This window comes from Chamaea fasciata, unplaced genomic scaffold, assembly GCF_029207755.1.
Source record: "Chamaea fasciata isolate MVZ Bird 193981 ecotype frontalis unplaced genomic scaffold, bChaFas1.0.hap1 SCAF_2, whole genome shotgun sequence".
Lineage (NCBI taxonomy): Eukaryota > Metazoa > Chordata > Aves > Passeriformes > Sylviidae > Chamaea > Chamaea fasciata.
In genome coordinates this window covers 27155009-27275162 of record NW_027094087.1, presented here as the reverse complement: position 1 = coordinate 27275162, position 120154 = coordinate 27155009, and the positions used below count along the sequence as shown (strand labels likewise).

At 41.6% G+C, this 120154-nt stretch overlaps 8 protein-coding genes across 14 annotated transcripts in view; 3 read left to right on the top strand and 5 right to left on the bottom strand.

The window, feature by feature from the left end:
• The first annotated feature begins 8928 nt into the window (after window positions 1-8928).
• Window positions 8929-42470, top strand: LOC136284902 (rap1 GTPase-activating protein 1-like). 3 transcript variants are annotated; one of them, XM_066175393.1, is made up of 20 exons: window positions 8929-9059; window positions 13980-14073; window positions 14526-14561; window positions 19645-19692; window positions 20813-20851; window positions 20967-21158; window positions 26092-26195; window positions 27558-27636; window positions 27925-27978; window positions 28069-28152; window positions 28524-28624; window positions 29255-29384; window positions 29640-29795; window positions 32488-32559; window positions 32741-32827; window positions 33481-33615; window positions 34953-35099; window positions 36308-36411; window positions 38690-38806; window positions 41484-42470. In XM_066175393.1, exons 1-20 carry the CDS (start codon window positions 9016-9018, stop codon window positions 41491-41493), a joined length of 1833 nt encoding a protein of 610 aa, XP_066031490.1. In that variant the 5' UTR covers window positions 8929-9015; the 3' UTR covers window positions 41494-42470. The 3 variants fall into 3 exon arrangements, 2 of the variants coding, with proteins under 2 accessions (XP_066031490.1, XP_066031491.1); XM_066175394.1 differs by lacking the exon at window positions 41484-42470 and having other exon boundaries at window positions 38690-38810; XR_010719322.1 differs by lacking the exons at window positions 34953-35099; window positions 36308-36411.
• On the top strand, window positions 41230-49991 carry LOC136285753 (rap1 GTPase-activating protein 1-like). Its single transcript, XM_066177283.1, has 5 exons — window positions 41230-41423; window positions 43524-43650; window positions 43739-43841; window positions 46808-46893; window positions 49875-49991. The coding sequence occupies exons 2-5, from the start codon at window positions 43525-43527 to the stop codon at window positions 49989-49991; spliced, it is 432 nt and encodes a 143-aa protein (XP_066033380.1). The 5' UTR covers window positions 41230-41423; window position 43524.
• Window positions 49911-57526, bottom strand: GSTK1 (glutathione S-transferase kappa 1). Its single transcript, XM_066175406.1, has 8 exons — window positions 57384-57526; window positions 56740-56821; window positions 55860-55988; window positions 55420-55520; window positions 54964-54999; window positions 52122-52238; window positions 51527-51620; window positions 49911-50206 (listed from the first exon to the last, which is right to left on the bottom strand). Exons 1-8 carry the CDS (start codon window positions 57447-57449, stop codon window positions 50166-50168), a joined length of 666 nt encoding a protein of 221 aa, XP_066031503.1. The 5' UTR covers window positions 57450-57526; the 3' UTR covers window positions 49911-50165.
• A 2313-nt stretch (window positions 57527-59839) lies between these two features.
• On the bottom strand, window positions 59840-77328 carry LOC136285751 (antigen WC1.1-like). Its single transcript, XM_066177282.1, has 16 exons — window positions 77259-77328; window positions 72681-72995; window positions 70868-71176; window positions 68967-69281; window positions 67853-68164; window positions 67237-67554; window positions 66216-66530; window positions 65241-65555; window positions 64408-64470; window positions 64007-64321; window positions 63781-63816; window positions 63342-63479; window positions 62941-63046; window positions 62311-62378; window positions 61111-61263; window positions 59840-59934 (listed from the first exon to the last, which is right to left on the bottom strand). The coding sequence occupies exons 1-16, from the start codon at window positions 77326-77328 to the stop codon at window positions 59840-59842; spliced, it is 3243 nt and encodes a 1080-aa protein (XP_066033379.1).
• A 7532-nt stretch (window positions 77329-84860) lies between these two features.
• On the bottom strand, window positions 84861-85793 carry LOC136284909 (taste receptor type 2 member 40-like). Its single transcript, XM_066175402.1, has one exon. The coding sequence runs from the start codon at window positions 85791-85793 to the stop codon at window positions 84861-84863; it is 933 nt and encodes a 310-aa protein (XP_066031499.1).
• Window positions 85794-91938: 6145 nt separating this feature from the next.
• On the bottom strand, window positions 91939-92871 carry LOC136284908 (taste receptor type 2 member 40-like). Its single transcript, XM_066175401.1, has one exon. The coding sequence runs from the start codon at window positions 92869-92871 to the stop codon at window positions 91939-91941; it is 933 nt and encodes a 310-aa protein (XP_066031498.1).
• A 1923-nt stretch (window positions 92872-94794) lies between these two features.
• LOC136284907 (taste receptor type 2 member 40-like) lies at window positions 94795-95901 on the bottom strand. The gene has a single exon (XM_066175400.1). It carries the CDS (start codon window positions 95899-95901, stop codon window positions 94969-94971), a length of 933 nt encoding a protein of 310 aa, XP_066031497.1. The 3' UTR covers window positions 94795-94968.
• A 12141-nt stretch (window positions 95902-108042) lies between these two features.
• Window positions 108043-120154, top strand: part of KEL (Kell metallo-endopeptidase (Kell blood group)) — a 22594-nt gene continuing 10482 nt past the window's right edge. For 2 of the 5 annotated variants that reach the window (XM_066175378.1, XM_066175375.1), the window contains exons 1-9: window positions 108043-108319; window positions 108411-108565; window positions 113657-113798; window positions 115136-115339; window positions 115928-116052; window positions 116984-117130; window positions 117360-117422; window positions 118416-118604; window positions 118964-119109. In XM_066175378.1, coding sequence (XP_066031475.1) covers window positions 108548-108565; window positions 113657-113798; window positions 115136-115339; window positions 115928-116052; window positions 116984-117130; window positions 117360-117422; window positions 118416-118604; window positions 118964-119109 — 1034 coding nt within the window. In that variant the 5' untranslated portion in view covers window positions 108043-108319; window positions 108411-108547. Of the gene's footprint in view, window positions 108320-108410; window positions 108566-113656; window positions 113799-115135; window positions 115340-115430; window positions 115469-115927; window positions 116053-116983; window positions 117131-117359; window positions 117423-118415; window positions 118605-118963; window positions 119110-120154 lie in introns of those variants that run through there. The other 3 variants (XM_066175376.1, XM_066175379.1, XM_066175380.1) reach the window with 3 other exon arrangements.

The window sequence follows — 120154 nt, the reverse complement described above, 5'->3', positions numbered from 1 at the left end:
CCTTTTGATTCTCTCCCCCATCCTACCAGAGGGAAGTAAGTGAGCCAATTTCACTGCAACTGAATAGAATTTTTTCTTTTACTGTAGCAGTTCAGCTCCCTGCAGTCTGGGAATTACACTGCATTCTTACTAACCAAGGTGCTCTATGCAGGCTGATTTTCCAGTGGTTCTTGTCCTCGTAGTGCTATCCAGGCCACTGAGGTGCTTAACAAACTGGCCATAGAATAATTTTTTATTATTTCTTTTTCCATGTAAGTTTGATGTGGAAACACTATTTTGTGAGACATGTTGTTTGATAGTACTCCAAAATGTTTAGGGGGCACTTCTCTGTAACAAGTAAACTTGAAGCCATAGATTCCACTTTTACTGCATGTCTGATATGCAGAATATATATGTATTTGATAAATGTGTGTGTACCTATAATGCACAGCCCACACATGCCATGTAGTACAGTATGTACTGTGTAATGTGCAAACACATTAGGACACATATTTAGCCATTCACAGAAGCAAAATCTTCCCCACGATCTTCATTAAAAGATTTTCTAGATATTTAGGGTTAGTATATGGTTCCTAAGTGGTAGACACCTTCTTACCAAGTGTCACAAAGTGATCCTTTTTAAGCTTTTATATATGCCAAGTATTTGTCAAAGCAAGTATCAGCTGTTCTCTACTGTTGTACATGCTTACGCTACTGAACCCTCCTTATTCTTTACGTGTCCTTATTGATTAACAAATAAATGATCCATTATTTTGTCTCCTAATGCTCCGCATAAACCACCCTTACCGCTTTCCAGGTGGTCTGTTGATGTGGACTAATTGCTAGGTGCTTCCCAATGAAGTTCTATTGAGCAATCAATTGTGAACAGTCTGCACGTTGTTTGTTTACTGTCCTGATTCCTGTAAGTAACAATGTCCTTCTCTTGCCCTGACTGGAGAAAGGCGCTGTATCGCAGGTGGGAAGGAAGAGGGAAACAGGGAGACTGTTCCTGTAACTGGCACTCACTTCTGATTCGGGTAATCTCAGATCAAATTCTAATAACTACAAAGCCTTCAGCTGTGACTTTAGCCAAATCCTTTCGTTCACTGCAGGTCTTTCAGAGAATGTACTCTTTTAGAATGGGGACTGACTCTTATTTTGTGCCTTGGAAACAGGGCCGAGATTTTCTTGAGCTAGCTCGCATCCCACTTCAATGAAGAGAAAAAAAAAATAGAAATGTTTCACTGAAACAGATAATTTCACAGTATTTCAGGTGTTGGATCATGTCTAAGATATTGTCAGCACGACCACCTGCCTGTATTAATGCGCCGGGGCTGTAAGCCCTGCTGAGCGTCCCTAACACGCTCCGGGCACAGCAGCCTGTTGGCGAGCGCCCGGCTCCCGGCTCCCGCTCCTCGGCTCCCGCTCCCGGCTCCCGATCCCGCTCCGCAGTGGATCGTGCCGTCCACACTAATCAGCACCGGCTCCCGTTATTAAAGGGGCCGCCGCACCGTTCTCATTTCCCTGAGGAGGGGGCCCGGGTGTTCCTTCCCCGGGGATTCCGCAGCACGACACCGTCTGACAGGGGCCGCTCCCGCCGCCCTTGGTGCTGCAGGCTGCTTTAACCCCTTCTGCGCCCTTCAGAGTTGCAGGAGAGGTTTGTGGGGAATAATCCCAGCTGGTCCAGATTATCTGGACAGAAGGAAATTGCGAGCACCTTTATCCCTAATTCTGCAAAAGAAATTTACTTGTCCGATTGCCTTTTCATCCACACGTTCTTCTGTTGTCCTCATCTGCACCACATCCAGTTCTGACCTCCCTTCTCATCCAATGTATCTTTCGAGCAGCCAGTGGCACCAAAAAAAAAAAAAAAAAAAAAAAAAAAAAAAAAAAAAAAAAATCTTTGCCTGTGCTTCCTGTCCTTTGGTTTTGATTTAACAGCTATTATTTCCCTTATTTGAATAACATTTCATTACTGCAAATTGTTAAACTTGTTGATCCAGCCTAGGCAAGGCCCATTTCTTCACCCTTGTGCTTTTCAGCCTTCCCTCAGTCTAATGACTTGCCTCTCTACTGTCCATCCATCTCTTTTAACATGACCCTGGCAATCCTTTCACTTCTCTGCCTTGATTTCACATGTAATTCATGGATGCAAACTGGCTTTGTATATTCATATATCACTGCTTTTGAAGTACTATGCCTACTGAGAGTGTAGAGTTTTGCTTTGTTAAAATTATTAGTTAAAGCCCATTATGAAGTTAATGGTGCAGTAAAGCCTAGAAACTAAGTCCTTTTTCTTAAGCATGATTATTATATAGATAATGAGAACTGTTTGCAAAATATGGTCTTTTCTTAGAGGGTCTTCCTCTTCTAGAGCCGTCCTCACATCTTACGTTTTCCATCTCCCTGAGTTTTCCGTCTCCTCTCTTGTTGAGCCCCTGTGATACATGTCCAGGGCAAGACTTGCTGGATGATAAAAACTCTGATTTTCCAAGTACTTTTATGTATGGCAAGAAAAATTTTTACCTGCTGAATGATTAGAGAACTTGATTTCTGGGTGGAAATGATCAGTGAAGAGTTTCGACTTGGTTATGATCTGATATACTGCAGAACTTGAAGCTCTTATATATTATGCTGAAATGATGAACTTTGAGCTTTTGAACATTTCCTGCCATGGATTTTCGAACTTGCAGTGAATAAAACCATAGGATTAATTAGTATGAAAAAGTCTCCTTTAGGTCAACTAAATGGTCAACTAAATGGTCTACTTCAAAGCTAAGCTAGAAGGGCCTTGTATTTACATCTTCTGAAGATCTCCAAGAATGATATTACTCAATCTCTCTTGGCACTTCTCAGTACTGAATCACCCTCATAGGAAGAACAAATTTTTTCCTTGAATACAGCTGAATTTTTCCTTGGTGCAACCTGTATGTTGTCACCTGTCCTTTTGCTGTGCCTACAGTGATGAACCTAGATGTCACTTCTGTGGAGGAGCTGCTTCATCTTTTCTGAATCATGGCCATTCCAGTCATCTCTGAAATTAGCAAGCAATCCCATAATTTCCTTCCTAATGAATTTTCCCTGTGGACAAATATCCAAAGTTATACTGTCAAAATCCCCCCAATTCCCCAATTCATACAGTACTGACAGATTAATAAATTGATAAATATTTCTCATATAATTAATTTATACTAGCAGGCAACTTTGCTCAAAGCTTGAAAGTAAACTGAGTTATCTAAGAGCCCTGCTGAGAGATTGATGCTGCACCATGATGAGCCAGTTTAAAATTCAGTTGCTTGCAAAGGAGTCCTGCCATATTCCTTTTCCATCACTGGCCACTTGTTCCATCCCCTTCATTGCATCAGCACCGGCATTCAGGACATCACCTGGACCCACTGGCTGATCCAAGTGGGACTGTCCTGTGTCAGCATGGTATGGAGGCATCTCAAGCTGTTTATACAACTGTACTGATGGACTCAGAGTTCTGTTTCCTTTTTCTGGCCCTGGGTGATAGTGAGGGTTAGTATCTCCATGCCAGTTTATCCTTATGTGGAGCAGTGATAATAATGGGGACCGATATCTGCAATGCATTGTGAGATACTCAAAGGTGGCAAGGAAACGGGAAGTGCTCATATTTATATGGAAACAATTTCTTCTACAGTCTTTACAGACATTTGAGAAGACCCAGTCAGTTTATAATCTAAGGGTGATTTAAAGACTTGTATAAATGGCAGTATGTTATAATTGTATTGATCAGGTTATTAATAATACCGATTTTAGTATAGAATACTAAATTGTATACAGTATATAAATTGTATATATGGGATATAATATGAATAATACTACATTTAAAGATACCAAAATAGTCACACAATTAGTCCAGTATGAGTTTAATGTTATGAAAAAACTGCATAAATCTATGTTCCTACCTGTAGGTAGATGCCCAGGTATTGATGTTTGCTGCTTGCTGAAAAGCCAAAAATGACTGCTTTTCCAATATTTACAATGATGATTTTCTTACTTTTATTGAGTTTTATCATGTCTTGTTCTTAGTCTACTTTTCTGGAAATAACACTTACTTCAGACAGTATGTCTGTGCCTGTGTACCATTATCCATTTGTAACCTCTGGAATAGTTATCTTCTACCAATGCTAGGGTATGAAGGTCGCAAAGATCATTTGTTGATTTGACAATTTTCTTAAAATTATATTCTGATAATTGATAATTATTCCTTTGATAATTATCTCAAAGAGACTTTTTTCTGTTATCTCAGAGAAAAGGTTCCTGTAAATTTAGTTAAAATGGTCAACCAAGAAAAAAGATTCAAAGGAGGGAAAAGTTTTGAAATGAACCTCATCAAAGATCCAGCACAAGAGAAAGGTCTTGTAAGTGCTCCAGCTGACTCAATTAGAGTTCTTGAACCTGGAACAACTGCACAAAACAAATCTTTGGGAAATTTGTTGTTGTTCCATCTATAGAACTTGGTGGTTTCAATGCTCACATGAAAACAAAAAGGTAATAAATTTTTCTTTATTTAAAATAAAACATTTCCAGCCTGCAGAATTCTGGAGAAATGCTTGACAAAGCTTGATCTGTAAAGTTTTGAAAACAGGAAAATAATTACAAACAATCACAGTGCCCTCTTAAAAAGAGTTGCTGGTTTTCAGAAGTTTTACTCGTAACTGTAGTTGCAACACCAACATTTTCTATTAGGCATTTTATTTTTAATGTAATTTCAGGAAACTCTTCACTGCTTCTGGTAAAATTCCTGCAGACATTTTTTTCAAAAGATGGAAGAAGTTAAATAGGACAGAAAAGCCATGATGACCTACTGTTCGAGCACTCTAGTACACTGGGGCTTTTTTTTTGTCGCTGTAGTGACTCTGCCACAGCTACGGTCATGGGAGCAATTAACAGAACAAATTACTGTGATGTTTGAGATGACACAGCAGGAGGGTCCCCAGCAAACTGATGTGACTGGGATGACTCACGGTGAGTTACTTCAGTGCAAAATGGACCAGTTGATTTGTCCTGGGATTTCAACCTAATTTTGCTGTGAGGCAGATCTAGAACCCTCACCCAGTTGTGAGTAGTAGCCCTCTACAAAGGCAGAATGCTTTAAACGTCTTGACCTAGGTCTGCCAGAACTCATTTTACCTTTGCGTAAGACTGGTTCCACGTAAGAATCCTTTAATTATCGACAAAAATTGCAACTGAAGAATCATGCCAACCCACAGGTCAGTCCCATGACTCATGATTACCAAAAGCACTTACAGAAAGTACCATGTCATCCTGTCCCCTTAAGTTATCCTCCTCCAGTGCCTTTGCCATGGGACTAAATCAGTACTACGTAATCATGGTTCAGATTTTTCCAGTCTTCTACTTTCCCTTCCTACTCTGATCTATACACATGAATTCGCATGACCCAGTTCACTGTCACCCAATAACTGTCATTATACTTGAGAGGACTAGAAAAATGTGCTTTTCTGTGGTAAAAAAACACCCAAACAAACCAAACCTAAAAAGCCCTCTTTCATTTTTAAAGGTCATCCCTGCAGGTCTGGGATTAGAAGCACAGGGAGCAGGATGTGGATGTACAGAGCTGCCTGTCTTCCACCTCTGGAGCTGCCAGTCTGTCCCCTTCTGCCAGGGCAAATCTTCTCTGCTTAAGAGCACATCTGCTCCCCAGGCTGGCTGTTCAATCGACAATGATCTCTAGTTTCAAGTGTGACAGCACCGACCTGCTCGATCTCCATTCAGCTGCAGGTGGGGGCAGCGGAAGAGAAAGGGAGGGAGGGAGAGGGAGGACACTGCAACCTACGTGAATAATTGATAGTGCAAGGAAAGGAGAGCAGCTGGGTTCCCTGTCTCCATCTGCTCACCAGCTGGGGATGAGAGATCCTTGCTCAGGTAGGGGATGAACAGCTTAGCTGCTTTTATTCTCGTCTTGCTTGCAATGCCAATTAAAAATATTTTGCATCTAGAAGGAATGGGAGCAAAGATAGGTGGGGGAGGGTTGATCTAGATCTTCTCTTCTGCTTGCGTGGCGTTGTGTAATGGATAGAGTTTGGGGCAGTTTCAGCCTCATCAGGGAAAGTGTGTGTGCTTTTTAAAAGACATTGTGCTATTCTGCATTGTGTAGAGAAGCAGTTGCAGAGAGAGAAAGGGAGAGTGGAGGTGGGGAGAGCGGAAATGTCTGTGTAGGAAATGAAACAAACTGAAGGGATGGAGGGGCATGAGAGAGGGTCTACCCAGACTCAAAGGAATCCCACCCTGATTATGTCAGTCCTGGATATAAAATGAGGAGTCCAAGTGCGCTGCGGGAGGTGCTGTCTGTGCACACCCGGTGCTATATTTAGAAGCTGTGTGCATAGATCTGTGGAAACAGCTGATGTGAAAACATGTGTGTTTCTGTCTGTGGATGCAGCTATGAGTTTGTATAATATTGAAGTAAAACTTAAAAAAATACAGGTTTTGCCCTGAAGAGTTTACCCTTGAAGGATATACTGCTGTGTTTATGTGGTACTGCGCAGCTTCCGTGGAGCTGCTGATGTTCTTACAATGACTCAATTAACAGAATTGCAGGGACCAGTTTCTGTGTTACAGCTAATACAGACTTTTCCTATGTGAGCAAGATAAAATGCTAATGAAATTAAACATGTGGAAAAAAATCTGCTAACAAAAACTGGGAAAATACATAGCAAAAGGTATAGACACCAATTACTGTAATACATATATTTATGTGCCTATAAGGATACCTGAAAGAACAAAAACTTACATGCCAGTCCCTGAACCACCTAATAACTATAAAATGCATAATGATCCATGCAAGTATAGACACATATAGGGATTAAAATCTGAGACTGTAAGTACATTGAATTAGTCATACAAGAACACAAGTATCAGTAGGAGCTGAATCTACTTACTACAATTGAAGGCTTATAATAGGTAATATTTTCACATCGGCAGGGTAAATAGTAACGATCGTTAGCTTGATTGTGAGTTGAGGAACAGAAAGCGGTCCTGTGATTTGCTTCCATGTGATTTATTCATATTGCTATTACTAAAGGAGGCTAATTAGAACAGTAATTAAGGTATTTAATAATTGTTTGCTGTTTTGCTTATGCATGTTGAGGGCTTTGTACACAACTGGAGTTGCACAGAAGGTTAGGTAAAGCTCTGAGATAGTTAAATGAAAGCTGAGCTCAGTGTGGTTTTGTATGTGAACAAAGTTGGCTCTTGCCTGTAGTGGCAAGCTGCCGAAGAACAAGAATGGCAGAAAGACCTGAGCCTCTCTGTATGCTTTGCTTTCACCATGGCCAGGCTTGATAGCGCTGCTGATAATGACCCTGAGATGGGGGAGGGCAGTAGTTACTGCTGGCAGCCCTCTCTAAACAGCAAAAAATATTGTCTCTTCCTCCTTCCTAGATGCAGCAGAAATGGCAAGCTTGGCTCTTTGCCTTGGCCCAGTCACATCTCTGCTCAGAGATTCAGGTGAATGAGTAAGACCTGCTTGTGCAGAGAGCAGCTGCTCTATTCAGTGCCCTGGGCCCATTTGGGAGGTGTTTGAGTTGGAGTGAGGATGTCTGAATTGGCCCATGCTCCAGCATCAGATCTTCTGGGGAATTACAAGAGGTAGACAAGAGAAAATTGTCACCTGGGCTCCGTACAAGTTACTAAAAACAGCAACTGGATCCTTTCTTTGTCCATTCAAAGTTGTCACCTATCTTGATTCCTTACTCCTTACAGTCTCTATGCCCACCCACAGACCCTTAAAGTCCCCATAATAATTTCTATCCAGGTCTTTCAAGAGTAGAATTTATAGGAAGCATTATGATGAAAATGCTGCATTCATCCCCAAAATTTTGATATAACTCCTTGCTCTCTGCATTTTTCTTTTTTCCCCATCTCTATCTGCTAGCTCATATTTTCTGTCTGGTCTGTCTGCATACTGTTTGCACTCCTCCTTTACATCTTTTCCTAGCTCTCTGGCAAATTCTGTCTCTTGTACTGTGTTTCCTTATGTCCCCTTCATTAGTTAGAACAACCCCAGTGTGAGGCTGACATTTGGTGTAAGGCTGCTGCTTTTATAGGTCTTCATGTAAAGAGAAAACATGACATCATCCTGTGGAATGAAACTGAGAAGCACAAGAAAAAATACGTGTCCAGAAGAACTCTCTGTTCTCATTTAAACACAGGTATATGCATATTCTTGCTATAGCAGACCATGTTCTCATGCTCGGTTTTTTTATCAGGAATGACAATCTGTTGATGAGTGAATGGAAATACATGTGGTTAAGGCGTCTGTGACCCCTGAAAATTTGAGCTTCCCTAGTTTACACATTGCATCAATGAGCTATTTCACAAGAGGCACAGAGCCAAATCTCTGCGGTACTTGATGTATGTCACATCCAAATGACAAGGATTTGGATTTAGTGGATTTAGTATCTTCCTAGCCTTCTCTTTAAAAGAATGGGGTCTGTGGAGGACTGCTTTGATGCTCATTTTTCCTCACTGGATGTTGAGAATCCGGAGGTGCGATCTTGTTCTACAGCAGAGTTGAAGAAGTGAAACCCCGCTGCCGTCCCTGTCTAGCGCTGTGCTTGTGTTACCCTCACGGACAACCTGGAGAGCAGCGTCCCCGGCTCGCCTGTCCCAGCAGCTGCTCCTGCACGCTGTGCTCCATCCACGGGCTCCCACAGCCGGGGGCTCCAGGGGGAACAGCTCTGCCACGGCGGAGGAGGGGCACAAGTCATCACCCCATCCCCCCTTGTCTCCTCGTCCTCCATCCCTCCTCCTCCTCCTCCCCTCCGTCCTCTCCGGGGCCGCTGCCCGCCGGGCCCGGTGCCGGCCGTGCGGGTCCCTTCCCTGTCTATCCGGTGAATCCCGGCCCGAGAGGAAGAGGAGGGGTGGGGGCGGGAGCGGCGGCTTCGGAGGGGGCCGGGGGGGAGCCCGTGCCCTTCTTCATGGCGAGGCCGGGGAAGAGCAGGCTCCCGAGGAGGGAACCCGGGAGCTGACTCAGCGGAGCAGTCCAGCATGTTTTCCCGGGAGCACGGCTTCCCTGCCGGAGCCAGCGGAGGGTAGGTACCGGCACCGGGACCGGTGCAGGCGGCCGCGGGGCCTGGGGCCCTGCCTTTCTCGAGCAGCCCGGGGACGGGGCAGGACAGCGGCTGCCGGCGTTGGATCTCAGTGCTGGAGCAGCAGGAAGAGCCCTCTCGGGTTGGCTGGGAGGGGGAAGGTGATGGCCGAGCCCAGCCCGGCAGGTCCGGGTCTGGCTGTGGGCCCGGCCCTCGCTCCCTCCTTCCGTCCCTCCCGGCCCCGCTCCGGCCGGGAGGGGAGGGCCGTGGGGCGGCAGCCGGTGCCCCTCTCCCTGGAGAGAAAGAGGGAAGCCCGACGGGCTTTCTCCTGCTGTCCTGGGAGTGGGGGACCTCTCCTATTGGGACTTCTCAGGAGGTGGGAGTGCGGGTTGGATGGCAAGATTAATTTCCCCCTGGAGTTCTCCTTTCTCCTGCCCCGCAAGGAGAGCTGGCGGGGTTCTGCGGGCCCTCCCGGTACCCTGCCCACCTCTCTGGGGGTGCGCCAAGTCCTGAGCACGGGCTGCCCACGAGTGGGAGCGGTGGCCACCACCGGAGGTGCTCCGCAGCCAGAGGGGAGTGCGAGTGACACCGAGGTTCTTTCTGGAAGTCAGAGTCTGTGGGCAGAAAGTTTGTCATTAGCTGAGGGCAAACCGCCTCTCATCTGTAGTGGTTGCTTCCTTTTCCGAGTTCTGCTTCAGTAGTTCCTTCTCTTGAGCACTAGCAATCCACGTGTAAGCAAATTTCAAAGCTGTACAGGTGTTCTGAGAGTAGGGCTATTCGTGACATGTTTTTAGCTGTCTCCACCGAGTAGCTAACAACTGTATTTGGTAAAGCAAATGCATCTCTCCAAGGCAGAAACAAGGGAGTGTGGAACAGCAGAAGCTGTTTCTCAAGAGAAGTGGTTGCCCAGAATTTTCCTTATGAACATTTCAGACCTGTTCTTGTCTCACATTACCTTCAGTTCATCTGAATTGCCTGTCTCTTCTAGTGAGGGATTTAAAAAACATATTAGTGTCTCCCTGTAAGAAACTCTTATCAGGCTGGGACACCAGTTAATATACTGACTGTTGTTCCATAGATAGCTGCAAATCATGCTGTGGTGTTTCTCCTATTGGACAGCTTCCAGATTAGCAGAAGTATTTGCAACAGCCATACACCTGCTTCCCTGTGAACTTTCAGGAAAACAGTTACCTGAGGATTTGGGGCACTTGCCTTTTAGAGTGCAGCAAATCCCCATTTGCTCTGGAATATTTATGAAAGGGTGTATGAAATTCTGTCCAATTTGTGTTTTTCTGAGAGCAAATACTTGCATTGACTTGGCTATTGAACTGATTCATCTACAGCAGATAGCAATGATTTTCAAAGCTGGGTAGAGAGATCTCTAAACTGAAATAGCAAAGGATACTGCCAAGACAGGAATACAAGGCAGGAGCAGAGTTGTAGTGGCTTAGAGATCTTCAAAGGTTCTTGTTCCATTTCAGAATTGAGAATGGAATTTATCAGTGGATCAGCAGTACCTACATTTAGTTTGACTGCCTGCTTGAAATTAATGCACTGGTTACTGTCACTAGCAAAATCCCAGTTTAGCCTTCAGCATTTTCCAGGCTCTATGCTTCCCCATATTGCCATTTCCTAAGAATAAAGCTTCAGCAAGTACACAGTTGAATGTAAATATTCCTCTCTCAATCTGCAGAATTGCTTTGCTTTTTTAGAAGGAAGATGTTCTTTTCTCTGGTCAAAGAGTTTGAAGATTCAGTTTGAAAAGAAGTATGTTCCCTTATTATAATACAGTCTAGCGCTTTTCATTCCAGAAGTTCAAAGTTCCGGAAACTGAATGTGGACTTTTAAGCAATAATTATAATTGCCCCAGATTTTTGTGGTATTTTATAAAAGATAGCATAAAATCTAAGGCATTCTTTTGGATTTTCAAAGACCCATAATGTATTCCTAATTTGGGATAATTACAGAATTTTGAACATCTCTAAATCTTCAGTAAGACTGATGATTTTGGCATCTACTGGACTCACTTGGACAATAGAACTGTACTAGGATTCAGCAGTAAAGAACAGTTTCTGCCCAAAGTTTTCCAGTCAGTCCAAAGTGTTGAGATGAATTTATGTTGAGAGGACAGGGGCAGGACTGGTGACACTGACCTCATATAGGAGCTGCCAGATTTCCATGATGCAGGTGTGTATTTAACTCCTCTGAATGATTCAGCATTTGCCTCAGTGACGTGCCAAAGACAACACTACCATGCAACAAGGCCCCAGGACATCCAGTTGGACAAAAGGTTCTATTGTTACACTTCTTTCTGGAAACAAGAATTTATCAAATTAAGCTTTTGCCTTTTTGGGGCTCACAGAATTCAGATTTTTAAGAGACAGTGAAAATGTTTCATGTATTGCCTTGGTCATAAATTTTGCTCATCCCTAACATTCTTTAAGTAAATGAATAAGATGATAAATAAAGCATGTATTAGTATAGTATTAATATTAATTTAAAATACATTTGCCATCAAACTATTTCAATATTTATTTGAGGTTTTCAAGACTAACTCCTATGTCTTTCCTCCCAGAAATTTTATGGCATTAATTTCTAGATGCTTTATACAAATCTCCCTCATTTGAATTTCAGGAGAAAATTGTGGGATGGAAGCATTGTGTTACTTTGTGTAGATGAACCTATGTGCAAGTTACATGATGCCATTGGGCCACTAAAGTGAATTGTGAATGGTCAGAGAACTGGTGAGCATTATGATTCTTGGAGCTTGTGATAGAGTAGTTTCAAGATTACAGAAGTATGTTGTACCTCCATGCAAGAGGGAATGTAGCCGCTGCTTTCAAGGCAGAGGTCTGTGTGACCACTCTCTTAGCATGGAAGCAGCAGCAGTCACACATCTAAAAGCTACAGGACAGCAATTCTTGATTGCCTTTTAGGATAATTATATGCACTGTATGACGGTTGTATGGCCAGTGACAAGTGGTGTCTCTCTGGCTCTGTCTTGGGACTGTTGTGTGATCTTTAATATCTTTATCAATTACATAGACAGTGGGACTGAGTGCACTCTCAGCAGGTTTGCTGAAGACACAGAGCTGAGGGGTGGAGATGACACAACAGAAGAAGGGACCATGCAGAGAGACCTGGATGAGCTTGACGAGTGGTGGTCCCATGAGAATCTGGTGAAGTTCAACAAGTCCAAAAGCAATGTGCTGCACCTGGTTCGGGGCAATCCCAGACATGGACACAGACTGGGAGATGAGCTCGTTGAGAGCAGCCCTGTGGAGAAGGACCTGGGGGTTCTGGTAGAGGAGAAGCTGGACATGAGCCTGCAGTGTGCACTTACAGCCTGGTAAGCCCAACATACCCTGGGCTGCATCACAAGAGGAGTGTCCAGCAGGTTGAGAGAGTTGATTTTCCCTCTCTGCTCTGCTCTTGTGAGACCACACGTGGAATACTGCATCCAGCTCTGGGGTCCCCAGCACAAGAGAGATGTGACGCTAAACAGCTAGAGTAGGTCTAGAGGAGGCCACAAAGATGTTCTGAGGGCTGGAGCTCCTCTCCTACAAAAACAGGCTGAGAGAGCTGGGATTGTTCAGCATGGAGAAAAGAATGACCAGGGGAGACCTTATTGAAGCCTTCTAGTACTTAGAAAGGGCTTATTAAAGAGGGAGGGTTACTTTTTACAGGGCAGGTAGTGACAGGACGATGGGGAATGGTTTTAAAAGAGAAGAGATTTATATTACGTGTTAGGAAGAAATTCTTTACTCAGAGGATAGTGAGGCAGTGGCACAGGCTGCCCAGAGAAGCTGTGGGTGGCCCATCCCTGGAAGTGTTCAAGGCCAGGTTGGATGGGGCCCCGAGCAATCTGATGTAGTAGGTGACATCTAGCAGAGGGATTGGGACTAGATGATCTTTAAGGTCGCTTCCAACCCAAACCCTTCTGTGGTTCTATGACCACCCAACAGTCATGTTCATGATTTCATTACAAAGTGGACGAGTCCTGTTTCCTGTAAACCTGTGCTTTGTTCCCAGCCCCACCTATGTGGCCTTCACCATGACTTAACCCCAGCTGTGACTGCTAGTAAAAACTGTGAGAGGTGTGGAATGTTTCTAAAGTAACAGTAGGAGAGGTGCTGCTGGCAGTGAGACTGTCTGTAGTGCCATGGGCAGTGCTAAATATGTCTTCTAAACTACAGTGTAGTGCTTGTGTTGCTTTTTATTTTCTCATCTATGAAATCAAATAAATTCCTGCCGCTGTTTGTACACACTGCTGCTCTAGCAGGGACCATAGTAATAATGTATTTTCCATAGCAGATGTGCAGACAAAAGCTCACCTAATCTCCATGCTGGCTGTACTAGCAGTGGTAACATAAAACTGTGCCTGCATCTCTGCAGGGTGTTATCAGTTCTGTTCTAGTGCCATCTCTGTTATGCTTCTGTCTTTGAGATTAGTACCCAGGCTGTGGCAGCTGGGGCTGTTCTTTTGGTGCTGATTTCAGTGATAGTTCAGAACTACTTTCATCCTTTTTAATACAGTTCTGTTTTGGGATCTGATTACAAAGCTTCTCATGAGACGTGTCTTAATTCTGCTCCAAATCCATGATGGAAGAGGAACTTGGCAAAGAAAAATCATTCAGCACTTCCATGACAGTTGTGAGGAAAATATTTTATGTGAGCAGAGGCAGAGCAGTCAGAAGCCAAAAAATTTTTGCTGTTACATTCAGGATGTTTGCAAGTGGCAAGTGCTAAGTTCAGCCACCTCAGGGATTCTTACAGGGAATGACAGCTTCCTTATAGGCAAGAAATGGCCTGGGGAGAGGAGTAATAAGCAGAAGGCAAAGGAGGCGCTGCAGGCAAGCACTGACATCTTGAATTATCTTAAGAGTTAACTTTTTTTTTTTTTTCTGACTCTGTCTGTTGCAGGAGGTCTGAGGAGGTGGTGCAGGGTTTTAGTGATGTTATAAACTCTCCCACTGAAGGCTTTCCATGTGTCCTCACTCCGGCTGTCCCCAACAAGGTAAAAGCAGTCCATGTTTGGCTCAGGGTTGGTGTATGCTTTGAGTTATGTGTGCAGAAGAATTGACTGAAATCAAGCTTGTGCGCATGTGTGTCTTACAGCTACAGTTGCCTCCTTCTGTGAGAATCCTAAACTTGCTAATTTGACCAGTTCTTATGCCATACTATCTCAAGTCAATCTCACCCATTGAAAGAGAGAAGTTCCTGATACCTGATTGACCAGGTTTCAGGGCAAGCTTTTGCAACACAAGGAGAAGACAATTTGGCCAGTTGTTTTGTCCATGCTGCTGATCAAGGAAGAACAATTCCATCATGTCTTCAGCAAGCAAGTAGTTTCTTGCCAAAATATGAAAGGAGCTGTTGGCTCCTTCAATATCGGGGTCACCACAGAAGATAACGTTAGCTTCTGCAAATGTCAAATTATTTTTCTCTGTTGTCTTTTCCTTTTCACAGACTGTGGACTTGTTTGAAATGATTGAAAAAATGCAGGTAAGGAGAAATAATTCTGTCAAACTTTGGGATCTCTTAATTTTTTGTAGCAAACAAATAATCAGCTTCTATTTGTCCTATTGCTTCACTCACAATATCCTTTAATTCGGGCTTGCAGAATTTTTGCATCTTCTAGGGTCAGTCTCTTACTCTTCAATGGGATTTCAAAAGCATTTTTCTGTGTTCATTTTTCCAGTCAGCATGATGGAAGCAATAGACACAGGTTATTATAATTCTGTCTGTTCTTTGCAGAAGTGTGATTCTTAGAGAAAATCAAAGTTGCAATAAGTTATCTCTGGCATCTTCTTCAGGAAACTCTGTTCTGCTCTTAGCAGGTGTAATGACAGGTGATTAATGGGATGTTAACCTAACTGCATTTAGCAAGGTCAGACAGTTTAATAAATAACTACTGTAGGTCCTGTCTTTAACTTGTGTGAGAAGGAAGGAGTCTGGCTTAATTCTGACCCAGAAATACATGCATTTAGCTGCATATATTATGTTACAGGGCTAAAATAGGGCAGAGTTGGGTTTTTCCCCCTTTTACCGTGTCAATAAAGAAATAGTAATATGTTATATGTGTCAAATATCTAACAATGAAGATAGATTATGTTTTCAGATTTTGTGTTCTCAGAGCATCCTTGCAGGTTACCAATATTTTCCCTGAGTGGTGCACCTTCTTTTAGGTGCTGTGGTTAACCTTGACTTAACATAACATATAGCATAGCACATAGCTCCTTCCTTTCATTATGTGCAGGAATTAAAGTTACCAAAACAAATTAACTTATTTTCTGGAATTTTGATTATCAGATTTTGAATATGAGGGAAATGCCAGACTTCAGTGAGACTACAAAGGTGAGGAGGTGGAAGGTAGCTGCAAAATCCTGAGTTTAGAGTTATGAGTCTAAAGTACTTTTTGGCAGACTAGAGGGGAGCATGGGAGGGAGGGGCTGAAGGTGTACCTGCCATGTATTCGTGTGCAGATAGACACAGACCTTGCAACCACGGTACTGACATCCAAACTATGTTTGGGGTGTGTTCTCAGTGCTTTAGAGTAGCAAGCTCTGTAAGTGTGCCTAGGTCATTTACCTCTGTGCAGGAAAGTGAACTTGAGCATGCAGTGCTGCTTCAGTTCAAGCACATGCTCAAAGGTTGTGACAATGCTTCCCAGGCCTTTTGAAATATGGATAAGGAAGAGTCACTACAGGTGTCCCTCAGTGGAAGACTGGTGCTTATGATTGTCAGTGGTTCTCTGCTCCCGGTTTACCATTTGGAAAGCCTGACTGGATTTGCACCTCTTTGGTTAGAGAGATAACAGGGAGCTGATGGGAATTTCCAGGGCATGTAGACTGCATAATTTTGCATCTATGATGTTTTCTTAGCTGCCCATTATTAAGACTTTATAGCATTTTTTTCTAGTTAAGCTTGTTTTGTCACCTGACATGCACTAGGAGAATAAATAACTGCTGTTTAAGTAGTTTTTGAGATTTTTTGAGAATGTAGTGTTTTCCAAAAGAAAAACAGAATTTTTTTTTCTAATACTTTTAGTGGTCTTTGTTTGGATTTTTACTAATTCTTTATTCTCTAATGTTTGTTTTTGCTTTCCCTTTCTTTCCATTTGACCGTGACTATCCTTTAGATTTGTTGAACGTTCTTGAAAAACGAAATCTAGGATTTTCATTAGCAATCAAAGTGAGTGAAAACCAAAGCAGGAGACTTGGACATTTCTCCTGTAAACTAACAACAAAAAAGCCTCAGGATAGAACTGATTTTTGAGTACTTCAACAATTGGATTGGAGTATAATTGTTGGACTGAAAATTAGGATAGCCATTTCACATTCTGTGAGATGAATTAACAGGTAAAGTTGTACTCTCTTTTTACACTGAAACTAATCCCAAGATCTGGGAAAGAAGATTACCTTTATCTTTCCCTTTTTTTTTTTTTCTCTCTTCAATTTTATTAACCATTTATTGGAAATAAAGATTTTTTTATGTTTATAAAGACTGGCCACCTTGTTCTGTGCTTTCAGATCTAGTGGAGTCACAGTATATACTCTGTTAAATACACTTAGTAATATGTTCTTCCTAGATTGCTTTGCAGTGCAGGCGATTGAAAAACAGGGAAATTTTATTTAATCCAATAAGCTCAGATTTTTCAGGTCTTCCTTTGTTTACATAGCCAGTCCCTCTTCTCTTGACTGCTTTTGTTCACTCCCTCTGTTCTACATTCCTACAGTTTCTGCATATCTTTCAGTCTTATTTTCTCACAACTACTTGCATGTTTGTTTTTTTTTACTGTATCCCCTTTTGCATCCAAGTTATCTGTTTTGAACAAATGCCCTTCAGGCACTGCTCTTTCCCCATAAAATATGTGTATTATCATAGCATTGTTATGCCATGTTGGACCCTGACTCTGGGTGTGGACCCCTTCTTCTCTGGCATTCATTCTTTCATCCTGCTCAGGCCAGGTGTTTCCCCTGTACAAGACCTTGGGAATATGAGATTCCCAGGCTGAATCCAGTAAGCTACCAAGGGAAACTGGCAGTGCTGCAGGCCAAACCAGATCTAACCAGAAGGATGTCTCAAGAGGTGGCTCTGACTGCTGCAGTTTGTTCTTCTCCCTTTTGGGGAATGACAGTGAATATCAAGCAGTTGTTCTGCCCATGCTTTCATGCTTCAGCAGCTTATGCTGTAAGTTTCCTGTGGTCCTGGTTGCCCTTTAAAATAAAACTTTGGACTGTACAGCCCAGGGTTGCATTATTCTTATCTTAAGCTTCACTGTAGAGGAGAGGTTGTAGAGGCTCTGATACAGAGCTCTTTTACAGCAGCCCAGAAAGTTTTCCCTCAGGCCTTGCTGAGATACTGGTCTCCTACCAGGACCTCCTTTGAAACTGAAAAATTCTTGCATTTATCAGATCTGCCAAAATGCAGGAGGGAAGGAGAGAGAAATATTAGAAGATTGCAGTTTCCCAATCTCCATTTTTGTCCCAGTACTTCCCACAGTTTGTTGTGGAGGGCTGTGGCTGCTTTGTACCTATGTGTCCCTCCTGCCTCAGTCCTATTTTGACAGTGCGCAGGACTTTCTGATAGTGACAGGACTTTCTGTCTCTTTTCCAAATCTCTGTTTCAAAACCAGGTCTTCCCTTGTGAACCTCAGCTTAGTAGGTTGACAACTGAAACTCAAGACCACGTCACCAAAACACTATTTAGCACTTACATTCCATGAACTCAACTTTTTCAACTTTACAACTTCCCTAAATGCAAAATGGTTACTAACTACCTCTGCAAAGGATAAAGATCACTTATCAACCTGTGTTCCATCTTCATTTCACAACTCACCATGTCCTGATAATTGGTTGTTCATTTTGTCAATGCTGTGTACTGACATGATAGTTCAAAACATATTCTAAAGCTTTCCTGTGAAGAATCTTTCCATGATGGTATTTGTTTAGTCTTCATTGTTGAAAATACGAAAGGAAAACAATTTTTTGGGGGGGTTGTGTAGCTGTCTTGAAGCTCAGCTTTTCTAGTGTGATCTTATGTCACTCTGTAGATAACATGTGAAGCTTCTTTCTCCTAGTAGAGCTAAGGAATATAATTTGGTCTTTTGTTACCTGCTCATTGTTCCTCACTTGCTATACTGTGTTTAATTAAAATTTGTTGTTACTACTACTTTTTGTGATTGAACTCAACCTCAGACTTCTGAAGAATGACCTCATGCATCTACTACTAGTCCCCTTACCCTGGAGTGTGGCCATACTGGTTTACTTCTGATGTTTCTAAAATTTTTTTAAAGGTGTTAACCATTTGTTGTGTACTCAGGGTCTGGCTCCTCATGATTTCATGAAGGTTTAGGGTTTTTTATGGCTCCTTCTTAGGTTCTTTCTATAAACTTTCTCATTTTCCTAAAACCTTGTTTTATGTGAAGTGGATGTGTTGGTTTTTCTTTTTTCTTTCTTTCTTTATTTTTTTTTTTTTTTGTTGGTCCTGCAAAGAGCGTCCTGATTATGAATCCTCAGTGGTCAGTGTTAGTGGTACTATGCGTGCAGTTTTTGCACCCTGTACAGCTGGAGCATTGTCCAAAACTTTTGTTCCTGAGCCTCCTGAATCTCCACTGTAGACCTCCTCTGAGATTTATTTATTTCTACCAGAATCTAGTTGACAAGCTATTTCCACTGTAGAATATGTACATAGGCATGGCTATTATAAATCCAATCCTGCTTATTTTCACAACAAAGTCAAGAGCTGCTTATCCTGTCTGGAATCCCTGATTAGCTGTGCCATTAAGCAGTCACTCACTGATGGTGTATAAAAATGTAGTCTCAGCATCATGTTCCAGTACGAGAGTTACAACATTTAGGTGACAGTAGTTGAATACTCATGTACTGCCTGTAAGAGAAACCTACATTTTAAATCCTGGTCCTCGCCTTCCTATCTGATGATGCAAATTCTGCTTACTCTTCTGTTTGTGATGCTCACTTGGGCTATGGCCTGTTGACCCTCATATCTTCTGGTCTGGGCCTCTGCTCAGTCTGTGTTGGAGCTCTTCTCACAAAAGTTGTCCTATTCTTGTGTGCTTCTGTTGCAGAGGTGTGGTGGAAATGAGCTACTTTGCCGTAGTGAGAAGGCAAAGGATGGAATAGCCTTAAGGAGAAGATTCAAGTCTGGATGCTAGTTCCTGATTCAGGAATAAACTAGGCAGCCAGTAGCCTTTTGCTCTCTTATTCCAACCCACCTCGTAGTCATTCTTTTTATTGCTTAGGATAGGAAGGAACGTAGCTAGAAGAGATTAGAGAATCGAATAAGAGAATCAGTTGGGAAGATTGTTCTTAATATCTGCCAGTTGTCTGCTTTTTTAAGAGGTGTAAGCTTGGGGGTAGCTTTTCAGTTTTAATGCAAGATTAGGGACTGGCCAAGTTCTAGCTTCATTTTTTCTTTTTATTCCAATCTTCCAATCTTGCTTAAAATGGAAGATTTTATAGAGGGACAAAATATGCATATTGAGGATATGGAGAAGGACGCAGAGGGTAAGTGAAACTGACATGCTAAAATACAGGATTCACTGTTTGTGACTTTATGTTTCCAGGGGAGTCGTCTGGATGAACAAAGATGTTCCCTTCCAGCTCCTCTCAAGGTCAGGCCAAGTTGTTGTTGCCACCTAAATTGCTGAGAATGGCAGATAATTACTGACCTGGCTTGCAGTGTACTTTCATACTGGAATGAACAGGGAGCCTGCAAATATCCCAAGAACACTTACACACTTGCTTTTTTTCTTTTCTTTGTTTTTCCTAGTTGCTGCACAAGAGGGTGAAACTATGTAGCTGAGATAGAATTAACATTTCCCTTTTTCTAATTTACGTGGCTCCAATAAGAGTTTATTATTATTATTAGAAGTGTTAGTTTTGACTAAGTAATTTCTTAAATTTATTCAATTTAAGAGCTGTAATAATATTTATGAAACCACATAGCATTTATTTCAGTAGTCTGCTTGATGACTCATAGAGATGCTACTAGAAAGTTGGTCTGTTTTGTCCAATATTAAGGCAATAAGAACAGATTCCTATCTTCAAATCCTCAAGTTGAGGATTAAGCTCTGTTTCTTCAGTCTCAGCTCAGGCCTACTAACCTTAAAATGAAACTTGACCTTGACTTTTATCTTGGGATGACCTGTAAAAAAAGCCTTATTGAGAACTGACATAGCTTTACCCTGTCAGAGATAGTCAGTGCTCTTTGTGGTGATGGAGAGGGCATCCAGCTGGAAAAAATTGGCTCAGATACTGCTTCTGTTCTCTGAGTCACACCTCGGCATTGCTCAGTTGCATACCACAGATCAGCCTTGGAGATGACATAGCCTCAATCTCACTGTAAATAACAGCACTTTTTCTACCATTCCTTCTGTCATCCCTTTCAGCAGGACAGCTGCTGTCTAACAGTGTGTAGAAGGGGAGAGGCTGCCACTCCTAACCACATTAAGTTTGCCTGTAGTTTGGCTACTTCCTCATTTTGCATGCCTATATTCCCTGTAGTTTGAAGGAGGAGAGTGGGTAGAATCTGACTCCTAAGTTTATTGTTCTCAAAGTCCTTTATTGTAATGCTGAGACCTTGGAAATGGTGTCTAAACTTAAGTCCTGAATTAAAACTCTAAGGATGACCTAGGGCAGAATAGAAGCTGAGGGCACAGCTTGCACAGTCATGAGAGCTTAATACTTTAAAAGATATCACATGTTTTTGCTAATGGCCTGTTCTGATTTCAGACGGAAGAGGAGTATATTCCTTATCCCAGCATCCATGAGGTGAGCTAGTACTGCTCTCTTCTTTCTCTGTCCTTGGACTTCATTCACTTCTTAGGTTATTCGCCTTCCAGCTTACAGTCCCGTCAGCTTTAATGCTCTCTGTCCTTCTGCATAGGTATTACAGAAGGGGTGGCCATATCCTCTCATTATCCTACCCCAGTTTGGGGGTTACTGGATTGAAGGGACCAGCCACAACCTCTCCAGCTTGAGTCCAACTCTGTCTGATGTACCCTTTTCCTGGAGTGGTAAAGTGAAACTGGAAAGTGACCCTACAGCCAAGCTGTACCGCAAACATTTTCTGGGAAAGGTAAGGGTGACCTTCTTTGCCCACCCAGCCACAAGGCTGAAATGTTTCTCAGGGTTTTTCTGGTGAACTTAAAAATGTCTGCACTACTGCTGCATTTCAGTTCCTTGTGATGCCTTGAACTGATGTAAATGAGACCATACTGTGATATGGTCTGTAGTGTTTTTAATTGGTCGTGTCCCCTTGTGAAATGTGCATCATCCTGTGCATAAATAGAAAGATTTGCACAGGCAATGCTTTTATTTAGTTAAGGTCTTTTGAGGCTCCTATACAGATACCAACCTTGGGAGAACAAATGGACAAAAGTGTAATAGTATTGGAAGTGGAAATGGCACTATTTTTGGAGGGGACTTGAGTACTGACAGTGCAAGCTCCTCAGTAGGAAGCAGAACAGTCCATTTCCTTAAGTGATTGTTACAGAATGTATATGATGAAACCAGACTATGTGTTTTGTAGTTTTTGATTTAAGTAAGTTTGGTGCTAATGTTCCATGAATTTAAAAAATTCAGTTTGTCATATAGGGAAACAGAGCTAGGCCTTACAAAGTGAATGTTTGCTGGCCTGCCATTAAGGTCCATCTGGGTGGGCCTGTTTAGGGAATTGTCGGATTACCAGGCTGAATCTCAGGATGGTATTAGCCAAAAAAAACAAGTGAGAAAAAACCGTGATATTTTCTGAGATTTGGTTCATGGTATAAGGAGATGAGGAAGCCTAACAAGTATGCTCACACTGCATCTTATTCCGTGATCTCCCACACTGATTGTTGAATAAGTTCAAAACCAGGAACATGTGGTGCTTTGCACAGTGCTGGGGACCTGTTCTGCAGCAGTTGCGCTTGTCAGAGTGATCTTCTGTTGCAAATCTTGTTCCACAACACTGGAAAATTATATTAATATGATTTATAAATAATTAGGAAAAAAAGGAAGCCTTCCTGGGGGCTTCCCCTCAAGACTAACAGATCTGCTGTGCAATCTGTTAATGGACATTTATCATGTAACCTTCTGGAAGCTTTCAGTATGCCAACTGCAATTATTTTTCTGTCATGGTAAATTTAGGGTTGTGCTTGAAGGCTTCCAGAGCCAGATAGGACAAGAGGCAAATCTGGATATGATTGTCTCAGTCCAATTGTAGGATTCGCTGCTGAGCTATCACAAAACAGTTGAGGTTGGAAGGGACCTCTGGGACGTATCTTGTCCATACTCTTGCCCAAGCAAGGCCATATCATCATTGTTCCTTCCAAGTGAGATCCAGCACTTCTGTCATGGAGCTTTGTATTTTCAAAGTGCCCAACTATCTGTGCCTCAGTACTATGGAAAAACTCTCTCCTATATTCTTCTTTTTCTGGTGTCCAGTGTTTTATTCTTTGCCTTAACTGACATGAATGTGTGTCCATGTTCAATTAAACATGCAAGGTTTTGAGCAAGCCACTGTCAGAAAAGAACAAGGGGAGCAGGACTCTTGTCACAAGGAACTCTACCGTTGGCTAGAAAGCTTTCCCCATGGTTTAAAAGCTTAGTTAAAGAGAGAGCTCAGAGCTTTTCCACTAGAAGAGTATTTCTTCAGTACAAAGTTAGTGATACCAGTGATTTTGGTGCTGTCTCTTTTGGGTCTTTTTCTTGTTGGTTACATGGGAAGGTTATTTCAGCAATGTCAGGAAAGGTCTCTTTCATGCTTTGAATAATGGCAAACAGTTCTTAGCTGAAGAAGAGTCTGAAAGCATCACATGGTGGGAGATGCATAGATAGTGGTTTAGGGGCTATCCTTTAAGCAAGAGGGGTGATCAAAGTATTTTGTGGTACTACAAACTTAAATGAATGTCTATGTTGTGGATATGTGTATGTGGATTGCTCAAACTCGAACAATTCTGTGATAATTTTAAAAGAACATTTTACAGCACACCCTATAAAACAACCACCAATAAAAGTGCTAGAACGTTCAAGACATAGCTCAGTTCCTTTTCCTTGCCTCATGATCTGTATTTTATATGATGATTACACAGTAAGATTTATTTAGCCTTTAGGAAGAAGGCTGTAAAACCTTACATCTTATACTGTGGGAATTATTCAATGTCTGTGTTGTTTTTCAAGGCGGTAATAAAGAGAACTAGCCTGAAGCCAGGAAGGATTTAATAAAGGTGTACATTGTAATAATAATGCCAGTCAAATAAACTTAGGGTCCAAGCACTTGAAGCTCTCAGTGCTGAGGGAGAAGCTTTCTTGCTATGCATTCATATGTGAACATGTATTTCTCTTTTATGCTGACCTTTCTTTGTGCTGGTTAAGGTTGCTGCAGATGGCAGATGTCTTAGTAGCTTTATAACTTCCTAGACAAACTGTCAGCATTCCTTGTGTGTTCTGTTAGTCTTTTCCCTTGGCCCATGAAAGATACTTAATTGTTTTTACAGAGATCTATTCGAAATCCAGAACTACCTTTCAGACTATATTAAATGTAACAGAAACTGTTTCTGTGGCTGAACAATTTGTACTTAATACATAGGTCATCTCAGCTCCAGGGTATCTTGTCATCACTGACTTGCAATCTTCAGTATCAACTGTAAAGTCTTTTGATGGTTCATCTCTAACTTCAGGACAGCTAACAATATAGGCTGCTGTCCATTGAAGGAATATGAGTCTGACTTAAGTTGCTTATATGTTTTTACAGAGAAAGAAGATCATAAGGAGTAAACTACAGGTTTATTTGTACATACAATTGATCAGATTTCAGTTTAGACCCCAGGCTTACTTTCAGGATCAAGCTACATAGCCAGAGTGCCAGAGTGGCTTTGACAAAACTTCAGTTATTGTAAGACCTCCACTAATCCTGGTACCCATTCCCCTGTGAGGATTGCACCCATTTGTGCAGCTTTGCCTAGCTATGTCAGCTGCAGAGTTGATAGCCCAGTCTTCAAAGCAATTGAGATCCCCCTGTATCGGATCTGCTGAGGTCTGGCTTAAAAGTCTCATCAAAAGGCATCTTAATTTCTGGTCTTTGCAACTCAGTGTTACTTTTAGCTGCAGCTAACCTCAGGCTTTGGCTCCTCTTCTTTTGCTTTGCCTTCTAGTTCCCATTTTTGTTGGCATTATGCCATCTTTTTCCTTAATAGCCTGTCTTGGGCATGCAGCCTGACATTTGACTTCTTTGGTTTAAGGATTTTGATTCTAGACTTCAGCTGACCATGGAACAAGGTCTTCTTGAATCTGTCTGTTCCTCAGCTGCTCTTTCTGCCCTTGGACACAGTCACTTACCACACCTGATTCTTGTTCACGTCCCAAAAATCCATTAGTATCCTGAAAGTCATGATCAGGAGAAATAAACTGTCCTTTGTGGCTTCCTTTGATTTCAGCTTCTTTTCCCATGTGCTCTCACTGACCAGATCACGCTGGACTTCTGTGATTTGAACACTGCAGCTAGAGGCCATATTATTCTGTTTGCCTCTTGCTGCTTTTAGACTTTACCTTTCTCAGACTCCTTTTTTTGATCAGCAATGGAACCTTTTGCCCATAAATCTATCACGGCAGTTCTCAGTGTTGAGTGTTTTCTGTCTCAAAGAGGAGGTGAGGACAATGACATCTTTAGTACTTAAAAAAGTTAGATAGTTACATCTTCACGTTTTGGTTTAGGGTAGTGACTGTAGTCTTATTTATTCCTATTTTTTGTTTCAGAGAGAGGATTGGTTTATGTCTGTTAACTTCAAGTTGGCTGTGTCCACAGAGTATTTCACTAGATGTATCTTTATTTCTGACAGTGAGTCAGATCTATGACTAATACAAAAGATTTAGACAGCAAAAGACAATCTTACCAGTGTTTTGGGAGAGGTTGCAATCCATCAGAGCCAGGGCAGACTTTCTAGGCATATATATATATTCTATATATTCTAGGCAAAAGACTGAGGAAGGAACTGACAGACTAGCAACCATTTTTTTATCAAATTACACTTTGCTCCCACTGGGTTCTTCCCTAATTTATTGCACCTGGAGTATTCCTTTCACAGAACATATTCCAAATCGTGCAGGTTTTGACTGTACAACTGAATACAACTTGCTGTCCTACTTCCATGTCATGCTTGAGGATGCTTTTCCACTAGGATGATGGGAGTGATCAAGGCATTTCTGCATGATTTCACCTAAATAGTATTTTCATTGTGCTGCAGGTTTCCATTCACATCCTGCATCAAAAAGCTTTAACCTTTTGAGGTTAGAGATTATATAGCAATATATATGATTTAGCAATATACAAAATAAACATTACTATACCTAGGCCACTGGAACATGGCTGTAAACCCAGGAGAAATGTATGGCCACAGCCACTTACATATAGAGATTGAAAATGCTTGCAGTATCTTTCATTGTTTGACTGCATGACTCTGTTCCAGGCACACTCCGCTAAAGCTCAGGCAGTGTTAGTAGCACTGCTGAGACCAGTCTTCACCTGCAAAACCTCTTTGCTTACTGACTGTATCCTTCCTGAGATGGGAGCGCTCCTGGAGTTCAGCCATTTACCCTAATCCTGCCATTGCTCTTTAGACAGAAAATTCCCACAGCCGCATCCAGTTGAGTGTTTGGAAGATACTGCTTAGTCAAGCAGAGTCTGAATGGATACAGGGAAAGTCCATGAAAGATACAATTTTATTGACAAGAAACTCAATTTCTTTAAAATGTGTTGCTGAATGTTCTAATACTATTCCTTCTCAGGAGCCCTTCTGATGTTGGACAGGTGAGGAGGAACTGAACTGATTGGATGCACTTTGGCTGGTATGCTCATGCACTGATGGTCAAGTGGGCTGGAAGACAACATACACACATCTGGAAGCATGCTACTGCTAGTTAAATTAATAATTAGCTAATCTTGAGTAACAGATTGTATACAGAACAAACAACCTGGTAAACTTCTCCAGGAAGTGTGTTGTGGATAATGCATTTTGGTTTCCTGTTTGCAGGAGCACCAGAACTTTTACTCCAGTGACATGTCCTTGGGCTACCTAGTACTTTCTGTGAAGTATGAACAGATAGAGAAACAGGAAAATCTACGCCTGTTGCTGAGGTAACAGTGCCTGTTATTGAAATGTATGCTACTGTGCTGTGTCTTACCTGGTGCTCCCTCTGCATAGATGTGGGTGTGAATTTTGTGTCTTTCTTCTTGTGAGAAAAGAAACTGCAAAGAAACCTTTGACTCTTTTTTTTTTCTTGCCTTCTGCTCTTGGGTTGCTCTCAGCAGTTTCATTAAAGAAGATGGTGTGGCGCTTACAGGTGCATCTTGGTAGTAACTGTGTGGAAAATACCTGTTCTTCCCTCAAATAGAAAGTTTATTGTTTATTCTGTCTGCTTAGAGACATGTGAGTACTCTATAGGAGAATATGGATTCCCTAATGGAGGACAGCCTAGCCCAGGCTGTGTACTTGAGAATAAGGCTCCCTTGAAGGTGATCTAGAACATTCCTGAGATTCCTGGGGCAGTCTATGAAGCCATAACTCTTAGAGGGTGTTATGAAGAGAGGCATTACCTAGAGAGAGCTGCTGAATGGACTACAAGGAGAACAGAGAAGGATCTTGTGTAGGTGTGAGGCCCCTGCAGAGAAGCTTTTTACTGCACTATGGGCTGGGGGCACTCCCAGTAGGCAATGCTACTGGAACCAAGTGGTGTACAGTTGCTGCTGACAAGGATTTGTCCAGGACTGAGGGAAAAAAATGGTTGCATAGGAATTAAGAAAATCACTGGTGGGTTTCCTCCAGTGTCTGCAGAGAATGCTTCAGACTGCCAGCAATAATCTGGGAATAGAGAGCCTGTTTGTGAGCTGTGTCAGGGAATGTTTATCTTCCTATGTGGAAGAGACCAGAGAAGAACAAAAAGGTAGTTATGCCTCTATTAAGATATTTTATTATATGCAGTACTTTTTGCTCAATGGGTTGTTTATAATGATTTGAAGAGGCTTTTGACAGCCTAATATTTCTTCTTTCTAGAAAGATATCTCTCCTTAAATACACATGTAAAGAGAAAGGCAGCTTTCCTCTGTCAGCTTTCTGGAACAATGCTACACCAGTTTCTACCGCCTTTACTTTGCATAGATCTGCTTTCCTAGGCTGTTTCTAACAGACTTTTTAACAATCTTTCAAGCCCTCACTGATCATTGGAATCCCTTATTATTCTGTGTCCGTGAATTGTATTTTGACATTTAGATTTCTGTGAAGGAAAATGGTGGTGGGGGGGAAGCAGAATATTTCTTCAAAGCAGACAGGAGTGCAAAGGAGAAAAGACACTAAGGGCTCCTGTTTTGTCTTCCTCTGCTTGCCACAACAGGTGATAGGCAGTAAGAATACCTTGCTTTTTCCGGTGATTCTTTAAAGAGCCAGTGTTGCTTGTGTCTCCCTTCAGCCATGTCTCTAATACCTTTTTTGTTTTGTGTCAGGACTCGTACTGGCACCAAACATGATCTAATTCCCATTTCCTGTCTGAATGAGTTTCCCAATGCTGTTCAGATGGCAAAGGTGAGATTCATGCTTGCCTGTTTGTCTTAAGGCCTTACTCTTCAAGTTATTTTCACCTCTGTCCTCCCATTTCCCTCTTTTTCTGCTATTCCCCAGTAGAACTGCCATATAGTTCCCTTTTACCCTTCCATTTGCTTTCTCTTCTTTCTCTTCTAATTTTACCTCAGAATTTTTGCCTGAAGGGGCTCGTGTCAGATAATTATAAACAGTGCCTACACTCTCATGCCTGCAGCAAGCCAGGGCACATGATAATCACACTTCTGTTTCCCTCTCTCTCTCACTCAACAGCTACTGTGTGAAGATGTGAATGTTGAACGCTTCTTTCCTGTCCTCTATCCCAAGGTACAGTGTTCTGATATGTCTGTATATCACTTTTCCATCAAGATCTGGCTAATGACATGCAGTTGATAATTTCTGATTTCATTGCCTCAGGCCTCACAGCTTATTGTTGCGTTTGATGAACACGTCATAAGCAATAACTTCAAATTTGGGGTCATCTACCAAAAACCTGGTCAGGTAAGACCCATTAGACCCATGGTACTTGGGAAAAATTGCAAAGAGTGAGTTATCTTAAAGGGTTTAATAGCAAGGTCTGCACTGTCCAGAAGCAGTGGCATGGAGGCAGCAGTTTGTGCAGTGCCATGGTTCCTTTGGCTTGCCTCTTCCACCCGCAATGTCTCTGGAAATATAGGCTTTGTGGATCTCTGAACCCAAACTCTAACCCTCATGACAGCTTGGGGGTGAGACACCAGGCCCCAGCACCATGGGGGGGCCCAGATCAGAAATGTATTCAAGCAGAGATATTTGTTGGTTGAACTGTCTGTAGAAATTACTGCCTGTTCTTTGTACTCCTTGTGCTTCTTACTACTTCTGCTTTCCTTCTGTAGACAACTGAAGAAGAAGTCTTCAGTAACACAGTAGAGAGTCAGGGTTTCCTGGAGTTCCTGGATTTCCTTGGTGACAAGATTCAGCTGCAGGATTTCCGTGGGTGCGTACCCAGTGCAGCTGGAAAGCCAGATAAAGTTAGGGAACATCATTTGTTCAGGGGCTGTGACTGTTACAGCCCAGGTTCCAGAGAAGTGCTGTGTCTTCTGAATCCCAGTGCAGGTGAAGAAGCCCCGGTTGCTTTTGTCAGCCATCATGTCTGGGAACTAGTTGGAGCTTAGGTCTCTTCTGGTATATTGATTTAAAGGCCTTCTAGTATCTCAATCTGGCCTGCAGTATCAGCAAAGAATAATTTTATTTGGCAGTGCAAATACAAGTTTGTTTCACAGTGGTATGGGGCACTGTTATTTCAGGCTCTTTATGTGAGGCATTCCATCCCTTCTGTAATTCTAACATATGGAGTGTGTTTCTCAGAAGAATGCCAAAGAAGGTAGCTACTTTGAGGATCCCTGGTTTAACTTCATAGCTATTAGCAAGCTGATATGTTCACCACCACAAACATGGTGCGCCTTCAGTCAGTGCATTGATTTGGGGAAGATTTGGTGCCTCACTATCACTGATTTCCTAAAAATTACCTTCGATAGTGCTGATGTGCTACTGTTACTGATACTGTCTGTCTTCTCTCTGCTCTCTCATTTCTGTACTGCCTGATCTATGGTGTGGATTTGCTTAGGTTCCGGGGAGGCTTGGATGTTACCAGAGGTCAAACAGGCACTGAGTCAGTGTATACAAATTTCCGGGGGAAGGAGATCATGTTTCACGTCTCCACAAAGCTGCCCTTCACAGAGGGAGATTCCCAGCAGGTATCAGAAGGAGGAGTAAGGATTACAACAGTGTGGCTGGGAGAGGAGGGTTGTTTGAAGAGGGACTGCATAGAGGGGAGAATGACTGACCGTATAATGTTGGGAATTTTGGCAGGAGTAATGGCAAAAGTAGCGATGAGGGGTCTGGTGAACAGATGGGTTTGAGATGTTAGGCAGTCTGGTGTTTGAGTTCCCATCATACTGTTCTGCTCTTTTTCACTTGCCTTCTCTCTTCATTATTTCTTTCCTCTCCAGCTTCAGCGGAAGCGTCACATTGGGAATGATATTGTTGCCATCATTTTCCAGGATGAAAGCACACCTTTTGTCCCTGATATGATTGCTTCTAATTTCCTACATGCTTATGTGGTAGTTCAGCTCACTCATAGCACCACTGGGGACACTCTCTACAAGGTAACCAGGATCAATACATTAACCTCTACTGATTTTGATCCTTGACGTGGAAACGGGTTCTTGGGCCTTTGAGAGAGGTGCAGGTTCAGCCAGATGTCATCCTGATTCCCTGAGTATCTACACCTGAAAGCAGAGTTAAGTTGTATGCTTTTCAAAGTAGCTGATTAATTTCTAAAGCTTAAAGCTTTGGAATTGAAGCAGAAAGAATTCAGGTAAAAAATTTTGCGTACATCAAAGAGCAGGAGTCACAATTGATCCCACTTTGGGGGTTGTCTTGCTTACATTGTATAGGTCAGGTGAAATTCATGTTTGCATTGCCCGTGCTGCACAGCACAGTGCTTGCAGCTTGCACTGCCTGAGGCTGCAGGTCAGATACAGCTGGTTGACCTAACTATGGAATCCAAGCCAGCTACACCTGCTTCTGGGGATTCCAGAACTGATGCCCATCTGGCAGGGAAGTGTTACCTATTAGCGCCTTACAGCTGAAAGAAGCCCTGCTAGAGCCCAGATTAATTATTTGCAGCCTTTGGACACAGCTCCTTTTATCTCTGACATGACTCTGTATCGATATCTGTATAACTTTATGTTCAACTTTCAGTGATGCTGAGAGAGCAGACAATATAAAGAAACTTGGATTTGTGATGGATTTTCCATTGTAGAAGCATTTTAATCCAAGTGGCATGTGTTGTATTATGTAGGGATTTTAATATGGTGATGAGTCCTTATGCCTTGGAGGTCTACAGGAACACCAAGAATATCAAAATTAGGACAGTATCCCCATCTCCTTTTCCAGCAAGAGGGTGTTGATGGTGGAGCAACCACCTTCCCTTGTTCCCTATGCTTTGGGCAGCTGGTTTGTAGTGAAAGCCTTGTGTTGACAATGTGGGAAATGGATTTGTAGAGAATTCTCAAAGCCTGACAGAAGGCTCACATAGTATATATCTCTATGCAAACTTCGAAATAAGAAATGCTGACTTAGAAATGCCATGGAAGAGGACAGACGTTGTTGAGAGAGAAATGGAACTAGAAACAAGTTTCAAATGATGACCTTGCAAATAAGACTAGATAATTTGGAGAAATAGAACTGTGAAAAGTGCATTGTTGTAGGACCCACGAGGGGTAATTTTAGATAATTGGCTTTAAGGCATTAATGGCATTGTGTGGCAAAAGCTGATAGGCCAAGAAACGCTTATAATGTATTGTAATTTGGAAATAGTTTGGCTTCTGATTGTGATGGTGTGAATTATAACATCTGTATTGTCTCACCCTTCACATGAGACTGAAAATAGAATAAAAGTTTTTAAAATGCCTCTCAGTTGCCCCATCTCTGGGTCAGAAAAGGGTATAATCCGACAAAGACCAGGCCATGGAGTTCCAGTTCTCCTCTTGCTCTCTGTTTTGTAGCGCACAAAAATTCACTGGACTTTGAATGACAAGGAAAGAGCTAGGAAAGCTTGCTATTTTTTGTGTGTCTTCCTGCCATTGTTTTCATCTTTGCCTTTCTGCAGTACCATTTTTTTTGTTAGTGTAATGGGGCTGCTTCATTCTATGAAGAAGAAGTCATCCCAGTAATCACCCTAGAGCCAGTGCAGAGTTTTCTGTAAAGGCTTTTCTAAAGGGGCTTTAACTGATGCTGCCTAGAGAGCATTGTAGTACACAAAAGACTGCCATTTGAAAGACTTCTTTGCCATCCCTTGTTCCATTTACTTAAGCTTTAGTTGCTACTGTTAAATTGGAATATTAATTGAATTTATTTCACAGAATCAATTTTTGCAATCAGAAAACTAAAGACGCAAAGCAGGATTTTAACTGGTAGATACCTATTAGGGGAGAGATGGAGTCTTTGTTATTAGGGGAGGTGGCCTAAAATGTGAAAAATCTGAATTAAATCAAGAGCCTGTTTCCTTCTTCCGCTCATTAAAGTCACACCTCTCAGTGGCTCTGTGACATTTATTTGTTGTTGTTTTGAGGCAGTTGTGGTTGTTATGACACTGTTCCCTCATGTATAAAAGGACAAATAATGGTCTTGTTTCATCTCAAACATGACAAAAAACCCCTGTGAAATATTGTGAAGTGCTGTATGTATTTGGTAGGATAGCTGCATATAATTATGGGTAAGTACTGTGAAGAAACAAGTGACTGTGTAAAAAACTGGACTGTATTACTGTTACTTCTTTAGACATTGGTATGTCAGGTAGGAGTGTGCTAAAACTAAAATGAATGAAACCTATCTCTTACTGGGAAAATGCATTTGCACGTTTACCATCTGTGACTCACAGAGGCAGTGGCACTGAGATAGTCCCCTCAGTGTGCAGCTTATCTCCACCAAGGATTCTCTGTAAAAAAATATAGGTCAGTACAACCACACTGACAAAGGTTCTTTAGTGGAGATTAATCTTGCAGGCTGAATAGGGACATTTTTTTTTTGTTCCTGAATATACTGGTTATACTAGTTATTATTTTAAACAATTTTTTAAAAAGCAGTCAGTTCAGCATTCTTTATTGCTCTTACTGTGTGCACATCTAGCTGACTGAGTTTCTGGGAGATAAATGAGGAGCAGAGGAATGCACAGGACACTGTATTACATCTCTTTTATATAGGTAAATTATTTAGAAGCAATTCAGATCATAGTAGTTTGATGGTCTCACTTGTGTTCTGATACTCATTTTTTCCCCCCTTATATTATTTCAGGTTTCAGTCACAGCCCGAGATGATGTCCCCTTCTTTGGACCGCCTCTGCCAAATCCAGCCATATTTAAAAAGGTTTGTTTCTCTGGTACCGTTGGCAGGGGACATGGTGCACACACTTTTGTTCTGAGTCAGTATTGTCAGTCTGGATAGAGCACTTTGGGGGTCCAAAGAGTAGTAAGCAGAGCTTTTATACTGTGATATTTTACTAGTGTTTTCATCTCCACTTTAGTCTAGCCTTCATCTTGTCTTGTAGAGTGCAGAGTTTCGTGAATTCCTACTGGTCAAGCTCATCAACGCCGAGTACAGCTGCTATCGAGCTGAGAAATTTGCTAAATTAGAGGTGGGTCAGCTACCTGGATGCTTCAATTAAATATTACAATTATATATAGATAATAAATATGTTATTATCAGATAAAGAAAATAAAGTAAAACTTCTGACTTCTGATTTTGTGTTGCTTAAGAAAGGAAAATGGAATGTGATTGTACACTCAGTTATGGGATATTTCTTTCATGTTTTTTAGAAGGTGTGATAGAATATGAACATGTACATTTTGATATAAAGATCTAATCCTAAAGTAAGGATGCATATATTTTGCTGGAGGAAATTCTGTATTAGCTGAAATTCAGTATTATGCTACCGGATGCATGCTGATGTCACTAATTTTTGGTTCAAGGTACCCCAGATTCTGTTCCAGACTCTGCTCTTGTCTGATCTAGGAAAAAACATGTCTCTGTTTCATCAGCTTTTAAGAAGTGCCCTTTATGACTTGCTTTAGGAAGAGTTTAAAAGTGCTAGGTGTTACTGCAATATATTCTGTAGCTATGCAGTTAAAACCACTTCGTACTTTTTAAAGTAATTTTCATGGGGTTTTCTTGTTGTCATTGTTGGTTTTTTGGGGTTTTTTTTTAAGAAGGATGTGAGGAATTGAGAAAAAAGGAAAAAAATGCCTCTGGTTCCAATAAAAGCTGTTCTCATTCCCAATGTTGATGCAGGAAAGAACACGGAGTGCCCTCTTGGAGAGCCTTTTTGAGGAGCTGCAGCTTCGCAGCCGCAGCATGATGGGATTACCTGTAGGGGAGGATGACAAGATAGAGAATGGCAGTGGGGGCTTCCTCGAGAACTTCAAGGTGAGCCTTTCTACAAACCTATGGTGTGGTCTGAAATTCCATACTGGCCCTCAGAAGTCAAACTCTTTATGCTTTGTGCTGGTGTCAAGTGTCAGATGTGGTTTTATTCCCTGACTTACAGAAGAAGGATTCAGTGTTTGCAAGAGGAATTGTAGTAACTAGGAGCAAGGGGCTTTCAGTTCCTACAGCATATGTCTTTCAATTCATTTTCATTATAACTGAAAGGATTGCAGGAGCCACTGCAAGAGTTTCTAACTTGTCTCTGAGTGTACTGTCTAGAAAAGGACTTCACTTACCCTCTAAAAGCCAGAGTTAATTTACCTTTTTTGGTGTAAATGGCATGTTAAGGGGTTTTTATTGTCATAGAACTTCCTTTTAGAAGTGATAAAGATGATTGATATGCGAAAGCAAAGGTTTTGTATGAAAGGGCAAACTGAGTTTTGACCTGGTTACACAGAGAGAATCTTTATTGCTTTCCTATTCTATATACTTGCCCTTTCCCACTTATGTGGGAAGTGCCTTGCCACTTCTTTTATCTAATAAGTTATCTCTCTGGAAAGAGGGATGTATTTTAAATAGCATTTCTTCAGATGACTTTATGGCTTTATATGTTGGGTCAATTAGAGTTATTAAGGTCTGTAAACTAACCTGTTTACAAATAGGTTTGGTAGCTGTACGCATTGCTCTGGTCAGGTCTGGGATGCTTTGGTGAGGTGTATTTTTACATACAAACTGCCTTTGCTGCTAACCATGAATTTTAATGCATCCATGTCTTACTCTAATTCTCCCAAAATGTCCTTTTATGACTTCTGACAGATGCTGTGATTTGCATGTTATGTACACAGATGACATTTGTAAAAGGCTGGAAAAGGCTGAGTTAAGTCACAAAATAGCTTTTTCAAATGATCCAGATTTTGATATGGCTGCTTTCCCATTGAAACCAAAACTCAAGTTCGTATGAGACTGAAGCTTACAGCCTTGAACAGGAGTTTGATTTTGTGTGACTGTACTGGATAGGACTGCCCCAGGTGATGCTGTTTGATCCAGTGTGCTGGGATACTGGTAGGACACCTCTATTCATTGCAGCAGGAGAAGGGAAGTGAAACTAGAGAATATACTTGAGGAGGAGCTCTTCCTAGAGCTCCATGAATCAGCTAGGACCAAAACAGGGCAGTTTCTACGGTGCTGCCTTCTGGGAGTTAGGATCTGTGTGGTTCTGGTGTCGGTCTGTCACAACTTCCCACCCAATCTGTGGTGCTTCTCACGCTACCCTACCGTGTGCATGTCTATATGTGTATATCTGTGTTTGTCTGTTTCCCTGCCTCCCTCCTGTTCAGCGGGTGATCAGAGGCCGCAGCCAGAGCCTGGATACCATGGGGATATCCATGAGAAAGCAGCAGCCAGCCACCCTGCCCAGCCGCCCAGCTACAGCTGGCCTTGCCCTCAGCCAGAGTGTCGCCGAGGGCCCTAAGGCCATTGCTGCGGTAAGGTATTCGGGTGGGCTGTAAGAAGAGAACCCGGCATACCTTTGTAACCACACATACATTTCCTTTCCCTATTAGTTTGTCCTCTTGTCGCACCGTGAATCTTTTTGTTGTATCATCCCATTTCACGAGTGGTGACAGCATGTGTTGCAGTCTGTTTTGTCTGTGCCCATCTCTAGCCCCAGTTCATGTGTAAACTAGAGCTGAGATTGATGCAGACTGGGAGAAGAAAGCCAAACATGATTCTACATCAGACATCTATCTCTGCTATCCTGGATTAGATCCTGTACGGTGCCATGTGTTAAAAAATGCATGCACTGTGGTTTGGCTGGAATGGTACTGTATTGTCACATGGCAAGACCTGAGAATATAAGGACACTAAGTTTCATTTTCTTCGATTTCACCAATCAGACTATTTTCTGTAATATAAACAGGTGCACAAGATATTCAAGGTGCTGTTTTGCTGTAAATAGAATTTGCATGTTGGGATCCAATAGCAGAATTAATAAAGTTTGGGGTGAGAAAAAGAATGAATTTTTCTAGTTGTTATCAAAGCCTTTCTTATTTGGTAGGGATACTAAACATATGTGACCAATGAATTAAAAATCTATCACAGATCTTTCCAGAAAAGGATCCATGTTTCTGATGTTGAAAATATGGTTACCTTGGCCAAAGTGCGTCCAGCTGGTTGTGGTCTCTGCAATGGTGATGTCAATACAGGCAAACTACAAAAAAAAAATCCCTGAGTAAGCCAAGAAGGTGCCCTTCAGTGTGAAGATTTCTTGGTGACAGTTTACTTGGTTGTATGCATTCTTTATGTCAATACAACAACGTCACAGTGTACTAATGACTTGGGTTTGCTGCCTCCTTTGCTCCTTTAACTTCTGTTTTCTTTGCCTTTCTGGTTCTGCCTCTCCTCTCATCATATGGGGATACCTCCCTTCCCAAGCCTGTTTCTCTGTATACTGGCTGTGTTCTGCCTTTGTTTCTTTATATCTCTGTCCCTTTCTCAACACCACCTTTGTAAGCCCTGGCTGCTCTTGCTCGCTGACAGAAAGCACTCCTTGCACAGGTGGAGCTGAGCTCTTGTATTGGAGTAAAGGAGAGGATCTGGATCCATGTTGCAAACTCTTCTCCTGTGCTTTCAGTTCTCCACAGCTTTTCCTGTCTTGTTCCTGTCCTTTCTGTCATGCTTTCCTTTTTTCTAGTCTTTTGCCTTGCCTGGTAGGAGCCCGTCACGTACTCGAGCCAGCCGCTTCCACGGGCGACGGAGTAGTGCCATTGGCATTGAAAACATACAGGAGGAAAAGAGGTATGAGCTGTGGGGAGTCGAGACAAAGAGGGTAAAAAAACCAAGAGGAGATGAGAAAAGGAACATAGAAAAGCAAATATAGGCAGAGGGGGAACCCTCAGGAATGAGAACTAAAATGGAAATGGTTGGAATGGGAAGAAAAGGGACTGATTATTGACTGATGGAGAAATGGACAAATAACAGAAACAGACAAAAATTAAAAGAGGACATTTGGAGATGGAGAGAGTCAGTATTTGAGGAAGAATGGAGGAAATGCGTGGAGGAACATTATAGGATCACTGTTAAATATTGTGCAAGTATGATCCAGGACCCTTGAGTTTCCTGTTCTTCACTCACCACTTGCAGAAGAGAGTCAGATGAAAGCCTGGTATTTGGGAAGGGGGTGCTTGATTGTTTGTTTTCATGTTAAAATACTCAAATAGGCAAAACTTCTGGTAACTTAAAGGATTTATTTAAAACAGCTTTAAGTTCAAATGACTAGTGTTTAAGTTAGATCGTCTGAAAAATTGTTATAATTAATGGATAATATACTGCTTCAAGGAGTGATTTGGCATATTTGACAGAATTATAACCATTCAGAAGTTGTCTACTGGTCACAAGAGATTATTTAGTTAAATTATTAATTTCTCTCAGCTCTAGCTGAGACACCTTTTTAAGATTATACAGAGTCTCAAAAGTCACATGAATGCTCTGCGTCTAATACGCAGTTTTCCCAGTTGCACGAATTCCACGAAACAGCTTAAAGACTGGGTCCAAAAGGGGGAAAGTAATATCTAATGTGGAAGCTAGTTATTTTAGAAGGAAATTACTGCATTTTCCCTTCTTTCTTAATGTGGTGCCTGTGACCTGAATAAAAATAGAACTTCTTTTGAGAAAAATTAAATCTTCAGAGACAGCTGTCCTGTAATAGTCTAAACTATCACAGTAGCCACAGCTCCTCACTACATTAAATACTTTTTTACCTGAGGCAACTGTGTCCTTCAGTCCATTACTTTGTGTACAACAATCGTTTCTATCCCTTTGAAGGATCTGTAAAACTTTCCTGCTACAGGAAAAAACTCTGGATTTATTCTCTATTTTTTTCCCCTGCTCTTTGCTTGGAGGGACCTGATGAACTAATTGGCTTATTTTGCTTTCCTTTTCCTTACTTGAAAACTTAGATGTGAGGAACAGGGAGCCTTGGCTTGTATTTTCTGAAAGATTTTTTGGGTCATTCTTGAAGATGCAGTTTCACTAGCAACGCTCTAACAGTTCATTGTTATTGAAAGCAGATGTGATACTTCCCCTCTGTCCCTTTCATCTACCAAATCCTGACTATTCCTTGAGATGATTGCTCAGATCCCTAGTGGGTCTTCATGGAACTGATTCAGCCCATTAATCAAATAGAAGAAGTATCAACTTTCTTTGACTGGATTAATTGTCTGCCAGGTTCTGCCATGAACTGGCTCGTGGAGAAGTCTGATGGGTACCGGGACTGGTAGAAAGTTCACTCAGCAAGAATGAAGGAGGCTGGATCATGCTCTCTTTCTGGGAACAGTGAGCTCAAAGTGTCATGTGTGACTTCACCCTGAAGCTGTAACCTAATGATATGCAGGCTTTGCTGACAGAGCTGTCCCAGTCCATCCCGCTTGTTAGTGTGGTGTAGGAGTTTCAGGGTTGTTTTAATTTTAGAATTACTTTTTGTCAGGTTAATTTCCAGTCTCACAAACAATTGTATTAGCATAAGTAAGGGTATCAGAAACTCTGATGTGAGGGGCACAGGTAGGGTCAACTGACCAAGAGACTAGAGGAAGAACTTTGTGATAAACTCCATCACCGAAGCCCTAAAAAAAAACCAAACCTGAATCCCTTAGTTTTCCTTTCTTTTGTTAAATGTACCTCTCATTTCAGTTACTCACACAGACAACTTTCTTCTGAGGCATCTTGGCAAGTCCTAGTAGCAGTAACACTTTCGTAACCATCATATTTTTACTCTCTATTAAATCTTATGGCTTCTTAAATACAGTGGAATGGGGAGGATAGAGGAAAAACTTAAAAAATTTAAGGTGAATACTGAATTAATTCAGGCTTTTATATCAGTTCAAAAGCAGTCTTAAGTTGGCCATTTCCAGATGTCACATGTCACATCTAAGGAGTCTGCTCTTTTCAGCATAACTGTTTGCTTCCCTTTTACGTGTTTACAAGAGATACAGCTTTGTACTGTGTCTTGTAAGGGAGCGTTAGAATAGAAGGGAGTTAACCCTGGCCCTGGGTTATAGCTGGTTTCTCTTTTCTCCAGCAGAGACACCACAGAGAGGATACAGAGGGTGTTGGACAGTCCAGGAACTTTCTTTGACCTGAGGTCTGATGGATCATCCAGTCCCAGCTCTCCAGAGTTCCCCAGCAGGAAAAGCAAGTGAGTTGAAAATAAATTTTAGTATTTGAAATATGCTCACTGTCTCTGGTATTGGCTTAAGTGCGGTGCATGTCTTGCCCTGTTGGAGGCTTTACTCAAATTGTCCACATCAGGCATTGTAGCATCTCAAAAGTTGGATGTCTGGCTGTGGCACAGTAATTCCGAGCCTGTCAGGAAGTTGGCTTCCTTAAACAGACCATGATGAAAGATTAGACCATTCGATTTGGGTTATATCATTACTGTAACGTGAGCTTGCATCCAACAGGATACACAAAATCCTAGCTGTCCAATTATCCATGTTTACTCGTGTGTATGTTTCCTCTATAGTTTGCTCTGGAGTGATTTTGGAGCTTCATGGAGAAGCTTGGACAAGGGTATGTTGGGATGTTGGGTTGTACTCAAGTTCTGCCCCTTTAAGCAGGATTCATGCCGCTGCTCCCAACCAGCGTGAACTAACCTGTCTCCAGTCTCCCCAAAGTGTTACAGCAGGGTTCCAGCACGGTCCCATGTGTTGCACCTATGTTTCATTGCTAAAGCATGCCATACCACACCCAGTGGTATGTGCAAAAAACTTCATGCAGTAGTCTGCAAGTTATTTCTCCAGTTTCTGGTTGTCAAAAACTGGAAGAATGCAATTTCCGGGTAGTGGAGCTTTGCTGCTGCTAAGCTGTGTTGTACTGGGATGTGATCCTACGTAGAACACTTCAGGGAAACCACCCATTTACATTTCCAAGACTCCAGAACAGCCTGTCTCTAAATCAAAGGTAGCAGCTGACTTTCTGGAACATATTACCACACCTAATTTTTTTCAAGAAAACTTGGATGAGACCTGTGCAAGAAAGGTAGCAAGCACTTCGTATTAGGGCATTTCCCTTTCTCAGGACTGTGGATACTCTTAAGAAAATTTCAGGAGGTGCCCTAAAACCAGGCATCTATGGTTATAGTTGCTTCAGGTGCCAAAATTGACAAAGGAAGGGTCTCCCTTCCAACTACACCCAGTGCTCCCTAAGAATTACAAGCTGGTGACTATCCACAGTAGTTCAGCTACCCAGTTGTGTGCTGTAAGACTCTGCTCAGAATTTTGTCACAGCCAAGGTGCAGTGTTCTGTCATGTTTTTGTGTGTGTACTAGTTTTTGGGTTGGAGGGCCCAGATTTTGGTGTGGAGGAGGATGGGAGCCCATCTAGGAGATACAGACCATTTAAGGTGCTAGCTCTGGCAGCTAAGGACTAGAGGGAATGCAGGACATAGAACTGCTGATTGGTCAGCATCCCCATCTTCCACCATTACTGCATCATTCCACTTTCCCTTCCTCATCCTGCCTGAGGCCTTGTTAGTGAACTAGAAGTTCCTGACAGGCATGTGTGAGGGGCTCTTGCTCTGATTAGACAGCTGATTACCTTGCATAATCACCAAGAATTCTGCTTTCCCCACTTCCCAACCCCCATTCTCCATCAACTGAGGAGGTGAGCCAGCTGCAATGGCTGTTTCAAGTTGGTATCCACGTGCTTTCAGAGAGCAAACATAGCATGGGATTTTACTAACAATACTTGCATGAATATTGTTTATGCACATTAGGCATGACCTGTATGATTTGTCAGTCTGTCTAGTTCTGTTCCAGGATTCTTTTTCCAGTCATGGACTCAAAACCACTTAGGATCACCAGAAAGAAGTATTTTCATTTCTGTGGTGGTTTAGCCCATTCCTGGACAGTTCATTTACAAGGTGGGATTGTAGCATGCAGTTTGGCACAATTAGTGATTAGTCAGAGTTAGAGTTGTGATCTCAGAGTTAGGGACTATCCCATGTGCAGCCATATTTTTTGCATGACATCGGGGTCAAGGAGTTAAGAACATGTAATTCCACCATGTAAAGCACACCATTTTTAGCAAGACAGTATTAGCACAATATTGCAGGAAAAGACTGGGAGTGTAAAATGTATGGGAGACAGTTTACTGGTGTTCTGCTGGAATAGCCTACCTGTTGTTCATCAGCTGTGAAACCAGGATCAAAATGTAGGCATACTTCCAATGCAAAAGAGTTCTGCCTTGTGCTAGAATAATTTATGTAGTGCCTATTAGATAACAGAATGGGCTATCCCTGGTAGTATGTCATCAGTCGACTCCTGGTTCTCTCCATAGAGTCACAAGAAATTTCTGTTACCTCAGAAATGTTCAGCATGATGCTACTGGTCTTACATGATCATTTCAGATTCAAAACTTGGAATGATCAACCTCTTTACCTGTGTTCTACTAAATCCAACGTGGAAATAAGTGCAAAGGGAACACATAAATAATAGATTAATTATTTTACAGTAGAGGCAAATCAGTTCTTACTTTCTGTCTTCACATGCTGAGTTTAACACACATTTGTGCAGTGATCAGCCAGCAATCCATGAAACTGCCTTGTTCACTTGAGCTAACAGTGTCTTCTCTCCCACATACAGGGACAATTGTCCTTAGTTTCTCTGCTTTACTGTCCAGGTAGCCTTCCAAATAATCCTTCTTCCCAAGGGACAGACTCAAAAGAATGAACTCAGCCTATGTAACCAAATAGTAGAACTCCTGAGGATCAGACGACTCTCTGGGTTGCATCTGAAAAATCAAGCACTGTACTGTGTATGTCCATATCCTAGGAAAAGTACATGGGTTTTTTGTATGTGTGTTTTCCCTCGTCAGACACATCTGAGTGGGGACATCAAGCCAATCAGGAGTGGACCGGATGCTACTCAGTCATTGGGTACCTCACTGAAGACACTGGCAAGACTTTTGGGGTGAAATCAGAGTCCTGGCTAAGAGGAGCATGAACGTACTTAGAGGACCTCAAGGACTGTGGAGAGACCGAGTGGCACCAAGTAACGCTCCACTGGCAGTTCCTGGAGCAGGAATTCTGTGAGAGGGAGATGGACAGATAGCTCCTGTTGGAGCATTTTGGCTCTGTGCCCTTCCCATTGCCAAATCAGCAGCCACTGAACCAACCTCTACTAATGATGGGGAACGGAGGCCACCTTGAGTGTGATCCCTTCTCTTCCCTTCCTCTCCCCTCAGATAAGTGAGAATAGTTTGGCCTGCAGAAGGCAAGAGCAGAAGAACACAACTCCACCTCTGTCTCTAATGCCTTGACACAGGTCAAGAAATACAGTGCAGAGAACAAGGATGGAGAAACCTGCTGAGGAAGGGTGCTGAGAGGAGATACTTTGTGGAAATCTGGACCCCACTTCACTTAGATTCATGTTATTGATTTGCTCTGCTAAGGGAGAAGCATGTTGGCCTTCATTTCCTCCAAAATACATTTCCTAATCTCTTGAGGAAATATCTTTGGCCTTTATTGGCCCTGTCTTTACTGTTCTCCCTGTTGCATGCTGGCATGTAATATGCCTCGGACTTCAGGTTTCATTACTGCTTGTAGGTCAAGACTGGCCACATTTTGCAGTGTTTCTGAAGGAATAAATACATTTAGTATGTTAAAGGTGTCTTATTTCTTGCCTCTCTTACCTTTTTTTTTTTTTTGTTCCTTAACATTTTTAAGCACTTCATCTCTCTCTCACTAGCTGGTCTCTTATGCAGACAATGAGTATTTCACCATAAATTTGGGGCTTACATGCACAGTGCACCTTCTGCTATGTAAATGTGTTAGCCTCATGGACTGCTATATTCCTGAATGACTCTAAGCAGTGGATCCCAAATTCTCTGCTGGGAAGAGCTGACCTTGAGGGTCTTTGATAGATATGAAACATGCACCAGGCTACCTCAATGTCTGTTCCATTTGATAGAGTGGTGGTAAAGGGATCCAATGCAGTTTGCTTTGAATGTCCCCTTTGAATGGCCTTTTGGGAGCTAAATTTTAGTGGGACAGACCTACAGGAGTCAGTCTATTGGCAACTGGGCACATGGAAAATCACCAGGACGGGAATCCTGACCTAGGTGTGTTCCTCTCTGTAAGCAGGAGAAAGGCTCTGACATGTCTGTTAGAGCTTGGCACTTAATCCTACATAATTTGACACTGAGACATCGTGCAGTAGTGCCGATCTCAGTAATGTGTTTCTACGTCCCCATTGCTTCCTTAAACTTTATTAGTTAAGTGTTCTGTAATACTGTTTAATGTCTGTCTGCTTTCCTGCCTCCTCCTGTTACACCTATACAGAAAACAGCAGTAACACTTTATAAGCTCTATGACATGAAAAGCATGCTTTTTATGGTCCCTCTGTTCTGCGTGGAATTTCACTTAAGACAAAACACAATAGCCTGAGAGTGGCTTTGGGAAAGGATGGCCTAGACTGAGTTTCACCTGCCCTTTATACTCAGTTTAACACCTCTTCATACTGTATTTAGGCACTTAAAATCTCTGATCTCCAAAATAAGGCATCTGTTGATTTTAACGAATGTCTAGATGTATTTAATACTTAAATGCAGGTGGGTCGAGTCACTCTGCTTTATTACACTTAGGTCTGTGACTTAAAAATTTGTTCAGACTTGTCCTTTCATACAGTTATCCGAAAAGGAGACAGAGAGTTGGTGTTTCTCCTAAATGATGTAGCAACTGGAAATAAAGGTTTGCATGCCAGTTCACCTGAATGCTGTTCCTAGGTGGAAAAACTAGCTGTGGATGAATAATATATTCTTACTGTTTCTGACTGCTACATAATAAAGCTATGCCTTAGAAAGTTAAGCCTGTGTGTAACATTAAGCATGATGATGTTGAATGCTTGCATTTCACAGAATGCTCAGGAGTCAGACTTCAGGATACTGTGTGATGCAGCCACTCTCACGTTCATCATCCAGTGTAAGCAGTTGTTGTAGTGGATTGAGGGAAAATGAAACATCTGAGGAAGAGGAGAATGACAGGGTGGGTGTATGATCTCTAACAAACAGAGGCTACCCTCCCTGATTTTACCAGGTGCATTATTAAAACACGTCTTCTTTGCCCTCTCCAGGAGCTGACGTGCTCACTTAAGGGCCCTCCAAAACAGGATTCAATGGTTCAGAGTATGTGGCTGGATGACAGTGACTGCACACCCAGTACTTCTAGCTCACCAGGTAAAAAAGGAAGAAAAATAGAAAAAAACCCTCTACTTATGCTTCTAGAAGCATATGAGAGGTTGAACCAAATCTTCTGTGTGCTATACTTAAAATTTTAGAAGCACAGGTAGATGATAGCCCAGGAAAATGGGGAGAAAAGCTGCCATGCAAAGTTTAATGGGGAAAGAATATTTCAGTGGTATGAATAAATAGTGCTGTACATAGTGCAAAAAGAGTTACAGTAGATTGCAAAGAATTAAAGTGTATATGTGTTTTCTGTGGAGAGCTATGGTTGCATTTCTGAATCCAGTCCCCATATAGACTACATAGTTTGGATATAGGATTATAGGAACTGCTTCCTGAACAAAGCAGCAGCTTCTGGGAAGGTGGGTAATTAGGAAGCTAACCAGCACTGAGAATTTTTTGCCAAGGCTGGGCTCTTAGTCTAATAGTTGATTAAAGCTGATGTAGTTGATTAAAATCAGCTTGGATCCATTCACAGTGCAGAGATGATTATAGTCCTTAACAGTTGTCTTCAGTCCCCTGGCAGGGACAACTATTGCATTTCCTGCTGTGGAGCTGGATCACCTGCCCTGATTTCAGACCCTGTTTGCAGTTGTGTTTCTCTTTGTTAAAATGAACTGATTTGGATTGAAGCATTTCTTGTTGACCATCAGCCTTAAGCTAAAAGTAGGGAAAGTTTAAATCAGTCTGTTTCTGAGAATGAGGCTGTGTAAGATTCTGGGGAAGTATGATTGAATAGACTAAGCTTTTGAGTTTGGGGAGTTATTAGAAACTGTGAAAGGCAAAACATTTTACATTTATTGCTGGAAGACTGGAATAGGAGCATGCTGAGGTGGTAAGGGATACTAGGGGTTATGTGTACGGCAAGGAAGAGAGATGATTGGAAGGAACCGTGAAATCTTTATAGGAATTGTGTGAAAAAGGATTGTTTGTAAAGATTACAAGGGTCAGAAATTGGGGCCAACTTACTTTGAGGATAGTCTCCACAGCTGTCATATATGAGATCAAGAGTGGCCATCAGATAGATCCCTGCTTAAAATTGTATCTTAGCAACAGCATTGAAGATATGATACTGTCAGACGTTCTGCAGAGACCTCTGTTCTGTGAGATGTTCCTCTTTTGTTGTGGATGCTGGAGGCAGGGATGCTTTCCACTGGCCTCTGCTGCTCTTCACAGATAGTTTCTCTGTCTGCTGACTCTTTATTGTCTCACAGTATATAAATCATTAATATGCATCACTGAGAATAATCATTACAGAGAATGCAATGTAAAGTTCAATGTAATTTTTTGGTTTTACAACCCTGGGGACAGAGGGCCAGTATCCTGGTGGTTTAGTTTAGCCCTTTATTGAGTTATCCAGTAAATATTCAGCCTCAGTTAATGCACTGTGTAAAATCAGACCAAACTGATTTTTTTTCAATGGAGAAAGCTAAGACAAGCCCACTGTGAGTCTAGATCCTATGCTGAATAAATCCAGAATTCCTAACCGATGTAAACATTCTTGCTTCTCCAATTTACTTTGCAGATTGAGAGAGCAAAATTACAAGAAAAAACTTGTCAGCAGTCTGTGGTCATTATGCTCCCAGATCATGACATAGAGAACTGCCATTGCCAAAATATTTTCTGAGTTGGCTTTAAGGCACCAACATGTCTCATGTGCCAGAGCATGTCACATGAGGCAGAGGTGACTTTCCCCCTAGCCTCAAGGGCAGGATGAAAATTCAGCTATAACTCTCCTTAACACTTAGACACTACCATTTGTGTTAGATGTATTTTTATTTAGTTACTTGGCCTATTAGTCACTTCCTACAACAAACATACATCATATTTACATTTCAGCATAGTAGAACTGGGACATATACAAAATAGAGAAGAACTCTCATATTGTAAATTCATGTTGTTTAGAACCACAGTTTAGCAGCATTTGGCAGTGATTTACCAGTTTTGTTTTTAAATCTCAGTTTTAAATTACATAATGACACTGGGAAAGGGGATAGTCTACCTTGGAAAAAATGCTGAGAAAGTAGTTGCATCTCATCTGTTTCTTAGAAGATACTGGTGTGATCACACATATGTAAAAGAAAAAAGGAAAAAAAGTGTTCCTGGGGAAAGCATCTTAGCTTACTATCTAACTGCAGGAATCCCTCATTAGCTTTCTTCACTTTCTGACTGAATGGTGGTTAGATAGGCCATCAGAGGCATATTCTACCCCTTAGCACATTCCACACTAATATCAATGCTTTAATTCAAACTCTTTCCATTTTCCTCTGATTTAAAGAAAAGTGTTATAATACAGATTTATGTTGTGATGCAGCTATGCATAAACTGCCACAAATTGTACTGGTTATGAAATTACCATATTTAGTAATTTTAAGCATAGAATTGATAGAATGGAGGATCACTTAAGAATAAATGTGGAATGGTTTGAGAATGCTGTTATATTAAAGGCATCTTAATCACTTTTTGAGAAATGAGTATGGTGAATATTAGCTGATTACAGAAAGCAAAAGAATGGTTTTAATTTGTGAATTTTGCAAGTATTTAATCCCTGGTTTTGCCATGGTGTTGATATGTGATGAGAGACAAATTCCTTATACCTTGAGATGTGGAAATCTCAAGGGAGGGGTCAGGGGGAGAAGAAAGAAAGGCCGTGAGAGCAAAAGGTTAGAGTCTGCTTCACAAATTTGTATCCTTGGGGATAAGACATTCAGATTGTCTGGATCCAATGGCTGATGATTTTGTTTTTGTAATGAAATGAAAGCAGTCACTTTCCTCATGTTTTGAGCTGGAATGAAAAACAGGTGAAGGTTACACTAGTCAGTTTGGGAATAGGTACACTCCTTTCACTGTGGACAAGCCACAGATCTGTGAAAACTTTGGGGTAAAACCAGCTATGTGTACAGCTTGTGGGATACCCTCTTGATTATTTCTGTATTGTTCTGTGCTTGGTTCCCTTCTAGGAAGCAGGTTGCTTCCTTCCAGCAGTGTTGCTGGCTCCACTGGAAAAGGAAAAGGCAGCAAAGCAGAGGCTCAGCACCATAATACAGTAAGTGCTTTAATAAAATGTTTCCTTCTCACTTGCACAGAGATGAGGATGGGAGAAAAGAGAGAGGCTTGATTTCGGAGGGTTGAAAGGGCAGTAGGAAGGTGCTGGCAGGGGGAGGTTAAAGCGGTGCCTTGTTCTGCAGGCCTCCATTTTGTGCTGTGTGTGATGTCAGCGCGGGAGCACGGTCTGCTGCACGCAGGCTGAGGAGCACAGGTAGTGGACACGGGGGGAGGAGAGCCACGGGCCCCTGGCCATCCCTGCCTCACTGAGACAGTGCAGCAAGTGCTGTACAGCTTCTCAGCAGAGTCAGTCCTCTACCTTTCTCCACAAGCAATCTTCCATGGCCACCAACTCTGGCCTGTCTGATTTATCTAAGTGCTCCCTTTCTTGGTTGCCTCCTCCCTCTCAGGGAACAGCATTTCCTGTTGAGATTTTGCTCTCTGCCCTAATCTAGGCAGTTTCTTTCTCTTGTCTTCGATTGTTCAGTTTCCTTTGCTGAGGTGCAAACTACCTTTCCCTGTGTCTAACCCCTGTTTTTTATAATTTCATTACTTTACAGAACCCCTTTCTGTTGCTCGTTTCTTGATGTTGTGCCTATCTGTACACTTGCTTATTTGCTTTCAACCTAGCATTGGTGGGACTTACTTGTCCATGACAGTTTCACAGCTTTTCTAGACTTGGGAAGTGGGACTTGATTTCCTGGTGAGGTCTGTAATAGAGCAAAAGGGAACACAACTTCAGGTTTGTTCCCTAGAATTCACAGTCCAGTTTTGCCTGTGTTGGTGGGAGTCTCTCTTTTTGCTCAATGTCCCTTTCCTTGCCCAGTATCTTCTCTGGCCTGACTGCTAAACAGCTGCCTTGAAAGTGGTGGGGATATGAGGCTCTCAGGAGCTAGTTTAGTATATAGCTGAGTAGATGTGTCATGTTTATGGAAGAAAATTATTCCAGCTATTCCTAAATATTCCAAAATAGTTGGTAGTTCTTGTTGTTGCTGTTTAGATCCTCAGTGCTCAAGTTTTAGCTGCCCTGCCACCTTGTGGCATTCCGAGCAGTCAGGTGAACAGTTCAGCTCCATGAGGTGGTGGCCACCGGTGCCGCAGCAGACCAGAGAGGGGAGCTGGTACTCACCACTGAGACTGCTTCAGCGTGTGCTGCGACAGCGTTCAGAACTAAGCATGACAGTGCAGCTGCCAGCCACTGTATACTGGGGTCATCCCCAGAGTGTCTGCCAAGAACTTGTGCACACATCACAGCTCTGTAACATAGGAGCAAAGTTGCCTAAACGAGGGGCAGAACTCTCTCAAAGTTCTGCTCTCAAACAGGCAAATTTTGCTCAAAACAGGTAGAGTCAGAATTGCAACAGTCTCTAAACTCGCTGATATAAATGCAAAGGCTGTGGTTTTGCATTTACTGGTGGCTATTACAGTCAATAAGCCATGTATCTCATTAGTGCTTAAGTATGATTTTAGTACCTAAGGTTTTGAGCCTCTAATTTCCACTGATTTAAAGTAGGTCAAAGAGCATTTAAGATAATTTTGTGAAATATATTGGAGTCTGTAGGATCCATTTCTTTTGGTCCATCTGCCAAATCAACAACATTCTGCCACAAAGGCTGGTTATTTTTCAACTGATGTGGTTCAAAACACAAAGTTTTATGAGACCCTGCTTTTCACTGTGACATTATTTCTGTATGTTCTTTGAATGCTCACCAGCTCCTTATCAGAGTTCATTATTTCCACAAAAGGGCATTTTACCCACTCCTGAGACAGCACTATTGGCTTAAAGTGATGTTTTAGTCATTCCATTTTATCACAACCTCTGAATCAGTTTGATAGCACAGACTGGAGACTAGAAAGTTTCAGGGAAGAAATGGTAAAAAAATTCTTTAACATGGCTTCAAGGGACTTAAAGAAACCTATGGCACCCAAATACATGGTAACTTCCTTGTCATTCTAACTCATCTCTCACAAAGATTTCCTGAAGTTCCAGACTGGATTTGCCCAAAGACTAATGGGTATACTGGTAGAAAGGAGGAAGGACTCCTCCAATCCTAAGGTACTTCCTGAAGAGCTGAAAGAAGTAAAAATTGTGGATGGGGGGACAAATTATACTCCCACAACACTTACAGCTCTAACAATATGAAGAATACAGATTTTTTTTCTTTTTTTTTGACGCTTTGTTCCAGGATTTGCTGTTCAAGTGAAAATACATGAATATGGTTTACCTTAAAGTTCAGAAAAAAACAAAAACAGGAATTCCAGCTGCTGCTGTTTCATTCAGTGATGCATCAGAGTGTGGAATCACTGAAAAATCAAACTTCATATAAATCAAATTTCCGTGTGTTATTCCAATTTACCTGTTATAGGGCCAGGCTCAAACTGTTTCCATGTAAAATTTCTTAATTTTATTGTTTGCAACCTTTCCTGCTGCAGACTACATGATTGGAAGTCCGTCACAGCCAAACCCAAATGACCTTTGGGCAAGCAGCAATTAGGGCATCCTTGAGGAAGCAAAACAGAGTTTTCTTCAATTACCAGCTAAACCTACAATGGTGTTCACTACCGTCCTCCAAAGACATTATTGTAAAAATTGCATTAATTAAAAACCCCGGCAAGGTTTGGGGTTGGTGCCCAAGAATGCATGTGTGTGGTGGTTTCCTCAAATATCAGTCACTGCAGAGCAAGGTGTATCAAATATTGTCCAGGATGGGGACAGTTCCTTTTAAAATACTTGACTGGTTCCCTAGATTCTTCTTTGGGCTTGAATTGTGTCATTTCCGGCTGCCATGATGCAAAGTAAAAGGAAGCATTAATATCTTAGCCTGTACTTCTTATGTCTGTGTAGTACACTGGACTTAAAATAAAAGGAGAATATGGCCAGCTTCTCTTAGGTTGTGTGTGTGTGTTTATAAAGGACAAGCAGGAAGACATGAGAAACTCAGAGATCGCAGTCCAGTAATTATGTAATCCTCATGTTTTTAGGGTGAAGGAAAGAAAACTAGCCAGGAAAGAAGAATGTTCACTCTGCAAGAAGTTAAATCTTTAATGTTAATCTTACATCTGTTGAAAGAAAGAAAGAAAGTACATTTGTATTGGTAAATGCCTCACCAGGCTGGTAATACAGGCAAACCTTGAAATTCTTCAAAATTAGAGATGAGACCAAGCAGTAAAGCTAACTGTTAAGAAGCCGTCTCTTTATAAAATTGAATACATTCAGATAATTGCTAAAGATTGACATATATATTTTCCTTTCTATATATTTCTCCAGGACTTTCAGAGCTTGGGGCTTGGAACTGGTCCCAGCCATTTTTCACCTGCAAGACAAACCAGCACAAAAGAGCCACTTAAAATGTAATCCATACAAGTGATTGGCTAGTAATTTTTCTGCAGCAGGATTACTGTTCCTGCTCTTGTGATGGGTAACTACAGGTGATGGAATACAGATTTATATCTTGTTTGGTGTGCTTCAGCCAGCTCCATAAATCTTTCACTGTCTAGTCACAACTGAAACTGTACAGAAGAATTATTTTCCTCCATTACAGATGAAACATTCTGAAGGTCGGGGGTATTCCACACAAGGGAGAAATCAGTTCTTTTTAGGACTCATTTTTTCAGGGGCTGGGGGTTAAAAAAAAGTAAAAAAAGGGTGCAAGGCTGTGGAGTCAGAGAATCAAAAAGAAAATCTGAATAAGTCTTTGTAGTTGAGACCAGAAACCAGGCCACAACATTACAGTCAGTATTAGTGACTACTGTAGTGGGTGTTGGGTACTCTCCTTCTTCACTCTCATGTTCATCAAGAATATTTTATAGAATCCAAAAGACTAAAAAAAAAAACCCTCAAAAACTTTCCTTTCTGCTTAAGCCTATGACTAATACTAATTTGCATTAATACTTCCTGCTGAATGTTTTCCACAAATGTATGAGCTGATTATGTACATAACTCTTTCTAGAGACACTCTCTCAAATGCCAGATCTTGAGATGAATAGTCAAATGCCCTCTAACTCATAAAAACAGGTGACTTGAGTTTTATTATTTATCACAACCTACTTCAAACTCTTAAAGAATTTAAAGTGTGCAATCTGCTAATAAAAAAAATAAAAGGATAGTCAATATATGAACAGCTTTTAAACAGCTGTGTAGGTAAACACAAGTTCTGGACTGGGAAGCTGTAATAATGTTCCTGCTTTTTTAGTAAAAAGGAACAGATATAAAATGAAAATGTTACAACTACAAAAAACAAACAAACAAAAACAAACAAACAGAAAAAAGCAGTACCAGCCATAGTCATAATCTTAGCCAAGGCCTACTGCCTAGTACCAAAAGGTTACATATGAGTATTTTCAGAGCTAAAGGGTTTCAGTAGTATTTTGAGAATGGCACATGGAGCACAAAGCCTTGAAACATATCAAAGAGAGAATGGAGAACTCAAGTTACATCTGGTCTGGAAAAGGATCATTTGGTCATCTTAAGTATACTGAGACAGATTTCAGGGAGCAGTTTCATTCCAGGGGAAGGATAACCAACGTTATTTAATGTTTGAAAGCCCCTAAGAGTGATTTACTCAGCTGCATTACATGTTTTGTTCCAAGAGGGCGAAAGCATGAAACCAAAGTGATATAATGAGTAGACTCACCTATAACACTGCCTAGTAGCTCTAAACGATCAGAGCCAAAAAACAGATGAGGTTTTCCATCATAATGTGCCACAACAGCAGGCATCCCAAATGCCTATTGACACCATGAAGATGAAATAGAGAATGTTACAATGGGAGAATTTCTTGCAGACATATCATCACTCTTCAGGAATAAATCCTAATAACATTTATTTTATTCCTCCCCTTCTTTTTTGCCTTCTTCATTCTCAAAGGTAAGCCTAATGAAGCCATCTGAAAGAAGGTGACTCTCCAGAGCTTGTGTTCCCCTTTTGAAGGAGCATAAAAAACAACCTGATTAATCCACAGTTCTATTTCAAGTAGTAATAAATGGTATCTCTTAGTACTGGTTCTGTCCTTGCTCTCTAGCTGGAATGAGCTGAGTGGCTCAACATTGTTTTCCCAGATGACAGTGAGATAAACTACCAACAACAGTGAGGTGGCTTTCACACACTGGAAAACAAGGAGTCCATATAGTGCTTTCTAATCATCACCCTCATTGTTCCTTTCTTCCCTGTATTCTTAAGAGGGAAGGAATGCATAGCTGTGAAGCCCAGTGCCATTGGAAGCATCTCACCCCGTGTTTCAGTGCTTCAGCTGTTGCCTCTTTCAGTCGGTCCTTCACTGTAGGGGATGAAATCATTTCAAGTGTCTTCTGGGAGAGCTCTGCTGAGAGTCCAGCCTGTCGGGCAACCTGTGAAAAGATGACATAATTAAGAATACACTAGAAGTAAATATTCTAATTCCTACCCTGGTCTAATTAATTTAACCTTCAGTGTTACCACTTAAGGTCTATTGACAGAAAAATTTCAAAATACTCTTGAAGCACTTCTTGCACAACTGTCTTGCTGTATTCCCAACCCATTCATCATTTAACAACTCTCAGATACAAAGCAGAAGAAACATTTTAAACCTTCCAAGCTGCAAATCTGCACTTTTTTTTCCCAGGAGTTTCTAAACCCAAGAAAAAAAACCTTTGATACAATGACTCATCAGGTAACTTACAAAAAAAGCTCAAACTGGTGTTATGAAAAATAAAATCTCACTGTACAAGCCTACTAAGACAGAAACAGTTTGTATGACAAATGTGACCTAATGGGATCTGTAAGTGACAATGCATGAAAGACACTAAATCACAGAGGTTAAATAATTGCTGGTGTTACTACCCTATCTTTTCCACCTCCCCTGAGCCTCTGCCACACAGGAATGAGACAAAGTAGCCAAATTTAAAGGTCCAGTGTTTATCTGGTAACAAGGAATTACAAGTCCCTTTTGAATAAAGTATTTCACGAAAAAACCCAAAACAACCCAAAAAACCCCACCAAACAAAAACCCAAAAAAACAACCAAAAACCAACCCCAAAAAAACCTCATCCCCAAACAATATTACACATGGACAAGTAATCCTGCACGTGCTGGTGTTAATGACTCTTTCTTTCAGTTACTTTTTTTGTAATTGAAAACGCACATTTTCATGTACTTTCTCCTACTTACACATCAGGGAAATGAGAAGCTCTTTTTCACTGTGCTTGAACAGGAGGTTAAACAAGAGTACCACTGGACCAGAACAAAATACTTGGTAGCCACAATGTTTAGACTGCAATATTTACACAGTGACGTAGTATCTGCTCCTCACCGTTTCAAGGCAGAAAGAAGATTTAAGTGGACTGGGGCAGAATTCAGGCCATATATTGCTGCTATAGCAATTTATGTGAAGCTACTGATGACCAAACAAAGTAAAAAAAATACAAAGTAATTATTATCAAGTAAAGAAAGTTTCATTTTTATGACTCATGTGTAAAATAAATTCACCTGTAAAGACTCAGATGATTGGTTGGGACCTCTCACCCACCTTTAGATGACTAATTTCCAGAAGAGAGGAAAGTGTAGTACTTGTTGCAGGAGTGAATGAAGACAGACACAAGCAGACAAGGGGACACCTCCCTCTCTGCCTTGATGAACGGGGGGGATACTGATTGACTGCCAAACGGACTAAATTAGAGGTCGTTCCGAGTGTGAAGTCTGTGGTGCTGAAATTCTGCACGTCCTTGCTTTATTTAAATAATGATGGATTCAGAGACTATGTGACAATGTTCTGTATATATTTATGTGCTGGGTCCAGCTGGAACAGAGCTACTTTTCTTCACAGTAGCTCCTATGGTTTTGTGTTTCAGAACCGTGACCAAAACAATGCTGATAATATCCTAATTATTTTACCTATTGATGAATGATGTTTGCACAGTGTTCAGGCAGTTTTTGGTTCTCACTCTCTCCCCACATAAGTAAATAGGGGCTTCATCAGAGGCTGGGAGAAGACCTGAACTAACTGAAGAGGGAGACTATGCCTTATGCCATGCTCAGCAGTAATTGGTGAGGAGGGGGTTTAGGCAGGTTAAGGGAACTGGCTGAGCATCAGTCTACGTGTAGGCAGAGCTTTGTTTTCTTTCACTCTGCTTCCACTTCTCTTTTGCTTATTAAGTAATTTTATCTCAACCCACAAGTTTTCTGGCTTTTATTTTTCTTTTCCTCTTCCCCTGTCCTGGGCAGTGGGAGGAAGCAAGTGAGCACCTGTGTGGTGCTTGGCTGCCTACCAGGGTGAAAGTACCACACTTTAATTATATCCTTCAAATCTTGCATCTTAAAAAGGCAAAATGCAAACCTTTGCTGAAATTTTGGTAAAAAAGCTACACAAAGATGAAGCTGAAGTGCAAGGACTAGACATGGGAGGGAACAGCACGACTCCAAGTTTCAGATTTCAACTAGGGATATTGGATTGGAGAGACTAATCATGGACAACTCCTCTCTTTTCTTCATTTTCAAAAACTTATAAAATAATGAAGAAAGGAGAGACCTTCAAGAGGATCTCCTGGTACACTAACTTACATGCCATTACAGCTTTTACTGTAATAAACAAAATTGAAACTTCAAAAGAAAACACATCAAGAGTATAATTTCCAGGTATATAAAAGGGCAATATAGCACTGAGCTTAACAGAAAACCTAACTCCATCACTCTAAGGAAAGTCACCTTCCCCAAGTGTTGCATTTCACCCGAACATTTCATATAGCAGCAGTACCTCAATGCATTCTGGAGAAACTATTTATCCTTTCATGACTGTTAATAAAACAATATCAACAGATAACTCATTGTCCAGCCTGAGTATCTTGCCACATGAATTAACAAAAAAGAAGTGTATTCTGGTTCTGACTGTTATGTATAACATGACAAGGAAAAAAACCCCAAAAAATTCCCAACAGACCTCCAAGGGAATTTAAATTCCATTTATTTATTTCTGTCTGAATTTTTTCAATACTTCAAATGTTTGTTTGACAAAGATGTCTTTATGTCTATTACTGATCAAACTCATCAATAAGAATCTCTATCAGAAATTAGAAGCACCAAGAAAAAAGAGACACTTACGGCCAATATGTTCTCCGGCTGACTGATATCTTCATGCTGGTAAAAGAATGAAATAAGTAAATCAGTATTTAAGAAACACAAGCTTGGCTCTGGATTTAAAAGCAAGTTTTCTAAGAAAATAAAAATAAACCCAATACTAGTTGCTGGAGAAATTACCTTAGAAAAGGTCTTATGTCACGTAATCTAGGAATGTATTACAGTGTTTTCTGATATGAATCACTGATCTACTGGTCCAGCCTGTTGGACCCACCATATATACCTAAAAGAAGGCAATTTAAGCTGATTATAAGCTAATTCTTTTCCTAGTGGCTCCTGAACCCCTGTGACCTTAAGTTCCCTGCTATGACTTTTCACTAAAAGACATTTTCTTCCTCTTGCTGGAATTCCCCATTTGAATGATGTGGGACAGGAAGGGTGACAGAAAGGGTCAGGAAGTTGTCTGCATAAAATACTGACCTGTGACCAAAACCGCATCCAGAACTCCCTAGATAAGGGTTCCAGGTACTGTGGGTTTGTCATGTCTGTGGCTGTGATAAAGCGCATGGCCGCCAGAGTGCCTGGATTCGTGGGGAGACAGAGAAACACTCAGACAAGGTGCAGCATCAGGAGCAGGTGTTGTCTGCACGACTGCTACCTAAGAACAGTGTGATCTCCCCTGTAACAGTCCTGAGAATCCCACAGTCTGTACAGCAAAGCTCATGTTGATCCACAGTTGTCTCCCGTGCTAGTATCATTCACAGCCGTATTTCTCCAGAAATGGCAAAGAATGAACAGACTTCATACTGCTCACAGGTTCAGGAAAAGGCTCTACACAAGGAATTCATCTTCACCTTTACTGGTAGGGAGAACTGGAACCAGAGGTGGTAGGGATGAGAAATACCAGCTAAGACTCTTACTTGTGCCCATGATACGCTGGAAGTCATCTGCGGACATGTGTACAGGCACCTGGTAGTATTTTGCCATCCTTTTCATATCCTTCAGCATGTATTCACCTCGCTTTGGTAACGTTGCTGGTGGCTTGTTACCTTTTAGGGAAAAGTTCTGTTGAGATTTCCAGCTTTATTACAACAACACTGAACAAACCAACACTGGACTATACATACATATACCTAAGGAAGAGAATTTTCATACTATTATTTCATATTGGCTTACTGAAACATACTTGGCTTTTCCAAAGATAATGCTACAGTTCAAACATGGTTTATTTCAGTTTTGCACAGATCAAGCCTTTAAGATAGCTGAATCAGTTTTAAACCAAGGTACAAATGTCCTAGCAGGGATTTATGTTGATTCAGATAGATGACTTTTAAGCTAGACAGCTCCGAATGCATGGGTAAACCGCTGTAAAGACTTGTTAATTCATGATTTATAAGTATTGGTGATCTAATTAAGGCCGTGAGCACTATTTCAGGACATACTTGTATCCTTCCTGCATATTACATAGTGCAAGTGTTCCACAAATTAATTCTGGTTTTAAATCTAACTCTGAGAAAACACTGCACATCAAGGTTTGTTTTCTTGTTTTTAATTTGTATTTTTGAACTGATGAACTTTGGCACAGACTGTCTGTGTAGTTGCAACAGTGTGAAATCCCTTATGACTAATTTCTCAATCCCTCTGGAGCTCCACAATCCTATAGTTAATCTGTCACTAGTGCCAAAACTTAGTTCAGAGCTGGCTCTGCGTGGGCTCTGCACACACCAAGGGCCTGCACACTGGTGCTCTGCCAGTGAAGAAGGTATCTCCCTACAGAGCTCATCTCCCTGGGCTCCATACCGGTTTGTTGCATTATGGCACCAAGGAATGCTGGACGGAAGCGCAGGTCAATGTTCCAGATGTGCCGGTACCGGCAGAGAACCTGCAACGTGAAAGAGTTGTGAGGGATTCACAGTCAGAGATGTCTATAGAGCTGTTTGCAGCTAAGGCAGTAAATACTACAGAGAAATCCTTTCCTATTGTATTAGGGCTAGTCTTAAAGCCTTTCCTGGATGCTGCCAGAGAACTCTGATCTCAGAAAAACTGAGGGGTCTCTATTCGTGTCACGACTGTCCAAGTCTAAGCAGGGGTAAGTAGGGGAAAGGTCAGGCTCTGTCACGATCAGGACACTCGCACTTGTTGAATATGAAAACTACCCCCGAAGCAAAACGGTCAGCACCAACTCCTGCACCCGGCGTTTGACTCGGACACGCTTCCCTGGTGTCCCTGGATTTCAACACGCGAGGGAGAAGCCCAGGCACCCCTCAGAGGTGAGAGAAAAAGTAACTACGGGCGCAAAAGGGCGCTGCCTGCAGCCAGCCTGCCGAGCTGCCCTTGAGCCGCCCTTCCGAGGGGGAGGCGGCGGCGGCACCGGCGGGGCTCCAGAGCCCCTCGGGCCCCGCGGAGACCCGGGAAGGGCCTCCCTCCCTCTGCCGAGCCCTCACCTCAAACGCCAGCCAAGAGTACGGGGAGATCACATCGTAATAGAGCTCCACGAGCGTCCGGCCCATCCTGGCCCCGTCCCGTGCCCTGCCGCCGCTCCCCGGTGTCCGGCGGCCTCGGCCCCGCCCCGGGCAGGGAGCGGGGCGGGAACGGGAGCGGAGCGGCAGTGGGAGCGGGGCGGCGCTTCCGCCGGTGCGGGACGGAGCCTCCCCCGCCGGCCCCCGGCGCCGCCTCCTCGCAGCCGCTGCTGGCTCGGCGCGGCCGTGCCGATCGCTTCGCTGCCTCTCCGGAACATCCCGGCCGGGAGGAGGAGCAGGGCTGGGATAGCAGGGGGCAGGAACGGAGCCCGTGCCCTTGTCCGTGGGGAGGCCGGGGGAGAGCAGACTGCCGAGGAGGGAACCCGGGAGCTGACTCAGCGGAGCAGTCCAGCATGTTTTCCCGGGAGCACGGCTTCCCTGCCGCATCAGCGAGTGATTTACGTGCCACTGGCCCTTTTATCTCCCTACGCTCCGTTTTCCCCCACACTTGTTCCTCCTCCATTCACCCAAGCCCTTCCCTTTTCCCACCTTTGGTTCCTCCCCTGCCTATCACACAGGAATTCCTGTGAAATCCCAAAACGCTCTAGTTCTGCTACAGTTCGCTCCCCATCGCAGCAGCGCCCGTTAGTCCGGGATGTGATCTGGAACGTGCTCCTGGATCCCTCCTTTGGCTGTAATCTTGATTTTTTAGCAAAGCAGCTTTCTGAGTTATGAGTAACTTTAACTCAAGAATGAAAAACCTGAAGTGCCAACAACAGTTTGTGACTCCTCGCTGAAATCTTTCCTAGCACCTGAGTACGGGGCAGTGAGCCAATCGTTAAGAAAAGATCTGGGAGAGAGCTGGGAAACTTAAAAGGTGAAATTCTTAGCAAGCATATTGGTGGCAAAAAAAGAATGAATGAGTAACTGAATAAAAGTTCTATTTAGGGGAATTGGTAGGGCTTCTCCAAAGGGAAGTCCTGCCTTACGTTTTTCTCAAGGGGTTAAAAATACTGCAGAGTGTGACTTCAAAAAGTTGCAGCAAGTCGCTGCCTCAGGCATCCTCCGGGGTCTGTGGGTTCCCATCTTCAGGCCACTGGAGCCTATGGATGTGACTGCTGCTTTCCCAAGTGCTGGTTCAGCCAGTGGTGAGGCTGATTATGTGTCCCAGAGAGATAAGTATGTACACACAGAGGTGACTCCAACACAGCTGGCTACACAGGCTGCAACAAGCACTGCTGCCTGTAACCCCACTCACAAACAACTTCCTTTTGTACCTGTTTTTTTCAAAAGTTTGAAAGGTGGATTTGTAATGAGCCCAGCTGTAGCCTGATTCTCTTGGGTTTCATCCTGTATGCATCTGTTTTCATCCCTTAGAAGAGGAACTGCCTGATAGATCCCACAGTTAAGCCATTTTACATCTTTTATTAATCTTGTGTTGTTAATATGCTTTTAATCTAATTACTCCAATTTTCCTAAAAATTTCCTTGTGCAGGTGCCATTCAGGTGCAGGCAGAACGCAGTAAGAGTTTGGCTACAAATTTTAACACATTCTCAATATCAGTCCACTTACTCAGCCACATTGAGGATTATATATCCCAGTCACCTGGGGAGCACTCAGTTCAACTGCATCATGCCTGTGATATCAGTTGTTGCATCTCTGAGTCCCCAGGGATTCCTTCTTCCTGGTCATTTCCTGGTGCACCTGGAGAGAAGTTCTGTCCCGTCTAGATAGTTCTGACAGGGATAAATAGCTTGTTACACTTTTTTTTTCTGGCATAGAATTGGGTGCCCCTATTGGTTTCTGCTGCCTTTTCCTATTCCTTGCAAAAACTTACTACTTTCCCACTTTTCTTGTTAGTGAGCCAGGAAAAGTAGATTGCATGCTGCAGTTAAATCCCATGGGTGTATGTCTTTCCCTCCTTCTGTGCCTCACAGCATGCTTGCAGCACACCTGTCAGATCTTGTTGATGTTGCTGCGGAAGCAATCAGCAAGAATTCCTTTCTCAAAGACTTGGCTGAAACAGAATTTTGATGATTTTCCTGAAGTTCAGTCTCCATTCCAAACAATTCCCAGAAGCTGTCCGCATATATCTGGGAGGAAAAGCATAAATTTGAGATCTTCGGACAGTTTCTAATAAGAAAATATTATAATTTAAAAAATTAACTCTGTAAAAAAAATTAAATGAAGGTATCTAAAAAGAAAAGCAAAAAGAGTCCACTAAGTCTTAGCAAAAAGAAATTGTAAGAGAAATTTGAAAGATTTTCTTAACAACTATGCTTGTTTATCTTTTACGTATGTAATCTCTTCTTTGGAAATAACCCAAACTTATGCAAACTAATCTTAAATGCAGGTTATTCTGGTTCTGCTAGTACAGGATTAGCATTTTATGAACAGTGGTGTATTTCCAGAAGAAGTCAGTATAGCTCAGCAGTCTCTATCAGTGTCCCAGCTCTTCAATGTCGTCATAGCCTGTGTCTTCAAGAGCAGGGGATGAGGATCTCTCAGCCTCAGAGGTCCTGTTTCCGGGAGTCCCTGAAAACATGAAGGGAAGAACACTAAGAGAAATGTACATCTTGTATGTATTACCTCTGTGTGGTTGTGCAGCTCCCAGTTGTCTCCTCCAGAAATTAGAACCTTAGACAGGAGTGACTGTGAAAGACCTGAGAAATGCTTAGGTCACTCTGCCTTCTGCTGTGTGTATACAGAACCAAGGATCAAGATTTATACACAATGTTAAAATGAATATATTCATGGGCTGTTAAAAAAAAAAATCCCTAATGTCTCTTCAGTTACTTTCAGTCCTACATTTTGGTTGTTTTTCCACATCTCCAATAGGCCAGAAATATTTATCACTACTCCAAAAAGGAGAGTTCAGATCAGAAGGTATTCCACAGTTATATTAAATGCACTGATAAAGAAAAATCTGTCTTAAATATTTATTGTTAATTCTTACTGAATTATATGGGCCTGAAAAAATTTAGTGCCAGGTTAAAAACTTAGCTGAACCCATCCTCCATGGACATAGAATGAGATCTAATAAGGACACTTCAGAGACTACAGATGAAGGGAGAAACAGTCAATTGTGTAATTTTAAAAATCCATGTCTAATGATATGTAGTATTTTACAAAACACAATTTGAAGCTGCATCAGGCATTGAGCCCTCTCAAGCCTGTCATGTTGTTGGAAAAAAGGGAAGTATCACACTAGCATCCGTAAACAGAAGGATTTGCTGTAAAAAATAAGAGCTGGTCCTTCTGCTCTACCTGACACTAGTAAGATCTCAGTACCATGCTGTAAAGAAATACTGTAAAGTTTTGGGTTTGAAATAATTTTTGAGAGATACGGACCTACTAACACGCATTGAGTGGAGACACATCATGAGCAGAGTGTAGTCTGCAAAGCCTGACTAGAAAGTTAACTAATTCAGGTTGTGGCTGTCTAGAGAAACAAAATATGAAACAGAAGTGGGGACAGGTATGGGAACAAACTGTTATCAGTCTTCAAGTACTTAAAAGGCTGTCACAAGGATGACTGCAGCCCTCTTTCCCCGTGGTCATTCTAATAAGAAATAACATTTTTAATTCGCAGCAGTGGAAGCTTAGGTTGGGTTGGCCATGGGCAGGAATTTTATGGATGTAAGGAAAGCAGAGCACGAGTATAGATTAGCTGGCTGTAAGAACAGAAAAACACTGCTCTTCTAGCCTCACCTGTCCATGAATTCTTGTTTCTGTCACTTTCTCCAGGGATCCCAATGATTTCCTGTTCATTCTGCCCAGAAAAAGAAGCATCTCTAGATCCAGGAGCTTCTGTTGCATTATCATAATCATCTTCCAGGGCATTTTCAGGCAGTGGAGAGGTCTCTGGAACAGTACAGGTATAAAGTTCCACTAGGGAAAGCAGTAGCTGATGATCCAGCAACACAGGGCTGTAATACTGACATGTCTGTACTTAACTGGAATCCATCCCTCAGCGAATGTCAGTGGGCACAGTTTTACTGTATATACATATGCTTACCAATAATACACATATAAACATAAAAGTAAATCAAAGCACTCCTGTTTCACTTTTTACCTAGAAAAAAATATTCAGTCTGAATAAGAGAAAGAGAAATTATTTAGAATGATTGTCTTCTCTATAAGCACTTCAAAGCAAGTAAGGAAAAGCTTTTTGTTTGTTTTTTAACTAAAAAAAAAGTCCTTAATATAAGAAAAGCAGTAGAAAATAAAGACACGGTGCAGAGTCCAGGATATGTGCAGCTGAGGTCCAAAACTGCTTGTGCCTTTGGCAGTTAATCTCTTGGAGACCAGGCAATAGTTAACAGAACTTTTTGATCAGCTCTAGGAAAATGCAGTTCTTCTCCAAACATTTGCTCTCCCTCACCTATTTCAAATTATACAAGAAAAACAACCGACAAACCAAATGTACCCCCCAGGCAAACCCCACAGCTAGGAATCTGTATTTTCTTCAGATCACTTGGATTAAGATCCCTTGATCAGCTCAAATTTACACCAGTGTTCTTACTTGGAATATGTCTTTCCTCTGTTTTAATTGTCCCCATTTGTCTCAGAAATAAGGCAACAGTTTACAAGCTATTGAGGTTGTAATGTCTGGGAGAAGTAGTTGTCACATTGTTGGATTCATGTGACTGAATCCTGTGAAGTGTGTGCAGAACTATGAGCAAACATTTATTTTGATTTTCTCATATAGAAGAGAATACTAGCACTTGTATATGCTAGTTTTGAGATTGTGACACTCTTCCACCACAAGAATTACACAGAGGATTTTGGATCACAAAGAAACATCATTAGGACATGAAATGAAAGTTTTAATCACTCATAATGCTTTGGATATTAAAAGTTACCCTGATTTAGGATCTCTTTCTTTGTACAAATCCTTTCTCACATTACCTTGAGTTGCTCTATGACCATTTTCTTCATCACTGTCCACTCTATAAAACTGTTCCTTCGGTTTTGAGCTCTCTGGATAAGAATCTAGGCAAGTAAGTAAGAGCATGATATCTGATTAAACTCTCCTTAAGTGCTAAGACTGCACTATGAGAAAAAGAGCAGGCTACAGTAATAGCATCCAAGTCCAGCATATTCTTTGGCAGTCAGTATTACTCCTGCAAGGCTTACAATGGAATAACCAAGAATTCCTCCGAGGCCCCATAACACATCTTGTGGATCATGGGGGAGGCAAGCCACAAAGGGAGAAAAGCAATCCACAGGAGGAGACCAACAAGGTACCAGCTGCTGTGAGGGGCATGCAAATTATTCCTTTTTTTGTCCCTGCTTTAAATAATTGCAGCAAAAGGCTTTTGTTTGTTTGTTTGACCTATACTGATCCATTGTCTGTGGATGCAGTGAGGACTGCACAAAACAAATTGTCCCTAGGAGAGGAATTGACAGAGTCCACTGGGCAGGAAACTTCTCTCCTCAAATCCAGGAATTTTAAATTTCCCAGTAGATTTGGGAGCTGCAAAGTAGCAGACTGGAGTATCAGAAAGGAGGAGCTTTTCCTTGAGAACAGCAAGACACACACACAGACCTGAGAGGAAAGTCACTCCCTGCTTTTCCCTCATCAGGTTATAATCAATTTCTTCATAGACAGCCTCAGAGAAGGGGTCGTAGGATAGTTTGGAGCCTGAAAATAAAACGTAATGATCACTTTCACAGTCTCTGCTTATAGTCAGGCTGGAGTCATGAAAAGGAGAAGTGCCTTACAGGGATCTACATGACCTGTACCTAGAAAGGCACCAAGAGGTGCTGACGGAGGATAAGCATCTCAGGGTTCTTTCACTGCCAGAAAGTAAGTGAAAAATCTCAGTGTGGCAACAGACGCTGTTCATCTCAGTCACCCATACCCACTGCCTCTCCAGCCAACTAAACATGTGGGGCCATGTAAAGGAGGTATTTCATACCAGTCCTCAGAGACCCACCTCTCTGCTGTGCCCGGGCACGTCGGATTTGCCCAGCAAGGATGGCAAGGACCAGGCAGAGGAGGGTTCCCAGGATAATACAGAGGATGACAGGCACTGAAAATCTCGTACTGCCTGTGGCAGGGCGGCGGGGACGGTCTGAAGGGAAACAAAGAGGAAACAGGTAGAGAATCACGTGTCCCAAAGAGCTCCTCGTCTGCAGCCCCTTGCTGTGCCCGTGCTAGCAGGGTGAGGCAGGGCACCTGCTGCTCTGTTATGGGTCCTGCTCAAGCAGATAAAATTCAGGAGCTCGGGGTGGTGCCACTAAGTGTTCCCTTATGAAAGGCTGTGGGAAGTGCTTTCTGATGAGCTGAAATAAACTGCTGTTTTATCTGCTAAGTATCAGGGACATTAAATTCTCATTTGATGGGAGAAAGGGAAGGAGAGATAAAGAATTTACCTGCTCTTGTGGGTGATGCTGTTGTTTCTGTCACACCTGCAAAAGGAAGGTGAGTCCAGATTAAGGAAGAGGCAAGTGTGAAAAATAGGGAGACTATCTTCATATAATTTGTGATGTTTTTGGAGTCAAAATTATGAAAGGGCTAGTCACTGGGAAGTACAACTGGCATAATGCTCCCCTACCCACCTCTTTCCCAGACCTGTGTAATAACGGACCAGTCACTAACCAGAGCAATTCACAGCAGCATCTTCCTTATGATCACAGCTTTTGCCAAACAAAGGCTTGGCAGGACAGTCCCAAAGAGACAGCTCTGTTCCTTTACAGTGCACCTTCTCCAACCAGATGGGACCAGTCCCTTCCCCAAAGGCAGCTTCTGTCAGAGCAGACACAGCAGATCCACAGCCCAGTTGCCTGCATACGACATTGGCATCTGCCACATCCCAGGCATCATCACAGATTGTTCCCCAGGAACCTTGGTGCCACATCTCCACTCTGCCTGAACATTCATCCTCTCCTCCCATGACTCGTAACTTCTCCCTGTCTGCAAAACACAGAAACCTTCTGTTTTACTGAAACAGCAGGAAGGTCCACAGGGACCAATAAAGAATAAGAAATAGGTGGAGGTACCTGAACAACTTGTAGAGTTTGGACATTCAACAAATGCAGCTGGAGATGTTGCCTCCTTTCTTCCTGCAGAATTTAAATAATGAAGTAAATAATTTAACTATTCTCTGAAAAAAATTGAGGGAGTATAAAATACCTGAAAATTAAACATCAGGTTAATTATTTCCTGAAATATGTGTATGGCCCGTTTAGTTCTTGGTGGATGGCTGTTTGGCTGTTGCTGTGAGTAATAATCTTCCTGATGGTTATGCCTTCCTTCTTCTCATGAGGCAGCTGCAATCCTTTTCAGGATATCTGAATGTCATGCAAAATTCATTTTTTTTATTATAGTGAATATATATATATATATATATATAAATAGAGATATTCTTAGCCATAGGTGTGAAATACTGTCATAAGAGCAGGCATTAGAAATGGACCTTTAGAACCAAAGCAATTTGTACACTTGTCCATGGCTATGGGTATACACTGATATGCCTCCTTACATGCAGAAACACAGACTTGGCTCTAGACCTTTTGGGAAGTCTCATCCTAACTCAGATCTCACAGACTGACTGTGTATCATAGATTTTTGCGTTACAAAATATACAATGGCACCATCCTATTAGGGAATTCCTTAGGACACTGGGCCACAGCACTCTGTGATAATCTTATAATTTTAATTCACTCATTTAAGTCAATGATATAGACAAAAAAAGTGTTGCTGCCATTTTCATGAAACTAGAAATAATATACACCGGATAGCAAGTGAACACAAAGTAATTTCTGTGATGTCCATATGTGCATGCACAGGTCAATGTACATGTCTGGCCATATACAAATGCATTTCGGATTACCAGTGCAAGTAACGTGGGTCTCTTCGGCTCGGTTATTGCATGACTGAGGATGCCAGGGGTCTGACTGACACTGCCAGAGTGAGCTGTGCTGCTCAGTGCACTCAATGTGGTCCAGCCACGTGGGCCCAGACCCTCTGCCATATTTGAAGTCTGCCTCTATTCCTCCTCCATTTCCACAGCCCAGGTGTTTGCACATGGTTGCTGTGGTGACCTGGGACATGCTGTTGGAACAAACACTGCCCCACGTCCCATTGTAGAAAACTTCCACACGTCCAGCACAGTCGTTGCCGTTCACCAGCCTCAGAGCCAGGAAATCTGGAAGTGAAGACATAAAAATGGAATTAGTGCCACAAACTTCTTGTGATACATTGCTTTCCTGCCTGTGTAGTAACACTTTTTTTACAGTGCTAACTACCTGTGTTAGTTCTCCCATATTGTGAAGCATGGATGCTCCAGAGGCTGCAGTCCTTTCAGGGTTTGTATTGGTTCCAACATGAGCCCTAACAGGCTGCACTCCCTTCAGGGATCATCACTGATTTTTTTCCACTTCTCTCTCATTTCTCCTCTCTCTTGCTGCTGCCATTCTGCCTTAAATATGTATGAGCAGAGCCGTCATAAGCTACTTGGACTGTCTGATGCTGTGGTGCATAGTGGGTTGTTCCCATTGGTTCCAGAGCCAGCTGTAACTGTAACGAGCACACAGCCCCTGGCTGTGGAAATCTTTACAAACTCCTCAAATTTATCCCCCAAATATCCTACCACATCACAGGCTTTTGTGTGTGTGTGTTGGCGCATAATACGGGCTCCCGTAGATGCTTTGCATCTTGGTAGGACCAAGAAGATGTGCTGACCAGCTGTGCTTGTCATCAAGACAGGAAGTGGCTGTCCAAGCAAGTCCCCACTGTTCTCGACTTCCCTTTTATACAACCCTCTTGTTTGAACCCACAGCCTCAGTAAAGGGTTTTCCAAACACACCTGAACACAGGACTCCAGCATCCTCTTTGTGTTGGCAGTTGTGCTGCCCCCATGGCCTAGAGGGACATGCCCAGAGATCAGATTCAGCCCCAGTGCAATTCACGTCATCCAGCCAGATCTGCCCTGACCCTTCTCCATAATGAGCAGAGACAAATGGCTCGATGGCATGCCCACATCCAAGCTGTTTGCAAACAACATTGGCATCTGATAGATCCCAGTTATCATCACAGATGGTGCCCCAGGTGCCATGATGATAAAGCTCTACTCTCCCAGCACAGCGACTTGTTCCATTCACCAGCCTCATCAGTCTGCTGCCTGTAGGAAGAAAATCCAGCTGTCAACATGTAACACAACTATAATGCACAGGTCAGCAGAATGGCAATATTTTTAAAGCACTTTTAAGGCATCTTGTTCTTGTTATATCCCAATTCTTTTGCTATGGTTGCCTGGGCAGAAGTCCTATGAGGCTAAAACTGCATGAAGGTGCTGCACCAGGTGAATGTTTGAATAACTCCTGTGAGATATTGTCAGCAAGAAGTGTCTAATCATGCTAAGTATATGCAGAGGTCACCTTATCTGGGAAGGCCAGACAACCTGTTTTCTATCTATACTCATTTAGCTAAAGACAGACACTGTTCCTGTTACAGATGGGTTACAAAATCAGAGAAGAGTAGAAACAGTTGTAATATTCCATAGAATAGCTGCAAATATCTATAAATATAGAAATGTCACAAAATAAAAGTTATTTAATTCTCAAGTGGCAGTGAGAATGCTTGGCAATCATAGCCAAATTAGTGTTCTTCTGGCTTCTGTGTTCTAATAGTTCTTGAAGAATAGTTCTTGACTCTGGAAGATAATTCTGTAAGAAATTCAAATGAAGAAAGCATTATGTAAATTACACTTGCTTCCTTAACTATCATCAAGCTCAGACTCATGCCAGCTTAAGATCTGTGACACCACAGCACAATGTGGGCTGGACAAACCCTAGGAAACATTCTGTACGTTTCACACAGTGACTCACCCGAACAAATCACACTAACGTCTTCAGAAATGCCCGTTGGCACTGTCTGATGATGGGAGGTGTTGCATAGCATCAGCTGGGTCTCATTTCCAGTACACTGGACACTCCTCAGACCAACAAGACCAATGCCTCGCTCAGACTTTGGAACGTAATAGGCTTTCTCAGCAGTTCCACACTGGAGCTGTCTGCACACCACATGGGCATCTTTAATGTCCCAGTTGTCATCCAGGACTCTGCTCCACACACCGTGGAGGAAGATCTCAACTCGCCCATCACAGCGGCTCTCACCCCCTGAGAGTCTGAGGGATTCAGGAGGACCTGGGCTCAAGAGAGTTGGGAAATATATTGAGTAACATCTACTTAGCTCACTGCAGTAGAAATAACTTGCAGGAAAGCTATGGAAGACAAATTTCTGTGCTGGTAAAATATTAATTCTCACCACTGATTAAGGAGACTGCCCCTGTTAAGGCTTTGTTTGCTTTTGTGCACACAAGGGCCTGCAGTGGGAAGCGAGAAAGGCTTCTCCACCTCAAAGACTAGATCCTGCCAGTGAGATCACCAGCCCTGCTTTGGTTTGAAGTTTTGCACCACCCAGAAAAGGCCACTCCTGACTTACCTGAGCAAGTCACAGTGGCTGCTTCTTTGGCTGAACAGGTTGGATTGCCCAAAGTCACTTGAGCACAATCCCACAGACAGGACTCTGTCCCTTCACAGTGAAAAGCATCTCTCCATATAGGCCCATTTCCATCCACAAAACCACCTTCCATCTGGATTGATTTTGCATAGCCACAGTTCAGCTGATGGCAGAGAACACTGGCAGCTTGCAAATTCCAGTGGGAGTGGCAGAGTCTTCCCCACGTGTCTCCATGGCGGATCTCCACAATGCCAGAGCATGTGGTGCCATTCACCAACCTGCCCCCTGGACACCCTGAATGTAAGAGAAAGGGAATATTGGAGTGTTACATTTGAAACTGCTCATGGGCAGGACCTGGAAGTGACTGGGAAATAGGAATGAGTTTTTCTTATCATTCAGTAGTAAAAATGACTTAACTGGGCCATACTCATAACTAGAAACTCCCATACTCATTCAGCTAGACTTCAGTCCAGCCTATTTTACTGAGAAGAACGACTAGAACTCAGAATCAGGTCCCATTTGCAATTTTTAAAATCAGGGCACTGGATTTTGGGGCTTTGGGTCAACCAACAGACCTTAATTTTTCAGACCAATATCACTGAGGGGCTACAGCTCTGCATCCTTCAACTGGTGGTCTAAGTCCTCACTTAAACCTGGACCAGGAATTCAGTCCTGCCTCAAGTACAAGACAGGTGTGACCATCTCCAGTCTTGTTTCATGCTATGCGTGGTTGTTCTCTCCAGCCAGACCCTACATCTCTTTGTCTGCTCCGACTGGTCTGGCACTTCTCCTAGACCTTATGACCAGTACCTTCCTCTGTCCTCTGGGCAGGTGGATTGTGTCTTGGTGGCACAGCTCTGTGTGTGCTGTGCTGAACCTCTGTGCTCAGCTCATCCTGGCTTTTGCAGCAGCCCTGCTCTTGCTGTTACCTGACACTAGGAGCATTTCAGAGAGAACAGCCTTGTGGTACAGTTGAAGTGCAGCCTTGACTCCTGTTGCAGCAGTCAAAAGACAGAGCCTGACTGAGTTTTGAGTCCATATTTTTCCTCAAGGAAGGAGTTTTTCAGTTTTCTTCTTAGACCTTTCCACTGCTCACCTGAACATTCCACACGAGCTTCCTTTCCAGCAGGGCATTCATCCTGACCTAGAGCATGCACGGGACAGTCTCTCAGCAGTGAGCCATTCTTCTGGCAGCTGAATGTGCCATTCCAGACAGATCCATTTCCTTCCCCAAAGGACTGTCCACTTGGTATCAGTAGTGCAACTCCACAGTCTAGCTGCTGGCAGAGGATATTGGCAGCTGGTAAATCCCACAGGTAGTCACACAGGGTTCCCCATGTGCCTCCATGGAGAAGCTCTACTCTCCCTGAACATGTGGTACTGCCATTTGCCAGCCTGTACCCACCGTAGCCTGCAGAAAGAATAAAGGAGCTTAGCAGTTACTTTTGGGTTTTTGTTCTATTGCACTGAAAACTGTAAGAGAGGTCTCTCTATCTGCAAGAAACTAGCACTTATTTACGTGTCAGGTTACTGGAAAACATCTTACAACAGGATGCTGATAAACCAGCTCTGAAAAAAACTCTCTATTGTCCATGTTGTAGCCTGCACTGTATGACTGAAAGTCTTCTGACTCTTCAAATTCAGTGTCTCCTCTTTGCTCTGCTCTCTCCTCCCCTCACAATACTGCTGCTACCTTACAACATCTTCTCTTGCAGAGGCAGTTTCAGCACTGCCTCGCATGTGAGGAACTTGGAGTAGGAGCAGCTGGTATCCCTCCCTCTCCCAGTAGTTGGTCATGTCACATTTCCTGGTAAGCAGAAACTGCAGTGGGGAATTCTCAGCTTTCATCCATGCCCCAGAGCAAGGCTCTGAACACCACAGGCCACAACCAACAGCATATTGACAAAAAATTAAGGAGGCTTGGATGGCACTGTGGTGTCCTACTGCCAGCCCTATGCAGTCTCTGTGTCTTCTAACACTGTTACTTTCTACCCTTGCCCTGTCCTTGCATTCTACCCCTAATGGGCCCAGGATTTCAGCTCTGAGCTAAGATTCTTGCAAGACAGAGGCAGGAGCCAAGGCACATTAGATGCCTTACCTGAGGTATTTGGCTGCCACTGGTCAGTGTCCAAGGCACCCTTGAAAGAGACTGAAGCCCTTTGGGCAGGAAACAGACATGAACTCCAGCCTGTTTCCAGGCGTGTTTTGTGTCAGACTGTTGCCAGCAGCTCTGCCCCAGGTTTGGTTTACCCCTTTAGAACTGTGGCCTCAGGAAAAAAGTTGTGTTTGTTAGGCCTAATAGTCAATTTTTCAGTGGGTGGCAATACATAGCTGTATTCAGAGCCCCCAGCAGCCATGACTGTATGGAGTTCTTAAGTAATGTAACCTTCCAGTCACAATGAAAGTCATCTAGGCCTCTGGCACTTTTTTTTTTTATTTTTTCTTTTTTTTTTATTTTTATTTTTTTTTTAGTAACTAACATTTGTACATTTGTAACTTGTGCCTCCTTCAGCATTTTGGAGATATGGTACCTCTTCCAGTTTTAAAAATTAACTGAAGTGCCAGGGATTAACATACACATTGGCACCAATTTATCAATTTATTAAAGAAATAAATTAATATCTCGATATTCCTGCTTGTCTGCTCTGGCCATTTTTCCTTTTATTTATAAGAGAATGATGTGTAGAACATTCTTAGGACTGTTGAGTGCATATTTCTAACAGCATAAAAGAAGTAACAGTCCTTTTGAGATCTCTTTGTGGTAGTGAAGTGATTAGAACAGCCCATGTTAGATGCAGACTCTCAGCAGAATGAATGAGACACTGTGGGGCTGCTCTCTGTTATTTTCTGGTCCCCCTTGAATAGGTCAAGGCATGGTGGGGGAAGCATTCAAGGATCCTGAGGGCCACAGAAGTGTACAGATGCTCTGAACTGTGGTTAACAGGAAGAAGGCATATAGGACATGGACGAATTATGTCCTTCAGTCCAAAGTCTCACCTGAACAAACAACAATGGCATCATGAGAGCATGTGTTAGTCTGGTGTAAGTTCCTGGGGCAGCCCGCAAGATGAGTCTCATCCCCTACACAGTGAAACTCTTCTTGCCAGATCAGTTCACGTCTGTCTCCAAAGTGAGTTCCCCTCAAGGTATCCACAGCCTGGCCACACTCTAACTCATTACATATAACAGAGGCAGTTTTGAAATCAATGTGTGAGAAACAGACAGTTGCCCAAGTTTCTTCTTTCTTTACTTTCAGATGTCCTGAGCAGGAAGTGTCCCCTCCTGTCAGACGCAGATCAGAAAAGCCTGCAAAAAACCCAAAAAACAAGAAATCCAGCATCAAGGGTTGGTTGTACTGACCTATTTTCCTAACTCCTGTACCTTAATGGGTAAGACACATTTCACTTCTCTGAGGACTACTAGTACTTTTGAATTGTGACTGGGGCAATTCCTGTGTAGCACTGAAAAAAAAAGCAAATGGTGTATTGGATTGCCTATTTCTCAGTATTTGAAAATACTAAATCCTTGGGAAAGAAGGAAGGAAGCTTTGAACATTTGCCAATGACTGAGATGTAGCAATCCCTAAATAGATAAAGAGACAAATAGCCATCTATTAGTGTGTGTCCTTGAGACTTCATTATTTCAGTAAACAGGAAGGTGAAGCAACCCAGGAAGAGGAAAGAGGAAATGTTGCACCCAGTTTCAGAAACTGCAAAAAGGCGGTCTAGAGATCTACAGGCTGAGCAGCCTCACTTTGGTACTTGTAAAAAAAATGGAGTGAGACTTCTAGGAACTCATTTGTGGGCACAAGGGGATGAATGGGGAGAGTCAGCATGGTTTTATCAAGTGTATATCATGCCTGTGGGACTGTATTGCTTTCTCTGATAAAAAATGGATTTATGAATGAGGGGACAGCAGCACCCGTCATTTACCTCACATTTAGCTCTGCCATTAACACTGTCTTGCACAATATTCTTATATCCAAGAACTAGGATGTTACTGTCTGGCCAAAAGGACAACATGGTTAAGCAGCTGATTGAATGGTCAGGCTCAGTCATTAGTGAGTTGCACTCTACCTGAAGACTGTCAGCAAGTGGAATATCACTTGTTGGGTCTTTCCAGGGGCCTGTTCTGCTTCGTGTCTTCTCTTCATGGAGGTGGTGATGGAGTACACTTTTATGATTTTGCGGGGGTGGGGAGATAACCACGAGGGCAGAGCTGCCATTCAGAGATGTTTAGACAGGCTAGACTAATGGGCTGACAGGAACCTTACAAAAAATCAAAAAGGGACAAATGCAAAATCCTGAAGCTGGGAAGGAAAAACCTCTTGCAGTGGTTCTTTTTCCAAAGAGCAAAACCATGCACATCTTGCACAGGAAGCAGCCAAACAGATATTGGACATTTTTTGCCATTTCAGACTGTCCTGTCTTAGCTTACCTGAAGTTCTGGAGAAGAAGGGCAGTTGTATGACATAACACTGCATTTTCTTGCTTCTCTTCCTACACCTGCTTTTTTAGCCCCCATTCCCAGTCAAAGACAAGTTCAATACTGCTCACCTGTTGGCTGGGAGAGCTGTGGTAGAAACAAATAGTGGAGGTTTTTTTCTGCTCTATGCCATTTAATATGCTCATTCTATGTCATTGCTGTGCCCAGGCAAATTCGGCTTGCACTCACAGTCAGCAGGATACTTAAAGCTGGAGCAACTTGCTTTGGATTAGTAGAGGGAGTACTTTGCTTTATCCAACTAGGGCAAAGTTTGATCCCAGACTCATATACTTTTTCTGTTATACAAGGTTGGATCACTTCTTACCTGAGCAGATCACTCCAATATCAAAGTAATGAGGGCAGGTAAAAGCACCCCATCCTGTATGTGTGCAGTTCCAGAGAGCAGGTTCATCCCCAAGGCAATCAACTCGATACAACCATGTTGGTCCAGTTCCTTCTCCAAAAGGAGCTCGATTAAGGGCTTTAACAGCAAATCCACATCGTAGCTGCTTACAGACAACCTCAGCATCTTTTATGGTCCAGTCACCATCACACACAGTTCCCCACTGCTCCTCATGTTTTACTTCCACTCTTCCAGAGCAGGGGCCAGTTCCGTTTGACAGCCTCAGTTCATCAGTGCCTTCAGACAGAGCAAGGTTATAGAAAGGACAGAGCTTGATCATGGTTATCTATTGCAGATGTTAGTGAGATCATCATTGCTCTTAATTTACTCTTACATCAGACTTATTTGTTTCACCTTTCTAAATAGTCCAACTTAAAGGGCATTTTTTGCAAGGAGTTACGTCTGTGTTTACAAGTCTGAGCTAACTGCACTGCTAAAATCTAAATTATTTCTAATGACAGGCAAACTTTTTTTTTTTTTTTTAAACTAACTTATCAGGGCTGGGAAATGCTGAGTAATGTCCCTGCTTTGTGATTCACAAATACTGCCACAATAAACACTGGCAACTGGAGTGGGTGAGGGGACTGCCTGTTGGAGTGTGATTGCTGCAGTAGATCAAGCTTCATTATCCTGTGAGTTAATTGGCCTGGAAGCCAAGTTTGTGTGTGTGTCTTTGGGAGTGAGGTAACTGGAGGAGCTGGCTACCAGAGCGACCAGAGGGGCCAGGCCAGCTACTGGAGAGGTGGTAAGGTCAGGGGATCTACTTGAAGACTCCGCTCAAAGTTGGCTTTCTGGGCTGCAAGAGCGCATTGCCAGCTCATGTCCAATTTGTCCCCGTCAGTATCCCCAAGTCCTTCTCCATGGGGCTGCTCTCAAGCCATGCATCCTCCAGTCCCTGCCGATCTTGATGGTTGTCCTAAGCCAGGTACAGCACCTTGCACTTGGCCTTGTTGAACTTCATGGGATGAGGCTCATTCTTGAAGCCTGTCAACATTCCTCTGGATAGCATTCCTTCACTCAATGGCTGCACCACTGAGCTTGGTGTCCTCTGGAAACTTGCCAAGGGTGAACTCAATCCTAGTACCAATGTCAATAATAAGGATTTTGAACAGTTCCCATCCCCTGAGGGACACCACTTGTTACTGATCTCTATCTGGGCATTGAGCCATTGACTGTAACTCTTCAGATGCATCCATCCAGCCAATTCCTTATCCATTGAATAGTCCATCCATCAAATTCATCCACATGTCCAATTAATGACAAGACTAATATGTGGGACCATATCAAAGGCCTTACAGAAGTTAAAATAGATCATTGTAAGGCCACTTGTGCTTTTTATGTTTGTGTCATGTGTCACTTGTTTCTGTCTGTGGGCAGCCATGTATAGCTGTGGTGTGTGTGGGTTTGTATTTGTATGTGACTATTACATATGTGTGACTGTTTGGACTAAAAGTTAGCCTCACTCCCAGCTGGGTCAAAGTCACTGCTGTTTGAAGCATGAAAGAGGATACTCGTGAAATGGGTGGAATATCAAATGGTAGAAAACCACATGCAGGGCTGTTGTATTTCCAGGTTAAGGACAAACTACAAGCTAAATGTGCAAAGGAAACAGGAAGAAGTTGGCCACTACATCTGACTTTTGTCTTCAGTTTGATCAGGTTTGCATTTCAGAATGTTGTGAAACAGGTAAATCCCTGAAGAGGGCTGGCAACTTCTTTTGGACCTGGGGGATTATTCAGATTGACCACATAGCTAAACGAGGAGGACAGCTGCAATAAGAAGCCTAACTTTGGTCACAGATTTTTACTGTTTGAAGACCTGACACACAGTGGCATATTAAACCAAACATTTACAGGACAGGTTTGATCCAATTGTCAATGTCTTGAGTGCACTAAGAATCCTTAATAGCCTTGGCCTTCCCCACCATTTAAGCACAGACGTGGACCTTCTCTCACTGCCTATGCAATGTGGGAGGTGCCTCTCATGCCGGGCCATGGGCCCTGGTTGATCTGCACTCACAGCCACAGTGACCAGGTGCCAAGAGAAACCTGCAGGACTCATCCAGACCCAGCACTGATGTGGATGGAAAGCAGTGCAGCTGTGTAAATCTTGCAAATAGCCCAGTAAGATCATCTCCTGTCAATGATGGCATTTGATAAGTGACAAAATATAATTTACACTAAGAGCCTTGGATTTTCCTGTAAGATTTTTTTCAAACAATCCTTTATGTAAAATATCACCTTCCCTCTCTTCCTCAAAAGAGAGAGGTGTTTTCTCTCTTATCACACATCTTGCTGTCATCTGACACTGTGAAATGAGAGTATTGAATTTTTCTTTGCATTTGGAAGCAAATCTATTTCTTCTCTCTATTCACTGCAAGTGTGTCAGTCTTAACCCATGAGCTGGTGTTAATGCAGCCATTTATTTCCAAAACTAACCACTGTTTCATTTCTTATTGCAGAGTAAACTGCTAGCAGTAGTCAACTGGAAGACAATTTTGCCTCCATCTTTATGTGGTCTGTAACTGCTTTATCAGATGCAGGCAGAGTGGCTTTGACACATGACCACCTTTCATACACAGGCAAAGGCTTCACCTCTTTGCTAATACTGCTGGATTTCCTCACAATTTCCTGCCTATCATTTAAAATTGGAAACAAATAAACAAGAAAAGGTGGTTATTCAAGTGACTGACAACTGATAGCTTCCAAAACCTTTTTTTTCCTGCAAAATATCTTCTCTCCTCAAGTCTCCTGAGCAAGAAACTCATGTGCGTAGCACAATCCTCAGGTAACCAAAAAAACCACTTTGTGCCTGCAACATGTTGTCTCAGAGGGAGCATAATCTTCCTGTAATAAGTCTTATAAGTCTCTAGAAAGATATTCTGGAGAACAGCCCGTAGGCTATTTGAAAAACATAGTCCAAAAAAGAGTTTTCTTAGCTATAACATTTATACATTTAAAAGAGAAATTAATTCTAAGAGAAGTAGAATTCTTAATACATTTTTAAAGGAATCAGATAACCAATTTCTATTAGCCATATCCAGGAGCAAAATAAACAGCTCTTCACTCAACTGTATGACCTCTGTGTCCTTGAATTTTTTAATAATTGTATATCTGATGTTTCCAACATGTAACAGCATGCAAGACTGGATGAAGAGGTAGGCATAACCCAATCAACAGATTTAAATATTTCCCAATAAAAGCTATCTTTTTCTGTAATCACTGTTCTCTGAATTTTTTATGATACAGGTACAATTTTGTATTTCCTCATACTCCACGGCATGTCCCACAAATGCCTTCACTGATTTCTTTGGTTTGGTGTTCTGCTTGGTTGAGAAGGCATGAGATTTTTGCTTGCTCCACCTGAAAACCCAATTCTTCTCATAGGCAAACCCAATACTTCTCATAGGCATGCGTTCCTGTCCCAGGCCCTGAGAGGAGGTTTCCAGCCCAGGCCTGCTGCCTCAGGAGCAGACTACCAGCTCACTCCTGGAGACTTGTGGCTCCTGCACTGCTCTGCACAGTGCTCTGTGCCTGAGGAACATGAGAACTCCTGTAGCAGCATGGACAGTGCAAGTGCTGCCAGAGCAGAGATAAGGGTGGTAGATCCTGATGATGGTGTCACTGTAAAGCTACTCTTGTCTGCATCTTCCAGTTAGTCTGTTACTGTTCCCTGATTATTAACAAGGAGCTGGCAGAAAGCTCACTCTCATTTCTGCAGTAGAGCTCAGTTGACACTAAAACATCACTACAAAGATGTCAAAATAAAAAATGTTTCATATTATGAAAATGTATGTCAAGAGTGCCTCCTGTTCCCTGCCATGTGAACTCTGACTGCATCTACACAGCTGGTGAGAACCTTCAAGACAAGGGCCAAGCTATAGCAAAACATCAACTGTGAAATCCTGTTCTTGTCATATGGGGATGCAACCACCACCACAATGCCATAATGTCACCTCCATGTGTAGAGAGAAAAAGAGGTTTCCAAAATCTGTCTCTCATCACCAGCATCAAGCACGTACACAGAGCTCCAAAAGAGAAGAGAGACAAAGAGTGATAAGCTTCAGATATACAGGAACAACCGAGATGTTGTGTTACCCAAACTGGATAACACAGAGTAGAGCTATGTCATTTTAACTAGTGTTGAACAAAGACCTGGAATTATTAATTCTGTCTACAAAGAGCTCAACAGGAGAGATAAGACGATAGTAAGAATACCCAGATGGTTTTTGGTACAGCTAAACTGTTTACCAAATTTGGACTTGAATTCCTATGACAATGACCAGTCACTGATATCTGAGTAAAATACAAAACTTTTACAAAAGGTTTACCCTTCCTTATCTCAGTGTTACCAAGGAGGTTGAATCAAAGACAGAAACATACCTAAACACCTTTTTGTCACTTTACTTTAGAGGTTGGTAGAACAACAACCTATTTATATTAAATTTGCATACTTTTTTTTTTATCTCTCTGCCGTACGCAAAATAAAGTATGTACTTACCCAGGGAGACCTGAATGGAGAGGAGAATCAACCACAGTACCGGAGCAGAAAGATGTCCTTTTGTTGCCATCCTGACCACAGATGGATGAAACTTCACCCTCTAGGCACTGCCTAGATAAAGATCTGGCTGGGCATTCCTGTAACTCACAAATCACTACAAAGGAGGAAATATATAGATTCACGTGCTAGCATGAGCTACCTGAAGGAACCAATAGAAATATTGTTCACCTTTTTAGACATTATCAGCAGATGAATCTTCAACCTGAAAGAGCCAAAACCTCCAATAAAATTCAAAAAGTGTACTTGTGACCTTATATGAGGGATGACGGTGCATCTGATGTCATCACTGGAATTGTTTTACTGCGGGACCAACACTGTTGGCCCAGGCAGAGCAGTGTGTAAAGTGGTTATTTCTCACCTGACCAAAGAGTATGAAAGTGCAGAACACTGGTCATTTATGAATCACTTCGGAAGAAAAAAAGGCAAAGAAAATTCCTTTAATTTGTAGCTTATCTGTCTCATTGGAAGAAATTGTACTCCAATCAACAGAAATGGTGTTTATCACTAGAGGTGGTTCGGTGAGTAAAAAATGATACCCTCTCTGTCTTGGGGGCAGGCTTAAGGCTTCCTTATTTGGTCCAAACTTTTTGGGCAGAAGCTCTTAAAAAATATCTTCCTTAGGATTTGAATTACAGGCCTTCCTGTTTCCTCTGCTGAGTTTCTGTTTCAGGTGACCAGTGCTGGTAGTTCCACCCCCTCTCTCATTCACTCTAGAATGGCAACTTCAGGGAAATAAAAGCTGCTGTTAATTAAACAGCAGCTACTTGACTCATTCTGACAACTGGAACAAGTTGCAGAATGCAGTTTACACCAGTCTAAGCATGGATTCCTCTTTATGACACTGACAGCATCTTCCTTTTGTCTGATGGTATCTATCTGCTCTTTATCCAGAATTCTGAGTTCAGTAACATCCACGCTGTTGGGTCCTTAGAACACTGATCTTTGCAAACTCTTCCCCTTCTCGCTGGGCTTTGCTTGTTCAGGTTCTGTGTAACTGTGCAGCAGGATAACCATGGGTCAGACTGCTGCAGAAAGAGCTGACAGGAAGAGCAGAGAGTCAGTCTGGGGGCTGCCTGTTCTTTACTCAGGAGCTCAGACACTTGCCTATGGTCTGTGCTGGAGCTACAGGGCAGCCAGGCTGGGATCTAGCCATGAACTTTGCTGATACCTGACCCTGATCTGCCTGACTTGACTTTATGGCTTGATCTTGGTTTTGTCTGGATTGCCTGGACTACTGGCTTAACCTTGCTGCTGTTGGTCACCTATTCTGGAGGTTTTTTTGTTCAGGTACTATGGGACTGCAACCCTTGTGAGGAGCTTGCTTCATGCCTGGTTTGCTGTCAGCTTTGGTTCCTGGCTGACCTTCCCTTGCAGAACATCCTTCTTCTGCTACTTGATACAGACATCTGAAAACCAGAAAGTCACAGCTACTCCATTGGAAATGTGATCAGAGTGGGAAAATCCCACCACAGATGTGCTAATGAGAGATAGGTAATGCATCCATTACCATGTCAGTTTCTATACTGAGGTTCAGTGGTTTCACTTAGCACTATCTTTGCTGATTGCTGTCCACCAACTGAATTCTCACTGACGTTTTAAACCCACTCCAGGAAGCCTTAGAGTAAGATTTGTTTCTCAGTGTACAGGCCCTTGATGACCAGAGCCTCTTTTATGGGAACTGTGTCCATGTAGCCAGGTACATGCCAGTGCCCATGGATATTAGAAGAGACAGCATGAAAGAAAATTACCTCACATTGTGCTAGAGGAAGCTCAGGTGAGATATTGGGAAAATATATTCTCTGACAGGTTTGTCAAGCACTTCCCCAGGGAAGTGACTGAGTTGCCATCCACAGATTTATTTCAAAGATGCATAGATGAGGTACTTTGGGTCACAGGCCCTTATGTTTAGTGCCAGGTTAATAGTTGGACTTGATGATATTAATAGTTGGACTTGATGATATTAACATCTTTGCTAACTAAAATGGTGCTATGATTCTGGGAAAAATCAAGCAGGAAACAGCAGAACAACTCTGAGATATTTTGCTTAAGAAACTGAACACAGTACTTCGCTTACCAAAATGGTGTCCTAGAGTTGGAACAATACGAAGAATATCTTCAGGGGTGATCAGATGAATATAAAGTCCATTTTACAGTCAATGGGTAATGAAGAGACTTCAAAAAGTTGTCAGCCTAGCAAAACAAACTTTTGCTTCTAAGTATTTTGAGACAGATTAACACTAACTGGAACAAGGACTATATAACATAAAGAAAAGCATAAAGTTGTTATGAAGACATTTAAGACTGGATGTCACAAGGAAGTTTCTAGCAATGAGGAAAAATAAGGCTCTGGAATTAGCTCTGAGTAAAAATGATGACAGAAAACTTCTGCAGTAATGACCAAGGTCATAATCACTGAAAGGAATTATTGGGCATGTTTCATTCAGTTAACACAAGTGTAAGTTTGATGACTTCAATGGTCCCCTTAAATCCCTTCTCCATTGTTCAGGAATTATCACAACACACCCTCTGAATAAATCATCCTTTTGCTGCAGATACAAGAGAAGATTGCTGTAGAGCAGACAGAAAGGCCTTACTCCACAGTGACCACAGAGCATTTTAATCTGGCAATTGCCAACCAACCCTGCCCTGAGGGTATGCAACATCTCAGACTTCCCTATACTGTCATCAACACAGTGCAAAGTAGGCAGGTCAGTGAAGGGACAATGAGCAGGATTAGTGGAATATTTATTGGTCAGTGAGATACAGACGAGGCTCAGATAGGGAACCATTAATGAGCCGATACTAGTCCTAGAGAGTCATGCAAGGATGGGATGGTTTCAAGAGTAAATTTGCGAATTTTCCTGGTTGGTACTCAAGTCAGGAGAGAAAAAGATCACAATTAATGTCTATTAGATCACTTCTTACTAGTTAGACTATTAGTAGAATCAGGCTGTTATTATTAATGGCAGACAACAATTCACACATTATGCTCAGTTATTGCCTCACACAGACCCTCAGTGACTGTTACCTGGTATCATGATGTGCTTGTGGCCTTGAGAGACTTGAGAGTCTTGATGTTCTGAGTTTTTCTGTTCTTGTGAATCCACAGGACTGAGAGACTCCTGACCTTATGTATTCTTAGGAGAGTTTCACTTGCCTCTCAGCACCTACCCATTCTTTCTTTGATCCGGTTTCTGGTATCACATGCACAGGCCCTGCTCATTCATGCAAATTCACCCCATGTGGGCTTTCATGACAGAAATGCAGAGCCAGAGTTGATCCAAAAGCCATCATGTGTCCCACAGGACACTGTCCTGTCTCATAATTTCAGCTTGTAGCGGTAATCTTTACCTCCAATCCCTCTGAACAGTTTTTTTTGCACCTATGGGAAATTTATACCTTTACTGCTGCACATTATAACACAGGATTTCAAAGTACATCACTCACCGCAAGATAACTAAGAGACAAACCACTCTTGCCTGATTGTTTCCATTCAGAGTATGAACCCTTTTGTACACATTTCTGAAGGCTTCCTCCAGGTCTTACGACTGTCAGTCCCATACGCCTGTGGAAGTGAGAAAGATAAGCACACCCAAATGCATGTCCTGTGGCCTGAAGTTAATACAGGTTGCTCCAAAACTGGTCTTGGGGCTGTGTAAGTTATGTGTGCCTTTGAACCGCTGTTATCTTTCAACAAAACATAGATGGGGTTAAGAGACGAAGGTAATACACCAAGTGCTAAGGTAAAGACGGGGCTGCCTGAAAAAAAACAAGCAGTTAGGAAGGAAACCACTTTCTTCCTTACTCAGGCTGTGCTGGAGGGATTTTGAGTTTCACAGAAATGAGATGTATCCTGTGGTTAAGATAAACCTGAGCTTTGAGACGGATTAATCTCTGTATCTCAAACTGACAATGGTTTAAAGAGACATCTGAAATGAAGTTATCTGGAGGGGTATTTACCTTTGTGTTATCTTTATGAATGTATTTGTCTACCCCTTCCAAAAGCTGGTTATATATTTACTGTCTTGTGAGCCCAAATGGTTTTGGAGAAGGGTCAGTCAGAAATTTTTCAGCAAAAGTATCACTTGAAGAAAGTAGACTCTAAAAAATGTTAATATTTGACAAAATCTCTTTTCAGGGAGACTGATTTCTATTATAAGAAAGAGTAAGAAAAGATAAGATGTTATTAAATTTCAGAATAAACTGTATTTTGATCTTATAACCCATTGAATGAAGAGTTAACCAAATTGAATTGTTTGTTGCTTTTTTACCCTTGATGTGCCTTAACCATCTAGTAAGTAGTAGAGTGAACCTTGCCAATGAACTTTGTCATGCTGTATTAAATCTGATTTTTACTGATATTCTTACTAGTGATTTTTTAAAGCAATCTCAACTTTCATAAAACTGAATAATGAGGAGTTTTTCCCCCCTGTAAAATAAGTGATGTGGGAATCCATGAGTGTAAGATGTGATTGTAGATACACTCTTTCTACAACTGTGGTAAAAAACAAACTGTGATTTGCTGACAACCCCTTAAGCAGGAATTTCCCTCATTTTTTGAGCAACTGCTCATTTTTTGATGTTTACTGCCCCTGGGCTTTCACAAACACATATATGCTGTCATAGCTGAACTGAAATTTCTGCCCATCCTGCATTTTAGATTAATTCAAAACATATTTACATATGCCTGCAACTATTTGAAGATAACAGAATTTTCATTTTTCAACTCTGAGCTTATGTAGTGTTCCATTCCATTGGATAGGATAGATGAAAATAATTCAAAAGCTAAGGGCAGGTATTATAATTTTAACATCCCTTCACAAAAGAAAGATACTGTTCTAAGAGATTTCACTGCTTAAGTAAAAGGTGCAAAAAGAGCTCAGAGAATTGGCCTGAATAAATAACAAAATTTGGCTTATGTAAGACTCTTGCAACCTGAAGGTATGAGTAACAACACTTGCATTTCCATATCTCAACAAACTAAGCCCCTCTGAGACAAAAAAAAGAAATTTTGGTGAAGAAAATGTTTAATAGATGTGTATTTTGGTGTAAGACACTATCCAGTTAAGTGTTCCATTCCTGCCTTTCATTTTAATATGCACATGAAAAGCTAATAAAGGACAATCATATAATGTGCCCAGGTGCCAATTGTACATGTGCTCCCAATTCTTAAATCATGTTCTGATGGGCATTGAAAGCAGAGTCCATCGGATGCCTTCCAGAATTTCCACTATGAAAATTCCAGCTGTGCTTATGGGAATGCAAATCAGAGAAGGATCCTGTAGTCATTTCTCATGTGGATATTTGCATCTCTTGCCTCGAGCTAAAGACTAAACAAATTACTGGTTTGTTACTTGGAAAAGCCTGTGCTTTAGAAAATAAATGGGAACTGCTGTCTACCTTTGAATTGCTCACTGATGACTTTTTTATCAGTAAATTACAATAGTACAGAACAGTGCTTTTAAAGGAAAAGGGCTTTGTTTCAAATACTGGCTTTTATGGTACATGTGAGCAGTTGCCTAGAAAATCTTGTGAACTTTTTCCTGGGTGCTCAAAGGAAAGAGGTACAAGACAACATGATTTGCATGATGTCCTTCTAGAAATGTTAGAGCAGGATAAGCTTTGAATTTTATTTGTTTCTTGATTTGATTCACTGTAGCAGAGTTGAATTGAGCCGCCCTTGCAGTGTATGTGGCATTAGTATGTGTGGAAATAGTTCAGATGTTTTGGAAAGGTGTGATTCCAAGACTTGCAAACCTTCTTCAGATTGCAAACTGGCAGGTTTAAGGTGGGGGGAACAAAATCACCTCTGGATTACAAACAGAAGGGAGAAAAGAGAAAATACCTACTCTCAGACAAGATGCATGTCTTCAGAGGATCCTAATCCCCAGTAACAGTCATTTTCCTACTAATAAAGGGGTTGTTATTTTCTTTCCCAGAACAAACCCTTATCAAACTTATCTTACAATTTATCCAGTAGAACAGAGGGATTTAGTAGATGGTGTATATAATGCATACTAAAGATGTTTTTATTCATATGACAAGAGTTAATTAGCTGGTCAGTTAGAGACAGAGAAATCTTCCAGAAGACTGGCCCTGTGAGCTGCCTTCCAACATTTTGGTCACCTTCCCATCTTAGACCCCCAAATGCATGCTAATGAACTGGTAACTACTTGATTTCATTCTATGGAAAGAGACCTTTGGAGGGAAGATATACTTCAAGACGCAGGAAAACAGCACAGGACCGCCTTGGAATCTCATGTGCACGAGGAATGTGGAATAATGGAACGTCAACCAAATGGTGTGAGAGCAGCTGTTCAGGGTGTCCCTGCTGAGCAGCCGTGTGCCTCAGAGCTCAGCCAGGAGCAGAACAGCGCACAGGGATTGTGGGCTGAGCACAGCCCACGTGTTTTGCTTGTTGATGTGCTCACAGAGCTCTGAGGTTTGCTCCTGAGGGCCGGTGAGGGGAGAGCAGGGAAGGGCAGAGGATGGACCAACCCTCCCAACACGGGTGTCTGATGCTGCTGAGCTGGGAACCAGCATGGTGACAATGCCTGGTGCTGGCAATGGCATGTCAGGGTGTCATTCAGCCATGTGCTGAAATTTTCTGCATGTCTATTCAATGGCATAAAAAGTGTTCATGGAAGACACTGCTGTCACTTGTGGCACAGTTTCTTTCATGAGGAAGACACCAACACAAATTATCCTTTGACTTGGTATTTTTTAAAGTTTAATATACAGTTCTTCAGGCACAGACTCAGATCAGTTACAGGTACATTGCTTCATACAGATTGACAACATGCACACCAGATACAGTGAATCAGGATGGGCTTAGTGAACATAAGATTCAAGTCAAGTATGTTTCTGTGACAGTCACTTTAAAAGTAAATAAAATCACGCTGCTGCTCAAAAGGATTCTGAAGCTCTCGTCCCAATGTACCAAGAATGTAGTGAGACTTTTCGTATTAGCTCTAATTACAGGAATTTAGCAAGTCCTCCAATGCATCATTTCACTAGGAACACAGACACTGGTCACGACTTCAGCAAGAGCAAGGAAGCTCAAAAGGCTTCATTTTTTACTGAAACATACTGGAATTTAATAGTCACCTTTAGAGTCAACAAATATTTTTCTACATTTCAAAAGTAGTCAAAAATGATCAGTAAGATATTCTCATATAATTGGGAATCCCTTAGCATCCACATTAGGAGCTTGTAATAACCAGAAACAGTATTCAAACATCATATTCCCAAATTAAATATGGACATGCTTGTGATCAAGCAGATCTGATCTGTTTGTGTCATAAATTAGTAACTTTCAGCATTTCAAGAGAGATTACATTTGGGTCAGAGTCTTGGCTCTGTTTTTCTGCTATCTTAGAGAAACTGTGATGTTCAGGGAAAGACGAGTAAATAGGAGATAATTTCTACCTTCTTCATAATTCCAGATTGGTGATCTAATCTGCCCATTTTAGCTTCTATTACTTTATAACTCTTTATTACTTTATAACTCTTATGGTTTCAAATTAGTGCATTCACAATCATTTACACGGACAGAATTCTGACAGGACAGTTAGTGTGGTGCAAAATCCTGGCTGGCAGCTCTCGGAATTTTGGATTGCTCCAAATTAAGACCAAGGTGTGTCCTGTAGGACAGGCAGCCATTACAACTATACAGAAGGATTTTTCAGTGCTAAAACTTACAAAAAAATTGTATAAAAGAAAAGTGAAAGCTATAAAATATGTAACATAAAAGATAAGTAAGGAACAGACTGACTTGATGGCACTGATATGGCCCTCTAAAGTGGGATCCCTGAAGCCACTTGCATTATTTTGCATCCGTCTGGTGTGTATCCACAGGGACCGAATCAGCAGACCACTTGAAACAACAGACAGAATAACAGGCAAACCAATACCAGCATTAGAGAGAAGAATTAATAAACCCAAACTGTCTTTCTTTGTGGTTCTCATTGCTGAAGAGTTTGTCATGGGTGAAGGAGCACTGAAGTTGTTGTGCACCCTGTAGACATGCCAGGCAAAGGGAATTGCAGCTGTGACGGAGCAGAGCCATGATGTGAGCAGCATCCAGGGCAGCAGCCTGGCAATTCTTTGCTTCATCCAGATGAAGAAAGACTGTGTAAAAGTGGCAACCTTGATGCAATAGAAGACACTAAGCCAGGCTCCAAACCAGAGGCTGGCATAGTTCAGAACCAAATAGACTGTCTTGATAATTCCAAATATATTTTCTTGAAAATAGGAGGGATCACAAAATATAGTGAAGAATAAATCCAGTATAATCCAGCATTGTAATGTAATTTTAGACAAACTCAGCGAGATCATGATCATATCATATGGGGGCCACGTTTTGCTCCTAATGCAGCTCAATGAACAGGTAGCCAAGATAATTCCATTTCCTAGAATTCCTGCCATGGATTCAATAATAGCAATTGAGAGAAAAACAAGAGCAAAAGTTGTCATAATCATAACTGAAGATCTCAGAGTTATTACTCAGCTTTGTGTGGGCCCCTGAAAGCCTCAGATTTGCAGGCAATGCCAATCCCATGGAGCTGTTGTGGGCAATGCTCACGCATTTATCTCAGGGGCAGAAGTGTCCTAATGTCATTTAATATTTCTGCTATTTTGCATGTTGTATTTATGGTTGCTGTCTCAGCTGATTTGTCTAAGCATGCAAATTGGATAAAGATTCAATGACATTGTTTTCAGTTTGGCCAAAGGGTTTGCATTGCAATGGTGAAGTGATTTGCACTGGAAGGGTTATGGAGCAGGTGAACTGTGGTGTTCACAAATGCGGGCTTGCACTGCAGTGTCTGATGTCCTGCTTTACATCCCTAGATTTGCTTTTTGTACCTGATACCCTAATCTCTCCCTGTCTTGCACGGTTATGGCTTTTGAGTTTACGAGAAATACTTGCCATAGCATCTTCTTATCTAGGGGCAGCTCTTTGCTTTATCAGGTATATTCAAATTGCTGATGCAAGGAATATTTTCACACTTTTCTTTTTGTGTATGGATATTTTTAATCATTATACTTACCATTGCCTGCTTGCTCGGAGTGTCCCACTGAAAAAAATCTGTGCAAAGATAAGCACAGAGAAAAGGAAAATCATTTTACCAGAGTACTTCCTTGCCCATTTTTCATTAACCTCCTGAAAAAATGGTGGAATTGCCTAAGGAATTTAAGACCTGGCAATATACAACATTACATAGAGGAGCAATGGCACAACTATTAATCAAGTCAGTTTTGCTCCCATATGGAACATGCACATCTTTAAAATTCTGCTGTACTTGCTAAAAGAACTGAATTCAAACACTTTCCACATTTGAAAAGGAACAGGTGAGTGGCAAGGTTTGGGTTCATTGAAAAACTTTGGGACTCACATTTTATCTGTAGCCCAGAACGTAGAAGGAAACACACAAAGGCTCTTATACATGCAGTGGCACAAGTAGCTGTCAGCACTACCATAAGAAGCTGTGGGCAGTGATCAAATGAGAAATTTTGAGACATTTTCAAGGTTGTTTCTTTAGGTAGTCTGAATTTCCCAATGCTTAAGGTAATCTATGACTGCCTAGGGCATTGATCAAACCTTTTTGATTAAGTATCCGTAGGAGTAAAACTTTGTGAGCATTCACCGCAGATATTTGTATGTTTGTTTATATATTTCATATATATACCCCTCTATGTGTTACATGTATGTTAGATACAGATATGAATTATTATAAACCACATCAAAATAAATAAGGAAATAATTCAAGATCAAATAAACAATATTTTAAAAATTAATTTATTTTTGTATTAGTACAAATACTTTTTCTGTTTTCATTAAAAATATAACTTTTTTTTTAGTGAGAACAATGTGATCTGATATGTTTCATTACTTTCTTAGACTCTGAGTTTCTCACTTTGCAACACAGTGATTCAAAGGTCTGGCTCTACATTCAGGTTTTTTTTTTTTTTAATACTGGCTCTGAATGGCTTTCCCACTGCCACATCTGCAAAGTTCTTTGTTGAAATTCAGCTGTAAATATCCAAATTCCCTAATGTCAAAGTTTGCAAACCAGTCAAATATTGTTCTGGTTTTATATGTTTAACAAATGGATTCAAAACTCACAGAAACTCTTCCTTCGGAAGTTTTTAAAATCGATTAGAACTTCCATATTTTTCTAGTGTACCTGTATGAGAGTTTTTGTAGTCGTCACACTTATATAATTTTTGGCACAAAAATCTTCTGAAAAGCAGTTACTTTCTCATCCACTGTTAAAACCTCCCTTTCACCTTGAAGGAATACAAAAAGGGGGTTTGGATTTTGACAGGAACTGCTCTGTAGCGTGCTATTGACAGACACTTCCAATCGAAAAAAGTGAGCGAATACAGAGCACTTGCCTTTTAGTAAAAGAAAACTGTGTGGCTGCTCTTTAAATTCAACGTTTTAAATTCAGTGCTTTAAATTCAGCTCTTCAAATTCGGCTCTTCTGAGCTCACTCATTGAATCATAGAATGGTTTGGGTTGAAAGGGACCTTAAAAACCACCCAGTTCCAACCCACTACTATAACCAGGGACACCTTCCCGTAGACCAGGCAACTCAAAGCCCCGTTCAGTGCTGAGCCTGAACCACTTGCCATGAGCTAACCAGCAAATGTCTCTGTGGTAAGTGTGGGGTTTATGGGCAAGGTTTTGGTACAGAGGAGACTGCAGGGGTGAATTGTGTGAGAAGGGACCAGGAGCTGTTCCTGTGTCACACAGAACCAGTCCCAGTCACCCCCAAGAAGGACCCACCATTGGCCAAGGCTCTGCCCACCAGTGATGCTGGTCACAACTCTGCAACAACTCAGTTAAGGAAGGGCAAAGACCAGTGCACAGCAGCTGTGAGAGAGAGGACAGAGAGAATATGTGAGAGAAACAGCCTTGCAGTCAGCCAGGTCAGAAGGAGGGGGGACAAGATGTTCCAGGCACCAGAACAGACATTCCCATGCTTTCCCGGAGAGGACCACGCTGATATAGATTGTGACCCTGCAGGCCCTGGCACACCACACTGCAGCAGATATCCACACTGCAGCCTGAGCAGAGCCCCTCCGGCAGCAGGTGGTTGTGCCCTGAAGGAAGCTGCATCCTGTGGAGATCTCACCATGGAGAAGGCTCCTGGCAGGAGATGCAGCCTGTGGGGATCCCATGCTGAAGCAGTTTGTTCCTGGAACATTGCACCCTGTGGAGAGGATCCCCTCTGCAGTCCCCAGTGCCTGTTCCCCTGCCCTGCTCAGGGAGAGAGGAGATGGAAGAGTGAAGAGGCAGCTATGAGGGGGAAAGATTTTTCTTCTCCTTCCTTCCTTCCTTCCTTCCTTCCTTCCTTCCTTCCTTCCTTCCTTCCTTCCTTCCTTCCTTCCTTCCTTCCTTCCTTCCTTCCTTCCTTCCTTCCTTCCTTCCTTCCTTCCTTCCTTCCTTCCTTCCTTCCTTCCTTCCTTCCTTCCTTCCTTCCTTCCTTCCTTCCTTCCTTCCTTCCTTCCTTCCTTCCTTCCTTCCTTCCTTCCTTCCTTCCTTCCTTCCTTCCTTCCTTCCTTCCTTCCTTCCTTCCTTCCTTCCTTCCTTCCTTCCTTCCTTCCTTCCTTCCTTCCTTTCTCCCTCCCTCCCTCCCTCCCTCCCTCCCTCCCTCCCTCCCTCCCTCCCTCCCTCCCTCCCTCCCTCCCTCCCTCCCTCCCTCCCTTCCTCTCTCCCCTACTGATATTGATTGACAATAGATTCAGTTATTTTGCCTATGTGGAAGGAATCCCCACAAGGCAAGGCAAAAAGAGTGAGGGCACTGTCAGGCCTGCAGTCCACCCACATATGGGCAAGGACAGCAGATAAACTCTGTGAGAACAGTTAGGGACAGCCACAAGTCCAGGGATTGCCAGACATATCCAGAGTGATAAAACATGCCCGGGATCAAGGCAGTAATTCCAGTCTGCAGACCAGGATGAGTATTCAGGGGAGCTAAGCAAGTGGAGTGGCCCAGGTAAAGCTGCAGCACAGCTCAGGCAGAGCTCAAGGGTGAGCACCCAACTTAGAAGCAGCTCCTGAATGTAGAGGGGGCCAAGCCCCACTGAGGCTTCACTCAGCAATCAGCTAAAAGCTCAGTCATTTGCACTGTGGAAGCTGGTTCTGAATTGAAGCAGCCAAACCCTCAAAAGCAAGGCCTTAATTTCACCAGAAAGTCCATTCATATTTTTTGTCTTCCCGTGTCCCAAGATACAGAGAAGAGGAGGACTGCCTGGTACAAGGCTTGCCCTTTCTTAAAGTCATGTTTGATTGGCATTGAAAATTGAGTCCAGAATTTCCATTATGAAAATTCCAGGCTTGCCTATGGGAATGCAAATCAGAGAAGGATCCTGTAGTGATCTCTCATCTAGATATTTGCATTTCTTTCCTTCAGCTAAGGACTCCAATCAAATTACTATTTTTTACTTGGAAAAGACTGTGCTTTAGAAAAAAAAAATAAAAGTGGAGATTGCTGTCTTTCTTCCTCTGTAGTAGACACAAAAATTTTTTTCATCATTAAATTCCAATAATCGCAGAAGGAGTTTTCAATACAAACTAGTTTTGCTGGCCTCAATGTTTTATGCTATATGTGAGCATCAAAGAAAATGTTGCGATCTTTTCCTGGATTTTCCATGCAAAGACCTACAGGAGAAGATGATTAGCATGATGTCCTTCTAGAAATGTTAGAGCAGGATGAGCTTTGAATTTTATTTGTTTCTTGATTTCATTCACTGTAGCAGAGTTGAATCGAGCTGCCATTGCAGTGTAGGTGGCATTAGTATGTGTGGAAATAGTTCAGATATTTTGGAAAGGTGTGATTCCAAAACTTGCAAACCTTCTTCAGATTGCAAACTGGCAGGTTTAAGGTGGGGGGAACAAAATCACCTCTGGATTACAAACAGAAGGGAGAAAAGAGAAAATACCTACTCTCAGACAAGATGCATGTCTTCAGAGGATCCTAATCCCCAGTAACAGTCATTTTCCTACTAATAAAGGGGTTGTTATTTTCTTTCCCAGAATAAACCCTTATCAAACGTATCTTACAATTTATCCAGTAGAACAGAGGGATTTAGTAGATGGTGTATATAATGCATACTAAAGATGTTTTTATTCATATGACAAGAGTTAATTAGCTGGTCAGTTACAGACAGAGAAATCTTCCAGAAGACTGGCCCTGTGAGCTGCCTTCCAACATTTTGGTCACCTTCCCATCTTAGACCCCCAAATGCATGCTAATGAACTGGTAACTACTTGATTTCATTCTATGGAAAGAGACCTTTGGAGGGAAGATGTACTTCAAGAGGCAGGAAAACAGCACAGCACTTGGAATCTCATGTGCACGAGGAATGTGGAATAATGGAACATCAACCAAATGGTGTGAGAGCAGCTGTTCAGGGTGTCCCTGCTGAGCAGCCGTGTGCCTCAGAGCTCAGCCAGGAGCAGAACAGCGCACAGGGATTGTGGGCTGAGCACAGCCCACGTGTTTTGCTTGTTGATGTGCTCACAGAGCTCTGAGGTTTGCTCCTGAGGGCCGGTGAGGGGAGAGCAGGGAAGGGCAGAGGATGGACCAACCCTCCCAACACGGGTGTCTGATGCTGCTGAGCTGGGAACCAGCATGGTGACAATGCCTGGTGCTGGCAATGGCATGTCAGGGTGTCATTCAACCTTGTGCTGAATTTTCTGCATGTCTGTTCAATGGCATAAAAAGTGTTCATGGAAGACACTGCTGTCACCCATGGCACAGTTTCGATCACGAGGGGAATGAAGACTCCAACACAAATTATCCTTGGACTTAGTATTTTTTAAAGTTTAAAAGAAAACAATTCAGGCACAAACTCAGATCACTTAAAGGTACATTGCTTCATACAGATTGACAACATGCACACCAGATACAGTGAATCAGGATGGGCTTAGTGAACACAAGGATAAAGTCATGAATGTTTCTGTGACAGTGGCTTAAAAAATGTATAAGATCCCACTGTACCTGAAAAGGGTCACAAAGCTCCAGTTCTGATGTAACAATAGTGCAGTGACACAGGTTACTCTTTCAGCAAGAGGAGGAAACTCAAAAGGCCATGTCATTCTTCCCTGAACCAGACTGGAAACTTAGAGATACCTTTAGAATCAACAAATATTTTTCTAGAGTTCAACCAGGGACAAAAATGATCAGTGAGATATTTTAAAACTATTAGAGAAATCCTTAGCATCCTCATTAGAATCTTTTAGTAACAGGAATCAGCATTCAAGCCTTACAGAATGTGGCCATGCCTGTTCTTAACCTGGTCTGTTCTATTTGTATCATGAATTGTGACTGGAAGCATGCCAAGAGATTACTTTAGTTTCTAGTCAGTCTTGGCCCTGTTTTTCTGCTATGTTAGAGAAAGTGTGGTGATTTCCAAGGAAAGTACAGCAGATAGTAGACAAAGTACACAATTATTCATAACAAGACTCACATCCAAGTAAAGCAAATTCCCACCTTTTTTATGGCCGCAGATTAAGGCCCTAATCTCCTCATTCCAGCATCTATTATTTATACCTCTGATGATTTCAGTTTAATTCATTTGGATCTAAACTAGGCTAAGCCATTTTCTTTTACATGGATGCAGTTCTGACATGACAGTTAGTGTGGTGCCAAATCCTTGCTGGCAGCTCTCGAAATTTTGGATTGCTCCAAATTAAGACCAAGGTGTGTCCTGTAGGACAGGCAGCCATTAAAACTACACAGATTGAGTCTCCATTGCTTAAAGGTGAAAAAACTTTGAAAACGATGAGAAGCACACAAATAAAATATATAATGTAAAGGATGAGGAAGGAACAGACTGACTTGATGGCACTGATATGGGCCTCTAAGCTGGGATCCCTGAAGCCACTTGCATTATTTTGCATCCGTCTGGTGTGTGTCCACAGAGACCAAATCAGCAGGATACTTGAAACAACTGACAGTAATAAAGGCGTGCCTATTCCAGCATTACAGAGAATTAATACACCCAGATTGTCTTTCTTTGTGGTTCTCATTGCTGAAGAATTTGTCATGGGTGAAGGAGCACTGAAGTTTTCATGCACCGCGTAGACATCCCAGGCAAAGGGAATTGCAGCTGTGATGGAGCAGAGCCATGATGTGAGCACCATCCAGAGCACCAGCCTGGCAATTCTTTGCTTCAGCCAGATGAAGAAAGACTGTGTAAAACCAGCAACTTTGATGCAATAGAAGACACTAAGCCAGGCTCCAAACCAGAGGCTGGAGTAGTTCAGAAATGTAAAAATTATCTTGGCAGCTGTCAACAAGTTTTCTGTATCAAAGAATGGTTCATAAAATATATTCATTAAGAAATCCAGTGTAGTCCATGACTGCAAAATGATTCTAGATGAACTCAGCGAGATCATGATCATATCATATGGGGACCATGTTTTGCTCCTAATGCAGCTCAATGAACAGGTAGCCAAGATAATTCCTGTCCCTAGAATTCCTGCCATGGATTCAATTATAGCAATTGATAGACAAAGCAGAGCAAAGGATGGCAGCATTTTAACCCAAGAGCTCAGAGGTATTACTCAGTTATGCCTCAACCTGGGCACCTGAAAGCCTTAGATTTGTCAGGCACTGCCAATTCCAAAGAGCTGTTGTGGGAAATGCTCACCAATTTATCTCAGGAGCAGAAGTATCCTAATGTCATTTAATATTTCTGCTATTTTGCATGTTGTTTTGGGAGTTGATATCCCATCTGATTTGTCTAAGCATGCAAATTGGCTCAAGATTCAATTACATAATTTTCATTTTGGTGAAAGAATTTGCACTGGAAGGGTTATGGAGCAGGTGAACTGCAGTGTTTACAAATGTGGGTTTCCACTCTGGTGTCTGATGGCCTGCTTACATATCTCGATTTGCTTTTTCTATCTGATGCCTAATGTCTCCCTTTCTTGCACTGTTTTCTCTTCAGGGCTTATGAGGCATAGTTGCCACGGCCTCTTCTAATACTGGGGCACCTCTTTTATTTATCAGATATTTTCAAATTTCTGCTTCAAAGATGATTATCATCTTTTTCTTTTGTGTGTGGAGAGATTTTAGCAATATAATTTTCTAGGAGAGCACAGGGATTTAGTAGACTGTGTATGAAATGAGTATCATAGACAATTTTATTCATATGTCAGTAGTTAATTAGATGGTCAGTTACAAACAGAAATGTCTTCTAGAAGACTGACAGTATGATGCACCATCTAATATTTTGTTGGCTTTCCCTCTCAGATTTCCAAATGCATGTTAATGATCTGGTAACTGCTGGATTTCACTCTATGGGAAGAGACCTTTGGAGGGAAGATGTACTTCAAGAGGCAGGAAAACAGCACAAGACCGCCTTGGAATCTCATGTGCACGAGGAATGTGGAATAATGGAACGTCAACCAAATGGTGTGAGAGCAGCTGTTCAGGGTGTCCCTGCTGAGCAGCCGTGTGCCTCAGAGCTCAGCCAGGAGCAGAACAGCGCACAGAGATTGTGGGCTGAGCACAGCCCATGTGTTTTGCTTGTTGATGTGCTCACAGAGCTCTGAGGTTTGCTCCTGAGGGCCGGTGAGGGGAGAGCAGGGAAGGGCAGAGGATGGACCAACCCTCCCAACACGGGTGTCTGATGCTGCTGAGCTGGGAACCAGCATGGTGACAATGCCTGGTGCTGGCAATGGCATGCCAGGGTGTCATTCAACCTTGTGCTGAATTTTCTGCATGTCTGTTCAATGGCATAAAAAGTGTTCATGGAAGACACTGCTGTCACCCATGGCACAGTTTCGATCACGAGGGGAATGAAGACTCCAACACAAATTATCCTTGGACTTAGTATTTTTTAAAGTTTAAAAGAAAACAATTCAGGCACAAACTCAGATCACTTAAAGGTACATTGCTTCATACAGATTGACAACATGCACACCAGATACAGTGAATCAGGATGGGCTTAGTGAACACAAGGATAAAGTCATGAATGTTTCTGTGACAGTGGCTTAAAAAATGTGTAAGATCCCACTGTACCTGAAAAGGGTCACAAAGCTCCAGTTCTGATGTAACAATAGTGCAGTGACACAGGTTACTCTTTCAGCAAGAGGAGGAAACTCAAAAGGCCATGTCATTCTTCCCTGAACCAGACTGGAAACTTAGAGATACCTTTAGAATCAACAAATATTTTTCTAGAGTTCAACCAGGGACAAAAATGATCAGTGAGATATTTTAAAACTATTAGAGAAATCCTTAGCATCCTCATTAGAATCTTTTAGTAACAGGAATCAGCATTCAAGCCTTACAGAATGTGGCCATGCCTGTTCTTAACCTGGTCTGTTCTATTTGTATCATGAATTGTGACTGGAAGCATGCCAAGAGATTACTTTAGTTTCTAGTCAGTTTTGGCCCTGTTTTTCTGCTATGTTAGAGAAAGTGTGGTGATTTCCAAGGAAAGTACAGCAGATAGTAGACAAAGTACACAATTATTCATAACAAGACTCACATCCAAGTAAAGCAAATTCCCACCTTTTTTATGGCCGCAGATCAAGGCCCTAATCTCCTCATTCCAGCATCTATTATTTATACCTCTGATGATTTCAGTTTAATTCATTTGGATCTAAACTAGGCTAAGCCATTTTCTTTTACATGGATGCAGTTCTGACATGACAGTTAGTGTGGTGCCAAATCCTTGCTGGCAGCTCTCGAAATTTTGGATTGCTCCAAATTAAGACCAAGGTGTGTCCTGTAGGACAGGCAGCCATTAAAACTACGCAAATCAATTCTCCCTTGCTTAAGGGTGAAAAACCATTGAAAACGATGACAAATACACAAATAAAATATATAATGTAAAGGATGAGGAAGGAACAGACTGACTTGATGGCACTGATATGGGCCTCTAAGCTGGGATCCCTGAAGCCACTTGCATTATTTTGCATCCGTCTGGTGTGTGTCCACAGAGACCAAATCAGCAGGATACTTGAAACAACTGACAGTAATAAAGGCAAAGCTGTACTTGCATTACAGAGAATTAATACACCCAGATTGTCTTTCTTTGTGGTTCTCATTGCTGAAGAATTTGTCATGGGTGAAGGAGCACTGAAGTTTTCATGCACCGCGTAGACATCCCAGGCAAAGGGAATTGCAGCTGTGATGGAGCAGGGCCATGACGTAAGCAGCATCCAGGGCACCAGCCTGGCAATTCTTTGCTTCAGCCAGATAAAAAAAGACTGTGTAAAACCAGCAACTTTGATGCAATAGAAGACACTAAGCCAGGCTCCAAACCAGAGGCTGGAGTAGTTCAGAAATGTAAAAATTATCTTGGAAACTATGTACACGCTTTCTTTATAAAAGGAGGGATCACAAAAAATAGTCATGAAGAAATCCAGTGTAGTCCAGGAGTACAAAATGATTCTAGATGAACTCAATGAGGTCATGATCATATCATATGGGGACCATGTTTTACTGCTAATGCAGCTCAATGAACAGGTAGCCAAGATAATTCCGTTTCCTAGAAATCCTGTCATGGATTCAATTATAGCAATTGATAGACAAAGCAGATCAAAAGATGTGACCATTGCAACTTAAATACTTGCAATTATTCAGCTTCTCCTGGGCCCCTGAAAGCCTTGGATCTGTCCGGCAATGCCAATACCTGTGTGCTGTTGTGGGCACTGCTCACGTATTTATCTCAGGAGCAGAAGTATCCTAATGTCATTTAATATTTCTGCTGTTTTACATCTTGCTGTTGGGATTGATGTCTCAGCTGATTTGTCTAAGCATGCAAATTGGGTCAAGATTTAATTGCATAGTTTTCATTTTGGTGAAGGTATTTGCATTGGAAGGGTTGTGCAACAGTTCAACTGGATTTTTAGAACTCTGGGTTTCTATTCTGGTGTCTTATGTCCTGATTTTCGTGCATAGATTTGTTTTTTGTATCTAACTTCTTAATCTCTCCCTGTCTTGCATTGTTATGTCTTCTTAGTTTATGAGAGTAATCTCTGTTTCTTCTTCTAATTCTGGGGCAGGTCCTTGTCTTTATCAGATGTAATCTAATAGTTGCTAATAGTCTTGGTGGGCATGTGACAGCCAATCAAGGTCGATCCACCAGGGCATAAAGAATTTTCATGGTCTCTCCCCTGTCATTGCACAGTATTGTAAAGGTTCTAGTGTTTCAAGGTCTTGTTTTTATGAAATGAACCACACTGATGACGTCCTGTAGCAGCTTTTGCAGGTCTGGCTCCAGTTTCTTTGCTGTAATAACTCATCTGGACATTGCAGTGAATGAATTCCAGGTGTAGTGGTGACTATATAACCTTACCACCTAATTCTTCTCTTATGCAGTCAAAGCAACTTTTGCAGTGGTCTTTACACTTCCACAGCTCTTCCAGAAAACATTTTTTTTAAAGAAATAATTTACTGTTGAGAATACAGCTTCTGTGGTAAATCTTCCCTTCAGTGGCTTACAGAAGGTAGCTTTTAATTTGTTTCACTATTGAAACAGAATTTGTCAAATACCTTAATCTGAGGCATTTTAGAAACATTTGTTCTTTCATCCATCCAGTCAGGAATCCTCTTCCATGATGCAATTTGTGCTGGTACTTGTCTCTTCAAACCTTCAGCATTATTTTCTATGTGTCTTCTAACAGTGTTTGCTGACAAAGGAATGCATTTTATTTTGCTGCTCTACTGCTTTCTGTGTATTATCACAGCCATTTTTACCTTTTATGGCAGGAAGAATATGTGTTTCCCTGGTGCTATGTGACATTTTGTCTTTTGCTGTGAAGCAAGAAACCTCCAAGGAGGCTTCTCTACACATTTGTCGCTAGGTTTGGTGAAATTTTGTAAAGTACTGAGTTGAATGTCATAAGGCTTGAAACATTGCTGAAAAAATTGTAGAGGTTTGTCTTCATGCTATGGATACTTAGATTTTCAATGCCTTGCTAATTCTGATGGCTTCATAGTGACATTAGCTTAATTTTCAAAGCATTCTCAAAGTAAAATTTTCAAGTACTTCCTTGTCCATGTGATCTGCATGGCCAACTGGGTGCTTGAGTGGTCTGACTATGTGCTTGTGTGTGTTCCTATAGATTGCACGATGATACAATCATAGAATGGTGTGGTTTCAGGTTCAGCTCTGTTTCTTTTTGCCAAATTTAGTGTAGTGGTTTGAGTGTCTTTTCTGCTGTGAGATAGGATTAGGAGAAAAAGGCAAAACAGGCCTAATTTAAAGGTTACAAAGATAGTTTTATTAACAGACACCAAAAAGAGAAAAAAAAAAAAAGGAAAAAACAAATGAAACTTCCAAAAGAACCTCTTCTCCCACCACAAAATGTTAACTTTCCCACAAATAATGCAAAGAGGCAAAACTCAGAACTCTAGGTCAGTACCACCTATAAAATAGTCTTTCATTCAGTCTTTTGAGAGAGAGAAGTCTCTCCGGATTTGTTTTGGTAACTTTCCACAAAAGAAACAGTCTGCTTGTGGCTTCCAACACTCACAAAAGCAGCCACCTGGGAACTTCTGCAGTTGTGGACCCCAGATCACGTAGCCTTTCCCATGATTACATATGGCGCGTGGACTCACACATACTAGGGTGTCACCTTTTTAAGGTGTACAACTCCAAAGGCAACAGATTCTTCATCTTAGGGAACAGAGATATCTTCTCACTTCTTGACTGGCACAGAGGGCTTCTTCTCCCCTCTCTGTTCAAACATCTCATGGGATCACCAGATCACAGTTTCTAATTCAATATTCATTAAATAAATCACAGATACCATTCCTCAGAAATCCACAAATCTAAGTAATCATCTCCCCAATTCATATTGTCCACGATTTAAAGGAATACTCTAGCATATTTATATTACAGTCTGTTACCACAACTTATAGGAGATTTTCAGCCTAGGACCAAAGCAACTTGTCATCTCTTTCACTTAAGGCGTCACTCTTCCTTTACTGACTTTGATATCTTTATATTGTCCTATTACATATCTCCAATTTGGCCTTTTCTCTCTCTCTGAGAAGGGTTAGAGTTTTAAAATGCCTCAGTCTGTCTCAGGAAAGCGTTAACATTCACGCCCGGGCCTGCAGATGGTCAGGTGATCTCTGCCAGGCAGCAGCCTCTTGGATTTTCAAAAGCCCCGTGGGGATGGGGGAAGAGAACTCAGGCTAGAAGATCTCAGAGCGGCCTAGCTTGTGGATGCCTCCTGCCCTCACCCCTCAGTCTCACCTAGGGTGGTCCAGCTCAGAGCTGCTGCTGGAGTCCGCAGGCTCCCCTTTCTCTTTGCCAGCTGCCACTGGTCCTGGCCATGGCCTGGCTCCCTCTGCCATGGCCCCTGGCTTGCGGCCAGCACTGCTGAGCTGCAGCCTCTCCTCTCCCCCACCGGCAGCCAGAGGAAAAAGGGGAGGCAGCCGGTCTGAGCCATTCCCCCACAGACAGTGGCTCCTGGAGTCCCGGCTGGGCCCTGGAGTGGGCCCCCTGGTGCTGACGGTGTTACCTGGTGGCCATTTGGAAGGAAGAGGAACTCCCCAGGCTTCCAGGGCTGATTCTAAGCCTGTGTGGCCCAGAGGTGTATACCTGTATTTAATTGGCTAATCTGGTCATCAGTCTTAAAAGTCAATCACTAATTGTTTTTTACCATCCGTGCTAAACCAACACAAATGGTTTGGGTTGGAAGGCATTTTACAGATCATCTAGTTCCAAGTTCCCTATCATGGGCAGGGATACCTGCCCAAGGAGTATGCGCTCAGCCTCACTCCCTAGCTTGACTTCAAGGAAACAGAGCCGTAGCATCCATGCATCATCAGGCTAACGGATTCATCCACTTGCAGCAGTACGGCCCGTACATGACAGAATCCAATTAAGTACAATAGCGATATATATAGCAAAATAGAGACTGCTCTAAACAAATACCACAAATACCATTTCTGCTGAAGATGTTTCAACAGGATAGGTTAGACATTTAAACAATGAAACAACTTCTGTTAGTAGCTATTAACACACTACAGTACCCTCCTAATGTTGTACAGTTACAGAATCGGACATAGTTTGAAGTCAGCAAACTGCTTACAGAAATAAATCTAAATTTATATTTGATTGGCTACTAGTAAATTGCAATTCATCCCATATGCAACAAACTGCAGAACCTGCAATTGTTTCATGCAACTTTATATTATCCTGGTAACTCACACCAGGGAATGACCTTTGTTGCCATGGCTAAGAGACCCAGGGTGACTCATATGCCTCTACTCACTGCATACCTCAAAAGCCTACCCTGTCTGGCAATGGGCTGACAATGTGAGTGACACTGTGCTGCCATTCCAGCTGCTGGATTTGATTCTGCTGCTGTATTTGCAATTATGCTCGTGCTCAGGAATTATCCAGAAAGTACTGGACCAATCTTTTTCTCCAGGAACGGTCAAAGGAAGCTGCTGATGAGTAGATAATTCTTTCACCCTGCGGAAAATGACTGTCCAGTTCCTGGGAATCATATTCTGCTGTGCACTTCGATGGAACAGCAGGAAGTGACACATTTTGACCTGCAAAGGGGCAGTTTCAGGTTCTATGTAGTGGTCTCATGCCTCTCACTGTCACCATATCACATTCTGGTTGCCAGCACCTGAGAAGAAGGTGCTCCATTGCATTTTGCAGCCTTGGTCTCTTGATGCTTTTTGTCAGGCACCCAGTCTGAGTCCACAGTGCAGATGGAGACAAAGGTCTCTCAGGCCATCTTCCAGAATGCCTACCCATGAGTCAAAATCAACATCAGAGATCAGATGGGTGCTAACTGAACCTGAACACCCCATCCTCATGGAGTCAACTAACAAAGTACATATATATCCCCACACACAGTTTATAGAAAGGCTACTATAGAAGCCTAGTAGTCAACTATTTCAAAAGCTGCTCAACATCCTGTAAGCCCACAGGGAGATTTATGGTTGAAGCATACATCACAATGGCCCTGCCAAGGAGCAGCAGGAGTAGCTGTTCCATAAGGAAAGGAGATCCAAAAAGCCAGCATCACCACAAGGCAGGCCAGGACAGGGCTGTCAGACATGCAGTCCCACCTCCTATGGGCAAAGATAGCAGAGAAGCTCTGTGATGGGTCAGCCAGCAGTCCAGTCATATCAGATATGTCCATAGTGATAAGACATGTCCAAGATCAAACCAGTAATTCCAGCCTGTAGGCCAGGATCACTATCCAGATCAGCTAGGCAGGTAGAAAGACCCAGGCAAAGCTGCAGCACAGCTCAGGGAGAGAGCAAGGATGAGCACCCAGCTTAGAAGCATCTCCTGAAAGGAGAGGGGGCTGAGCCCTACTGAGGCTTCTCCCAGCAATTTAAGGTCAGTCAGCTGTGCTGTGGAAGCTGGCTCTGAAACTCAGCAGTCAAAACCCGAAAAGCAGTGCAGAACCCCTAACCATGTTCACCATAGCAGTACCTGGGAACTTTATCAATGAATCCATCCCAGTACCCTCTTTTTATTGTTTGGTGGTAAAATGAATTATCTCAGCAGTATTCAACACAAGTAAATTCCAAGGGCTTGACAAAGAAATCAGAATTAATTACCACAGTAGATGGGTAGGTAAGTACATAAAGAAGTTCATGTCTAGAGAATAAGTATACAGTGTATAGCACTCTAACGTGGTTTACCAGGAGCACAGCCAATAGATTAAAGGAAGTGATTCTCTTCCTCCACACTTTTTAAGGTGGTATCTGGAATATTGCATCCAGTATTTGGGGGTGAAATTTATTTTTCTGGTGACTGGACACTGCTAAATTTACACATAGTACCAGGCTTAGGCTGAGCACAATTTTGGAAGACAGATTCAGAATTCAAAATCATTTTGGCAAGCCAGAGATGCAGTCTGATAAAATATGGACAAATGCCTACAGATATGAATAAACACATGCATATGTAAATTTGTGAAGAAAGCTGTAATAAAAATTAATTCCATGCTGGGAGATGCAACCAAAGTTTTTTGTTTGTTGTATAAATTAAGGCATTGTACTCTTGTATGTAGCTCTAATAAAGTTGTGTTGCAGAACTACAAAAATTGGAAGCAACACACTTTTTTAGTTTAGAAAGAAGAAATCTGCAAAAAGGCTAACAAACATGTAAAGATGACTCTGAAGATACAGGAATAAACTTTTCTTAAAGTGCATTATGGAGAGGGCAAGGAGTGGCTGGTTTCATAATTACAAAGCCAGATTCTTTTTTACAATTAGTGTTAAAACTTAGAGGAAAAAAGTCATGTAGATTTTCATTGCAAACTTTTTAAAAGGGTTTGAACAAAACGCTGCAGGAGTGTCACAGGGAAAACTGATCCTGCCTTGGAGAAGGGAAGTGAATGAAAGCAAAGGTTATTCATCCAACTGTATAGAAATCTACTAAAATTACATTTGTTTCCATTTCATCGTTCTGGGAGAAAATCTTTCCAGATAATATGGCTGTTTGGTTAACCAAAGTGTTTGATACTTAATAATACCTCGTAGTCATACAGGAAATTATTTAGTTTAATTCAAAATATGCCATGTTGCTGGGCAAATACAAACACCATTTTACAGATGCACTGGCAAGTTACCTGATTACTCAAAACCACATATTACAGCAGAATCAAATATACAAATGGAACTTGAAATCTCCAGAATCCTGAGTTTAAGCCTTAACTTCTGAAACACAGAACAATAACTGGAGATACTGAGGAGGATGAAAAGGGTAAGAAGAGGAGACATAAAATGAAATTGTGGTGGAAATACAGAAGAAAGAACATGAAGGTTCTGCTCAGGAGACACGAGGTAACTATTTTTTTTAACATGTCAGGCTTTGATTTCACAAGCATTACTTTGTGATATTGCAAAATACATGAAGAGCTGTAGTATCTAAGTTGAATCTAAACCACAAATGGTTAGATTTAGGGGCTGAACCGAAGAGAATTTTTGTGACTGATGACACTTCACTGTCTGGTCCACAGTTGTAACTAATGGTAGAAATTATGGATGTACTTCTAACAAAATAATACTTAAAAACAATGTCTTGCTGATACCTTCTAAAGTATTTTGAATGGCCACGAAGTTCATATAGTTTCAAGTTTAGCTGTATGTGCTATGCTTCGATATAGTTTCTTGTTGTGGCATTGCAGTTAAAATACACATTTTGAGACGTAAATCTGAGTTGTGGTCAAGTGGCTATTGCATTGTAACATTCATGATTCAAGTGATTCTGCACCAGAAGAAAGTAATCTGCATGTGAAATATAAATAATCCTGCTTGATATACCCATAATCTCTGAAACTCAAGGCCATTTTCACCTAACACATTGGCACGCATCATTTAGGTTATAAGGCTTTGTTCTATTTTGTTGCCACCTAGCATAGTAATTAGCCGGAGTTTTCCATAAGTAGGTACAACTCCACATCTCACACAAGGTTGTCTTTCATCTGAATTATATATGCAGGGCTGTTATAGTAAAGCACAGGACATAGCTTTTATATTATGGAATTCACCATTTTTGATTATGTTGCATATGAAAGGGTATTTTTGGTATAGTCATTTTTCAGAATCAGAGCGGAGTTTTACAGGAAACATCCCTTTAAATCAGCCTGTAAGCAACTGTAAAAAACAAGGCAGATAGCAAGCACTTTAAAGTGCTATGGAAAATGGTTTTCTAGGATGTATTTTGGAAGGTGGTGCACTGACAAGAAGCAAGAACAGAGTTGATACACACTCAGTTCTAAGAGGAGCTCTCTGGCAGTCTGCTGGACTCAGATATTTCATTTGCCTTAGCCTGACTCCTCAGTAGAAGGCTGTGTGGCTGCTTATTCAGGGATTATGCTTTTATTATTTTTTGCTCTCCTTAAATAAATGCTTCAGAGGCTAGGACTTGCTTTTCTGAATGGAAAAGTATGCCTCCTGGGTGATTTGGAATGGATTCACAGTGAATGTCTGGATGCGTGAAAAGATATATAACCACAAAAATCTTTTTTAAAGTCAGTCTTTACCCTGTTGCAGAGAAAAGAAAATCAAGTTCTCACTAGTACAGTAACTACAAAAGAACTACAAAATCTTTAACAATAGCCTGAAGTGATATTCTAATTATGCTATTTATTCTTGGAGGTTGTGCCCAATGAAGCAACAAATGAGATATTAAAGTAGCACAGAAAATAACGGAAGACATTAATGTAGGATAGGGTTATGACCAGGGAAACTCATGTACATTCATGTAGGACAGGGAAAAATAAGGTGCTTTTAGTTTCAACTTTAGTGTTTTCTGCCATTCTTATTTTCACTGCTTCTGTCTTTCTTGCCTAATCTCCTCTACCCTCCTACCCTTCATTCTCAGACTTTCCTTTCCTAGTACCTGAAACCAAGCCCTGTCATCAAGGATACCCTCTCCTTCCTGTCATCAAGGACACCCTCTCTTTCCTGTCATCAAGGACACCCTTCCTGTCTTCCTCCCAGTTCATGTTATCTTGTATCCATTCTATCTACTTCAATCCCAGGTTTGAGTATAGTCTTCCTTATGGATGGACTGATGAATCTTCAATTTGAAGGACTCAAATGGGTCAGGGTATTCCTCATTTTTTCTCCATTGTCTTTAACAAATTCATCCAGGTAACTGAATTGCCACACATTGTGCTAATCTGTGGTTACAAACTTTGGTCTCTCCCCTTCTTCCTGCCTCCTCTGAAACTAAAGTCTATTAACTGGTGATTGTGGAAGTATCAATGACTTCTCTGTCCTTTTTTTTCCTGAATAAAGATGTCCCAGAAAGCTGGAAGGACAGGTTGCCCAGGGAAGTGGTGGATGCCCCCTCACTAGAAGTGTTCAAGGCCTGGACAGAGATTAAGCAACCTGACCGTGGTGGGATGGTTGAACTGGATGATTTTTAAAAGGTCTCTTCCAACCAAGGCATTCTGTGAGTCTTTGAGTTTGTGTACTGATGGACTGATGCTAGATGAGATAGCAAGTTTTTGGTGGTTAAAAGGGTGAAAAGTTGCCATCTGCAAATGTGACTGAGTGTCTGAGAGCACTTTTGCCCCAGAAGGGATCCCTCTCTGTCACCAATGGGGCAGTTAGAACACTCTGCTAGATCTCTGACTGACAGCTCCAACTGTGGGCTGTTTAAATTGAATTTATCCTGTCATCAGTCCTCCAGTCTACAATGGAATATTATGGCACTCAGGCTGTCCTGCCTCCAGTTTTCTGAAATTCTTTAGTGAAGGAAAAAGTGCTACAGTGTTCTGATGTTTTCAGACTGAATTTGTGCTTTTGATGGTTACCAAAATTATTACTAACATTTAGCAGACAGTCTTTCATATAAAGGAGATTTTCTTTCATATTGTTTTAATCTACAAGTCACAGTGCTCAGTGCTAGTATCACCAGGGACCATTTGAGGCAAAGAGCTTGAGTTAAACAAGTTGTTTTTTTTTTTTTTTTAAACCTAAGTGCAGTCTCTTTGTAAGTGATAGCCTTTTCACAAGAGTTTTTAAGATGGCCAGTGACATTAACATTGCTTCACCTTGTTTTTCCAATGCTCTTTTTAAAAGAGCAATCTTTTGTGCAGTCTGTGATACATACGTATTTTGGAAGGTTGAAGATGGGATATCAATCCATGAATCAAAGCTTCACCCTACCAAACTGTCGCAGTGGAATTTACTATTCACATGATGTAGAAGATCAAAGTGCCAATTCAATGTCACTTCAGGGCAGATATTAGGAAAATAATTTGCTGAAATCTGCTTTTGATTCCAAACCATTTGAAATACTAACCATTTAAAATTACCATAAGAAATACCTGCAAAAATGTCTGTCAAATGCATGTCAACACAATGCGTTCATATTTCTTTGAATCGTATGTCTAATTAATTCTAAGAAGTATCTAAAAGATAATTGCTATTAAACATTTTTTATGCGTAACAGCTGGAAGGCATGTCAAACACTATAATTTTTTCAAGCGCTGATCAGTGTTAGATTTGGAAGAAGCTAATGCACTGTATAGAGAAGAGAAGAGAAAGTGTCTGTCACAGAGAAAAAAGCCAGAGGTTCTCTTACTAATTTGTGGAGTCAAGGGAGCAGAGCTGTCATATGTGCCTTAAAGATAAGAAGGGAATGAGTTGATAAGCATTACTTGTGACGTCTTCTCTCTCCCTGTCCTCCCTCCTTCCCCCAAGCCCCTCTTCCTGCCTCTGTAATTAGAAAAAATTTACAGGAAAACTTTTTGTCTTTGCTTTCTGTAGGTGAGAAAAGTGTCTCCAAAGAAACCTACATGCTAGAAGGAAAAACAACAGCACCATTTTCATGTATACGTGAATGCTTCACACATTCAGCTCTCAAGATGCCCAAAGCTCTACAGATTGTATATTCAAAACCCCATCAGAGTGTTTACAATGCCATCATGCAATGCCCTCCCAGGCAGAGCTTTTTCAAGGCTTAAATATACAGATTAAATATACAGATTGTCACTTTCAGACAGAAGGTGCTACTGTCCTGTGACACATAATCTGGAAGAAATTTCCATATCCAATTAGTGATGTGGAAAATGTAAGATATGCTTCACTGCCTTATTGCTACCAGGTGCAAATATGCTCTGTCCTTACCCTGACAGACGCAAGAAACTCTGCTTAAAAACATCCATAACTACAATGTCTGACTAACTTTGCAACAGCTAATAGCCACAGCCGAACAGATTTTTCTGAATTGTGGCTCATATCATTTCAGATAAAATATGTCTTACACCTGCATATCTCAGACTAGTCACAGAGTCAGCATCTCATAAAATAAAGCTACACTCTTTCCAAAATGATAAACAAATTTTGGAATAAATAAAAGTTTTAGCAACTTAATTGTCTCCATAACAGCTCAACTTTCATACTGAATTACTTAACAAACTCAAAACCCAATGTCAATTACAGCAGAATGCTACTCAGGAGCATACTTTTCCAGCCATATCCAGAATCCAACAATAATGTCTATTAGATCCAACATTTAATGTTACTGTGGTATGTAATGCCTTCAGAGAAGAAATATCGCCACCACACCAGATCTTGCAAGGCAGCTTTCTCAGCATCACAGCACCATTGAAACATGTACTAATTCAAAGAGCCGTGCTCTTCATTGAGAAAGAGGGTGTTTCTTAGGTTTCCCTTCCTGAAACATCCCATGCACCCTTGAAATGAAGTTGTGATCCATCTCCTTTTCAGGATGTGTCCTGATTAGTTTACAAGGTCTGGTAAAAATCGTCCATACATACACATTCAAAGTATTTCTAGGTAGCATGTGCGGGAGAATCCATGGGTTGTGGAAATATCAATGTAATGTATTGTCACATTATGTGGTAAAATTTCACTTAATCAAGAGGATATGAGAGTACCTGTTTAAAAGATACTGGTCTATGAAACCACATTAAAACCAATCATAAAATCCCAGCATGTTGACCAAAGGCTATTTTTGTCTTCTCAAGGATCCTTTTAAAAGTGAATACTTCAGCCAAGGTTTAATTACTTGCTTTAATTTTAATTACATTGTGTTCAAAATTATCATAACCATTTTATAATCAAAAAAGGCAATAAATTCCTTGCCCAGGTAAATTTTAGAACTTAGATAGTATTCATAGAGAAAAGAGAAGTAAAATTTACTTCATTACATAAAGCTTGGGAGCTGTTAGATGCTGTAATTGTGAAGGTGGAAAAGTTCAGATATAGATACAGTTAGGACAGATAAATAAACTGGATATTGTAATGAACAAATTTGTCCAGATAGTTTAAGAATAGTAATATAGTTGATCACTGTAAGATCTCAATTGCGGCTAACAAAAGACTGTTTTATTACTTTCATTAAGTCAAATCTCAATCAATTTATGCAAGAAATATTTGCAAAATGGATTCTGATGTTAAGGTAAAGGGAAGTGACACACGCCAAGGCAAGAAAGGTCAGTAAGGACCTTTTTGTCAGTATGCAAGGACTTTTTTTACTTCTTTGTATTTAGAGCTGTGTGGTAAATATAGAAATATATAGCTACCAGTAAGCTGAAAGCTAAAAGGTACTGGGAGAAAGGAACTGGTTTCAGCCATATAAGAAATCTGTTGTGATAGTAGTGTTAAAATATGCAAGCACTGTAGATACAGGGAAAAAAATCAGGTTGATAAGAGCTCTGAACAACTGAGCAGATACCAAATTGTCTTCAGACTAGTGAACTAAAATATCATATTCCCCTCAGAGACTTGCAGCCTGGGGAGGCAAACAGTCCCATCCTGGTATTCTGCTTGTTTCAAGCACTTTGGAAACTGACACCAAGCTGGCCTCCATTACCTCTCTCAGCTCACAGCTGCCACTTGAGAAGGTCTCAAATCCCAGTGTCACACTCTCCTACTCAGTTTTTAATGTCTCAGAGAAGTAATCCAGGTTCCCTGTCCTCAAAGTAGAGAATCCTCCCTCTCAAATCTTCCCAATATGCCTCCTTAAATAAGCAAAGACACACAGGCTGGCCATCTCCTGAGAAACAATGAACAACAGTAAACAGAATCAGTAATTAATGACTTTTTTTCCTATGCCTCTTAACGGTAAAGAGCAAGAATCAGATGTGTTCACCCCTTGAATGGACACTAGGGTGCAGATGAGAGAGAAAGAGAGAGAGCAAGAAGCAAGTCAGCACCCTCGCCTTTCCTCGTGGGAGGAGGAGCACTAGGATCCCTAGCCCACACTATCTAGCAATAGGCAGAAGCCTGCGGGCCCCAAGGCAGCAGCAGGTTGAAACAGGCTAGTGGCAGGGAGAATATCAGACCAAAACAGGCTTGTTGGGTGGGCAGGATAGTGAGGCTGCTGGAGAGAAAAGAAACAGCAAATAGCTGAGAAGAGGGTGAGGGCGATAAAGAATCACATACTTCTGTTCAAAAAGATTTCGGTGGAGCTCCAAGAGACAGAAAGGCAGGTGGGTCACAGAGACACAGAAGAGGGGAAAAAGGTATCCTTTAATGAAAAGTAGAGGTGTAAAGAAGGTGGGTGGAGAATTGCAGAAACACCATTTCCCTCCCTCCCATTTTATTTAAGGGTGTTTGTCTCTGAGCTTTTCCTCTGACTTCTCCGCAGAGCAAACAGCCAAGCTGGGAAGGAGAGATTGTCTCCAAACGTATCAGAGTGTGTGGGCACAGAAGACTGATAGCAACCACGTAAACAGTGTTCACAACTGTGGTAGTTGCAGGAGCAAAGCCTGCTCGGTGACAAGCATGAGCACTCTTCCACAGGTAAGGAAATGGGTCTGTCTTGCAATCTGCTGAGGGTCCTTCGTTGCACACCTCTCTTTTCCTTCCCCTTTCATAGCTACACTGCATATTGCCTTGGGGGATGGGATAGTTGAGTTTTTGACAGTTTGTATCCAGCAAGGTCTTGTTCGGGTCTCAAAATTAATGATTTGGGATATGGTGTGATGATTTAGGGGTTTTTGCCCTTCCTGTTAGTCACCCTAATGGCCATTCTGAGAACTGTTTGAAGCACCGACCAACAATTAATAGTAGTAACGGTAAAACTAATAGTAGTAGTAATAATGATAACAACAACAACAACAAAACAACAACAACAACAACAACAATAATAATGAAATCTTTATTCTATCTCCATTTTTTCAGCAAGGTAAGAAAGTACTTGGTACCTGTACAGAAATGTGCAGTCTTCCCCCCACAAATAGTTGTGGATAAGCAAGGCATAGTTTTTGGAATGTGAGAATGACATGGTGAGCCTAATTGCTTCCCATGTAGCGTGGTGTTCTTTTTCTGCTTTGATGTCTTATATAAATAGCTAGCAAAGTCTTAATTGCATATTTACAGACAAATTGCACTGAACTGAACTGTTAGCTCAAGGTTGCTAAAAAGTACAAAACATTCAAGGGCAACAGAGATAAGTGTAGTGTTCTGTGTTACTAAATAATACAAACACTGAGATGTGTGTGTATTCTTCCATTGAGATCTGTTCAGTGTGACTGTGGCTGTAATGCAAACAGTCACTTATCTTTATCTTGTCTGCATTTTTATGGCTGAAGAATTTGCAGAAGTGTTTGTTTTGTATCTCCATTCCCAAATTTCTGTGTAATGAAGATCAGGCCATAATCATAATTTTAGTTGTTGGCCATGGTTTTGCTTTACAATTTTAGTACTCTAGAATATAACCAGCAACCTTTCTGTTTCGTATTTCATGTGAGCAGGTACTCTATTTAAAACACAGGCAAAAATGTTTCTCAAATGGCACTTAATGGGCTCAATTTATGTGCTTAAATAATTTGCTGACAAAAGATAAATTTAAGAAAATGAAGGTTTTTGTGATACTGGTGCATTAGTCTGAAAATATGCCATCCATGTGAGTAATGTGATAAACACAATTTGGGTGACAGCCAAAGTCAGTAATTCATGAATAATCTACTGGCTGAAAAATAATACCCCTATATTATCTGGTAAATAGTTATGAAAAATAACTTCAGTTCTCTTTTCCTTTGATCTCTTTATTTTAATTTACTTTATTTTCATGAAAACTAGGTGCTTCTTTTTCTGTAATAGCACTAAATACTGTGAAAATGCAAGGTGAGGAAGAATTAGGCAGAGTAATTTCAACCTTCCTTCAGAACTCAGGAATGGCTCACAAACAGAAAGAAGGAGATGCTGAAGGAAAATCAAATTCTTTGGCTGATTTAGTTGTATCAAACAGTTATTGCTTTAGTGATAACAGTACTTGCCATGATTCTGCTATCCTAAGTCATGCTTGCATTTGAATCAAATGATACATATAGTACATTAATTTAAAGTTAAAAAATTTTATAACTTACAACTATTAGAATACATCTTTTAATGATTTTACTGCCATTTGTTCTCACTTAGCTACAGTGAAGCCATTTAAATTTGAGCATTTGCACATGCTTAAAAACATGAAAGAACTGAAACTGTACTGGAAATTGCATTTATCTTTATGCTAATACTGATTATTCTTCTCACCCATAAATGAGAATCCTGTCAGAGTTTGAAGTCTTTTTAACCTTTTCCACTGGCTTGTTCAAACCATTCAGTTGTATCTTTATATGGACCATGCTGGACGAAGCAACCAAGTCTCAAAACATACCACAACAGAGTGCTGCTCCCTCTTGTAAGCTATGTAACATTCCTGCATCCTGTGCCCTGGAAGTGTTGGTATGCCATCTCTGGGTCCATCTAGTTAAATCCACATTTCTCCCTTGACCAAGAATCACTCCTTCCTAAGGGGTCTGTATTTTAGTGCCTATGAACTGCTTAATCCATTGTGGCATAAAAGTGAAGTTCATTCTAGATCAAGAGTCTGACAGGGATTTTGCCCTGGTCAGTGTCTTTGTAAGAGTACTGAAAAAGCAGGTATTTGTCTGTCTTGATTTGTTTAAGCTGTTGTCATGAAAAAGACATAAAAGAGAATGAAATATGACTGCCCTCCTCTTTCGTCTCTGTTTATGTAGGTCCACAGCTTCTCTCAAATCCCAGCCCAGTTACAGAGGCAAGATTAGAAAAGCATTTATTATTAAAGTGTTTGAAGAACAATTTCTCTGCTTATGGTTCACATAACACAGACCATAATCCAGTTCCTATATAGAGGTCCACAACCAATTTCTACTCCTCTGTCATTTCTTTTGTGCTGTGTTATTATTTTGGACATGCTGCTGTCAGCCAGGTGCTTCTCTAGTTGTTTCACAATGGAGAACTTGAGAACAGACTTGAGGGTGGCAGTGTTGTTTCTCTTAGAGATTTTTAAAAATCCGCTATTTGATGCATTTTACATTTCAAAATAAACATCCTACATAGGCCTGAAATAGGCTGACTGCCAACCAAAAATTCATAAGAAATTGCACAGACAGTCTTGAAATACCAGTTTCTTGTTATTATCTCCATAGTCATGACATTTATTACTCAAAAGAGAGAAACAGGTGTCTTCTGAGAACGTGAAACCAAATAATTGCAAAATTGTTAATATTTCGTGGAATAGGAATAGGCCAAATTTTCCATGTGAAAAGCAAGAAGTTTATTGCAACAGAGAAGTCAGGAGAATTGTGAATGTAAATCATTCACTCTTTCCTAGATGGTGAGAGATGAAGGCTTGCATGCCAAAGAATAGTTTTGCTATTTCCTTTATCAGCTAAGCTAATTTTCTTTCATTCACTTCCCTGCCATACTGTTGTGCACTTACTCTCTTACTCCAGGAGTAAAACAAGTGTTTTGCTACAGGGACATATGAAAGGAATTTGGATTTCTTCCTTTGTACACTGCACTTTGCCAGTATGATCATGTTCTGTACCTAGCAACTTCCAATGTCACTTGTACATACTTGCTCTCCATTTGGTTGTTCTGTATCCTGCCTGAAGAATTTAGGAGAAGAGGATTTTAAGGGAGAAAAGCATTAGGCACTCAACTCCTGTTAGTAATTTCTGGGAGTTGAGTAAACCTTTCAGAGGCTTTTATTCAAGATTGAATAAAATGCACGTTTGAAAGATTATAAAATTATGAGGTCTGTTTTTCTATTGCTTATTTTTATTTTCTCTTCTGTTAATGTTTTTGTGCGGAATTGTACATGGTATATTAGTTGAGATGATTAACAGCAGACTTGTTCATTTCCTTAGTGTTCCTTCAGGTGAAGGGGCATATACTGTGACAATCTTAATTCCTGTAAGATTTGCTCCGTTTCTTATGATTTTTGTAAAGATCCATGTTTCCTGGTTTTGTGACAAAGAACATAGATACTGGGTGTGGTAACAAATGCAGTTTAGCTCCTGCATGTAAGGCAGCAGCAAAGGCAGAAGAAGAGATGACAGTCTGGAACCTGAGGGTCATGACAAGGCAGGCAAGAGGCAGTGTCTTAAAAAGCAAGCAGTGCACCCCCCAGCATGGGCATGAGGGGTGTAAGGTAGGCCTGGTGACAGTGCCCACGGTCAACCAAGAGTGTAGATTTCCAGGCAAGTCCCTTGGGAGGAGGCAGGTCAAAGGATAAACCCGCAGATCAAGTCTGCGAGTGATGGTCGAGATCCCGATTGATGGGATTCCTGTCAAGACAAATGCACGGTTGCCATTGCAACAGAGCTCAGATCGAGACCACACAGGAGAGCTGCAAATGGCCGAGTGAAGAAGTGGGCATGTGCACTAAGGCTGCTTCTTGCCTTTCCTTAAAGAGATCCAAGGTCTGTCAGGGTTTCTCATGAAACAGATTTCTTTTATCAGAGATGCAGGATAGAACAGGGAGCTAAACTTGAGCCTATGAGGACAGTACAGGCCAGGCCTTGACAGTGACATGTAGGACTCTCCCAGTAGCACTTCCATCAGCTTTCACAGCTGTGAGATTTTCTCCTTGTTTGCTGCAGCAAGGTTTCCCATTATCTTCTGGTTTTTTTCCCCTTCTGCCTCCCTTTTCTCACTGTATACTCTTATTCAGTCATTCCACTTTTCATTTTTTTCAATTCTTTCCCTTTTCTTATATATTACCAGCATGCATTCCTGTGTCTGTTCTTTCATAAACTGCTGTTCTCCAGTCTTATGTACATCAAAGTATGCAGAAGGAGAGAAAATGTCATCTTACCTAACTATATCCAGATAGGTGTTAGGGGTGTATCCTATGATAGTCATCTAGCTTCCTTTGCAGCCAGCAGAGAAAAGGACAGATAACTCTGGAGAATGCTTCATCTTGTCCTAAAACAGATATCTAAAACAAAAGGTGTACTCATTAGGTCCCTAGCCTGTTCCACGGACTGAAAAGACACACCTAGAATATGAACAAAACTAAATTTAAGTGAGATAAAACCTGTCTGTATATAAGATCTTCTCAACAATTTACAGCTTACTCCCGTTTGTAGAATAGAACAAATCTTTTCTCTCACTTGAACTGGACTAGAGGGCTTTGGTTCTAGTACTTTATTTCTTGAAGAGAGATCTGGAATTAGTGTTCAGCTTCCCAGACTCTGGCAGAATAAAGAACCACCAGTCCTAGACATCCTGTTATTAGCTTTATAGACTCAGAAAGGCTTTAATATCTTCAGGAAGTTTATGCAAGGTGATTCCATAAGCCAGAATGAACCATGAAGGCACATGTCTCCTCCTAGGAAGCTGGATTTTCAGTGAGCAATTCATAGCACTGTGCAGCAGGTATTGCTTGGAAAAACAGGGAAATTGAGAAAGTCAGAAAGCCCGTGGGAGTACAGTCATGTTGATGACTTGGATGACTATTGATGTTCTGGCACTAGTCCTGTGAATGATTTTCTAGTAGATTAGGTGGGAGATGGAGTATGTTATTAGTGCTAACCTTAATATGAATTTTTCTTTCTTCGTTTTTTTCTGTCTCTTCAGACCAGTGACCAGGAGCTGAGAACAGGTGCAAAGAAAGAACGATGCCTTCAGGGGAAAAGCCTGCTTCTGTGTGCACTTCTTCTCAGTACTCTCCTTGGCTTTACATTGCTTATCACCTACCTCGTGATGACTTGTGCTCTAGGTATACTATGAGATATCCTTTTCCGTTCTTCCTCATCCACTCCATTTTTAAGATCCCTTTCTCTTTTACCTACCTCCACTATGTTTTAAACTTAACATCAGTATTAAGAACGAGACTTTCAGAGCCTCCAAGAATCATAACACCTTTTGTCAAAAAGGTACATTTTCCTACCTCTTCCTTGAGTCACAGTGGGGACTGTCCTCCTCTGCCTGCTATTTAATATGCCTGAGCCCAGTTTCGAGGGAGGACAGCATTACATTGTCTTGCAACTCATCAATGTGTTCTGCTCTCTCTGTAGTCAAGAAACTGAACTGAATTTGAGACGTAGAGCTCCTCCTTTGCCTTTCTATCTCTGACTTAACTCTAGTCTTGGTTTTCTAGAATGGATCAGTGCAGTCATAAAGAGCAAAAGTCAGAGTTTCTTACTAATGGAGAAACTGTGAGTATAGACCAGAAACATTAATTTGCCTTCCAAATTTGCTAATAAACTATCTGCAAAATGGTCCATGTGAATATCTCTGCATTTAAAAAGCTCAGTACAGAAGATGCATTTATATTGGTGGATACAGACATTCCCTGCTCCAAAAAAAGTACTGTTGAATCTTTACCTAGCTTTTTTCTTTAGCTCTTGTTATATATTGAAGACAGTTCACTGCACAGACCAAGAAAAAACTGTTTGGATCTTGTCCATTTCCACTCTGCCTGCCTTCTCCCATGTCAGCTTTGAAACCATAGTAGGGGAAGTCTTACCTTGATTTCCAAGTGGATTATTTCAGTAAATAATTGATCTGATCTGATGTTGATAAAAGATACTGACCTAAAATGACAATGTATACTCAGCAATTTGAAGCAGTTTAGAAAAAGAAAATTATGGAGCAATGGAAGATATTCTAGAATGATCCTTGTCCTCTCTTGACCAAATGTCATTGCTGAGAAATGTTTCCTATGCTTGCCGAAAACATGTTTTAATCTTATCTCATTACTTTCTCTGTGCTATGTCCTTCTCTTGCATTACGTATTGACACCATCAGTTACTTCTTGTTTATCATGCGGCCAAATTTGTCTGATTCAGAGGAAAGACACTGAGAAGGCAGAATAATCCAACCTGTGGCTGCCTAGATAGTACAAACAGAAGACAATCTTCCTGGGATGTGAAAGTGAGAACACACTTCTTCCATACTCAGCAGTACCTTACAAGGAATTCAACACTGCATGCAAAGGCGCTTGTACCAAAAATAAGTCTTTTGGGGTAAATGTCCCCTAAAAGATTTTTGTTTAGAGTCATTCTCACTCTCCACGGTCACTTCTCAGTTCTCTCTTATTTACTTCCTCTTCAGGATCCTGTGATGATGAGGCAGATCCTGCTCTGTTGGAAAGACTTCTGAATTCTAGGAATGACACTGTAAACCCCTGTGAGAACTTCTACAAATATGCCTGTGGCAGATGGGAAGGCAAACAGTCAAGCAGAACTAGAGAAGAATCACTAAACGTATTTGATGTGTTGTTGGAAGAAAACCAGTTGATCCTGAAAAGGCTTTTAGGTAGGGAGAGACGATTGGTGTGTTACCTTCGGCATCTGCCTTGGTCAGAGCTGACAATAGTAGTAACTGAAAGCACAATCATTCCTAACAGGGACTGAGTCCCCTCTCTTCGTTCTTCTATCATTACAGGTACAGATTTATTTTTTGAGCATGTCATGTTACAGTAGCTTCATTTTAAACATTTTTGTTCCTCTTGCCAAGTGCAACGGATGAAAGTCACGCTTTAAAATTCCGACAGCAACCCAGACCTGTTACCTTGTCAAAGTAGGCCATTGTTGCTGTGCTAGTCTGAATGTGCCCTCTGGTGATGTGTCCTGCCTCCATGGGGGACTGAAGCCTAGATATTCACCAACTTCCCGTTGAGCTCCTGTTTCCATGCAAAGAAACTCACATATTTGCCCTCAGGAAGAAGAGTCATGGTGCTAAAAGGACCCTTGCTTTGGGTCATTGTGGGAAGTGTGGATGTTATAGTTAAAATGTTCTGGATCGAAGTACAGCATTTTCATAAAATTGTTCTCTGCTCTAATACTGTCCCAACTTCTTTTTTAATTGCTTTTTAAAATTTTGAATCTACTTTTTTCCCCTCAGAAAGTCCACAGTTTGGGATAAGAGGCTCAGCCAAGGAGAAAGCAATGCAATTTTATCGTTCCTGCATGGATACTGTACAAATAGAATCCCAAGGAGCTCAGCCATTGAAGGACCTCCTAAATCAGGTGAACGTTTGTGCTGTTTCCTCTCCCTCAGGAAAAAAATTACTGCGGGAAGAAGGAAAGTGGGCAGGTGGGGTCATATAGTCTTACCTGATGTAGCTTTTGTAGAATCTGACCCTAGTCATGGTTCACAGCACAACTTCTAAGTGATAAATCTAGCTTTAAATGCTATTTCAAGAACTGATTTTCTGACATCAGGTAGCTGAATCTCTCCTCATAATCTTATATATTACTTAAGGATGGTAAAAAACCCGAGTCTACAAAGAGGGATCATGTTTAATCTCAGAAGTCTGGTTCAGTACGATCTGACTCACAGAATGGGGAACATCTTGCAAGTGGATGAATTTTTGTGTCTAAAACCAGATGATCATTCAGTAGGCAAGGCTTCCAGGAGAGCTTGTTCAGAGGAGAAAATCCTTCTCTTTCCATTCTGGGAGATTCCTCTTGGTGCCAGGGAGGGCTGGATATCTTCCTTCCAGCAAAGACCACTTATGTCCTGTATCAAAAGAGGATGCCGAACCTTACAGCAAAAGAAACAGTGACTACAGGCCCACCTGTGAATCTGCTTGTCAGGAAGGTGGGACCTGTAATCACTGATCCCTGCTTGTCCTTCTGGATGGCTTTAGGAAAATTAGGCCTATTTCCTGTCTCCTGCTTATCCAGCATTTTTTCCTGCACACCTTACTCTGTTGCTAATTACAGTTCCTTTTTTCCTCATGTAATTTTGCAGTTCATTGCTTTGCTTAAGGGAAAATGTCAGGTCATTTTAAAGCCAGCAGGGTATGTAGAGCACTTCACAAGTTTCCTCTGGTTTTTTGCTTTGTTGCTTCTCAGTTACAAGAATGACTGAGCTTATAGGTGTAAAAGAAAAAAGAAATTGTAAATACAGATCTAACCAGTTTTTCTCACTTGCAGCATTTCTGTCTTTCTCTAGGTTGGTGGATGGCATAACACAGGTGTGGGGGAAAAAAAAGATTTTAATGAAACTCTTCAGATTCTCATGAGCAGATACAGCACCTTTCCGTTTTTTAGAGTCCATGTGGGACCTAGTCCTTTTGACCCCGAGACCAATATTATTCAGGTGAGTGTGCTAAAGAAAGAGCATTATTGAGGAAGCACTGTGAGTAAAGAGTCAGACCAAAGTTTGCTCAAGTTAAGCCTGTGTCTTTCTCTGAAGAACTTACCAAACATTTTCCAAAAGTAAAAGCAAGTTAATAGCATTTCACATTCCATGATAAAGAAATTACCAGAATATCCTCATGTTTGCATTTTTTCTGAAAATAATGTTTTTCCTTTACTCCTCTTTGCAGATTGACCATCCTGAGTTTGATATTCCACTTGAGAGTGAATTCAAAGAGAAAAATTATCTTGAGGTAACATATCAGAGGCTGAAGAAAGGTAAAAAAAGCTATTTGATGCAGGGATCTCCTTGAACTGCCTCCTGGTTCAGAGTGGTCTGTTTCCATGGGTTACGGTCAGTGACCTCTGAAAATGCCTCCAGAAGGAATCCTTTACGAAACTCAACTTTTCCAAAGGATAGATTGTAATATATAACCCATTTTAGATGCCACGTTTCAAACTTCCAGTGTAGAAACAGAATTTTATAATCATAATTTTAATGTTAATTTCTATTTGCTAAATAGTCTGAACCTGGACTTCCTTTTAGTTTTTGCCCTGAATGAATGTTTTTTAAAAAATGTTTGTGTCCAAAATAAGGCTTTATAACAAAATTTGTGTATTGTAGGGAGGGATAGCTAGCATTTTTAGGGTTATTTTAAAGTGTTTGAACATATGTTGGGGGAACAAGTCCTTTGACCTTGGGACGCTGTAACAAAATGAACTTTGTCATTTCTGAACTTCATAAAAATTGAGTTATGTTGGTTTCTCAATCTGAGTCTTTCAGAAAAGTCCTCAAAAAAAACCCCAACAACACAAACCCTGAGCCATCACAAGCATTCCTCTGAAACCTCATGAAGATAGAAAAGAGAAGTTCACATTTTCTCTCCATTAAAATACTGGCTCATTTTATCACTGAATTTCTCTCTTCTGACTCCAGAGATGGCAGGCTTACATCTCTAAAGTAATTCTAGTATTTGAAGTAATTGTGAGCTGTGAGAAAAATAATCTTTTGGGAATTCAGTGTTCTTCACTGAGAGAGGAACTGTACTTGGCAAAGTGTATTCCACATGAATAGTTACATAAAGATGTTGCAGCAAGAGGGCAGTTTTGGGGATGGGGTGAGTAGTTTTGAAAGACTGAAGTTTATACGGTAAGGATGAGTGGATGGGTGGATGGAGAGATGGATGGATGGATAGATGACTAATTTTGTCTTGTATCTTCCATTGGTCATATGGTCTGTATTGCAGGTTCTCCGTGTGTATCTTTCGTATTTGAAGAAACTGGGGGTCCTACTTGGAAGGACAGAAGATGGTCCTCCTGATTCCTTTTCCCTGACCTTGTCCTTCATCTCTAATCTCCAGCGATTTGTCACTCCACTGCAGAAAAGACAGCAGAGGGGGATGCTGTTCTATCGCACTACCATTAGGGAGCTACAGGTATCTGTGCCTTAAAGCTTGAGCAAGCAGTTACACATGACATTCATGTCTTCATTCTGAAGATCCAGATCAAAAGAGATAGGAGTTTAAACGCCATTGTCTTGCAAATTAAACTTGAAGCCTGTTGAGCTTTAAATAACCCAGTTACTTATTGTCTTTAACTGACAGAGTGTTTTTAGGGCCGCAACTCCCTCCAGTGCTAATTCCCTTTAAAAAAAAGTCAATTCTCCTCTTCAGGATGCACATTATAAAAACATTTTAACTTAACAGTATTGGTAAGACTCTCCTGGTTTCCCTATTATTTATTGTGAGCCAGTTTAGGTTCATAGTTCAGTATATAAGCTTTGTTTTACTTGCAGGAAAAGGCGCCTGCTATTGACTGGCTGGCATGTCTCAAGGCTGTCTTCCATCCAGTGCCAATGAACCTCTCTCAGCCAATTGCAGTGCATGACATGGATTACTTAAGCAACATGTCGCAGCTCATCGAGAAATGGCACAAGGGAAGGTAGGAGTCAGTATCTATGGTTGCAGTTGTTCGTGCTCTAAGAAATATTTTCTTCAAAAACCATAAGTTTAATAGCTTAGAGGCTGCTGTGTTAGAGGCTGCTGAATCCAGTAGTGTAGCAATTGCAAGGCTGCTGTGGCTTTATATCCACAGGTTCGGCCAGTGCTTTGGCTTTGCATATATTCCCAATAGGTTTGCATATGCATGCACCATGTATGAACACACATATAAAATAATATATTTATGTGTGTCACACAGAAAGGGAGCACAGTGTCTTGGCTGGCGCCCATCCACCTATAGCACTCATACCAACATGAACCCAGACTGATTCTATTCCTCAGCTCCAGCTGATCAGGATTGGTCTCTACTAGTGAAATATGTGTGCATACGCATGATATGGCTCACTCCAGAAGCTGGGCTTGGATATTCATTCTGTCAAGAAGCTGGGCAAAATCTCCTGGTGTCCACTTGGATATATCACATGAATATATGAGCCCCTGAGTCTTGGAGCCCTACTTTGGTTGCTGATACTCTGGTGTCTTCCTGTTACAAACACACCTGTACTATCAAGTCTCTTCAGTAGCTGCTCCCAACCACTAGTATTTCCAATAGCCAGCTCTCAGACTGCTGCCCTCTCCAGAAGCTAGCTGGATACAAAGTCCCTCCAGTAGTCAACTCTCAGACTGGTCATCTCTCCAGAGTTCAGTTCCATCTTCATACGCAGTGAGTGGAATGTTACTTAACAATAGCTTTTAATAAGATAGGAGGACGTATCCTGGTTACAATGTGCAGGACTCAGTCAGGCAGACACCCTGGCAAGCCTAAGTTTACATTCCAGCATTCCCTCTTACCGGCTTTCCTCTCCATTTTCCCACATATGTGCTCCCAATCCACTATGATCCTTCCCTTTCCCTGCTTTTGGTCCTTCCCATAAACACGCCATCATAAATCTTACATAATCCCACAGACCTCTCATAATATTCTATATGTTTCACCCAGTCCTAAAAAGTATCCTTCTCCAAATTCCCATAAAGTTTCCTGTGCC

Excerpts from the sequence above, each read along its gene's own strand:
- LOC136284902 (XM_066175393.1), top strand. The coding sequence starts at position 9,016 with ATGTTTTCCCGGGAGCACGGCTTCCCTGCCGGAGCCAGCGGAGG. Across the intron at positions 26,196-27,557 it reads AATCTACGCCTGTTGCTGAG|GACTCGTACTGGCACCAAAC; the intron begins GTAACAGTGCCT and ends GTTTTGTGTCAG. Across the intron at positions 28,153-28,523 it reads TCTACCAAAAACCTGGTCAG|ACAACTGAAGAAGAAGTCTT; the intron begins GTAAGACCCATT and ends TTCCTTCTGTAG.
- LOC136285753 (XM_066177283.1), top strand. The coding sequence starts at position 43,525 with ATGCTCAGGAGTCAGACTTCAGGATACTGTGTGATGCAGCCACTCTCA. Across the intron at positions 43,651-43,738 it reads AGGAAGAGGAGAATGACAGG|GAGCTGACGTGCTCACTTAA; the intron begins GTGGGTGTATGA and ends TGCCCTCTCCAG. Across the intron at positions 46,894-49,874 it reads AGGCTCAGCACCATAATACA|GGTGAAGGAAAGAAAACTAG; the intron begins GTAAGTGCTTTA and ends TCATGTTTTTAG.
- GSTK1 (XM_066175406.1), bottom strand. The coding sequence starts at position 57,449 with ATGGGCCGGACGCTCGTGGAGCTCTATTACGATGTGATCTCCCCGTAC. Across the intron at positions 55,989-56,739 it reads TGCCATAATGCAACAAACCG|GTAACAAGCCACCAGCAACG; the intron begins GTATGGAGCCCA and ends TTTCCCTAAAAG. Across the intron at positions 55,521-55,859 it reads CCAGCGTATCATGGGCACAA|GCACTCTGGCGGCCATGCGC; the intron begins GTAAGAGTCTTA and ends CCACGAATCCAG.
- LOC136285751 (XM_066177282.1), bottom strand. The coding sequence starts at position 77,328 with ATGGCAACAAAAGGACATCTTTCTGCTCCGGTACTGTGGTTGATTCTC. Across the intron at positions 67,555-67,852 it reads AGCCACTGTGACTTGCTCAG|GTCCTCCTGAATCCCTCAGA; the intron begins GTAAGTCAGGAG and ends TCTTGAGCCCAG. Across the intron at positions 61,264-62,310 it reads TGGTCATAGAGCAACTCAAG|AGACCTCTCCACTGCCTGAA; the intron begins GTAATGTGAGAA and ends GTACTGTTCCAG.
- LOC136284909 (XM_066175402.1), bottom strand. The coding sequence starts at position 85,793 with ATGACAACTTTTGCTCTTGTTTTTCTCTCAATTGCTATTATTGAATCC.
- LOC136284908 (XM_066175401.1), bottom strand. The coding sequence starts at position 92,871 with ATGCTGCCATCCTTTGCTCTGCTTTGTCTATCAATTGCTATAATTGAA.
- LOC136284907 (XM_066175400.1), bottom strand. The coding sequence starts at position 95,901 with ATGGTCACATCTTTTGATCTGCTTTGTCTATCAATTGCTATAATTGAA.